The 108,483-nt window shown below is 44.8% G+C and overlaps 11 protein-coding genes and 1 pseudogene across 15 annotated transcripts; 4 read left to right on the top strand and 8 right to left on the bottom strand.

Annotated features, from left to right (window-relative positions):
* The first annotated feature begins 272 nt into the window (after positions 1 to 272).
* LOC127769699 (E3 ubiquitin-protein ligase Os04g0590900) lies at positions 273 to 9,546 on the top strand. Of its 3 annotated transcripts, XM_052295319.1 has the most exons (6): positions 273 to 609; positions 721 to 819; positions 1,652 to 1,933; positions 2,207 to 2,474; positions 2,999 to 3,108; positions 9,240 to 9,546. In XM_052295319.1, the coding sequence occupies exons 1-4, from the start codon at positions 280 to 282 to the stop codon at positions 2,369 to 2,371; spliced, it is 876 nt and encodes a 291-aa protein (XP_052151279.1). In that variant the 5' UTR covers positions 273 to 279; the 3' UTR covers positions 2,372 to 2,474; positions 2,999 to 3,108; positions 9,240 to 9,546. The 3 variants fall into 3 exon arrangements, with proteins under 3 accessions (XP_052151279.1, XP_052151278.1, XP_052151277.1); XM_052295318.1 differs by lacking the exon at positions 9,240 to 9,546 and having other exon boundaries at positions 2,999 to 3,353; XM_052295317.1 differs by lacking the exons at positions 273 to 609; positions 721 to 819; positions 1,652 to 1,933; positions 9,240 to 9,546 and having other exon boundaries at positions 2,383 to 2,474; positions 2,999 to 7,939.
* Positions 9,547 to 9,599: 53 nt separating this feature from the next.
* On the bottom strand, positions 9,600 to 14,315 carry LOC127769700 (transcription factor bHLH96-like). 2 transcript variants are annotated; one of them, XM_052295321.1, is made up of 4 exons: positions 14,189 to 14,310; positions 13,079 to 14,106; positions 12,004 to 12,489; positions 9,600 to 10,322 (listed from the first exon to the last, which is right to left on the bottom strand). In XM_052295321.1, exons 2-4 carry the CDS (start codon positions 13,454 to 13,456, stop codon positions 10,200 to 10,202), a joined length of 987 nt encoding a protein of 328 aa, XP_052151281.1. In that variant the 5' UTR covers positions 13,457 to 14,106; positions 14,189 to 14,310; the 3' UTR covers positions 9,600 to 10,199. The 2 variants fall into 2 exon arrangements, with proteins under 2 accessions (XP_052151281.1, XP_052151280.1); XM_052295320.1 differs by having other exon boundaries at positions 13,079 to 14,315.
* Positions 14,316 to 30,924: 16,609 nt separating this feature from the next.
* Positions 30,925 to 33,496, bottom strand: LOC127771574 (scarecrow-like protein 9). The gene is made up of 2 exons (XM_052297500.1): positions 33,206 to 33,496; positions 30,925 to 33,022 (listed from the first exon to the last, which is right to left on the bottom strand). Exon 2 carries the CDS (start codon positions 32,959 to 32,961, stop codon positions 31,051 to 31,053), a length of 1,911 nt encoding a protein of 636 aa, XP_052153460.1. The 5' UTR covers positions 32,962 to 33,022; positions 33,206 to 33,496; the 3' UTR covers positions 30,925 to 31,050.
* An 18,277-nt stretch (positions 33,497 to 51,773) lies between these two features.
* LOC127771405 (AT-hook motif nuclear-localized protein 23-like) lies at positions 51,774 to 53,489 on the top strand. Its single transcript, XM_052297316.1, has one exon. The coding sequence runs from the start codon at positions 52,214 to 52,216 to the stop codon at positions 53,129 to 53,131; it is 918 nt and encodes a 305-aa protein (XP_052153276.1). The 5' UTR covers positions 51,774 to 52,213; the 3' UTR covers positions 53,132 to 53,489.
* A 2,148-nt stretch (positions 53,490 to 55,637) lies between these two features.
* LOC127769928 (heavy metal-associated isoprenylated plant protein 4-like) lies at positions 55,638 to 58,124 on the bottom strand. Its single transcript, XM_052295588.1, has 4 exons — positions 56,759 to 58,124; positions 56,475 to 56,635; positions 56,301 to 56,385; positions 55,638 to 56,195 (listed from the first exon to the last, which is right to left on the bottom strand). The coding sequence occupies exons 1-4, from the start codon at positions 56,862 to 56,864 to the stop codon at positions 55,801 to 55,803; spliced, it is 747 nt and encodes a 248-aa protein (XP_052151548.1). The 5' UTR covers positions 56,865 to 58,124; the 3' UTR covers positions 55,638 to 55,800.
* An 8,551-nt stretch (positions 58,125 to 66,675) lies between these two features.
* LOC127771149 (AT-hook motif nuclear-localized protein 10-like) lies at positions 66,676 to 70,689 on the top strand. The gene is made up of 5 exons (XM_052296985.1): positions 66,676 to 67,412; positions 68,170 to 68,222; positions 68,837 to 68,968; positions 69,750 to 69,911; positions 70,011 to 70,689. Exons 1-5 carry the CDS (start codon positions 66,923 to 66,925, stop codon positions 70,311 to 70,313), a joined length of 1,140 nt encoding a protein of 379 aa, XP_052152945.1. The 5' UTR covers positions 66,676 to 66,922; the 3' UTR covers positions 70,314 to 70,689.
* Positions 70,690 to 71,939: 1,250 nt separating this feature from the next.
* LOC127771686 (late embryogenesis abundant protein 18) lies at positions 71,940 to 72,781 on the bottom strand. The gene has a single exon (XM_052297611.1). It carries the CDS (start codon positions 72,647 to 72,649, stop codon positions 72,281 to 72,283), a length of 369 nt encoding a protein of 122 aa, XP_052153571.1. The 5' UTR covers positions 72,650 to 72,781; the 3' UTR covers positions 71,940 to 72,280.
* Positions 72,782 to 74,001: 1,220 nt separating this feature from the next.
* Positions 74,002 to 75,482, bottom strand: LOC127771814 (E3 ubiquitin-protein ligase PUB23-like). Its single transcript, XM_052297754.1, has one exon. It carries the CDS (start codon positions 75,430 to 75,432, stop codon positions 74,167 to 74,169), a length of 1,266 nt encoding a protein of 421 aa, XP_052153714.1. The 5' UTR covers positions 75,433 to 75,482; the 3' UTR covers positions 74,002 to 74,166.
* Positions 75,483 to 78,716: 3,234 nt separating this feature from the next.
* Positions 78,717 to 81,649, bottom strand: LOC127769570 (uncharacterized). Its single transcript, XM_052295165.1, has 8 exons — positions 81,465 to 81,649; positions 80,739 to 80,855; positions 80,272 to 80,465; positions 80,086 to 80,191; positions 79,838 to 79,985; positions 79,556 to 79,692; positions 79,291 to 79,457; positions 78,717 to 79,212 (listed from the first exon to the last, which is right to left on the bottom strand). Exons 1-8 carry the CDS (start codon positions 81,556 to 81,558, stop codon positions 78,919 to 78,921), a joined length of 1,257 nt encoding a protein of 418 aa, XP_052151125.1. The 5' UTR covers positions 81,559 to 81,649; the 3' UTR covers positions 78,717 to 78,918.
* A 1,335-nt stretch (positions 81,650 to 82,984) lies between these two features.
* On the bottom strand, positions 82,985 to 86,432 carry LOC127769623 (uncharacterized). 2 transcript variants are annotated; one of them, XM_052295223.1, is made up of 2 exons: positions 86,292 to 86,432; positions 82,985 to 83,448 (listed from the first exon to the last, which is right to left on the bottom strand). In XM_052295223.1, exon 2 carries the CDS (start codon positions 83,432 to 83,434, stop codon positions 83,183 to 83,185), a length of 252 nt encoding a protein of 83 aa, XP_052151183.1. In that variant the 5' UTR covers positions 83,435 to 83,448; positions 86,292 to 86,432; the 3' UTR covers positions 82,985 to 83,182. The 2 variants fall into 2 exon arrangements, with proteins under 2 accessions (XP_052151183.1, XP_052151182.1); XM_052295222.1 differs by lacking the exon at positions 86,292 to 86,432 and adding an exon at positions 84,708 to 84,891.
* A 1,217-nt stretch (positions 86,433 to 87,649) lies between these two features.
* On the top strand, positions 87,650 to 99,677 carry LOC127771871 (uncharacterized; annotated as a pseudogene).
* A 1,315-nt stretch (positions 99,678 to 100,992) lies between these two features.
* LOC127771350 (uncharacterized) lies at positions 100,993 to 102,782 on the bottom strand. Its single transcript, XM_052297242.1, has 4 exons — positions 102,598 to 102,782; positions 101,575 to 101,671; positions 101,430 to 101,484; positions 100,993 to 101,332 (listed from the first exon to the last, which is right to left on the bottom strand). The coding sequence occupies exons 1-4, from the start codon at positions 102,733 to 102,735 to the stop codon at positions 101,224 to 101,226; spliced, it is 399 nt and encodes a 132-aa protein (XP_052153202.1). The 5' UTR covers positions 102,736 to 102,782; the 3' UTR covers positions 100,993 to 101,223.
* Between the last annotated feature and the right edge of the window lie 5,701 nt (positions 102,783 to 108,483).

Here is a 108,483-nt window from a genome sequence, read left to right as displayed (position 1 = left end):
AACAAGATGGACAACTAATTTTTTGGTCCTTGGTCTACGAATTCATCTATTCATGAGACATGATAGGATTCAATTCTTGCACATCCCTATATGGTCTACGACGAACACGCAGCTAACCATTATTTTCCTCACTTGGATTGGGCCCCAAACATAGGGCTATCCACTGGGCCGACGCAACGGGCCGAATTACGATGGCACACGGCCGTGGCGAATCGAAACTGGGTATAAGCGTCGCCGCGACCACCACATCGCCGCCTCACGTTATCCGCGAGCGAACCAATGGCGGCGCTCTCCCTCGCGCGAAGCCCCCCCCACCACCACCACGCAGCGGCGGCGCTCGCGCTCCCGGCCCCGCGCATTCCCCGGCTCGCGCCGCTCCTCCGCACCCCTCGCCGCCCCCACCCGCTCATCGGCATCCGCCGCCTCCCGGCCGCCGCGGTCGCGGCCTCCTCGCCTCCCGAGGCGCAGGCGGTCGAGGATGGTGAGGAGGAGGAGGAGGAGGGGGGAGAGAAGCGGCGGAAGCTGTACGTGGCCAACATCCCCTGGTCCTTCCCCGCGCCGGAGATCGAGAAGCTCTTCGCGCAGTGCGGCGCCGTCAAGGACGTCGAGGTGAGTAACCGGTACGGCCCAGTTGCCATGCTTATGGAGGCGTAGCTTTGAGTTCTGGGCTATGGTGTTATGAGACACGCGTGGCTTTTTTTTTTTTTTTTTTGGGTGAAGGTGATCAAGGGGAAGGATGGGAAGAAGAAGGGGTTCGCGTTCGTCACGATGGCAACGGCGGAGGAGGCCGCCGCTGCTGTGGAGAAGCTCAACTCCCTCGTGAGTTTGTTTACTGTTTTGATTTAGCGTATGAAAACTTCGCGCTAGTCTATCGATTAGAATATGATAATACACATGCACTGGATATCGGATTGATAGAGCACAAATGCGGCTAAGGCCCTGTTTAGATTCAAACTTTTTTTTTTAAACTTACAACTTTTCCGTCACATCTAACTTCCCTACACACACAAACTTCCAACTTCTCCGTCACATCGTTTCAATTTCTTCAAACTTCCAATTTTAATGTGGAACTAAACACAACCTAAATGCTATTTTTCGCACGCAAAGTGGAAAATGGTTGCAAATTGCGATGCATGTTTAGATGTGTCTGTTCATCTTACTTTCCTTCAATCCCCACAGGATGAGGACTAAACATGGAGACATTGCTATTTCATGAATACATCTGGATGAGGTCTAGGGTTATACTTCGATCCCCACATCCCCATAGACAAAGCTGAAAAAAAATAATGAAAACACACTTTTATATATGCAAAAATCATATTGGCTACTTGTTTCTATTAGTGGAGGGATGGATGCCTATAAATGGTGGAAATTCAATAATTTGAGTATATAGTACAAGCTTATATTATGGTAGACTCAAAATTTCTCACAATAGTATCAGTCAGGTACAGTTGAAGTATTGTTCAGTGATCTTATCATCAACATGCTAGCAGCTTGAAGTCAGATACTGGCGGTCCTGACAAGAATGATATAGACTTATATGTATCTAAGCTCCTGACAAGAATGATATAGACTTATATGTATCTAAGCTTTCGTGGTACTCAGCGATGGATATCTTATTACTAGTTTCTGCATCACTGATCTTTTGCAGGATGTCATGGGAAGGACCATCAGGGTGGAGTTTTCAAAGAGTTTCAGAAAACCTGCTCCTCCTCCTCCTCCGGGCACAATTTTGGAGAGGCACAAACTTTATGTGTCCAATCTCCCATGGAAAGCAAGGGCTCCCAATATGAAGGAGTTTTTCTCAAAATTTAATCCACTTTCTGCTAAGGTGGTCTTTGATAGCCCATCAGGAAAATCAGCTGGTTATGGTTTTGTTTCTTTTGGGACAAAAGAGGAAGCCGAAGCTGCTCTCACTGAACTCGATGGGAAGGTGATAACTACATGGACTTTGCCTTCCAATTTTACATTTTATACCAAGAATGATAACTGATCATTTATAAATTAACTTCTGCAATGTTGTTTAAATTATCGATTGTTGTTAAAGATTTCCCATTAGGCATATTAAGTAACGTACTAACCTTTAGTAGTTTCTGCCACCTTCCCCCCAATTTTTTGACTTCCTATGAAATAAGATGCTATATATGTAAGATTGCAAGCACATTGGACACCATGGTATTAAAGTTTACATTTCTTTGTCATGCAGGAGCTTATGGGAAGACCTGTTCGTTTGAGATGGCGACAAAGTGTAGATGATTTGGATGACAGTGTAAAGGCTGATGGTGAAATTGAAGATGTAAATGTTGATGGCGAGGCTGAAGGTGTCACTGATAATGGTACTAAGGATCATGGTGAAGATAAACAGGAATAGTTTAACAATACTGTGTTTGGACTCGGAGAAAGTTACCAGCAGCCTCATTAATAGTACATATGTGGAGCCTCATTGTACAGCTACAAGTTTTTTACATTTCCTGGTGCGTGACTAATATAATCTAACTTAGCACCTCATGGTTGATGCTTCATAGTCACACTAGATGATTGAACTTGTTTTATGGTGGAAAGTTCCATTTCTTAACACGCCAAAAAAAATCAGTAATCTTGTTTCACCTACTTTATTTAGCTCAACTGCACATTTTCGCCTGCATATATTTATAAAAAACCCAAAACTTCATGTTTTTATCATTTGTACCAATCAATCTTTAATGCACTGCCACATGGACACCTAATATGCAATTTGGCGAGCATCTCTATGTTTTTATCTGCCAGAATTGGCAGTATATTATCATTTACCATTAAATGTCTCTTGTTCGTTACCATGATTCCATAATAATGTGAGATTGAAAAAAAATGCGGTGCTCAGGCGAATAATTTGTTGTTTGAGATAAACTGTGTCATGTAGACACGCCATAATGTTATGACACCATGTTACTTTACATGCAACAATTTACCATACCTTTGGCATTGAACAGAAATTCAGATATGGCTCTTTTATTTGTAGATTTTAAACAGAGGAGATATTGTAATCAAATACTGCAATATATGTCTGTGGTTGACGGCTTGACACTGATAAGGAGATGAGGAACAAAAGGGTGCCACCTCTGACCTAAGGTGAAAAATTGTTGTTGAATGGATTAATATTTTAAATTTTAGTGTTCATTTTCAGTAATGTATTTACTCTAATTATCTGTAATTTATTGTGATCATCAATCTTCTCCTGCTGAGACAATTGTTGTCTCAGCAACTTTTAGGTATTCCCTATAGTAGTCCTTAATTTGCCCAATGAGGTACTATTAAAATACAAGTTACTCTTTTGTCGTGGACATCACCTGTGGAAAGGATAAAAAGGGAAATCATCATGCCGTTTACTGTCCCCTTGAGTTTTATTTCCAAATAGCCTTCAAGATTTAACTTTGACTATTGGTTTCACATAAAATATATTATTAACAGCCGTGAAACCAATGTTGTGTGAAAACACTTTAAGTATGGATCTATTGGTGTTATTATTACACACTCAATAAAGTTGTAGTTTAATTATAATTGTTGGTCAAAACCTACAAAGTTTGACTCGTAAAATTAAATAGTTCTTATCAAAATCAACTGAGGGATTGAGGGAGTATGTTCCTGGAACGTTTCTCTCCTATTGCTGCATATGATTCTCTTTAACCCTGGAGAACCATAACACTATTTTTCATCTCTCATTTTTGTAGTGATTCTTGTAATACAAATCTGAAAATACTAAAAGACGGGCTGAAGACTCCTAGAGGTCTTTACAGAATATTGCTTAGCTTTACTAGTGTTTTGATCATGCACAGTATGCAGTACCTGAATCATATATGTTTTTGCCAACAGATATGCATGTGCTAGTCACTGATGGTATGCTAGTCATAATAGTTGTTGATGAGAATCAGGATACCCGTTGCATTTAAGAATAGAAGCATCTAGTACCCAGACACTCTCATTGCTTGCTAATGATGCATCTGCCTATTGAAATGCTTTCAAAACTTAACGATTCATGGTAAGCCCAAGAAAGGTTTCCTTCCTATTGCAAGATGCCTAGGCTAAGAAAAAAATAGTTGAAATTTTCTTGCACCTTAACTTTAGACCTTCCACTAATCAAACACTATGGAGTGTGTTGAAAACTTTAAGCACTTAAGTACTTGCAACTTATTAGGTTTTGATATACTACTAGAGCATGTACTCGATGGTTGCATGCATATGTTGAGGTCTTGGAAGTGTCATCCCTCGATAGCCTATGGTACACAGGATAGTGTAACTGAAGTATTTCTCTGATGAACTGGACCAAATAGAGTTGTCTTGACAACATTCTTAATCCACAAGAGTCAACAATAGGCTGTTTCGTGAAACTGCTTGAAACAGTTCTTAAAGAGTTATGATCCAGTTTAGTCCCCTGGATAAGAAGTTGTAATATGATGATGGTCTGATGACTACAAAAGCAAGCCATGCGCCTGACTTTATGTGGCACCTCTCCAAGGAGGAATCGAGTGGCAAATAGGAGCATATTTTACTTGTTAAACTTTAAAGCAGTCGCTCCTGCAAATTTTAAGGAACTAATGTGGGCCTGATTGATCCAAACTGAGATCTGATTTTCGCAAATATGTCCAGGAGATTTCTTTAAGTTTCTTCATAGGAGTGTTGAGTCAAAAAGTCATCCCTATCAGTGAGATTATACTTTTGGAAAAGAAAAGGATACTCCTATTCCTCTATTACCTGGTCCACCACTTTATCTGACTGCAACAAAACTTCAATTGATCTATTTGCATGTTCTGGTAAGCATGTTCAATTCGAGGGAGATGTAGAATTTAAAAATACCCAAAAGGGTTAAAAATATGGCTTTTGTAGTGTGAAGCAAATGTTCTTTTTGAGAAATAGTTAATCATCTTAGAGAAATCTAAACATAATTTTCTTTCTCAAGGTCATCCCTCATAAGGAGTGAGAATGAACTTGATTTGATAGTCCTCTGTAAATAACCCAGGAAAATAGACCTTAGTATTAGAATGAAACCGCACAGTTTCCTTTATCTACATATGCACTTCTCTTTCCTATGTTTATCAAGCAGTGTTATTCCTGCTGTAGCGTCATACGGAAGTGATGATTTGATCACTGAAAGAAGATAATTAGACATATCAAATCTGTCTGTTCTTCACAATGGGGACTATCGTATTAAAAGTTGCTTGTTCCGTTCAAAAAAAAAGTTGCTTCTAAACTATTTCTGCATATCCATTTCCTTTTGTCCGATTTCTTCTGTATAAAACCATGTTTGTTGTTCTGGCTTAATTATCTGGAATAAAATTACATTCATGTGATTCATGAATGCATTTTGACTTGAATCTTGATTTGTTCCCTTTTCTTTAGTGTAATGTGGATACAAGGTGAGGCTAAACTGTATTTCTGTGCATATATTCTGCTTGTCGATCCAAATTGCCGTCTGAATCTCCCTAACGCTACCCTTTGACTTGAAATAGAAGTATATGGTCTCTTTTTAATTTTACAAGTTACTAATGCAAGCTATCAAACGCTTTAGTGGGCACAGCAATAGTATTAGTGCTGGAAATGGAGAAGTATGACGAAAGCTGTCAAATAGTGCTAGTAATCATTGTCTCCATTTACTTGAACAAATCAGATTGTTTCGGGAGATTTCAAGTTGTACTGTTCTACTTAGTCCCAACTCTGTCATTCTTACAGGATAATGATGTTTTAGCTGCTGGGCTTTGATGAAAGTTACTTCTTTGGCACTTAAGAAAAGCTTTCAAGTATCTCTTTCACAAAAGCCTACGTCATCTTTAAATTAGGAACCAGATAATGAAATTCAGGATCATCTTTAAATTTTGAACTAGAGTAAACTTTAGCTTTCAGTCACCAAACTAATGAAATTCTGTCACGCTAGTTAAAGATGAGAATGCACATGACCTTATCACGCTGGGACTGGTAGAATCTGATACTGATAGTTGTCATTTATCCCGTACAGTGGAACCTTGTTTGGCTGCGCTGCACTGATGCAGCAACGCCACCTTCCTCGTGATTCGTGAACTATTCTGCCCATGTTTTCTATTCGTACTATAGTGTTTTAATCATACCAACTCGACATCCTCTCTTCATCTTCTGATCTGTGTTGGTGTTGCAAAAGAGACGGTGGAGTTTAAAGAGGAAAGGAACAGCAACGGGGCAAAGGAAAAGAGAAGAAAGAAGACCTGCAGCACCCAAAAACAAAAGCAGAGGTCCCCCAACACAAGGCAACAACCGCTCAATCCTCCACCCAAATTAAAAGGAGAAAAATCTTTGCTTTGCAACAAGCAAACTCCTCTCGTCCTCTCAGCCAGAGGCATCATCTTGATATCTCTCCCCATCCTCTCACGACTCCCGATACCAAGAAAGCAAGTATACCATGGATTGAACATATACACGGCCGTCACACATCTGTCTCCTTCCCTCGTCTCCTCACCAATGATTCGGTCCAGAAACTTGCAGAGATCCTCTGCTAGTACTTGCACAGAGCCTCAGACCGAGCACTGAGGAAGCTTAACATCTGCCTATCTTCTTTCTAGTTCTTCCCTTCTTTCTCTCTGTTGTTGCAGTCTTGCAGCTGCCGGATTTCGTGTTCTACGAGGCAATGGCATCCTCTGCTCCTGCTTGGGTCCCCTACGAGCCAACGAGAGATTGCTCTCAAGGACTGTGCAGCATGTACTGCCCCCAGTGGTGCTACTTCATCTTCCCTCCGCCGCCGCCCTTCGACGTCGCCGGCACCAGCGCCGACGACTCCTCCGGCCCTGTCTTCTCCCCTCTCGTCATTGCAATCATCGGCGTTCTGGCCAGCGCCTTCCTCCTCGTCAGCTATTACACCTTCATCTCCAAGTACTGTGGCACCGTTAGCTTCCTCAGGGGGAGGGTCTTCGGCTCGAGCTCCGGTGGCGCTGCCTATGGCGGCGGTGCCGGTAGCGGCGGCCGCCACGGCCACGGGCAGTCGAGGAGCCACGAGTCATGGAACGTCTCGCCGCCGAGCGGGCTGGACGAGACCCTGATCAACAAGATCACGGTGTGCAAGTACCGGCGCGGTGATGGGTTCGTCCACACCACCGACTGCTCGGTCTGCCTCGGCGAGTTCAGTGACGGGGAGAGCCTCCGGCTGCTACCCAGGTGCAGCCATGCCTTCCACCAGCAATGCATCGACACTTGGCTCAAGTCACACTCCAATTGCCCCCTCTGCCGCGCCAACATCACCTTCGTCACCGTCGGGTTGGCGTCGCCGGAGCCGGAGGGCTGTGCTCCAGGTGAGACTGGAGGTGACAATACACACGAGGTGGTTGTGGTGATGGATGGCTTGGAAAATCTTTGTGAAGAGCAGCAGGAGGCAGTGAGCAGGGCCAGCACTGCCGATGATGATCACGATGCGAAGGACGTCGCAGAGGGGATGGAGGAGGCCAATGGCGCAGCCGAGATCAGAGAAGAAGGCTCGCCGCCAAAGAGGGGCGCGTCGTCGTCTGATCTTCACCGTGACAACCGCATGTGCATCGCCGACGTTCTGCAGGAATCCATGGAAGACGAGCTGACGGCAGCCAGGGAGAGTGGCCTCCTCGCAGGCGGCGCTGGCACGTCAAGACGGTGCCATGGCGAGAACAGCAAGGGAAGGGGAGGCCGCAGCCGACGTGCATTGCAGCTGCAGGACGCCATGGAGGCTCTGCCGGGGAAGAGATTGCCCTCCGGTGGGAGATCCTGCTTCAGCAGCAAGAGCGGCAGGGGAAAAGATTCAGATCATCCAATGTGAGGCGGTCAGTTCTCATTTTCTTACTCTAGGATACTGGACAAGCAACCTTTGTTTGCATGATGAGATGCGAATGGGAAAAAATTGCAAGGACAATCATCATAATCTGGAGATGTCGTCTTGTGACAATCATCATAATCTGGAGATGTCGTCTTGTGATAATGTTGATCTGCTGCCTCACTCCATGTGATGCCACTGCCAAATCGATCCTCTGCAGTGCTTGGTTGGTAATGTCTCTTTTGTTCATAGTTGAGAAGGACCTGAGAGCTGATCTCTCTCTCTCTCTCTCTTTTGCTCTGCCATTTTATACATTACATTGACTTCCCACCGTTCAATTTTTCTGTGGAGTTTGTTCTTCTGTGAGTTCACTAGTTCAGTACCAAGGCTAAAAGTTTTCTCCACCTTGCGTTTTCTTTGGTTTCTACGCATTGGCATTTAGGTGGTGCGGAAAAGTGAAGGATCAAATGGAATGGTGGTGTGAATTAGGCCTATGAGTTTGACATAAAAAAGTAGCTTTTGTTTTCTTGCATACAAGAATCATTTTTTTCAGGTAAAACCCAGGAGAATCAGTGTTTAGAACATCATCATAGTACTGATGGACCTATTACTTATTATGGGCATGGAATTTGCAGGAACGGGTTGGAGTTTGCTGTGAACCACGAATTAGTAGCTTAGTACTGACAAAGTTGCAAACTGACACCAAATTAGCCGCGAGTTACTGCGTGTTTCTAGTCAGGTTTCAGTCTGGATCAAATTGGAATTTGTTTTTTCTCTCATCTGCTTTGCCCAAATCTGTTCGTTTTAGGAGACCAGCGGTTGCTTCTCTACCTAGTTGCATATGTATAGACAAAGTAGTTCGGTTGAAGTTTCTGTGACAGCGATGAAGCTGGCATCTTCTGACTAGGTCCTAGTAGCCCTGCATAACATGCGTTTCCGATATTCCAAATCTGTGGTCGGGGATTAGGTTGATGAAATATAAGTGAATTATCTTTGCACACGTTACAAACTCACTAATCACCCCTAGTCTTTTTATTTGAAGTGTTGGCTTCCCAAAATGAAACTGGTTTGCTTGCAACTGCTGTAGCTTTGACCTTCCCATTAGTATTCCACGAAAATGAGCTTGAACTCCCTCTAGGTAGACGTCTTTATCACACTCGCAAGTGATCTGCATTATTGAGGTTGATTTGTGGCCATTATTTTTCCCACTAAGGCGGCATCATCTTTGTGCATGCAAGCACTAAAGAAATGTTCCTAATTTATCAGCAACTAAGGCAATGGAGAAAGCATGGGCATCCTATTCCTGCCTTCCTGCTGCTTTTGTACTTTAGACGAGAGCTTGATTTCGTCGGTGACTCGGTGTTGTGTTTTGCCCTGAAATGAAATAGTTTCTAGTCGGCGAAAGCACTACTAAAGATGCGTCAAGATGGTGTTTTAATTCCGGTGAGTTTTGAACACAATGCAGGTGGTGGGCGATTGAGTGTTGGTACTTTTGCTCTCTTTGCGCCTTTGTTCCGAATTCACGTGAGGAATTCAGGATTCGGCGGAAGAGACTAGAGAGCATGAAAAACAAAGTCAAAAGGGGAAAAGAGGCCGGTGGTGGGGTTTGGATGGAAAAGGAGTGTAAATTAGTGAGAGCAAGAATAAGAATGTGCACATTGTGAACACGTGTGATAATTATTCGAACACATTAATTCCCATGATCTAAAAGGACATGACTATCTGTATGCATTGGAGAATTAGCGAGGACATGACTAGCTGTCAGTTTGTTATGACTCTTCACCATGATTCTCTGATCCCACATGGACGATGTGGATTAGGCGCGAGCATCAGCCAAATCACGGAACAGGTGAATAAGGGTGTGTTTGTCAGTGCTCCAATTTCTAATTTTAACTTCATAAGTTGTTTCTGAAGTGAAGTTGTGAAGCAGCATAAATCCTGTTCCAACTCTTTAGTTTATTTTTCTTTTAAGATAATGCTGACACCGTTTAGTTGAACTTAAGTCTGTCAAACCTGCCCTAAGATTATGACTCCAACTACTCAAAGAAAATCCTGTGTTCAATTGGGCCGGACCATGTGCTAATCTCAAGCCCATAGGCTGTGTACCTAGTCGGCCCAACATGGAGGGACAAGCAAGGATAAAAAAAACCCTCTTCACCGTCTCACTCCCCCGGATTCCACGTCGACTTCCGCCGAGAAAACCGCAAAACGCACACACTCGACGGCAAAAAAAAAAAAAAAAAAAACCGGCTAGGATTACAACGGGCCGCATGTTATTGCACTTACACGGGCTTTTGCCCTACGCCACCGACCCCCAAATCACCCGACTCGCCTACGGGAGGGGAGAGATCGATCGAGATCCGCTACACTTTACAGATTTGTTACACCGGCCGCCGCCGCGCGCCTATCTTGCTAGGTGGCCACGCTAACCGGAGGCCTCCCCGGCGAGCAGCATCTGCGACGCCGCCTCGGCGTCGATGATGCAGAGCACGTGGTGCACCGCCGCTGCGATGTCGTCCACCGTCGCCATGCCGCACCCTTCCTCCACCTGCAAATGCAAAATCCACACACAAAAATCAAAGGATTGCTTGATGCCACAAATCACATTCACATCCGGCCAACGCAACACAAAGTACACAAATGAATGCCCGCAAGGCAAAGTGGGCGATTCGAGGGAAATCAAAGGGCGATTGATAAGCAAAGGTATTACACGGGACAGACAGAGGCTACCACGAGTCGATCGCCTAGTCACACAGACACAGAGGCTCCACAAGCACAAAGCCGAGGAGGAAAAAAGCGAGGCACAGGCGACGCTTTTCAATAGAGCGATCGTTTCGTAAAGGCAGATTCTCTGCTGTAAATAAAACAGCGCAAGAAAAGGCGGCAGCAGCACACAATGACACACAAAACTCTGTAGCCCTTTTTTTCTTTTCTGCTGAGATTTCGCCTTGGCAATCTAATCCCCAGCAGAAAGATTCTCCGTGACAGTGCTGTCCATCGTCCTCTCTCTCCCTCCCTCTCTCTCTAAACCTATCTAGGAGTATAAAACATATATATATAAAATTCTGCATCTCCCTTTGTGAGTATGAAGTGCCATGGCTTGATATAGTGCAGCACCAGTCGACTGGGGCACATCAAGTTCAGAGCTACGTACTCTTACCACTGTAGTACTGTACCACAGATACAGAGCACAGAGAAAGAACACACCCAAGGGGCCAAGGGAAGCAATGGCCTTTCCGCCATGGAATCTCTGGTCAAAAGCAATCGGCCATGGCAGATATGGAGCAGCATCAACAGCAGCAGCAGCGAGACGCAATTCTGATCAGTGATCACCCATGCAATAGCCTCTACTAGTATAGTAAAATACCCCCGGGGATGTTGGTCTACGTTCGATGGGTAACAGAGGAGAATTTATGACACGTTTATTGTTCTCGTGTACTACACTATATAGGCAGCAACAGATGCATGGAGATGATTTTGCTTCCCTGTGTGGCTGGCGAGTATGGCCTCTCATGATTGTCAAGACGTGTGCAGCGCCAGCTGAGCCGCGTACACGCAAGCACGGTGTATGAGGCTCATGGCCTCCACGCATCATCGATCTGTACACATGTGGAGTCGTGTTGGCCATATGCTAAGACAATCCGTTTGGTAGTTTGTATTTGGGTTTAGTAGTTTGTATATCTGAGCTGATCAGAAGTATGGCTGTCTCTCTTGCAAACTTGGTTGGTCAGTTTGTCACATCAGGTGCTGCACATATGTACTCCCTCCGTTCCAAAAAAAAAACTCAAACCCTGAGTTTTCGTGTTCAACTTTGACTGTCCGTCTTATATGAAATTTTTTTATAATTCGTATTTTTATTGTTGTTAGATGATAATACATGATTAATATTTTATGCGTGACTTGTCTTTTTAATTTTTTTTATATTTTTTTCAAATAAGACGGACGGTTAAACGTTGGACACGGAAACTAGGGGTTATCTTTTTTGGGACGGAGGAAGTACTCTACTACTAGTACTAGCAAGTAGATTATAGATTATTCGTGTTATTAATCTAACTCGCGGACATCTCATGCGTATCTTATGTGGAGTATGTATCTTGGATGACGAAACTTCTCAGCCTTTTTTTTCTGACGGTTTATGCTTAAAAAGGAAACGCAAAAGCAACAATGGGCCATATTTCAGCAAGAAAACGGAGGAATTTTTTTGGCAGCAGACTCCTGTGTATACGTACCTTGACGCTGATGGAGTAGAGGGCAAGCGAGCCGAGGGCCGTGACGTTGAGGTGGAGGACGGTGAGCCGGAGCGCCTGCAGGCCGGCGACCATCTTGAGCAGCTGCCCCGGCCGCCGCGCCGCCATCACCCGGATGCTGGCGTGCGTCTCCACAAGGCTCACCTCGATGTCCGCCACTCCGGCGCGGTTCTCCGCCGCCGCGCCCCCGCCCCCGCCGCCGTACTGCGCCGGGTTGTGGCACCACACGTACTGTGGGTACGTGAAGAACCGCGCGAACGGCGGTCCATCCGCCGCCGCCGCCGCCGGAGTCTCCTGATCGGCCGCGCTCGTGGAGTCCGCGGCATCACACTTGGGCTCCCGCTGCTGCTGCGGTGGCGGCGGCGGCTGCATCAGCAGCGTGCGCTTCTGCGCCTCGAGGGATTGCAGCAGCTGCTCGAGCTCCTTCACGAAATCAATGGCGCCGCCGACAATGGACGCCTGGTCGCCCTACACGCCGACCAATTAAAAGCAAGCAAGTGAGCGACAGTGAAGTGCAGAGACGACAGATCAAATCAACCTAGCATACCTAGCATCATCGCGATTCTAGAGCGAAGCAGTTGTGTCAGCGAGAGTAAACTAGAACAGTAATAATGTTACTATGATTCAAGCAATGATAATGACATGGAGGGGGCATGCACATTAATGGCACAAAGTGGCCGAGGAACGTATGCCCCATGGAGGAATTAATGATTCATTATTGGGATAGCATGAAAGAGACCTGGAAATTCCTCAATATTCAGTTGACGAGAAAGAGCAAAAAAAAAGTGCTTAAACATCACAAAAGTTGAACGAATCTTTCTTAAAAAAAAAGTTGGATGGGTACATAATGGTACGATTTTTATACTAGAGAAAAATCACAGTGCTTCTCGCCGAAACATTCTCTTGCCAACTCCAGTTCAGCACAACCCAAAATCCAATGTCCAAATGAGAATCAAGCTAGGGAGATGAACCCTAAGGATCAGTTCTCACCTCAGATCAGAGTTCCAAGTTCAGCGTACAGGAAATGTAGAATGTTAGTAAGTGCTAGTGTACGTACCCGGTGGACGTAGGACTCCGGCATGAGCGACCGGAGCACGGCGAGGTACTCGTTCATCTGGCGGCGGCGGTTGCGCTCGACGGCAATGTGGGTCATCCGCTGGCTCTCGGCGTCCTCCCGGCTCTTGCAGCTCCTCGCCCGCCGCCGCCGCTTCCTCCTCCCCGGCTGCTGCGCCTGCTTCAGCAGCTGGTCCACCTCCGGCACCGCCCCGGCCGCCACCTGCACCCTCGTCTCCGTCCCCGCCGCGCCGCCGGCATTATTATTCCCGAAGAGGAAGCTCGCCGGCGGCACAACCGCCGCCGCCGCCGCAGCGGAGGCGTTGAACGTGTCGTAGATGAGGACGTCGCCGCCGGCGCTGCACAGGGTGTCAAGCGCCATGCCCGATCGAACGAACGCGCGCGTGGCCTCTCGTCCGTGTCACGACGTGCAAATGCAACCTCTCCTCCTCCTCCCTTCTTGCTGCCTGCCTTGGTAGCTAAGCTAAGCTTGTTGCCTTCCTCTTCCTCGAAAGAATAGATAGGATGCAGCAAGCTAGCTAGTGAGAGAGCGCGAGACCACAAGCAGCTGGCGGCCTGGCGCTCGCGTTGGTGCTACGCGTGCGTCTCTAGCGCAACATGGGAGGGAGGAGAGGAAGCTAGCTAGCGCAAGATTGGGCAATAATATCCATGCGAGAGCGAGAGAGCAGTGGACGTCGCAGGAGCTAAGCTCTAGCTGCCGCCTGCCGCTGTGCCTCCCTCCCTCCTCTCTAGCGTGCGTCGCAGTTGCAGGCAGGATTTGGGGGGGGGGGGGGGGGGGGGGGGGGGCAGATAGACCGTGGATATATCGATCCCTCCTGCTGCGCAGTGCGCACCACGCAATGCTCCAAGAGATTGGCACCAAAAGCTCGCTTTCTTTGGGCGTCGTCGCGGTGAAATCTTCGCGCGCGGGGAGCTAGCTAGCAGCGACCAGCGAAGCTCTCTCTCCACGTGAGGAGAGATGGGTGGTGGATCGAAATGCTTCTGCTTCTGCTGCTGCTGCTGCTGCTTCGGCTGAAAAAGTGAGGGAGAGATTGGGGGTTGGAAGCCGCGGAAAGGAGAGTGGAGGAGACGAAAGAGGTGTGGTCTCACTCACTCACTCATCTTTCATCAGCGACACATCTCTCTCTGGCCTCTGCTGTGATTTTTTTTTCCTTTTTTCTTAGCTTTGTTTGAGATATGAGTTTGTGTGGTGATGTCCGGTTCTTGGTATGGTATGCCAAGCGAAAGTCACCGCGGCATGGGGGGGATGCTGATGCTGCGGCCGAGCTGAGGCAGGAGAGAGGGGGGCCCCACACGGCAGCATCTTGTGATGAGGGGTCGTCTCTGATTGGGAATGACCGAACATGGCGGTCGGGTCGGGTCGGGTCGGGTCGCCGAGTTTCTTTCACAGCCATGGCTCCTCTATCTCTCTCTCCTGATAATTCACCTGGCTCCTCCATGGCTCCATCTAGCAGTAGGCTCCATGCTTCAGTTTATCATCCGATTATTGTGATGAATTATTTACATCACGTTTTCAAAAATATCATTTTAAAATAAAACCTCTTCTATCTTATCGCTGAGCTGGTTACTTGTTTCAAACTATTTCTTAGCTTTATAACACATCATATTAATTTTTTAATCAAATATATAAACTATCGGTTTTTATCTGCAAATGATCTACTCTCTCCAGATTAAAAATAATTATTGTTTTGGATAAGATCGATGTCAAACTTTAAAAAATTGACTATAGATAAGTTCTAAAGTATTTACATTAATTGGAAACATGAAAGACAATTTATATAGATTAATCTTAAAATGTACTTTAATAAAATTGTGCATTTATTAATATTTATATATACTGTAATAGTAAATAGTGGTCAAAGTTAATTTAACCATGCAATTGTCTGAGATGACAATTACTTTACTAGAGGGAGTATTCATAATGTTACGATTAATTCAGCAGCGCCGTTTGCTGGAAGTGATATATTTTCAGTGGCTGTCAAGTGTTAAGATAGTACTGAGCTCTGTGGCAGTTGCTTATGTGATGGTGCCACACAATCACATGCGTACGTGAAGAAGAATTGATGTAGGGTGCACGAACCTAGCCACATGGATTAACAGTGGGCACAGAATGAGGATGGTAAGGAGAGTAGGAGACAAGGGCCACACACCAGCTATGCGTACCACGGTACCAGTGCACTTTCGGGTTTGAGGGACGCTGTCCGGTGGACCCCAGCCCCGCGCATAAGCTCTGGAGCAATTTTAATCTGGCAAGCTCTTTCTATAGTGCAATGTTAAAACGGAAAATGATTATATCGAAGCCTTTTGGACGGATGTAGTAGAAGCCGGATATTTAATTAATGTTTCTTAGGCTGAGCTTATAGCGGCTGGCGGTTCGGAAAAAGGACGAATAATTCGTGCATAATTAATTTATATCTGTATCTATATTTATATTTAATAGAAAATAGTATAAGGCTTTTCATTTATCGTAGTCCATTCATTTTTTTCATCGCCTTTTTTTATCAATAATCTTTTACACACATGGAAGGGTTCTTAATTTTTGGTGCGCACACGGTAAGGCATTCGGTTTTTGATTGTCTGGTCTTTTTTCTGTTGCCGTTTTTTTTATCTCGTCCGATCCTATATCCACGGCACTTGCGTGCAGCGCACCTCCAGCCACCGCCGGGCCGAGCCCTAGTATATCGTTGTTGCTTCAATCTACCTCTCGTGTGTTTCATCCTCCAATTAATTAAAAAATCGAATTCCCACTCCTTCCTCATCATTTTTCTCATGATGTCCTCTATTAATTCGGCCCCAAATTTAATCTCCATTTAACCTTCGCCAATGATGGCTGGCCGGGGAGCTTCCCCAACCATTGTTGTCTTGAGTTTCGCGGATTCGCTTCAATTTTGAAAAAAAAAAGAAAAGAGGATATCGTGTGATCAAAATCCCTCAACTAATTTTGGGAGATCGAGAAAGATTCAACCGAACTTAATGTGGGATCAGCTCGGGTATCATACGGGCACGGGTCTATCTTCCATGGGTTGAATACGGTAGTTGGTTGTGCGAGCTGGGAATGCGGTTCCACTCGTGTGCTGGCCCGAAGATATGCAGACAGAGTGGAGGGAGGTAGTGGACTGGGTTGGGGCTGAAAAGGAAAGAATGAATGGGTTTTTGCTCAAAACCAAGGAAGAATATTTAGTAACTTTTTCAATTATAATGTATAGCGATACTATATTTCAATTTGCCCAACTCCTAATAGCTGCTGTATCACTGAAAAAACATCTTTACCTATTGCAACGCACGTGCATTTTTTCTAGTCAAGTATAATAGCTATAAATTTAAAAATATATTTAGTTGATTATTTAACAAAAGTACTTCTATATACTATAGTAGATATATACTATATATATGGACATAGAATCCAAGCATTAATTGAGAGATAGTTATTTGAAAGAGAAATACATGAGTGACATTAAATTATTTAGATCATTCTTAAATATTGTATATTACGAGAGCAAAGGTCTAAGTAGTAGTGTAAATATTGTTGAGATTAGGGATGGCAATTTCCCCTGCGGGGCCGGGTCCCCTGCGGTGGCGGGGGCAGGGGCGATTTCAGACCCCGCGGGTGAGTCAGGGTTGGGGCCCCGCATTTGAGCGAGGAGGGGACGGGGGAGATGTTTCACCCGCGGGTGACCCACGGAGCCCCGAGGATGTATATTAGACTTAATCATAGTATGTTGTAAGCCCAAAAGGCCCATCTAGTCTATCATATATATACATCCAAACCCTAATTTCCCCACCCTCCCCACCCTATTCCCAATCTCTCCCCACCCACCCAGGCAGCCACCATCTCCACGACTCCACCAGCGAGCAACAACGTCGGTGGCGGCGGCCAAGGCGCGCGGCGGCAGCAGCGGCGGCGACGGCAGCCAAGGCGCGCGCGGCGTCTGCGACGTCGATGGCCAGGCACGGGGGGCGGCATCAGACAGGGCACGTGCGGCGGCATCGACAGCCATCCGCGGGCGGCGGCCAGGGCGCGGGGCACGGCGGCTCGCCTCTTTGCCTTCCAGCTCGCCGCCCTCGTCGCCATCGTCCAGCTCACCGCCCTCGTCGCCGTCGTTAGCTCGCCGTCCACCGGCCCAGTCGGGTATTGCGGGGCCCGCTCACCCGCCGGGTCCCCGCAGGGGACGGGGGTGGGTGATGTTTTCCACCCAACCACCTCTGCGGGGCCGGGGGCGGGGGGAGAAGTCGGGGATCGAGCGGGGGCGGGGGCGTTCCAGCCCAACCCGCCCCGTTGCCAACCCTAGTGGAGATTATATATGGACACCACCCGGTGTCTTACATACATTAGAAACTGCTCCTACAGCAGCATATTTGAACAGTGACCACTTACCATACCGAATTGGAATCTCATGCAGTTTCTATTGAGATTACAAGTTTCGAGCCATCTATTTTATTAATGAATTAGCTATAATACTATATGTAAAAGTAATAAACAATTTTAGTACCGTGAGCTACAGTATCCGGACACGTTTAACCATTACGAAGTAGATCCGAATCTAATAGTCGGTACTGGACTGCATAAGTTACAGTTACACTACCGACTACAGCGGATCCAAATCCTACCATACCAAGGCTGTGTTCGGGCACTAGGGATGGGAACGTGCACAGTATTTACGAAAAATGGAGTAGTCTATTAGCATGTGATTAATTAAGTATTAGATATTTTTTTCAAAAATTAATCAATATGAATTTTTAAACAAATTTCGTATAGAAACTTCTTTTAGAAATACACCGTTTACCAGTTTAAAAAACGTGTGTGCGAAAAATGAGATGGAAGTGTTGGGAACTTGCTGTTGCAAACACAGCCCAAGTGTGCGTACAAAACAAGCACAGTTTGCAAGAATCCAACTGCATCATGCAGAAATCATGTTCACGCACAAATCGAAACGTGGGGGTGTGGCAACTCCAAGGACACCCTCTGCGTCGCGTAGCCTTGAATATTCTTGTGGTCGTAGACAGGCAGCTACAGTCGTCGTCGTAATTCAGTTCTTTTTTTTTTTTACTATGCTCACCATGTGAATGCTCTCTGCTAGACACCCTTCTCTATAGAACAAAGCACATTGTAAGCTGATGGCTGCCATATTTTGCTGATATTCTTTGTGCCTGTAGTACCAACTATACTACCAAGTAACTTGTGCCGAGAAAGATACCCCTTAAGAATGTCTTTTGGGATGCAACCAGATGATAAACAGATCGAGGAGGCAGCTAGATGACAGTACTAGTTCAGAACACTAAGAAACCGGATCAGATTAGGATACAACTTCGAAAGAATCTAACCAGCTTTTAGGGCATATGATATGCATATACTCAAGGAAAAATTGGAATCATGTCATTATAATTTTACAAAATTTAAGATATGACATCCTGACTCATATGTCATTGACTTATGTAGGTCCTACGTGTCATTGAGATACCGATGGTATATTTTAAACTTTGTAAAATTATAATGGCATGGTTCACCGTGAGTACTTCAATTCGAAAGAGTACTTCTTATATCACAGCACGCAAATAACCGTGCAAGACCAGACCTCTGATCTCTTCTGCAGTGGTTTCGTTCTCCGTTACTGCCGGCAGAAGCATCTCGGATCAGTATAGCAATTGATGTATATGCTATTTTAGTAGCTAGGCATCTCCCGAGGTAGCCTATGGCACAACAGTATCCCGTTCCCCATACAAAAATGTTGTATATATGATCGCTTTGGCGTCTTGGTTAACATAATACTCCAGTAGTTACATAGTTAACGGAAGTTGATTCCACAAAATTCCCATAAGACAGTAGTCAAAGTTGATTCTTATGGAGCTTGATGGCTTAATTAGCTGGATCTGCATGCCCTTGAGTATGAGGTTGAAGGATTAATTATAGCCCAAGGCATGATTATATTTTTAAAGGGAAAAACATCGCTAATGTTATAGAAGAACGATCTTGATCAATATATTCCTGGGAGAATCAGGAAACTCTCGTGCGATCCACTGAGACCCCTCGTGCTAAGGGAAAAACATCACCCATGTTAACACGCGATGTTAGCACTTAATAGTACAGTGTTAAAGGTATGTGATTTTCACTCCGATGTCCGATATTTAATTTTTAACATGTTCATAATTTCTTTTTAAGATATATTTGGAGGAAGGTCTCTCCCACCAAATCTCGTTTTTTGCGATCCATTGTTAACAAAGGGGAAGCTTGAGCTGATCATTCTCAACTCTCAAATTAAACGAGTTCTGCGCCGCGCGTCGTCGTGCGTACGTGTATGTAGGCGCTCAAAGGAAAAAGGCAATCCTAGAAAAGGTTGGTATCACTGCTGCACGGCGCACTTTCCACTCGCGAGTTTTGTTCGCGTCTGTGTTTGGGGAGACAGATTTGCAGCTATTTCACTGTTCATGCGCGGTTTCCAAGGAGCAAAGGTTTCGCTGATCACATGGATCCCGCTGACAGTTTGGACCATGCATATGCTGGTGGTCGACTAACCAGTACTAGTACAGTAGTACTTGGCTAGCTAGAAACCTATACGTACGCACGTATTTTCTACAGGAGACAGGAGCTGATTAAATCAGTTTGTGTACCCGAACTCTGTTTCGTACGCATCGTAAAGGACGTATGCGGTATGGTACGCTACACCCGAAACGACTACTACCGAACAGTGTTTCCGCCTTGTCGTATGCCTCGTTTGCATTAGTGGTACTGTATACTCCTCAACCCTGTACACCTGCATGCATGTAGCTGAGGGCGATCGATCAGTACTACCACACTATCACCAGGCTATAGCTGCATTATTATTCAGCACGTACATGCTTGCTCGACGATAACCCTATAAGCCGTTATACTGAATTACTGCACGTAGTTATTCCTAGAAGCCGTTAATTAGCATGTGAGCGAAAGTACGTACTATCGTGTACCGCTAGTGAGAGCATATGGATGGATGCAGGAGAAATCGATCACATTTAATATGTTATTGCAATATCTCACTGGAGTTGTCTTTCTGTCGAGCTCACTCATCAGGGGCCAATAAAATTAAACCATGGGCTGATGACAGATGACACTATGACAGATCGGACGCTAGCTAGCGGCCTAGCGCTATTAATTAACGATTTGCAGAGAGAGCAGGCCGGCCGTTTTGGAGTCATATACGTTTTGGAGTCATATACATGTACAGCGTGTGCATGCATGCAACGAGGGCTCGCCGGCCGGCTGGCGGCCGTCCTTGATCAGAGATGTGTGCAGTGTGTGTGTGCGCGCGCGCGCGCTGCCATGGTCGATCCGGGATGGATATCTGGCTGGCTGTTACGTGCCAAAGCGAAATCAATTGTGTTTTTTTGGTGGCACGCGCGCGCGCGCGGGGGAGGAGGGTGGAGCACGGGGCACGGGCCGTGTCGATCGATCGGATCGCTGCCCAGATCTTCCCGGTGCAGTGGGGGCATACCCCGTACGTAAGTACTACTCCTCCGTCCCATAATATAAGGGATTTTGAGTTTTTGCTTGTAACGTTTGACCACTCATCTTATTTAAAAAATTTTGAAATTATTATTTATTTTATTTGTGACTTACTTTATTATCTACAGTACTTTAAGCACATCTTTTCGTTTTTTATATTTGCAAAAAAAAATTTAATAAGTCAAATGTTGCATGCAAAAACTCAAAATTCATTATATTGTGGGACGGAGGGAGTAGGAAAGAGCTAAGAGGAGCCGTAGTCAATGGCAGATGCAGGGGTCTGACCGGGTTTTACAGCCTTACTGCAGGAAAAACCCCTGCGCCAAAATATTTTATTTTAAGATGATAGAATGAAATATTTCGATCTTTGCTCACGAGCTACAACCAATTATTACAAGGTTTACATAAAAGCAAACTCACACAGTGTACATGCGCAGGAAAATACCCTGTGCCAGATGTACGGTCACTGAGTTGGTCCAAAAGGCATAATACCATTTCTCCAATATATCAAACCACTGTATTTATTGTTCACTATAGTAATTATAAGGGTGTGTTTAAGGGAAGAAGAAAGGAGAAGATTGAGAAATACATAATATGATATGATCCATTACCATATGATTAATTAAGTACTACATCTGTTACTACATCTGTCAGGTTATAAGACTTTCTAGCATTGCCCGCATTCATATAAATGCTAATGAATCTAGACATATATGTCTAGATTCATATATGTGTGTGTGTGTGTTTTTGTGTGTGTGATGCTAGAAAGTCTTATAATATGGAACGGATCGGAAGTATTACTTATTTTAAACTTAAAAAATGTAGTGATATGATTTTTTTTAAAACATTTTCTTTTGCAAAAGACATTGTTTTGGCAGTTCGATATATATGTAAATGTAATTCAGTAATTGTAAATTAATCGTTTTGGCATGATTAATTGTGCACGTAATTCGCACAATACTCTTCTCAATCGAATAGGCAGAGCTCCGGCCGTTTTATATTTTTGTTTTCTAAAAAGAAGTACTCTCTTCAGTGTATTCTTATTGAGATTTCTACGACACTTGAGATGTACTTGCAAGTGTACGTAGTTGCCGGATATCCCTATATATAGTCCTGTGTTTGATTACACCCCACTTTTGTTCGTAATTATCATACGCGATATTTCTTCAGTGTTACCCAACTTTAGGTATATTTTTTCTGGTAGTGCTAGTGCTTGCAAGCTGTAACATCACCCAGGAAATTAATGTTTTACGTAGGTGCTGGACAGATGAAAACAATATTAGGTTCACGAGAGTACTCGCTATCGGATGCATGCACACCACAGATCATGTGGTCTGCCACTCTTCCCTGCAGTGATCGAGGGTTGAAGCTTGCCGTAGTTGGAGATGAGACATGATAGAGGAGAGACGATATCCAAATCCTCCGCAAAAGCACATCGTTTGGTGCTATATTTGGATTCAATGCAGCTATGGAAGTATAACTCGAGTTCAAATCTTAATGTCCATAATTACGTCTGTTTTTTATGTTCGTAAAAACTACAATTTTATCGGGGAGAGCGGTTCTAACAGTTACAACTTCTTTCATCTTCAACTCCTCTCAAACAAGATATATTTTTACACCAATTCTAAGATGATGTAAGTACAAAATACAGTAAATAAAATAGAAGATAAAAATTGAAAAATCCAGCTTTTCCGGGGATTATCAGAAACTAGCTCCCTGTACGAGGTTCGTTGGATTTGTCTATAACCTCTATATATTAAAGGTACTCGATCGAGTGGTACGTGGCTTGCGCAGTTGCGTTTGCTCGTTGTTAAAGCTTTGTATGCATGTGATCGAAAAATAATCACGTACGTCCGCTAATTAATTACCTCCAGTACGATACATGCAGCTCGCCATGCACATGTACGTACGCATGAACCCATCAACCCACCCCCACTTATATATGCACCGTGTCGCACACCGATTCTTTCAGGAGAAGGGGAGCAAAACCGGCCAACCGGCCGGACACGGTCCAACCGGGGCACGGTACGTACGCGCGGGTGGCCGGGTGTACGCGTGCGCCGACGCCTGCAGAAGGCGCCGCTCAACTGGAAGCGAATCGTGATGACACGGTCGGCGACGGTGTCAGTCGACGCGCGTACGGCATCTCGATCGATCTATCGGTCCCCGCGGCCGCGCGCGCGCGTGGACGGCATCTCAGCGTCACCAGTTCACCACACTGTGCGAGTGTGCGACAGTGCGAGCGTGTATGTGCGGTACCGGTCGAGCAGCTAGTGGCAGCATGCCATGCATGCGTGGATGTCGCCATTGGCCCCGGCCTAGCACGCGCGCGTACGCTCCAGGTCTCCAGCGGTAGCTGCGTGCGCCACGTGCAGCGCAGGCTGGTAGTACCCTCTTGGCCCCGGTCGATCGAGCGCCGAGAGCTGCAGGCTGCACGGCCCGATCACGAATTCACGATACGCTGCATATGCACCCGTTTGGAACAAGGGATATTTGCATTTTTCTGCGAGGCCAGTTGAACTGAGAGTAGGGCGTGGGCTGTGATTTTAACGTGACCCTGTTGTGTTTTGGGCCTCAAATGAGGGAACACGTAGGAGAGCTTTCATGGATTGCGTTTGGGCCTTTCAGGCCTTCTTTTTAATTGTTCTCGTGATCTTTTTTTTTTGAAATAAGTCCACTTTGCCTCCCTTAAAATGTGACCCGAATCTAATCCATGACCCTAAACGCAAATCCAGATATCTCGATCCCCGAACTATTGAAATCGGTACAATTTGACTTCCTTAGTGGTTTTGGAGAGCGGTTTCGCTGACGTGGCGGTGTTGACATGTCTGTGGGTTGACATGGCGCTTAGATGTCATTTGAATTAAAAACGTATATGTGGGATCCGTTTGTCATTCACACACATAAAAAAGGTGGGGTCCACTGACATGTGGGCCCAACATATCATCCTCTCTCTTCTTCTTCCTCCCCTCTTCCTCCCTTCTCTCAGTACCGGATAGCACCATGGGGACGGCGATACAGCGCCCTTGCGAGGGACGTCGCGTTGCACCGCTCCGCCTCGACGGCGGCGCCCCCCCGCCCCCCCCCCCCCCCCCCCCCCCCCCGCAGCCAGCTCGTAGCCGTACAGGCGCTCGGCGAGGACGCCGACCACCGTTCGTCGACGATGGGTTCCACGACGCCATGAGCAGCGCGGCGCCGTGCTTGGCGGCGGTGGGTGGGTCACTAGGCCACTAGGGAGTGCGAGGAGTAGGACGGCAGCGAACGAGCTCTAGCCACATCGCCGTGAAGGAGAGCGCCGACCTGGGGAATGAGCCCGTGAGTCCCTTCGCCTCCCTTGCGAACTCCTGTAGCTCTTGCCGCACCGGCTTGGCGGTGGTGGTCGTCGACGCTGCCAGCACCGCCGCCGCGTAGTTGCCAGGATTTGCAGTCGGCGGCGAAGGAGCATATCGCCGGGATTTGCAGTGCTAGCCCGACGCCGTTCAACGCCGCCGTCACCGCCATCTGCATCGCACCATGTACGCAAAAGCATGTCAACCATGGAGGAGCCGTCGTCGGCGCCTCCAGTGAGCTGGTGCAGGAAGCCCAAGAACTTTGCCATGATCATTTGGTTGGTGTTCGTCGCCGCCGGGCTGCTGCTGCTGTTCATGCTCATGACCGGCATGCTCGACTCCACCATCCCGACGACGAGCAGCGGAAGAAGTGGACGGAGGTGATCGACCAGATGGTCCAGATCCTCAACACGCTCTTCACCATCATGTGCCTGCACCAGCACGCCAAGATCTTCCACCACCTCGTGCTGCTCCGCCGGTGGCGCCCCGACACCGGCGACGACCGCGAGGAGATCTACAAGGTGTACTGCAAGGACGACGCACCGCGGCCGCACGACCACGCGCACATGCTCGTCGTGGCAGTGCTGCTTCACGTCACTGCTTGGCGTTGTACTTCTGCTGCGCTCTCTTCTGGAGCTACATATTTTTAAAATTTTAATGTCATATAAGTGCCACGTCAACGCCACGTGAAAGAAAAACCAGGTCAATACCGCCACGTATGCATCACGTCAGCGAAACCATCCTCCAAAACCGTCGAGGAAGTGAAATTACACCGGTTTTAATAGTTCGGATAGGCATCCTATCCGGTTTTGCGGTTGAAGGTCAAGTGAACTTATTCCCTTTTTTTTTTTCTTAGTATATGATAGGAGTAAAATGTATGGTATATGTATCATGTATGCTACTGATATTTCACCGGCAATCCTCAGATAGGAATCCTTGGGCCTTGGCGCCGCCTCGAAACTGTCGGAAATCATGGGGAGAAGAACATCACTCGCGATGCTTAGGCCTACATATTTGTTCGTATTTTAATTTCCAACCCTTTCTTCTTCGCTCTTCTTGCCTCACCATTTTTTTCTCACTGTTCTTTGTTAATAATGGAAATAAATTTCATTTTGTCTCACCGTTACTAATGCACTCCCTCCGTCCTAATATAAGGGATTTTGACATTGAACTTACACTATTTGACCATTCTTCTTATTAAAAAAAAACTAGCTGGGTGGCCCGCACAATTACGCGGTTAGCACCCAAACAAAATTATATTTTTTTATGATTTTACTTAAAATTTATTAAATAGCTATTTCATTGTCTTAAGACTTTGAAAGACCAAACCTTATCATCCCCTTATTTCTAATTATATATTTTTTTTTAAAGTCACATTAGTTGCTACCCCTTATGTCATCTCTATTTTTATTTGCTTGCTCGATCTACCACTATTTCTTTTCATTCTCCTTAGAATCTTTAAAAATTGGACCTTATAATTTTTAGAGTTTATTGTCACGTTGGGTTTCATTTTTATAATTTCTAGATGTCCCGTCAAACATTACCATTATACTCCTCTATGGCCCCTCCACTGTCTCTTCTCTTTATTGCCATTGAGATTTTAAAAATCGAACATAATTATCGTTTGGGTTCATTTTTACTTTCTAGAAATCCCGCCAAACCGTCAGCGGCTTTACCATTGTACTTCTCTACGGCTCGCCCGCTGCCTCCCTTCTTTATTGTCATTGAGATTTTAAAATCGAACATAATTATCATTGTTTTTTTTTACTTTTTAGAAGTTCCGAACCTTTAAAAATTGGACATTCTAGTTTTTAGAGTTTATTGTCTCATCAAATGATGCCACTATGCTCCTCTACGGCCTGTCCGCCGCCTACTTTTTATTGTCATTGTGATTCTAAAAATCGTACATAACTATCGTTGGAATTCTTTTTTTATTTTCTAGAAGTCCCGTCAACCGTCAGCGGCTCTGCAACTATACTCCTATACACTCCGCCTGCTGCTTCTCCTTTTTATTGTCATTGAGATTTTAAAAATCGAATATGATTATTAATGGGGTTTATTCTTTTTACTTTCTAGAAGTCCCGGCAACCGCCTCGCTCGTTTGCTTCACGGCCTACCTGTCGTCCCTCCTTTTAATCGTCATTAGGATTCTATTAAGTGTTTTATTAACAGTTTTTATATGTCACCACTTTACTCCTTTATAGGCCTGTTACTTAATTTATCTCGTCATGTGTTTTATATGGTCTTTTCTTTCAATAGTCTTTATTTTTATCACAAATTTTAGATATTTATAAATTGTATTCCTAATTGAAATCTTATTTTTCTTTTTCTAATTTCAGATTTTTTTTCAAATTTTAATTAATATCGTATTGTGTTCTTTTATTTTTTTATTTTTTATTTTCAATTTCAGTTGTTTCGAAATTGTACTCCTACTTGAACTCTCTTTTAATTTTCTAATTTTGGATATTATTTTATTTTTTATTCTGAATTTTAATTAATCTCGTATTGGGTTCTTATATAGTTTATTCTTTCAATATTGTTTATTTTTAATTCCGAATTTCAGCTAATTTTAAATTGTATTCCTAGTTGAACTCTCTTTTTTTTTTTGCTAATTTCAGATTTTATTTTTATTTTTATTCCCAATTTTAATTAATCTTGTATTGGGTTTTTATATGGACTCTTATTTTAATATTTCTTATTTTTAGTTCCGAATTTTAGCTATTTTAAAATTGTATTCCTACTTGGACTATCCTTTTCTTTTCTAATTTTAGATTTTATTTTATTTTTATTTCGAATTTTTATTAATCTCGTATTGGGTTCTTATATGAAAATTTCTTTCAATATTGCTTATGTTTAATTCCGAATTTTAGCTATTTTTAAATTGTATTTCTACTTGGACTTTTTTATTTCTACTTGGACTTTTTTTTCTTTTTTTTCTTTTTCTCTGATTAATGTGGGAATTTCTAGCCTCCACAGTCAACGTGGTGCCTCCTTTCAAAGCTATTTTAATAATAAATAGATTTGGAATTATTATTTATTTTTTTGACTTACTTTATTATCCAAAGTATTTTAAGCACAACTTTTCGTTTTTTATATTTGCATAATTTTTTTTTGAATAAGATGAGTGGTCAAAAAGTGTAAGCAAAATATCAAAATTCCTTATATTATGAGACGGAGGGAGTATGCAGTAGCAAACCATGAGTTTCACTCGAGTTATTTGAAAAATGATCAAAATGGTGGGGAAAGAAATTCACACATCATGGCGACTGTAAAAAAATGTCTCCATGTCCATGGTATATCGATCACGGCCACCCAAGGCGCAGCTCCAGGTCAATCTTCTTGTCGTTCTCGTCGTCACCTACATCGATGCACCGGTGATCATGGCCACGGCGCGCGGCCGCCAGCGCGACGGGCGCGGAGAGCAGCACGTCTCCGCGCGGTATGCGCACCGCCGCGCCGCCCGCGCCGGAGTTCAGGATGGGGTACAGCGCCACGGCGTACTCCGTCCTCGCGGCGGCGGCGGCGGCAGGCGCCTCCGCCGCGCCGAGCTGCTGCCCGGCGGCGCCGTGGAGGCCGTGGCCGCGCATCTTGGCGCGGTCGCGGCGGTGCACGTTCATGTGCCCGCCCAGCGCCTGCGCGGACCGGAACTCGCGGCGGCAGAACGCGCACGTGTAGGACCGCGGCGGCCACGTCCCGCCCAGGCCGTCCACGTCGTCCGCCGCCAGCTGCTCGTCGGGCACCGGCGGCCGCCCGGCGCCGCCGCCGGGCACCACCGACGTCGGCCATCTCCACACCACGGCGGCGGGCTTGAGCCGGTGCTGCCGCTTCAACAAGTGGTGAAGCGTCAGGTGCTTCACCTCCTCAGTGCTACTTGTTGGCGCCATTTTCCGGTCTGTCGGTCAGCTCCCGTGTGCCTTTTTTTAACCAAGTTTTGGCGCGAACACTGACGAGAACTGCGTGCAATTTCTTCGCCGAGTATTTATACAAATCTTGTGCTACGCTTGAGCCGGGTTCGGCGAGACAAAATGAGGAGGGGGCTAGCATTGGTAGTCTCACCGAGTTGTGTGCTTTTGCTCATGTTTGCAAGTGTGAAACACAGAATAGCTGTATGCTGCAAACTGGCATGGATTGCATCACTATCACCTGGTGAATGCTGGGAGCTGAATTGATTCTGCTGATGGAATCAGCAAAAATCTGCCAAGGAAAGAGCATATGACACAGTTGTGTTGCATTGGCTTCTGTGATGCATCCTTGAACTTGAAGTTTGGGATCAATGAAGTCGATCTGGAATCTGGGTGAAGTACTTCCAAGGAGTAGCTAACAGATTACACTGGTACCATAGAGGACGCAGCGGCATCTCTGATTCTCTGAATCCATCTATGCAAGTTCGTTTTAGCAGGATTGACACATAATTGCAAAACCAACTATTACAGTGTATCAAACCTGAGAGGCTACAAATATATGTCGCATTGAATTTACTTGTAGTATATTCATCTATCCAAATGCTCAAATGCACCTTATGTTGGATTCAATTTTAGAGTAAACAAAAAGACAGAATTCTTATGCACTAACCAAATTCAGTGACAACCATTTCTCTTCCCTCCTATATGGCTAGTACTAGTAGTACTTAAATTTCAGACAGGAAACTGAAGTAAGCTACAAGTCTGTTAGTAAAATGTGTGATGCTAATATAAAAGTAGGACTTTGAGCTGTCATGAACTCTTTGACAGTGAGACAAACTGAGTGAATCTCAAGTAAAATACAAACAACCAAACAGGTAAAAATCGTTAAGCTCCTCAACTCTATATATTATCCAAGCTAGCTGTCTGCATCTTGTCCTATGGACTCTTGTCCTCGGTTCCTTCGCCTCCATGTCCAAGCTTGCAACCTTTCATTCTTTTCTGCTTCTAGAACGGAAGATATGATTGGCCAAATGGTCATTCCAATGAGGTTACAGCCATTTTTCAGAATCTGTTCCCAGTTTTTCCAACACACACATGACAACAGAGAGTATACGCAATTAATTATGCATGTGTATACGATATGTAAGTACGTCGTCCTTGCATATAGCTAACGTTGTCATGAGTCAAAACATCTCTGTCGAGCCTGGATGAAAAGTCCAACCATTGGTGTCGTCGTGTCTGTATATCTAAAGTTCAAATGCATTCTAATTTCTGTATAGTTTTAGCCGGCATATGCTGCGAAACTATGCCGCTGGGTTGTCTGGGAGACTACACTACTAAGGGCATTTCTTGTGTCCTAATCACTAGGGAGAGTCCGTACGTCCTGCAAGCATCGTTCTTAACTAAACATGCAAGAGCTTGTGCTTTTCATCTAGAGTTAGTTCTAGATGGTAATGTGACAGACTGACAGTTATGGTTGTAACAGTGTTGATGTTTTCATTGAAATATATTGTTGAGAGAGGTGTAAATTTTGTACAGTGCTTATCTTATGAAATATAAAACCAGCTAAGCTGGCTAAGGTTTCAAAAAAAAGAGAGAGGTGTAAAAACAGAAGCAAATTTGTCGTTGCGTACTAAAAAATAATAATCAATGCAAGCATGTACGTCACAAATGACAGCTTGAAATATCTTTGTGACAATCCCAGGTATGAAAGTAGTATCGATGGAATTGAGAGTTACAACTGCTAGCCTGCTAACTAGAGAAGATATCACTGATTAAAGATTATTGGGCACAGATATCCCAATGTTTCGGACGGCTAAGCAGTATACAGCCAGTACCCTAGTCCACATTTCCACACTAATCAAATCCCCAGATAATGTAAAAAAGAGTGGAAAACAAAGAAACATTAACATTTGCTCTCTAGAGTCAGAAATTAGCATGTTAAAAAATCAGTAGGAAATAAAATATTTATAATACATTATTGATATGGCAAAGGTCAGTGGCATAAAAAATATAGTTATAGTAAAGTTTTTACCAGTGTATTAGTACTTTGGTGTCTGGGTTGGAAATCAGCTATTCAAAGCCTAGTGAATGTATTGCAAATCCAAGCGTTTTTATGCAGAAAGGCCTCCACCTGAGGCAGGGCCTAGATATAGTTCGGCCCAGAAGTTGGATACAAAGATAACAATCAGGGCCTATTTGTTTTGGAGGAATTTTAAAGGATTTGGATTTCTAGGGATTAATTCTTATGAATATCATACGGTTCATAGGAATTTAGATATAAGAAAACCAAAAGAAATTTTCCTTTCTAATTGTGGAGAGAAAACAAAGGAAAATTTTCATCCACACAAACCTCATGAAAAAAATCCTATGAATTGAAGTGTGCATGCATTCCTATTACTCCACACACACATGCTCCCAGCTAATCTGCCACCCAAAGTAAAATCAAGTTGCGCGTTTTCCGGCAATGCGCGCGGCTAGCTAGCTTTCTCCTGTCCGCTCCGCTGCATGATTCGTGCTCCAGTAACGCAGCGATGGTGCGGGGGGTTGTGGACTTGTGGATGAACACCGGAAAGGCAGCGTGCAATGGATCAATATACTGCTCTTTCTTTGGATCTCTAGGGCCTCTCATCAAATTTGACGATTTGGGATCAGTGAGAGTGTGAGACGCTTATGTTTCTCAATGCAAACATTAATTGTCAGAAGAAAAAACAGTCTGGGCCCGCTCCGTGCTCATGTTGTACAGAAGAAAAATATGTTGAGGCGCCACTTGAATTCAGAAGCATTGCACTGAACAATACATTAGCACTTTATGAGCAAGTTGGGCTTTTGTTTTTGGGTGGATAAATTGTGCTGTTCTTTTGGTTCATTGAACTAGTTGCAAGTTGGTTACATCCACGCTGTACTACTACATATCAAGTTGCAGATAAACCATTTCGTTATTTATATCACCAATTCACCATGTAGGCTTTAACCCTTTGCCCAGGCTGGACCATGTGAACAGTACATGCATGATGTGTAATTGTGTTTTCAAAGTACAGTTTTGAGCCCCACAGGTCACACACGCTTAGAGAGAAGTATATCCTTTTCTGTCAGATACTCATCCAAAGTATACTCTAGCCCAGTCAAAATCCAATATCTTCTATTGCCCAGAAATAGGTCAAAATTCATTGAAATAGGAATCAGACATAACTAATGGAGTGGTACCTCCACAGAAGAAATCAGCTGAGTTAGTCATATTTACAGTTTGCTAGTTTGGTTCCCATGCTGAAAGAGCAAAGATGATACGCCCCTTCCAACCTTGCAGCATCCATTTGTTCTCTTCGTCAACTAGGAAATCCCTGTGGTAGGATTTCTTCACCTTGTATCTTGCCTTCTTCACCGTCTCTTGGTTCAGTGGTAGCTGCTTGAAGCCTGCCCTGATGTTCCTCACCTGCCATTGCTTGTACGTCTCTGGTCTTTCTACTCTCTCAGTGCCCTCACAAGCAACCACATTAAGAGCTTCCCGGCCGAAGAGATCTCTTTCTATCAGCAGCCTGTTTTCGTCGACCCGTGAAGCAGTTGTTTCAAGCATATCAAAAAGTGAAGAGTAGTAGAACAAAGCCTCCTTGAATCGTGTCACGAAGAAGGGCGCATTGTAGGTGCCATTGACAACGCCATGGATGAACAAATTTGGATTCATCTTTCTTATTGTCTTCAGAACCTGCATTCTTGGGCTGTCATCTGTCACCATTTCGTCCATCATGTTTCTCATCCGGAAAAGGCAGTTAACAACAAGAAGTTCATCCTTGTCTTTGTCTATCTTAAGATCTTCGACACGGATAGTGTCCCACTTGGCAGCAATAGCATGGTATTCAAATGGAACATTGAACATACGGGCATAGTCATGCAACCGACGGCCCGTCGCCTCAATGAGTTGTGCAGGGCGGAATCCCGGCTGTGGTAAGTCAACACCGGTGATTCGAACACTTGGAGGGCCACCAGGTCTCTTCGAGATCCGCTGGAAGAAGATTGGCCACTGGAATCCATACTGTATACCATAGTCAACAATGTGCAACCTTGTCATACCCTTGGATGCGTTCAAGATGGCTTCGATCGAGAAGAAGTTCGATATTTTCTTGAACGGGCATGCTGTAACATACAGCTTGAATGCATTCAATATGTCATAAACAGAAGTTCGCTTGGCAGCAAGTGAACGGTAAATGTTGCTGCCAGTGCCAGCTAGCCGAGCCTCCAACGCATTAGCAAAACAATGTGCTAACCTCTGACCGGCATCTCCATATGCAGAAGAACGCTGCCTAATTTGTTTCAGCAACTCATTGGAGTTCCGGTGATCATCGATTGCAGCGGCCTGGGCACAATGAATGAGTAGGGTAGTGAGATCAACCGCATCATCCTCTGCAGATGCTCCAGATTTTCCTTTCTTTCGGCCTCTCTTATTTCCGGATCCTTTCACGTACACCCCGCAGTTCCGTGCTTCAGCTGGCAGTGGTGCCCGGAGCTCGCATTCGCCATTACACAGAAGCACCTTGTCAAACATCTCTCTGACAGTCTCCTCCTCAGACACTGCCAACTGCTTGCTCCTCCTGCTCTCTTCCTCGAACAATAGGCAATCATCATGCGGGTTCTTCCGGCCTTTATGAACAGCACACTCCCCCTTCTCCTTCTCAAATTCACAAGGCGCTGGCTGGCAAGCGGCATGTGTGGTTGTGAACGTATCAAGCAATCCTCCATTCCCCGTGAAATCACAAGAAGAATCTATCCAAGAATTCTCTTGACAGGCCTCTTGGCTAGCAGTGAGGATGTCAACGAATGGCTTCTCGACGGCGAGGAGGGCAGAGTCCTCCACCGATGTGATGGTGCCAGGACAAGATTCATCTTCCTCATCTTCAAGAAGAAACTGATTGATGTATGCTAGGACCGCATCGTCGGCGGATTCAGACAGATCCTCTGAATTTTCCAACTCGGTTGTGGTTGATGTGGGGCTTGGGGTGGAGCCAAACATACCAGCTGGTGATCTATGGGAATCATCAGCAGAACTGATGAATCCGTTGGAAGGGAAGAACTGGAGGGGGAAATTGAGCAAGTGAGGCGCAGGTGGATTGGGGATGGAGAACAAATCCCCATAGTCAACATCATCATAAGAACCAGAATCCAACATGACTCTTGAATCTTCGAACAAGATCCACCCTTTTACTTACTGACTAACAATACCCTTTTCTCTGCAAATTAAACACAAGGATCTCACTAAAGAGAACTGAACAAATACCATAAAAATCTGTTCTTTTTTACCATAAAAATCTGACGGTGCTATGGTATAGAAATTTTACAAGCATGCCATGGTACCTTATTGTTTCAAGTATATACTCCTACTTATATTCCAGAATGTAAAAAACACATGTTACCTCACAAAGCGAAAGCCATGGAAGAACAGGCTCTTCACCAAGATCTGCGAAAAAAAAAAAAGCTGCTTGCTTGCTAGCTAGCCGCAGCTTGCGACTCCAAGAACAGAACACTTGCTAAGCACTGCAGTCTTTTTCATCCAAAATCAATCTTGGATTTTTGCCTTTATGACGCAGAACTTCAGGAAGAAACTAGAAAGCAGATGGTGATTTGTGGTCGTTGCGGTGGAGAGGAGAGGCACAGGGAGTCCCAACTCCCAACTCCCAAGAGCCTCGGTTGGCTTGGTGCTGGAGGCGAATTGATTAATGTGTGATGTGTTTGCTGTTAAAAGCGTGACAGCCTGTCTTCCGCTCGTAAAAGCGTGCTTAACGTTAACTAATCCCCCCTCATAAGAGCAAGGATAATAATGCACTATAAGCAAACTATATACTTATATGGAAGAGAAAGATAAGAAAAAGTGGGTAGTGTTGGCTCTTATACAAGAGCTAGCTCCACACAACCTCCAAAAAATATACATTAAATTTATGGAGTGAGAAAGAGAGAGAATGAAAAATATAAAGTTAATCTTATAGCTAACTTATTATATAAATTAACTCTAACATTGACTTATAGTAAGCAGTGAGCTTTACTATCAAACTTGCTCTTAGCCATTCTAGGAAGAGTATGGTCAATTGGTTAAGTATACTAGTACTACTTTCATTAGTACACCTGCAGCTTTTAAGCGATTAATCAAACAAGGTGGTCAAGTGGGAAAGAAAGGGGGATGCACCACTGCAAGGGTATCTCAGGTCTCAACAGGACAGGATGCGAAGGTGGAGGATTTTCTGCAACAGATAATTGTGCTTTTAGGTTGAGCCTTGTTGATGCAACCAACGACGATAACAGTCCTCCGTCATGTTATCCGAATTGAATTAATACAACCATTCCAAAATATAAGCTGATATAAAATAAATATATTTTAATATAATGTTCCAATCTTATACTAGATTAGTTTAATTTGACAAAGAGAGTACGAATTTTTTTGAGTCCGACAAAAGCTGTACGTATATGTTTTGTTATTCATCGTTCATGCGCATGTACGACAGTAGAATATGTTGGAGAGTCGGGTGTGTTTAGTTCCTGAAAAAAGTTGAAAGTTTGAAGAAAGTTAGGAGTTTAAAAAAAAAGTTGAAAGTTTATATGTGTAGAAAAACTTTTGATGTGATATGATGTGATGGAAAGTTGGGAATAGAGGGAAACTAAACACGGCCTCGAATACTCACTTGATCCACACCGATGCAGTTATCACGATTGTCATCCTGTTTGGTCGAGGTATCCATTGTTTGTCGTACAGATACATGTATGATAGTAGAATCCGTTGAAGAGTTGAATACTCAGTCAATCCATGCCGATACATCTATCACATTTGCTAGTTACCGTATCTTTTCCTTTCATTTCTTAAAGCATTTCCGATTGGTATCATTTTGTCCGACTTTAGCTCTTTTCATGTGTCTTTAATTACACCACACGTGATCTATATACCGAGGAGCTCCATGTAACACTTGTTGATGACGATGTCATAGGCCTGACACCCATAGTGGTGGTAGTGGGCGAGAAGGATAGGCAAAGCGAAAGGATCGCAGTGGTGATGGCATGCATGTCGACCGTTCAGAGTACAGTATAAGCTCTATGACGAGTTTAAATACGTGTTAAATATATAGGGTGATGTGTTTCTAGTAATACATATATATGTATAAAGTATTTATAAAATTTCCAAACCATCCGACAGGGTACAACCTGGTGAAAAATTAGCACATGTGATTTAAAAATTTTGGAAATGGTAAAATTAGAAACGCCCGCTACGTGTCGCATGATTACGCTATGAACCACTTGAGGATGTTTTGGGCCGCATGGACTCTCATGGAATTGCTGGCACATGCGATCGGAGGGAAGATGCAGAACTCCACCTGTGCAGTGTGAACGCTGCGAGATGCCGCAGCACCAGATCAGTAGACCAGGCGGCTGACCACACAGCGAATTAGCGATCAGGTCAGCCAATAACGCTGACAATATTGTACTCATGCCAATATTTGCCTCTGAAAAGGATAATTCTAGAGAACATTTTTGTTTACTCTTTAGTAGTGTCCAACACGCCGCATGGTCTTTCTCAGGTCAGAACACCGTACATGAAAAAAAACAAACAAAATCCAAAACACAAGTAGAAAAAAATAAAATAAAAATTGTCCCAGCAAATGTTTCTTCACGTAGAACTTGTTGGGCTCGCCAAACTGGGCCAGAGAGCAGAGGCCGGTTATTGCTTTTTCGCCAGAAAAAGGCCAGTAAGGCCTTATTTTGGTCCGTGTCAAAAAAGTCCTCGTCTCGGTGGGCCGCAATCTAATCCGTCGCATACAATAGGCCTCCATTCCAGCCCATCCATGTAACTCCAGGAAAAAAATGGAACAAGTTCACTTAAGATCCCTCGACTTGATGTTGAGTTCAAATTGCGTCCTCAACCGCAATACCAGATATAAGTATATAACACATCTCTCAACTTGTAAAATCGATACAAATATAGTTCCAAAGCAGTATTATAAGCGGTTTTAACTAACATGACGCTGCCGTGGTACCAAACACAAAACTAAAAGGTAAAGAAACATATGTGTCTCACCAGGCAATCCCATAGGAGAGACTGCGATGTGCGCCGCCGCCGGTGGTGCTGATTTTGTTATGGGTTCGTTCTCTTGTTGGGTGCGCAGGGGGTGGAAGTGGTTGTCCCTGTTCAGGTTCAAGATCTGGTGGATGATCCCGATGGTGGGCGAGGACGTAGTCGCCTCGGCTGAGCTGGGCATGTAGCACCAGAACTCTGGTCCATGTGATTTTTTATTTTTCATATTTTTTCTTTTTTGTGACATGTCATCCAAAAACATATTTAATACTTCCTCCGTTTCTAAATATTTGACACCGTTGTTCTTTTAGTACATGTTTAACTGTTTGTCTTATTCAAAAACTTTTATGAAATATATAAAACTATATGTATACATAAAAGTATATTTAACAATAAATCAAATGATAGGAAAAGAATTAATAATTATTTAATTTTTTTAATAAGACAAACGGTCAAACAAGTGCTAAAAAAGTCAACGGCGTCAAATATTTAGAAACGGAGGGAGTACTATCTTAGACTATATTTGCACCAGTTTAATAAAATGAGGGACACGTTATATCCAGTTTTGCGGTTTAGGATGGAACAAACTCGACATCAAGTTGAAGGACCTAGAGTGAACTTAGTCCCAAAAAACATGAGCCGATCACAGCAAAAGCAACGCGGCCTAAGACCTCATTGTGATGGGCCTCATTCTAGCCCTTCTAATCGGATGGGCCTCAATTCCATCCCATCCATATAACGCTAGAATATACAGGGCGGGTCAAAGCCCAAGCCCCACACTACGCCGTTTCACGCCCGCAAGTCCGCAACACAGATCAACACAAACGCCATAGAGGCGTTTCTCCCGGCCTTGTGCAGCATGCGTGCGCGGCGCCGCGGTGCCACCTCCCGGACAGGTCGGGCGACCGCCCCGACTCTATCGTTACCGTCTTCACTGTCCATATCCGTCAACACTAACAAAAATTAATCTATCACCGAAAAACACTACCGGCTTGACGGCCATTGTGCCGGCTCCGCCACTAGCGGCGGCCGCTCGACCGCTTTTCGATCGATCGGCAGGGATTCACGACGCCGTACGAGAGGTGAAATTCTTCGCCAATCGCCGCCAGTACCCGAAGGAATTCAGTTAGCTGCATCTCTCTCCCCACTCTCTCGATCCGCTGCACACACGCATATGGCGCTCATGCGATCGATCGATCGATCGGAGGCGTGTGCGAAGCAATTAATGCGGCGAGAGGGTCGCGCAGGCGTGGGAGCACATGCGGCCGCCTCGGCGGGCGCGCTCGCTGCCTGCCGCACGTGCGACAGCGCTCCTAGCTCGCTCTCCATGGCGCTAGCCTCGCGCGTGGATGTGCTCTTTTGGATATTGCTAGCTTCCGTGGTGGATGCATCTGCGTGCGCGCGCGCGTACTGCGGAGTACGTACGCCGCCGCGCGCGCTGCACTACACACAGTCTCAATCTCTCTCGAATATGTCGAGAGCAGCGGCCGGGCGCGCGGGCACGCAGCCGGCAGCCATGGACGTACTTACGTACGCCGCCATGCGCGCTTTGCTAGCTAGCTCGCTCCGGCCGGCTCGATCGGCCGGATGGGACGCGCTCACGTGAACACATGTACATACTCTATCCATCCAATAAAAAACTAATCTGGTGTTGGATATGACACATTCTAATACTACGAATCTTGATATAATTCTGTGTCTGGATTCGTTGTATTAGGATATGTTACGTCCAGTCTTAGATTCGTTTTTTTACGGGACGGAGAACGCCATACATGGTGGGTAGCTAGCTAGCTAGCTTAGAGCTGCATCACGTGTACCACCCATCACACCGTACCCCCAGCACTGTATATGCATCATGCTCATAGCTCATTTGCTCAACTGACGGCCGCAGGGTTAATTTCATGTCGCGCATCGACCAACGCTTGCTAATGCTAGCTCCGTTTGATGATTTGATTAACTGAGGCTAATCTATGACCGATTAAAACGTGCATATACCGACCCCCATGTGGCCTTCAGATCCGGCCGAGATCGAGCTAGCTATCTGCAGTTCTGCACCTGCCAAGAGTCAAATCGGTGGTAATTAACTGCGTATGTTTCAGAATAATTAATTAATCAAGTAAGCGAACACTGCAAATAAATAAATAAGTAAATAAAGATATGCGCGTGTACTTGAGAGCGTTGAGACGATGGAGAGCTAGATAGAATGTCAAATGAAATTGATTTGGGATTGTATACAGTACATATATGATTGCTAGCATAGCTAGACTAATTATTATTCTCCGAAAGAGTTTACATATACTAATTGACCTTATTGTCTATGGACAGAATCAAGCACCCATGCATCCACACACACCAAAGCCATACTTTTCAATGAATCAGTAAATAAACTATGCACGAAACACCACATTTGCGGCCATGTATAAACTATAGCGAGGATAAATCTAGCAGGATATAGCTAGCTAGATTTGACATGACAAAATAACCATTTAATTAAGGCACTAAATTAAGGGGTTGAAAGGGTGACAAATCAATCATTATCAATCACAGGGCGCTGTGTATATGCACAAGCAAACTCTTTGTTGGTCGGTTAATATTTTTTCTCTCGTCCTTGAAAAATACTCCTATGCACACGCATTTTCCTTTAGGTCAACACCCCTTTATTGCAAGCTTCCGTCCCCTCACATTTGCGCCCCATTTGCCGTCTGATGTCGTCACTTTTATCAGGGGCCCATATGCTACTTAGCATAAAATATTGGCCTTAATAGGTGTAGTGCTTATCTTTATATGGCCATTAGGTTAAAGGTTTCCACTCTGGCAAGATGCCGTTGAGCCCTAAAATATTAGGGTGAGCAAGCTAATCGCTCATTGGCTCGTGAAAATAGTGGGTGCGAGAGAGGGGGTGTCTCTGGCTAGCTTCAACTTGGCGACATGATTAGGTGAGGCGCCTCCCAGCAAACAAAGTCTATGCCGAATTAATCTTTATTTTTCTTTTCGTTGCCGCGCGCCATAATAAACTATACTGCTCTCTCTCTCTCTCTCTCTCAAGATCTCTCGTCACTTTAGGATGCTTATGCAGGTTTGATTGGTGAGACGTTTTGTCGTCGTCTTCTTAGTTTCATCTCCAATTTACTTCATGAACATTTAATTTGTAGCATGCGTGATTCATCTCAACTTGTGTTCCACGGTTTCACATTGAATATTTAATACTCCATCTGTTTCAGGTTATAAGATGTTTTGAGTTTAATTAAAGTCAAACTACTTTAAGTTTGATCAAGTTTATAAAAAAATAGTAACATTTTCAACCAAGACAAATTTATTGTGAAAATATATTCAATTATTGATTTGATGAAACTAATTTAGTATTATAAATATTACTATATTTGTCTATAAACTTAGTCAAATTTGAAATAGTTTGACTTTAACTAAAGTCAAAACGTCTTATAACCTGAAACATATGGAGTACATTCGATCGTGTGTTTACATGCATGCATGCATGGGAAGTGTGTGTTCATGTAAAATGGCATCCATGTGAATGTCCTTGAATCATAATATACATAGATAGATATATGTCCTGCGCATGCAGGATCCTTATTCAAAACTAACAAAGATGTCTATATAAACAAAGACCTTTCATATATAGCAATGAAAATTAGCTCCAACGAAGGCTAGCGATAAGTATGTTAGTCTCACTGAGGCTGTGTTCGGCAGCTTGAGATGATAGCTAATCCCTAGCGCAGGTGAAATGGAACGACTCATTAGCTCAAGATTAATTAAGTATTAGCTAAATTTCTTTGAAAAATAGATTAATATGATTTTTTAAAGCAACTTTCGTATAGAAATTTTTTCTTCAAAAAAATACCGTTCAACAGTTCGTGAGGAGCGTGCACACAAAAAACGAAAAATGTGGGAGTTGGGAACTCACACTACCGAACACAGCCTAACCTCTTAAAATCACATCTTAACACCTACATGTGATTATTCTGGGTATATAGATTTGAATTCTAATGGGTAATGATGCATCTACGACTTTACCATCACACCTCTAGTTTCTTCCAATAAATCTATATGCCATTAATTCTAGGTATTTAATTTTATGTCAAAAGAATTTCTAGTTATTTTCGGAAGTTACATAATATTTTTACAAAAATCATGATATGAGCTTTTGTATTCTTCCAGTACTATTACTAGCTAATATTATCAGTACATGGTAGAAATGCACCAAGCCATATTTTTGGCTACCAATTACTCAGAAATGCTAGCTTTTACTCGTGCACATGCATGATATATAGAAAATCATTCAGATGTTGAAGACTTGAAGTCATGCTTTGTACGCGCTTATTAGAAACCAAGTTGCTCTCGCCCACAGTTTATCCATGGCGTGGTAATAAAAAAATGGCCAGTACAGTGACTATAAAAGATTTGATGCAACAAATGATGTTGATGTTGTCCTGCGATCAAGTACTTACGATTCTTATATTAGTAGTAACCTACAAAATGAACTTTTTGTGTTCTCGATCGATATTTTAATTACGTAATCAACAGTAGTACTATCCATTGCAAGTGACTAAATATAACGAACTTTCCGTGTTTCCATAGCTAGGAAGAAAATTTATTTAGACTTTTGTGCATACACAATAAAGAAACCCAAGGTGCTCGTGTACTCATTACACTTATAATACTGACCCTCAAAGCAAAACATATGGCTGTAATTATATGTAGTTTACTCCTGTGAGGTAACCATCACACATATGTTAACATTATCCCATTGTAAACTTTGCAGAAGTAATCTAATATTTGACTTGAATTGGAGCTATATATATTGCGTGATGTTAGTTTATAAATTAACACATGGCTCTAGCTGCTAATTCGAGGAATGGACATAAAATATATGAGGCCGTGCTCGAATTGTTTGGGCTAGTTTCTTTTTTTATCTTCTTTCCTAGGGCAACTAATTACTTGTAAAAGCAACCAAAGCAAGTAGAAAGAACCTGCAGGAGAATAAACTAGAATTAGAAGTTACTTTTAGTACCAACATGTGAGTTAGTGTACATTTATCTAAGCATGCGTTAATTAACTTCTAACTTTCTTGCATTAAGTAGTAGCTAGTGTCTCATCATTGAGTGATTGAACAGCAGAATCTTCCAACCCTTCCGGGATTTACATGCATTTATATACTGACCGAGTAATATATAATCACCAGGCAAAGGACGATCGAGCGTCATAAAATTAAGAAGGCTGAGAGCCCAAGACAACACACGCATATATTTCAGCCAAATTTATATAATTGTGCATGCTCCCATGATACTTACCGCATCTATATATGTTAGATTAGGTTGACTAAAACATTTCCATCAGCAGATCGACACGCCAGTTTTTTTCCCTAGAGATTCAATAATAATAATGCATGTATATCAAACACTCAGGTGCACTTTGATGAAGACCTACAATTAATAGATAATTAATATGCATGCGTGTGGAACATATATATACATATAGACTGAAACATGAAACAAATATAGTAGTATCCTATGCTCCGGGACGGGCGCTCATGCAAGCTCAGTTGCTCGATCTTTATTCTAAATTAATCAAATTCACTGTGTTGGTCCTCGGATTTTTGCTGGAACATCTCATCCCTTTTATCTAGCTTGTATCTTATCGCCAAGTTGGAATCGAGGAAAATATCAGGTGGAAAGCACTAATTCATCTCTCTGAAAGTCTGATGAACAAATTGAAGCTGATCTCGATGACCCTATGCATTCATGCATGTGAGGACTTAACTGTACATGCACAGTAAGCCAAAAGTGCATATGATGCCCATTAGCCGAGAATAACACTGTGCAACCCTAGCCAGGACTGAAAGGACCAGACGGGAGGACAAAGGGTTGCAACAAAACAAATAACGGGGTTACTACGATTCTGCTAGCCGACAGCATTTCTCGGTGACATATCCCAAATCACGAACGACCATGGGCTACATGCCATCCCGGAAGTTGGACTTTCCCGCTGTTGCTTTCAGTTTTTTTTGTGTGGCCAAGAACAGCGACAGGCCAACCAACCAGCTAGCTGATCGATCGATCGATCGATTGATCACCATATTTAGATCGACGCGCACATAATATTGGCAGCGAAACCGATCGAATAATATGACCTAGCTAGCAGCTGCTGTTACGGACGAACAAATTGCCTGGCCCTGATCTCTTCTTCTTCCTCCGATCCTCTCCTAGCTAGCTTAGCTAGCTCCTCAATCGATCGATCGCCTTCGCTTTGCTATAGCTTTAGCTCACTTTCGGACTCGACGAGGGGGATTTGGCTAGGTTTAATCACTCCATTAGCCATTAGCTAGCGCCGGTCTCGAGCTTATCCAACCATTGGCCCAAAGGCAACGTGCTTGTCGGGATTAGGGACCATGACACGCACAATAATGTATTCGATTAGCGATTAACTTAATCCCGCCTAGCCTTGGCTTTCTTAAAGCTAAAGTTGCCACCGAGGGTTAGAATATTGCGGCTGGTACGGGTCACCGTCCTTGGAACCACCACCGGTCGCGCGCACGCAGCTGCCCAAGATCTAGGGCCTCGACCTCTCCATCGTGATCGGCCCGGCTACGGCGCCGACGGACCGACCGGTCAAAGGATGCATGAAGCCATGGCTAGCTAGCTAGCTACGTACTACTAGATGCGTATGGCGAAGATAACGATAATTGATCGATCAGCTAGCTCGTCGCCGGCCGGCAAGCCGGAGATCTCCGGCTCACCGCCGGCAGTACGCTGCGCTCTGGCCGGCATGTGCACCCATCCTATTAATCAACGATGTAGCTAGGTTGGAATTGGATAAACTGGAAATTTCATGCAGAAAATAAATAAATACTGGTCGATATTTTTTTATTTGATATGAAATTTAAGGGATCAATTGAGGGGGGGGGGGGGGGGTGGTGCAAGAACACGTACGGAAGATAATAGACACATCATCACTTCAGAGACCAAGTTGGGATCAAGAATTAAGTTTGACAAACAGAAACTTCAGAATTTGCTCAGGGGTAAAAGCGTAGTGGATTCGGTTAAAGAAATAAGCCGATTGGTAGATACAAGTTTATCTAGACGAATCGTGAAGATCATGCAGTTTCATATTTTTAAGTACATCTTTTAAATCGGCATAATTAGTTATTTTCCTTAAATTTCTTGTTAAGAGTCTTGTGTCCGATCAAAACTTGTATCAACCCGATTATATAAATATGTACACATAAAGTCTTTGTAAACTATCTTCATATATCAATACAATTACTTTTGACGTATCGCTACCTTTTATTTTGGCAAGTCCTTAGTTTCAAGTTGGGTGCATCGGTTTCGATCTCCGGCGAGGAAGTAAATTCTGTCAACTTCACTTGTATCGGCGTGGCTAGAACTTTCTCGTTCAAGTCCGATGTTCTATCTAGGTCAATGCAAGGTGTTGCCTATCTGATATGTTCGTTATATATTTAATTGCATTGTTGTTTAGAGTTGTATTGGCCTAGTTAGGATTTTGTCGGTTAGGTACGATATTCTTACTAAGTTGATGTTTTTCTAATTATATTATTGTTTTAGATTGATCGATATATCTATCACGCTTATATAGATCTATCGGGCAACAGAAATTTTAAGCCATGGTCGTCGTCTTCTTCTTCTTTTCTTATTTTTCAATAGTAATTATAGGTTGTGTGCATCCTAACTATATATATGCAGAGGCTAGAAGGCAGCCTTAGAGTAATTATATCATATTGACGTACTTGTCTAATATCAATAAAGCTTAATTTCTTTATCGAAAAATAAACGTCTGAATCTACATAACACACACACACACAAAAAATATAAAAATGCTTTTGAGACAGATCGATCGAGATGACTGAAAAATTCGTTGACGGAAACTATCAGATCACAAGACTTAGCATCAATATACAGGTCAACAACACAGCGCAATGTTAAATCATAGAACTTCAGCATATATATCCATTGTGCGAACTTTAACCAAGAACTAAATAGGGTAGGGGTATCATATGATGGCATGATGCACCCACTTGGCCGGACAAACCAATGGTTGGCAATGTATATGCGAAGTACACGCAGAGCTACATATATTACTCCCTCCATTTCAAAATGTTTGACAACGTTGACTTTTTAGCACATGTTTGACCATTCGTCTTATCAAAAAAAATTTGTGAAATATGTAAAACTATATGTGTACATGAAAGTATATTTAATAATGAATCAAATGATATGAAAAGAATAAATAATTACTTAAAATTTTTGAATAAGACAAATGGTCAAACACGTACTAAAAAGTCAACGGTGTCAAACATTTTAAAATGGAGAGAGTAATATTAAACAAATCGATAAACTTCTGCTTCAAAATACATGAGGAGCAACTAACTAGACTGCATTATTGTTACTAACTACCCTCAACTAATAGTATAAGGTATCCAAAGTTGAGCGAGATTGGTGTATTTTGGCGGGACATGGGACATGGTTAAATTAATGATTAACAAGATGGCAAATTTATTAATTTACAAGCGTACGCACCTTCAAAGTAAGAGACCTGCCAGGAACAGCATGAAACCTAAATCTTTTTAATCCCTCATCGGACCAAGCTATGATTAACACCCTGTATTATTTTATGACAGGCTTAGAAAAGTGGTAGTTGCGACCTACTAATTAATAAGATACCCGAAAGTAGTGAGAAGAGGGAAGGCAGAATTAAGCTGACACGTACCGTGAATTGTACTTACAAATTAAACTTATGCGAATCCCTTTCGATGAATCTATATACGTCTTTCCGATCGACCTCGAACGTCTTAACTTGTCGATAATAAACAAAAACACACCAAATCGATCATCATATTTTTATTATCACCAGAGAGTTAGCAGAAGTACGAGGCACTGTTTACAGATCTCTCCACCTCCAAAATATATATTGCTAGCTACTTTCCGATCGAAGAGATAGCTTATATCCACTAACCCCCGGCCCAGACAAAAATAATCTACGATACCATAATAATGCAAGTAGCATAGCTCTAGGAGTATATGTTATTTTCATAAACTAACAGATCGACGTACAACCATGGACAGCATAATTTATGATCGATCCATGGCAGCATTTTTAACTGCCTTAACTATCTTCAGACTTCAGATTGATCGACGTGTGTGTTAGCTACTAGTACTAGTATATGTTTGCTCGTGTGCGCAAGTAAATTAACTATTTTCTGGAAAGCAGTTTAACTTTATCTTGTCACTGAAACTTTCTAGCTAGCGCAGAAGGTAATTAATTAACTAAACAGATATAGAAGAAATTAATTAAAACGAGCACAATAGTTGCAGCTGTTCATTCAGAACGAACTGATACTACAAAGCATATCCTGCAGTATTCGTCTTTCCTTCTCTCTTGTCTCACTGCAACAACTTTTGGGGAGTCCTTAGGGTTAGGGTTCTTGCGCCATGCTTTGGGGCTGTGGTGGTGGGGCCCACGTGCAGTGGGACGCATGGGCTGGGGTTGGAGGTAGCGAGGCAGAGCGTGGTTTCCGAGGAAAGCGAGCTCGTCTCTCTCATCTTCTCTCTCTTTTCTCTCTCTCCGGTGTTGCTCGGCCATGGCCGACAGCCACGCCGAGTTACCGCCTAGGGGCAGCCGCGCACTTGACCGCACGTGACCGGGCACGTGGGGGGGCGAGCCGAAGCGTCGGCTCGCGGCTGCACAGTCGGCTCGATCGATCGGCTCCCTGGATGGGGATACTTGTCGAGAACTGATTAGCCAGGCACAACTTGCCGTTTTTTAAGTTTGGGATCGAGAGGTACGTATTGCTAGTAGCATACAAGTACTGAAATACTACCAGCCAGCGCTTCACCATACATTAGCCAAAATTTATCACTATTTACTTCTCATTGTTTTCCTTCTGGCATGTGGGTCTGCAAGTTAATGTGCCGTGCATGAGATTTCTGTTAAGGAATTACTCCCTCCGTTCTAAAATAAAACTGCACACTAATTTTAGGACGGAGTATAAACATATCTTTCACTAAATGTAGTTCTGACTGTTAGGAAATCATATCTTACTAGTTATAACCCACTAAATTCTAAAACATAACATGCGAAGATGTTACATCATCATCCACTAACAAGATGTTACATCATCATCCACTAACAATTATTACATTTAAACATCATACAAACATGCTATGTTATCTACAATTTTATAATTTACTAAGTTTTAGAGCTTTTAAAATGCAAGCATGCTAAATCACCATCCTACATAATTCACATAATATTTCAATATATCTTTTCATCATTTTTTAATAATATCGTATATATCCATATAATTCATCCTCGGTTAATATTATTTCTCTTTTCTCTCATCAAGCCATATCACATCAATTGATTTTAATCCTTAGATGATTAATATATGATCCAAACTATCTCCCTCATTTTTTTCTCTCATAAAGCCACATCACTTTACTTTTACATTTGAATCATTATTCTATATACTCTCTCCGTTTCATATTACAAGTCGCTTTGACTTTTTTTCCTAGTCAAAATTTTTTGTATTTGACCAAATTTATAGAAAAATTTAGCAACATATACAACACCGATTTAGTTTCGTTAAATAAAATATTAAATATATTTTAAAATTATGCTTGTTTTGTGTTGAAAATGTTGCTTTCAATAGAATTTGAGTGAGGCTAATGCACTCACGCGCTAATGCACTTTCAATAGTATTTTAGCGAGGCTAGGAATTTACGTACTGTTGACCTTTCGATGCATCTCTTTGAGCATGTCTTATGGAACACATTCACTGGTGTATGAGTGTGGTGCGCGCGCGTATATGTCTCCATGTAATTGAAAAGAGCAAATAAAATTGACCGCATTCATTTTCAAATATAAGCATTCACATGATTCAAATTATATGTACACCACAAATATTTCTACAACATTGGTTCCAATCTACGAGAATCTAAACATTTTCAGTCAACAGATGCTCACTTTTTTGGGATTTTTTTTTGAAGGGGGGGGGGGGGGGGGTGGGTGTTTATTGCTAGTAGCCCTCGGACTGTCTTTGTAGTGTGTGCATTTGTGTGATGTGTCTACATGTAAGTGTAGAGATTTTCAACAAAGAAATATAAGGAGGCTGCTTATAAGAACATCTATTTGTAGAGAAGCTTATGTACGTGCTGGAATATTCTTATTGCACACAATAAAAAATTGGTTTTGCATTCGGAGTTTATTGACACAAAAATTGAGGAACATGCATACATGCACCACTAGGAGAAGGCACGCGTGAGTGTTTGAGGATATATATAGCTGGATTTGATGCATATAAAAGTGGTAAGTAGTTGTACTTTCAGTTAATTTAACTAAGACTAGCTAGCTTGTTAATTATATATATTGTCATTACACTAATGTAATGTTTTGTTATCTTGAGACCTACTTTTCGTCATATAGTTAATCTTTTGATCCAGTTGCCATATAGTATATAGTATCAAGATACAATTATGTGTTTATTATATTAAATTGAATATATATAATTGTGTGCATGTATATATATACTCCATCATATCCACACGTTCTTAAGAACAGAGGTTATATTTGCTCATAGATTTGTGATGTCAACAACAACAACAATAATAATAATAATAATTATTATAATAATAATAATAATAATAATAATAATAATAATAATAATAATAATAATAATAATAAGAGATGTGCTTCTATACTTCTTAAAAAAAAGGTTGCACGAAAATCAAAGCACATAAGTGGATGAGATTAAAAGAGAGATTAACACTCTAATCCTCATCAGCGAGGGGTATTTTCGTCCATGGAATTTTGAGCCCCGGTCCAACTCTGCAGCGATACCAAATTACCAATGGCGACGCCGATTCCTCCACGACTACAACCGCTGGTCCGGGATGCTCTCTCCTTGGGTAGCACCGCTCCTCAGCCTCGCAAGCACCGCCCGCGCTTCCCTTGCCTCGCCACCTCCCCTCCCTCTTCCTCCCCTCGTTGCCCGGCTTCCTCTTGCAAACAGCGCCGCCGCCCCGCCCTCTTCTTCCTCTCGACGCGCGCGGTGCAGCACGACGCTCCATTTTGTCCATCTCACAGCCAGTAGTCATAAAACAAGTATCTGCATGCCATTGTCTACCTCGTTCATTTACAGCTCACCACCATCACAAGTCACATCGAACTTGCCGTTGCAGATTGCAGACAGACAAATATCAAACAAGCCAAAGCACGAAGGGCACAAGCTTATTTTGTGTTATTTCTTCTGTTTAAACTTTGGTTCAATCGAATTGCGACTTGGCCTTAAATGAGGTGTAGATCATGGCACCGGAGAAGCTGCTGCAGCTGTCGCTGGGGTGGCCTGACTACTGCCGGCACGCCGGCGTGCTCAATGTGGCAGTGGCCGCGGCGCGAGGTGGTGGCTCTTGATGAGGACGTCGACGTTGCTATATATAGTCCTCGTGCTCGAGGCTGATCATGTTGAGCATGGCGGCGACGATCTTCATTGTGGGGCAGCATATTATTCACTGGAGCTCCCGCTCATCGTGTTGCGAGCGAACTACCGACTCAAATCACCGCAAATCCATCGATCCATCGATGGGATCTAGTTAGGGTGGTCTAGCAGGGCAGGGAGGGGAAGCGGGTGGCGCTTACGTTGCAGAGGAAACCAGCGGGCAGTGGCGCTGCCTGACGAGGAGAGAACGATATCGTTGTGGGCTGAAATTTCTATGGACGAAAATACCCCTCACTAATGAGGATTAAACTGTTAACCCACTTTTAATCACAGCCACTGATGTGCTTCGATTTTCGTGCACCTTTTTTTTAAGAAGTGTAGAAGCACATCTCTAATAATAATAATAATAATAATAATAATAATAATAATAATAATAATAATAATAATAATAATAATACCAGGCATGGATCCACGACGTCTGTCCTTATTCTCTTAAAAGTTAACGACATATGATTTATAGACGGTTATGTTCTACTATAATAAATTACATAACAACGAAACCTGCTAATACGTACACCTTCAGAGAAAAACATATGGCATATGTTTTTTTTGGGATATCTTATTTCTCTTTGATTTGTTATTGTCTGGATAGATATATCTTCTAATATATATATATATATATATATATATATATATATATATATATATATATATATATATATATATATATTGATGTGCAATTCTTTTACGCGTTAAAATAATGTAGGATCGAAACACAAGAACTAAGCCAACCAGAGGGGAGGGTGAATGGTTGGTATACCTAAAAACCCAAACTTTTTGCGGAATTAAAAGTTACCCTTAAATTCGACGGATCGCGGTCTGACCAAAGGTGTTGCGCCAGTCTGACCGCCTGGAAGTCGTCGGTCCGAAGTAGAATGTCCAGTCGAACCACCAAGATCAGCAGATTCCTCTTGTAGCCACCGCCAGTCTGACCGCAGGTATGACACCGGTCTGATCGCCGGTGTGTCGTCGGTTAGACCGCTGAACCCGATGAAACATAAATCGAAGAACTCTCAAAGTAGATGCCAACTTTATTACTTCTCTCTGTGTTTACAAAGTGCAACAACAACACTCTTTACAAAAATCTCGACTAAACTCAGAAATCCTAACTAAACTATCAACTCAGTTGTTCTCAAAAGCGATACCGGAAAACCTCACGCTCCCTCTCTATTTATACATGAGGTAGGCAGCCTAAAGCCACGAATCAAACTCATATTAGAAGTCCTAAACCACCTAAGAAACCTTCTCGTACAAGAAACAAACTTTACAAACTCCAATCATACTAAATTTGGACTCCTTCCAAATTCGACTCCGCATCCCATACACACACAATACCTCCATCGTATGCCATATGGAATCTTCATCAACCACGTGCATTGAACTCTAGCCTAAGTATCCCGCATGATATCTGATCGTCAAGGACATCGCCTTATCCCCAAGTCGACTCCCGATCTATCACCGGCAATACTCTCCTGAGGCATCAAGTCACCTACACATGAAGAAAACAAAGAAACCATATTCCGAGAACAAGCTATCTCCAACTTGACTTATTATTAGCAAACAACAGTATTACATACGTATAGTATCCATTTAGAAGCCATAAATATGAAACAATCACGGATATCCAAACAAACAACCCGAAACTGAAACCGACACAGAGTCGGCCGGTCAGACCGCGGGCTTGCCGCCAGTCTGATCGGCAGCACATGCCTGGTCTGACCGGACCACATCACAACAGTTCCTGTAGACCACCAGTAAAATTCCAATCATCTCCGTAACCACTTCACAAATAAATTCCAAATATCAAAACCAATAATCTCATATGCCAATTGTTCATCACAAAATAAGGAATCAAAAAACACTTTGATTTTACAAAAAATAGATATATTTTATTTTGGTTCCTTAAAAAGTTATGCATTATTCCATGCGTCTCGGTGTACAGAATTGAAATCTACCGTGTTCATGTGCATGCATGGTCGAGTTTCTTCCAAGGCGAAACACATTTAAAAAGCTGTAAATTAATATTCGGAAACAGTTGCGCTCGAGGTTACTCATGTGTTAATTGGTCTCTCGTGAAAAGATGGTAAAAAGTAGTCTAGTGTCCAAAGTTTTGTGGTCATCGATCAGACGTAGTGAAAGTACGGCATGCAGGTTACGCTTACAAGAACTGATCATAAGATATTGCATATAAAATTCAGTTTGAGCGCAAGCATGATGTGGGTCATTCATTTGACTTGACATTTGTAATATATTGAAAGTAAACTATAAACGCACGATCAATTATAAATCTTGTTGTCTAAAAATATGTTGTAAAGGACAAAGGCCAATTAAAGAAATGCATCAATCAATTCGCGGGCATTTTTTTTTGTTAATTATTAGAGGGTGTTGCACATCTCTCATGTATACATGTACACATGTCAAACAGATGAATTAATGAATGAATCGTGTATTGTCTCCATGAGCATATACATATGGGTATAGCTACCTAGATAAGCTAAATTAATGTTGGAATATATTTATAGTCGTGATCAATATAATTCGTAAACCAAATTAATTAGGTAAAAAGTGTCAACTGAAACTGCTACAAAGTTATGTATAAATTTTACCAAAGGCAAGCCCTCACTACTAATTATATTGTGTCATGAAAACAGTTTATTACAAAATTAATCTATTGGCAGAATTTTATACACCATGTGTAATTATTAATTTGGCAAGATTTTGATAAGACCTTTTAAAATTAAAATACGCCCTATAACTATAATTATCAAAATTCAAATCGGAGTAACAAATACCAAAGGCAGCTGGCTACCTGTTGGGCGTATGTAACTCTTTGTGACCGCAGTGTTTGGAGCAAATTAACCATTGAATTTGTTAACAAAGACTACGGAGAACCAATTATTGTAGAAGTAGTGCAAAATTAATCCACCTCTCGTTGTGCATCTCTCAAGAGCTAGCCAGACCTAACCATGGCCGCAGACGATCCTATCGTGGCATGCGCTGGTGTGGGCCCCCACGAGGGGCCGCATTATGGACGCCCTCTAACCTTGATTAGTAGCCCAAAACCACAGGTTTAACCGCTTAACCATGGTTAATTAGCAAAAGGTCACGATGACACGCTAGCCATCACTATCGACATGCATCACATTTCCGCATCATAGTTCATCCCGCTCCTCGTCTCCTCTCCGAAGTCTCCTCTTGTCACCAGCACGCTAGAGCTCCCGTGAGGCTGACGCGTGGGCCCTCCCTCGTGTGCGTGTTCTGTTGGGCCCACATGTCAGTGAGGTGATCTAGGTCTCCTCTGCTTAGCTGTGCAAGCATACACTAGAATTTGTTCTCCCTTGGCACCTCTCCCCTTATTTTATGTGTTGCACCTCCTACCTCTGGTTGGAAGAACATCTCAAGCCCTCCCTTTTCTCTCCTCTTTCCCCTGTGCATGTCTCTCTTCTTCTTCTTCTTCTTCTTCTTCTTCTTCTTCTTCATAGCTTGCCTTTCTCCCTTCTCCAATTCAGATCAAACAGCAATAGCTCTCTCTTGGTGTTCTCTCCTCCATGCAAGCTCTCTTGTGCTTCTTTTTTTAATTTCTCTCTCTGTTTGCTTCTCTGTGCATCCAAAAATTTTAAAAACAAGGAGGAGTATAAACAACTCCCCCACTTTAAAAATCATTGCTTCCTTTTCCAACACCGCCTTTTAACCCTAAAAACAAAACACCACCCCTGTTCCAATTTGGTTTTTTTCCTCTCTTTTTTCTCCACTTTTTTTTAGATTTTAAATTTTTTTTGCTAGAGCTAGAGAGGCGCTCTGCTGCTGCTACATCAGTACATGAGCTAGCGGAGAAGCATGGCAGGTCTCGACCTCGGCACCGCCGCTACGCGCTACGTCCACCAGCTCCACCACCTCCACCCCGACCTCCAGCTGCAGCACAGCTACGCCAAGCAGCACGAGCCGTCCGACGACGACCCCAACGGCAGCGGCGGCGGCGGCAACAGCAACGGCGGGCCGTACGGGGACCATGACGGCGGGTCCTCGTCGTCAGGCCCTGCCGCCGACGGCGCGGGCGGCGGGCCCGGCGACGTGGTGGCGCGCCGGCCGCGGGGGCGCCCGCCTGGCTCCAAGAACAAGCCGAAGCCGCCGGTGATCATCACGCGGGAGAGCGCCAACACGCTGCGCGCCCACATCCTGGAGGTCGGGAGCGGCTGCGACGTGTTCGAGTGCGTCTCCACGTACGCGCGCCGGCGGCAGCGCGGCGTGTGCGTGCTGAGCGGCAGCGGCGTGGTCACCAACGTGACGCTGCGTCAGCCGTCGGCGCCCGCGGGCGCCGTCGTGTCGCTGCACGGGAGGTTCGAGATCCTGTCGCTCTCGGGCTCCTTCCTCCCGCCGCCGGCTCCCCCCGGCGCCACCAGCCTCACCATCTTCCTCGCCGGGGGCCAGGGACAGGTCGTCGGCGGCAACGTCGTCGGCGCGCTCTACGCCGCGGGCCCGGTCATCGTCATCGCGGCGTCCTTCGCCAACGTCGCCTACGAGCGCCTCCCACTGGAGGAGGAGGAGGCGCCGCCGCCGCAGGCCGGCCTGCAGATGCAGCAGCCCGGCGGCGGCGCCGATGCTGGTGGCATGGGTGGCGCGTTCCCGCCGGACCCGTCTGCCGCCGGCCTCCCGTTCTTCAACCTGCCGCTCAACAACATGCCCGGTGGCGGCGGCTCACAGCTCCCTCCCGGCGCCGACGGCCATGGCTGGGCCGGCGCACGGCCACCGTTCTGACATGCGCATACATGGGTGTAGCTCCGGCGAAAGGAGAGGAGATGAGAGGAGAGATCACAAGAAGGAAAGGAAAGGACATCGCAAGGGTTCATGGCGCAGCTTGCAAAAGGTTAGCGAACGCACGCATGAACCACGTATTCAGGGTTACCACCGATCGATCTATATCTACTGCTCTATTTCTATCTCTATGTACAATTATTTCGTAGTGTTTGCTCGATCTCTGATTATGTGTTTTCGTTATTGTTCTTTTTTTCCCCTTTTTCTTTTATTGTTTCTTTTGAACCTTAATTTGTGGTGTAACCTTTCTTAATTGTCAATCTGGATTTAATAATTAAGTAGCCTTTAAATTGTTCGAGGATGCATGGGCGTTCTATTTGTTTTGCTGTTGATGTTCAATTTGTTACTGGTATGTGGATGAGAGATTCGCCTCAAACTGATAATTATAAGAAAAAGGTTTTATGTGTTCGTGTGGCGTAAGCTGTCAATTCTTACTTTATCATGCACATATAGATGTGCTGGTGCGTGCTTTTGGAGTTTTAGCTAATTGTTTTTGTGTGATACGAAGGTGTTAGATGTCTTTGTGTGATGATATATAACAATCAGTGATGTATGTATATTATAGTATTTGTAGATAGTTCAGCTGGGGAAACATAATTATATGCATGTCATCAGTTCTTCTGGTTCAAAGTTTATGTGGAAGCTAGGGGAATGCAACACGAGTTACAACTCCTTGCTCCCACGTGTGCATACTTGCCTTAGTTTAAAGATCAAAAGCAATTAGCAACTGCATCCTCTCAAAACAGGCTAGCTAGTGTTCATGGGGAATCCTCACCAACTGTCTGCCTATCATCTTACCACTACTTACAGTGTGTGTCCCCTCATGTTCTTTCTTGTCCTATATGCATAGATTGCAAGATGCTCGTAAGAGTAAATGGAAGAACAGAGAACTAGTTCCTAAGTTATTGGGACTTGAACCTTCAAAGAATTGAGATTCCTAAAGTTTCTATTGACGACATGTGTTCTATTTCTATGGGCTCTGTCTTTGCATCAGCGCTGCTTTCATGTTTTATCAATACTGTGTTTATGGCTTAACTCACCGCGCCGCTTGATCGCGCAATTAATTCAATGTGCTCAGCTTTGGAAAACATTGGAATTTCTTGCAACAAAATGTTCAGATCTTGCAAATTGTAACCTTTTTCATCTGTAACAATAATTGAGCTTTAAATACTTTCTTGTATCAAAACCTGTAAAGCCCCTGAAAATACATCAGAACGGAACCCCGGCCTAAAAAAACATCATCTGCTGTTATGTATTAGTATTAATTTTCATGGGCTTCAGAGGATGAAAAAAAAATCACCTCCTTGCTTCAACCTACAAACTATAAGCCCCTGAAAAATAAGAAAGTTCAGCAACTATATATAGAAGAAGGAAAAACTGCAGCCTGCTAATTTCAGTTACCCTGTTCAGCTACAAGTTACATGAAACCGAACTAAGTAGTCTGTGTGCTAGGTCGTAGAGACCAGCATGATTTTTAGCTTCACTGACTAGTTGTCAATGGATTCAATTCAGTATCTATATGCCGCACGCATGCGCATACTGCAGTATCCATTTAAGTATATATTTGATTGCCTACAGTATCCATTTCAGTAAGTTTTTTAGATCCAAAGGGCATGTGTTTCTTGTATTGTAGTTCCGTTATCTAAAAAAATGTGTTTGTTGCTACTCTATGTTACATGCATGAACCATACTTTTTTAACAGGATGAAAATTATAGAGAACTAACCACTTAGTACTTGTTTTGACAAAGTTCAGGTTCATGTATTTCTTTATATTGTGTTTGCCTCTTTTTCATTATTATACCTCAAATAGATTCCTAGGTACATCATGCTTTGATGTCGAAATATTTCCTAGTTACATATATATATTAAGTAATTACAAAATGTTGAGTGAATCATTTAGTATTAGCACATGTGCCTGAATTGGAGAGGGAGACAAATGTTTTCTTCCAAAATATATTGAAATCCTGTAAGATCACTATGCATGCAAGCTGGGTTAAGTTGCAGCGCTACGCTCACGTACGTACACTGATAGTAGTAACTAGCTTTTCATGATTTGAAGATCTTAACTTGATCTGAAGAAATAACATGAAGTGTGTGTATATCTATTGATTAATTGATTGTCAGATCGTGTGAAGAGATCGATCTTCAATTTCGTGTGTTCATGTATTTGCTGATCTAATATATGCTTCCAACTAAATGTCCTGTGTTCTTCACACGAATGACACACTTTGATTTTATGGTGACAAAATGATAACTATCGCTTATATTCAGTAACATTGGTTGCCTGATAGCATTTCTCGTAGTCTCAGCATTAAGGCACATGAAAAACTAACCTGATTCCTGAAACAAGATATGCAGCCCGGGAATGTCAAGCTACATACTGTTCATATATGACTATGAGAGCTGTTCTCTGTAACTTAGTTCAGAACTTCAGATTCTTGCCTGTATACACAGATACGGAATTCCCACAGATACATATAGGACATGCAGCGCAACCTTTCTTTTCTGAACCGAAGCAAATTTATTCTGGATGTATGCGAAGTTTTGTTAGTATTAAATACTATACCTCAACGCACGTTTTCCATAAATATTGGATCTATCTGAAATTACTCTACATCACAGAGCAGGCTTCCGGGTTTTCGTTACTGAGGAACTGATTAGAGTGTGAGCAATGCAAGAAAACCGTGTCCTTGAATCCATGGAGTTCAGGGTGTGAGTAGTCGATGAAGTGAGGGTGCGTGCAGGGGATGAAGTAGGGAGCAACGACCTCCTTGACCTTCTCCTTCACCTTGACCTCCTCCTTCTTCTCGCCTTCCTTCTTCTTCTCAGCTTCCTTCTTCTTCACCTCAACCTTCTCTTCCACAATGATCTCCTTCTTCTCAACCTTGTCGATGAAGCCGTACTTGCGCGTTCTATGGTAGATGTATTCAAAGAGTTTCTTCTCCTCAATCAACCCCTCGACGACACACAAGTTCTTCCCAAGGTCAATCTTAGCCGCGTAAATGCCTGAATTATTTATTCATTTTGCATGCATATGGTTACTACATTAGTATCTGCAGTTTCATTCTGTTGGATTGAGATAAAACTGTCCGAGGTACAGAAATTAATTACTTTTGTGCTCAAGTAGAACCTCTTTGACCCTGGCTGCGCACTCTGCGCAATGCAAGGGAACCCTTACAGTGATGATCTTCAGTTCCTGTATTATATATCCAGAAAACCAAAATCCAATTTTTCAGGCAAAGTGAAACTCCAAAAATAACTTAATCAAGGACATAGATTAATTACCTCCTTCTTGCTCTTGACCTCAGTGACTATGTCCTTGGGAGGAGGCACCAGCTCAACTCTCCTCCGGCATCCCTTCTCGACCTTCTTCCTGAGCTTCTCGGCGTCGAAGCCGATGCCCTTCACTGTCACCTTTCCTCCATCCAATTTCACCTCTCTGACTCCTGTTCATGTTATTACTACGCAATTAATCAGAATGTAAATCGTGCGCAGGCGCCAAATTCAGACGGCAAAAAAAAAAAAAAATTGCAGCGGCCTGCGGGGTACTGAAGCATGCAGGCACACACCTGGGAACTGCGTGAACTGTGTCACGATGGTGTTCGCGCACTGCTTGCAGTGGACGTGCACCATGTACACGGCCGTCACCAGCTGTTCGGCTTTGGTTTCTCCCATTGCTACGTCGTTACCCTCATTTGAGCTGTTGCTGCACTGCAGCTGCTGTGGAGTTGGGTGCTGGGGCTAGCTGTGATATGCATATGCTCGTTGCTTGTGGGCACAGCTTGAGCGGGACGCTTTCGATCAGGATCTGGGATTTGTTGGAGATTTGTTGGAGGTGGTTCACTAGCTTGATGGATGAGACAACAGTGAGAAAACGTATTCGGTTTGGGGAGCTCACTGGTGCGCTGTAGTTTTGTGACTTTGTCAATCCAAACTGACGTGGCTTATTAACCTGTCAAACCCAAGCCAATCAATATCGATGTCACCCGAAGTGGTTGTGTTGTTCTTATTGACCAACGAACACCGGGTCAACTTGTAGAAACAGAGAGTAATGTGAATTCTCGTCGTGTTGTCGTGGTTCTCGTCGTCTTCAGATCGAAGGAGCTGGCGATTTCCCGGTCAACCTTTTTTTACTGCTTCCAAAAGAGAGAAATGTGAAATCAGGAATAAGTTCACTGGAGGTCCTCCAACTTAAGAGCAAGATTTTTTGACGTCCCTTAACTGCAAAAACAGAAATCTTCATCCCTAAACTATACAAAACTGTCCAATTTATATCCCATAGAAGTATAGATATCTGGTTTCACTAACATTGCATCCTAGTCAGCAAAATATAAAATAATATGTGAAGCCCACGTATCAGCCCATCAACATCTCTCTCTTCTTCCCAGGCAGCCGGCAGGAGGGGGGTTGGCAGCACGCCGGTGGGAGAGGAGGACCAGCGAGAGAGGCAGCCGGCCGCACCGGCGAGAGAGGAGGGGGAGAGGAGGTGGCACCGGCTATGTGGTGGTGGCGGCGACCACTGCAACCATGACGGCAAGGAGGTGGCGTGGGGGTTTGACCCGCTGCAACGACGAGATTGGGGCGGCGATGACAAGACGCCGACTAGGGATGGCGAGTAGGAGGCAGCGACTTAGCACCGGTTGTCGGGGGGACGCGTTGGTGCCCTCGGCGGGGCCCGCCCCGGGCGGCTCCTTCCCGCTATCCTCCATCGACAACGACGACAAAGGCCACCGCCGTCTGCATCTCCATCGACTTCATCCAGGTATTCCCCTCCGTCTCCACCGAAGCTGTCGAGGACTAGGCCGCATCGGTCGTCCACTACTACCCTATCGCCGGCCGCATCACAAATCCGGTCGTCGGGGAGCCTGAGATCGACAGCACCGGTGGAGGGGTGTGGTTCATCGAGGCTAAGGCGAGCTACACTGCCTGCGCGGACTCTGTGCTTACCGCCGACGGCACCGTCGAGATTGAGGGTGAGCGCCTCCCCTTCTCTCCTCCAACACCCTCTCCACTTCCCCCTCCCCTCGCCCCGGCTCGACCTCACCAGCCACAACATCCTCAACTTTCGGCTGGTCGAGCCACCGCCACCACTCTGCCAGCCTACTCCACTCCTCCTCTAGCCACCTCTGCTATCGTGGCAGTGGGGTGCTCCCAGATCCGGTCGAGGCGGCGGCATTGCTGGTCCTCAAGGAATGTCCCTAGGACTGCCTCTTCGCCGTTGGGAGCGGGGGCAAAGGGGACAGGGGAAGCGACGACGCAGGGGGTAGAGGAAGCGATAGCGAGCGAGCGCGTGTGCGTCAGTGCGGCGACGGCGGCAGAGCTCGGCCAGGCTCGCCTCGCCCCCATTTGCCGTCGGTGGCAGCCTCCCTGGGAGAGGATCTGAAGAGAAGAAAAAAAGAGAAAAGAGAGAAGAAGAGAAGTGGTCCCCACATTTTCTATCTCATTTCACTTAATGTGGGATCCATATATTTTTTATTTTTATTTTGCTGACTCGGATGCCACGTCAGCGAAACTAGGCATCTATACTGCCATGGGACCTAAATTGGACGGTTTTGTATAGTTTAGGGGTGAAGACTTCAGGTTTTTTTTTTGGTTAAGGGACGTTAAAAAATCTTGCTGTTAAGTTGAGGGACCTCCGATGAACTTATTCCGAGATGTAAACGTAGAGCCCAATCAACCGGCCGAACTTTCCCACACGGCCCAGTCGGTCGGTAGATAGCCCCATAACAGATGGGCCTCAGAATCTCCCATGCTTCGGCCTGCACGCACATTGCCCGATCGGAGCCCAAGGTCTTCTGTCGGAAAGTCTCCTGAGAAGCATGGCTCAACACCGAGATGCTACGCGCGGCAGGGTCACATGGCGACGCGCCCCGTCCCCGTCCGTCCGTCCGTCCCCACGAAGCAACCGTGCTACTGCTAACCTGAGCTGCTGACCAACGCAGCGTGAGCCCGTGAACCAACTCACGGTTTCGCTCCCGCGCGCACCGTGCACCCTCGTACCCCCGTACTACACGCGAGCGCGCGCGGTTGGGTGGTCGTCTCGTCGTCTGTCGCTGTTGCTGGACGGACGCGGACAGGGAGCGGCGGGGTGGGTTGGTTGGTTGGATGACTGGATCGCGGATCCCGGTTGATTTGCCAGCGTAATTGCCCGATTTGCCGAGCCGCGGGCCGCGGGCATGCAAGTTTTGGACAGATAAGTTTGGGGAGGAGGGGCCACATCCCTCCCGCGAACCCGTGTGTTTATCGTCCTTTGAGCATGCCCCACCAGGTACTCCCAGTACTACTCTCGTGCACGATGTGATGGGCCCCGGGGGCGCTTTTAACGTCCTGTATAAACGCACGGTGGCTCGGCGGTGTCCGGCAGATCCTGATGGGTTACACCTTTTTTTTTTTTTGAAACTAAATGGGTTACACCTTTTGCACGTACAACTTTATAGCTGACATCTGGAAAGACATATGACACGGACCATACGAACAACATGGTGACAAGGAGCATGTCAATGTCGTCCGATTTGTGTCTAACGGCTCGGATCAAAGAACCTACCGTACAAAATCTCTCGGCTACAAATAAGTAAATCCCTCTTAGTCTGTAAAATCTTGGGTCAGCTCAGTGCAAAATTTGATCTGTTCCCAAGAAAAATCTTGGGTCAAGTCCTTTTTGACATTTTTTTTCTCAGAGACATGTTGTCTCTTTCACGTAGAAGTTATAATATTTGGCAAATTTTTCTACGTGACATTGTTAAGCAATTTTTTCCCAAAACAAGGTTGATTATATCAATTATGATAACTAAGTTATAACCATGTTCTCACAATAATAAGAGAATAAGTGACTGGTTATTTTAATATGGTTGCATGGGGTTTGTGCAACGGGTAACAACCATCAAACATGACAAGAATAGCCGCATTGTTGGAATAAGTCTCCTGTCGTTTGGCATAAAGTAAGAACCAAAAGATAACTTGAAAATAAAAACTTTTATATCTATGTTCTAAGTCATAAGTCAATGCTGCAAAGTAAATTATGATAAAATATCTCTAAAAGCAACTTTTAAAAAAAATCAAACTATAAAATTCAAATCTTAACAACGGCTTATAAATGGGAGGCTTAGTATGTCACTCAAATATTGGTAAAAAAGGTACTCCCTCCGTTCCAAAATATAAGAAGTTTTAGAGGTGGACACGATTATTAAAAAAGTAGGTTGAAGTGAGTGGTGGAGGGTTGTGATTGGATGAGTAATGGAGGTAGGTGGAAAAAGTGAATGGTGAAGGGTTGTGATTGGTTGGTAAGAGAATGTTGGTGGAAAAGTTGTTATATTTTGGGACAAATTCTGAGAGCTAAAAGTTGTTATATTTTGGGGCGAAGGTAATCCTCCATTTTAATCCTAAGGAAGGTACGTGATCAAATTTTACCATCAAAGAAAACTGTCGTTATTTTAAGTCCTAATACTTCTGTGGACGTAAATCGTAGTGGAACATTAGTAGTTGTCACGTCCTTTTTCTTACTTGAATTGGAAGATATCATTCTTGCCGAAGAAAAATGTGAACTGTTTTCCCCACGTAACAGCTATAGATTAGCAAGATTGTTTTATCAGCTACCTAATCTAAACGAAAATAGTTAACTCCATACCCTGGAAACTAGGGTTTCTATCCTCCTAGCGGCGGCGACAAGGAGTCTCTCGGCGATTTACGTTATCGACTCGTTTTCTTCCCAGATCTTGAGTAGAATTCAACGTGCTTGCTTATAGCACTACAGGAGAAGGAAGGGGAACACAACAGCCATGGCGAGCGAAGGTTCAACGTCGGAGAAACAGGCTGCGACGGGCAGCAAGGTGCCGGCGGCGGATCGGGGGAAGGAAAAGGAGGAAATCGAAGTTATGCTGGAGGGGCTTGACCTAAGGGCAGATGAGGAGGAGGATGTGGAATTGGAGGAAGATGTGGAATTGGAGGAAGATCTAGAGGAGCTTGAGGCAGATGCAAGATGGCTAGCCCTAGCCACAGTTCATACGAAGCGATCGTTTAGTCATGGGGCTTTCTTTGGGAGTATGCGCTCAGCATGGAACTGCGCGAAAGAAGTAGATTTCAGAGCAATGAAAGACAATCTGTTCTCGATCCAATTCAATTGTTTGGGGGATTGGGAACGAGTTATGAATGAAGGTCCATGGACCTTTCGAGGATGTCCAGTGCTTCTCGCAGAATATGATGGCTGGTCCAAGATTGAATCTGTTAATCTCTATACCTACCCAGCATGGATCCAAATCCATGATCTGAAGGAGAAGATCAGGACGGGTAGCATTGCAACTCAGCTTGCGCGTAGAGCTGGGAGCATTGTTAAATTAGATGCAGCCTCGGTTCGGGGAAGCAGTGAGGGGGCCCGAGTGCGCGTGATGCTGGATGTTCGTAAGCTGCTCACGAGGATGGTAAGTACCACTCTAAATAAAAAGAAGTGGATGTTCCGTGTTATGTATGAGAAAATGCCGATTTTTGTGGTGTTTGTGGTTTTGTTGGGCATGTCACAAAGGAGCATGGTGATGGGGTTCACCCACCCGAAGCTATACAATACCCGGATAATCTGATAGCCCAAGATTTCAGAAGAGGCAGTTGGGGTTTTGGAGGAGGTCGAGGAAGAGGAAGTGGAAGAGGTCGGGGGAGGAATGATCGTAATAATAGGGTTGGTTCTGAGTCAGGCAATCCTGAGGAGATGGAGGATGAGGATATGATTGACACGGCGAGCAGTCCATTCAAAGCGATCGCAAAGTATACTGGTGGCTCTTCTTCTACTAAAAGGAGGCTTGCAATTGGCGAGCTGCTGGGGCATGAAACAAAGACGGATCAACTGCTGCTGATGGATAAGCCACATGGACGTGCAGAAGGAGACATTATTGGTGAAGAAGTGAGAAATGATGCAGATGAAACACGCAGCCTAGAAGAAGGTAAATCGTCCTCAAGAGACAGCAAACAACAGAAGAAGAAAGGGGAAGACACTCACTTTGATGACTTGGCAACATCGGCGGGCTCCCTCGAGGAGCACCGCCGGGCCTAATGTGTATCCTAGCCTGGAACTGCCAGGGGTTGGGGCACGCCCGGACAGTTCAAGATCTAGTCTGCATGGTACAGACTCATAGCCCAAAAATAGTGTTCCTTTCGGAAACTAGGCAAGACCAGTTTTATGTGAGTAATCTGAAATGGAGGTTGGGTTTAAGGAGATGTTTTGTGGTGAATGGCGTTGGAAAGGGGGGAGGTTTAGCCCTGTTTTGGGACGAGAGTTTGAAGGTGGAACTCAAATCATATAATATGAGACACATTGATGTCATCATCACTGAACCGGAAGGAGCAATGGAGAGCAACCTTTGTTTATGGAGAACCAAAGGCACAAAACCGACACGAGATGTGGAACCTGCTCAGGCGGATTAGATTGAATGCTTCAGATCCGTGGTTAATGATAGGAGATTTCAATGAGGCTATGTGGCAAACAGAGCATCGATCCCGAGTGAAGCGTTCAGAGAGACAGATGAGGGACTTTAGAGAGGTTTTGGTTGAATATGATCTACAAGACATAGGTTTTCAGGGTGTTCCCTGGACCTATGATAATAACCAGGCAAGCCCAAACAACGTCAAGGTGCGCTTAGATCGGGCAGTAGCTTCGCCGGTATGGAGAGCTATGTTTGACCAAGCAAACATCATGCATCTAACGACTACTTGCTCTAACCACGTGCCACTCTTGTTGGAGAAGGGTGGAAATATGCAGCAGAGAAGACGAAGCAAGATTAATTGTTTTGAAGCAGTATGGGAAAGAGTGGAATCCTTTAATTCGATAGTACAGGAATCATGGGATGATGGGGGTCTGGCGAAAAATTTGGGAGATGTCAGAACAAAGTTAGCATATACTATGGAGAATCTCAAAAGGTGGAGCAGCGATAAAATTGGAAATATAAAGAAGAGCATTGAAAGATGCAGAAGAGAGCTAGAAGAAATGAGAATGAGAGGAAGGGAAGACTCAGAACCGGATGTTCACAGGCTGAAATTTTTTTTGCAGGAACTGCTCCATCGCAAAGAGATTTGGTAGAAGCAGAGATCCCGGATCACCTGGCTGAAAGAAGGCGATCGGAATACTCGCTACTTTCATTTGAAAGCGTCTTGGAGAGCACGGAAAAACCTGATTAAGAAGCTGAGAAGATCAGATGGTATGATGTGCAGTAAAGAAGAGGAGTTAGGAGAGATCGCACGCAGCTTCTTCCGAGATCTGTACACGAAGGATGAAAGCCTTAATCCAGGTGAGCTGTTGAATATGTTTGAACCAAAAATAACAGATGAAATGAATGGCATGTTGACAAAGCCTTTTACGGATGAAGAGATTAGTGACGCCTTATTCCAGATTGGTCCTCTCAAAGCACCGGGTCCCGATGGTTTTCCGGCACGCTTCTTTCAACGCAATTGGGGTGTCCTAAAGAGGGACGTGATTGAAGGTGTCCGAGAGTTTTTTGAAACTGGAGAATGGAAGGAAGGAGTGAATGATACTGTTATTGTCATGATTCCAAAAACGAATGCACCGGTGGAGATGAAGGATTTCATACCAATCAGCCTTTGTAATGTGATTTACAAAGTGGTGGCTAAATGCTTAGTCAATCGGCTTAGGCCTTTGTTGCAAGAGATTATATCGGAGACCCAGAGTGCCTTTGTGCCCGGGCGTATGATTACAGACAATGCATTAGTAGCCTTTGAGTGCTTTCATTCCATACATAAGTGTACACGAGAAAGCCAAGACTTCTATACGTTAAAGCTGGATCTTTCAAAAGCTTATGACAGAGTCGACTGGGGATTCTTGGATGGAGCATTGCAAAAGTTGGGGTTTGGAAATATCTGGAAAAAGTGGATAATGTCATGTGTGACGTCTGTAAGGTATAGTGTTCGACTGAATGGGAATATGCTTGAACCGTTTTACCCAACAAGAGGTTTGCGGCAAGGAGACCCACTCAATCCATACCTATTTCTTTTTATTGCTGACGGCCTATCAAATATTCTGCAAAGAAGGAGGGATGAAAGACAGATTCAGCCTCTAAAGGTCTGTCGCTCTGCTCCTGGTGTGTCGCACCTGTTATTTGCGGATGACAGTTTGTTATTTTTTAAGGCTGAAGTGATCCAAGCGATGAGAATTAAAGAGGCACTGGATTTATATGAGCGGTGTACAGGGCGACTCATTAATCCAAACAAATGTTCGTTATTGTTTAGTGCTCTCTGCCCGCAGGAGAGACAAGATGGAATCAAAGCTGTATTGCAAGTTGAAAGAACATGCTTTGATGATAAGTATCTGGGACTCCCAACCCCAGATGGAAGAATGAAGGCTGAGCAATTCCAACCAATTAAAGAGAGGTTTGAGAAGAGGCTTACAGATTGGAGTGAGAGATTCCTTTCTTTAGCTGGGAAGGAAGCTTTGATTAAAAGTGTTGCTCAAGCCTTGCCGACTTATACAATGGGAGTGTTCAAGATGCCAGAGCGGTTTTGCGAAGAATATGAACAACTCGTCCGGAATTTCTGGTGGGGGCATGAAAAAGGGGAGAAGAAGGTTCATTGGATTGCCTGGGAGAAACTTACAAGCCCAAAACTTTTGGGTGGACTGGGCTTTCGGGATATCCGATGTTTTAATCAGGCTCTCCTTGCTCGGCAAGCGTGGAGATTAATCGAATCGCCTGATAGCTTATGCGCACGAGTTCTGAAGGCAAAGTACTATCCAAATGGGACAATAATTGATACAGCGTTCCCGTCAGTTTCATCGCCGACATGGAAAGGAATTGTGCATGGGCTAGGGTTGCTGAAGAAGGGGCTAATATGGAGGATAGGAGATGGAAGGAAGACAAAGATATGGAGGAACCACTGGGTTGCACATGGGGAAAATCTAAAGATTTTGGAGAATAAAACATGGAATAGGCTTATATATGTCCGGGAGTTAATCGTCACCGACACTAAAACATGGAATGAGCCCTTAATCAGACACATTATAAGAGAGGAGGATGCAGACGAAATTCTGAAAATTCGAATACCACAACGGGAGGAAGAGGATTTCCCAGCGTGGCATTATGAGAAAACTGGCATATTTTCAGTAAGAAGTGCTTATAGATTGGCTTGGAACCTTGCTAGGAAAACATCAGAGCAAGCTTCTTCAAGCTCGGGGGGAGCAGATGGAAGAAAAATCTGGGATAATGTGTGGAAAGCGAATGTTCAGCCAAAAGTGAGGGTTTTTGCCTGGAAATTAGCTCAGGACAGATTGGCCACTTGGGAGAATAAAAGAAAGAGGAAGATCGAGATGTTTGGAACCTGCCCAATTTGCGGACAGAAGGAGACGAGGTTCCATGCAACAGTGGAGTGTACGCTGGCCAAAGCGTTGCGAGCTTCATTGAGAGAACATTGGACACTGCCAGATGAAAGCTTGTTTTCAATGACAGGACCAGATTGGCTTCTAGTTCTGCTAGACAGACTAAGCAGTGAAAAGAAGGCCCAGGTTTTATACTTGTTGTGGAGAGCCTGGTATATTAGGAATGAGGTGGTTCATGGTAAAGGTAATGTCCCTATTACAGATTCGGTGCATTTTTTGATTAATTATGATAACCTACAGTTGCCCGCCCGAAAACACATGGAAGACATCAAGGGGAAAGGACCTATGTTTCAGGATCTAGGTCAGAAAGAGCAGACATGTTAGTTGAATGCAGAGAAAGAAAAGTGGAGTTGCCCGCCTGATGGAAGTGCAAAGCTCAATGTGGACGCAGCTTATAGAACTGAAACAGGTGAAGCAAGCGCTGGGATTATCATCAGAGACTGCAGGGGCTAGTACTCCTGGCTGCATATAAAACTTTGCATCAGTGTACCTCAGCGGCTGAAGCAGAAGTGCTAGCATGTTTAGAAGGGCTCAAAGAAGCAATGAAGTGGATTCATATGCCGATTATTCTGGAGCTAGACAATGCTGATGTTGTTAAGGCTCTAACACAGCAGGTAGCTTCAAGATTCTCCTGGGCGACGACGGTTGCAGAAATCAAAGGTGTGATACAATGTATCCAACGGGTGCAAGTGCACAAGATTAAGAGAGAAGCTAATAGGGTTGCTCATGTGTTAGCACAAATGGCAATGAGTACTAGGTTGTGTGGGGAGTGGAGGCTGTGCGCCGCCCCCGCATAATCCTAGACTTGTTAAATCAAGAATGTAACCCTCTATTTAGTCATTAATAAAGTTCTCTCTTGACTAAAAAAAATAATCTAAACGAAAATAGATAGATTTGTAGAAAAAACAACAATTTTCATCACGAAAAAGGTTCAAATACAGTACAGTAGTAAGTTTCCTATTCTCGTCCTGACGCCGCGGCGAGCCAGGAGGCAGCGAGTTATTTTACTCGATATCTCGCGTTTTCTCGTCACTCAGATCTGATCTGATCTGACCCCTCACAGTGAGGTAACCCCTCTCGCCTCGCCACCTCCCCCCCTGTTTTCTCCATTTCTCCTCCCAATTTTTTTCTCCGCATCCGCAGAAATTCTGTCCCCTCCTCCTCCTCCTCCATTTCCGATGTATTTTATTCGATTTCGAGATTTGTTTTCCGGTGCATAGAGCTCACGTACAACCGCCGCGCCGAACGGTGCATGTGAACTGTTCGGCGAAACGCGCAGGTGAGGAGAGGTCGCGAGGAGCGGCTGCTGCGGCGGCGGCGGCGGCTTCGATTCAGGTGGGGGTGGGTGCCCTAGGGTTTCGCTGCCGGGATGGATGGCCGGGAGCAGCAGCAGCAGCCGCGCGTGAGCTCGCCGCCGCCAGCCGGCGGCGGCGTGATGATGCCTCAGCACCCCTACGGCGCCGCGCCGGCGATGCCGCCGGGGTCGGCGAATGTTATGCACGGGGTGCCGCTCTCGTTCAACCCCATGGCGTCGCCGACCGCCTCGTCGCCTATGAAGCCCGCGGATATGTCGGGGACCATGTACCGCACCGATCCCGTCGTGCAGGGCATGCAGCAGCAGCCCGGTTCCGGCGGTGGCGGCACGGCGGTCGGCGGCGGGGAGCTCGTGAAGAAGAAGAGGGGGAGGCCGAGGAAGTATGGTCCTGACGGGAACATCGGGTTGGGACTGAAGCCCGCGGCTGCAGCAGGGACGGAGGCCGGCGGACCTTCAGGTGGTGCAGGATCGAACTCGAACCCTGACGGGAAGCGCAGAGGGCGACCCCCAGGATCCGGGAAAAAAAAACAGCTAGATGCTTTGGGTAAGCCTGCATCATTTCTCTGCTTTGGGTTTATATCTGAACTCTGAAATGATATGGCTTACTATGACTGAAAAGTGCAATGTTGCTTGGCCTGTAGCTTTGGAAAAATATGGTCCAAGCTTGTGGCGGGTATGGAGTGTGATTGTTGGAAATGGAATTAATTCATGTGTTTGCTTGTGTGCATTAAAAAGGGCATGTGTGGAATAATTTTTTTAAGGATCCCTCATCATTCTGAAAGAATAAAAATATGGCAGAATAGTGCAGGCAGAGATTTGAATAATAAAGAAAAGTACAAGCACTCTTTATCCTTTCCTGGTGTTGCACTGGGCACAGTCTAAACAGGAAAAGTGGGAATTATTCAAATATGAGCTTAGTCTTTGAATATTGAACATTCATTGGTGATTGGTTTCTTTTATATATGTTACTTTCTATTAAGAGCCAATCTATGTGCATATACTGACAAATGGACAATATTTTGCTGATGTCCTTTTTGCATGTTTTGAATTACAATAACTTCTACACTTGCCCCTGCAGAACAGGGCAGTGTAAACTCGGTTTACATATTAGTAGTAGTTTGTTCTGTTCCATAGTCCTTACCCATGTGGCACGGTCAGAATGATAATGATAATGCCATTTGTCAGATTTCGTAGTTTTTTTTTGGGTCTCTTTTAACCTCAACTGAACTTGACCACTTTGTGTGGATCAATAATTATATGCCAGATCTGATATATATGTTCTTTTATGTGCTGATTTTCAGGATCTTCCGGGACATCTTTTACTCCCCACATAATAACAGTGAAGCCTAATGAGGTACCTGAAAATGCTCCCCTCTCTGCTATCTAGTACGAGCTGAAATTCATTATTTGTCTGCTTATGTTGTCTTGTTGTGGCAAAGTTACTTTTGGAGAACTTAAGTTTTTGATTTCTTGCTTGTGGTTTGTAAATTGTAATAAGTCTTTGTGCCTTACATATTACATCTGTCTGCTGGTGGGATCTCAAGTAATACAACCAAGTACATAAGTGAGAGCTAAGAAGAGAGATGTGTAGCATAAGCTTCCTATAATAAATACCAAACTAACATATAATGTATTCTTCAGCATCTTTAAACTTGTTCCCTTTTTGAGTTTATTTGAGTTGTCAATGCCATTTACAGAATACTCCGTATAAACCTTTCATTTGTTTCTGAATTAGTAATTTTACAATTCAGGAGATTGCATATATTTATGTCATTATTTGTTGACTTGATTCTGTCTTGGCCAATGAGTGTCCTTCCTGGCTTTGATCATCATACACTTGCCACTTGGTTGTTTTTTTAGCGCCAATCTACTACGGATTGGACACCTTTTAGCCTATTCTCCTCTTCTATGTTTCTACCTGAAGTCCAAGCTGATGAGCATGCATGCATCACCTCTTCTTTTTGGCAGGATGTTGCTTCAAAAATAATGGCATTTTCACAACAAGGCCCTCGCACTACATGCATAATTTCAGCAAATGGCGCTCTTTGCACAGCAACACTACGTCAACCAGCAACTTCTGGTGGTATAGTAACATATGAGGTATATTCAAGCTAAACTATCTGTGTGCAGTGTGCTTACTGCTCAGAGCAATGCTTGAGCTCCACTGGTGTTCTTTCTGTGAAATAGTAATGAATATGCTTAATTAAAGTTTTCTCGATGTCTTTGTTTCATTACAGTGCAGTACAAAATAGGTGGCTAGATTTTTCTTAGTAGTATATGTGCTACTGTACAGTGGTGGATCCAATGCCTCTTGACACCGATGAGTTGCCCAGGCTTGCCATCGAGCCACAGTAGAGCAGTGCTCTGCAGTCTGCACTTCCTGTGTTCGGCAACACCAGTTGCTACGTTTGCCTGAACTACAAGAAACTCCAGTGTCTGTCTTGCACTAACAAACCAGATATATACATCACAATTGCCAGCAACCCCTTTTTGAACTTTGTATGCTTTGGTAGGATGCACTCAGTTGTCCAGCTTTCTGGCTATGATAACTTATTTTCTGATGTATTCCAATGATAAGAGGAGAAATGACTAGTATAGTAGTATGTTTAGAATGTTATCACAAATTGGGGGTGGGGGATAGAATGAAAATTTTATTCTTCTTTGTTCTCAACAGTCACACCAGGTGCAAGTAACATAATATCTAAATCTGATGATAAAGGCTTCTGGTCATTTTCATTTACAGCATGTGGTTGTTAGTGGCCATTTCTATGTGGACAGACAAATTCGAACAATATTCAGTTGCTTTGTTTATAATATAATTGTATTTTTTTATTGTAGAAATCAATATATGAATATGAATTCTTACTGTGATGTTTCACAGGGCCACTTTGATATTCTCTCTCTGTCGGGCTCATTTCTGCTCGCAGAGGATGGCGACACTCGTAGCAGAACAGGTGGTTTGAGTGTGGCACTTGCTGGAAGCGATGGACGTATAGTTGGAGGTTGTGTTGCTGGAATGCTGATGGCAGCAACGCCCGTGCAGGTTCCCCATTCATCTATTTGCTGCTATCACTTTGTTTTCAGCTGGTTTGTGCCCTAAACTAGCATTTTCTTTGGCCTTCTGTTACATTCTGTTTTCCAGGTTGTAGTGGGGAGTTTCATTGCTGAAGGTAAAAAAGGCAAGGAAGAACATCTGAAACGTGAGCCAACATCTGCCCCGACGCCGAACCACGCAGCTGGCTTTGGCGCAGCCACGGCTGCCAGTCCTCCGTCTGATGGATCATCAAGCGACCACTCCGATGACCCAGGGAGTCCCATGGGACCTAATGGCAGCACATTCAATAATTCAGGTCATCCCATGCATTCTTCGTATGCTCCTGTTAGCTGGTCGCTATCTGGGAATCAAGGCCGTTACGATCCCGACCTGAAGATGATGACCGACTAGATAATCCTGTGTTTTTAAGCTCTGTTAGCTGTTGACCCAGTAGAGTGTAGGGATCAGGGATTCAGTGTTTCCTGCACCGACACCACCGGCAGCGTTGGCCAATAATCCGGTGCGCTAGTAGTAATCAGTATCACAATGCCTGAACAAAAGAGATCAGGAACAAATAAGTAGCCCCAGCGCATGGCTTGGCCTGTCAGGTAGCTAATTTTTATTTTTCTCAATCGGTAGCTTATTTAGCATGCTTTGTCAGTTGTCAGCCTAGTTGTACGGTTTTCTTATGAATGTTTGTACACCTTTTTCTTTTCTCGCTAGTATTCGGCGTGTACGAATCTTAATTAAGATTGGAATGACATGTTATTGGATATTGTCGTTTTTCTTCGCTGTGTTTCACCCTGCAAAACCATTCCACTACTGATGCGTTTTGGTGTAGGGATCACATAGACATGAATTCTGATCGCATTCATACATGGTACCAGTAATGGTGTGTATAAGTCTATGGCAAAGTGCCAAAATCTATCGAGAATCCGCAAGGAAATAACTTGTAAGGACAGTAAGAAAATAATTCTTGTGGGATAGGAACACTAGAGAAGAATTAATAATTGTGTTTAAAGACAAGGTATTTGCCGTCAGCTCGTCCTACAGCTTCCAAAATGGTGGCAGCAGGTGCGTCTCTGTTTTCGGTCAATGGCACAGAGCCGCCTTCGATTCTCTGTTTATGTTGATCTGCTGGAAGCTTTGGAAAGAAAGAAACGTAAGGAATTCGATTCTATGTTCATGTTGATCTGCTGGAAGCTTTGGAAAGGAAGAAACGTAGGTCCAGCATTGGAAAGGAAGAAACGTAGGAAAGAAAGAAACGTAAGGATTTCGATTCTCTGTTCATGTTGATCTGCTGGAAGCTTTGAAAAGGAAGAAACGTAAGGATTTTTATAACAGAAAAGGTGGTAGAACACTTGGTGGCAAACATCAAAGAGGAGGTCCTGATCTGAAGAGTGGCCGGAATTTTTTCTTGCGAGGAGTAGCAGCATGTTTTTGGCCTCCTTAAATAGTTTTCCTGTCCTGGCCTCCTTAAATAGTTTTCCTGTCCTGGCCTTCTTAAATAGTTTTCCTGTCCTTTTTCGAGGTTTCCCTCGACTCGACAGTGTAATATCATGTATATTGTATTACCCTCTTTTTATCTTAAAGAAATTTGGTTGACGTCCTTCCGCCGACCCGGCAAAAAAAGACAAGTTATTCGCCGAACAAGTTTTCTTTTAGGCTATGGAAATGATATATCAGTATTTCGTTCTAAAAAGGTGAAACAATAGGGATACTAAGTTCTAAAAATATTTTACATGAGGCAGAGGCATGTTGGATCAATTTGATTTAAGAGATGCACGTGGATAACATATTCTCTTACCTTTATTGGATTGGCAAAACTAAGGATGTCAATATCTTGTACTCCCTCGGTTTCATATTTGACTCTTAAAACTTCTTTATGTTTTTTTGTTTGATCAAATTTATAAAAAAATTAGCAACATATATGATACCAAAATAATTTAATTAAATATATCATTAAATATATTTTAATAGAATATTCATTTTCTGTTAAAAATATCATTATATTTATCTCTGAATTCTATCAAACTTCAAAAAAATGGGGAAAAAATCAAAACGACTAGGGAGCACGGCATACACTGACACGGCTACATGATTACATTCATCGATATAAGTAGATCCGTAGATGCGTACTTCAAAAACACATGAAAACGAAAGCCCTTTCATTGAACAGAACTACATCAAGCATGTTAATTTTACAACTGACACTTTTTATTCCAGCACACGCATGTGCACACAGCATACACGCGTGCGTACGAACACAAGCTAACACGATCAGCGGCCGGGCTGGGACCAGATCACTCGCTACACTGAAAAAAAACACACTAGCGATCCAGATCGATCAAGCCCGCCCATGTCCATCTACCCCAAATCTAGATGTACGATTTGTCGGACGCCGCGTACGTGCCGGTGCCGGTGCCGGTGCCGGCGGCCGGGTATGCAGGGTCGACGGCGGGGCCGCCGACCGGAGCGTGGTGGTGGCGGTTGCCGCCGGCCGTGAGCGGCACGCGCGTGCCGTGGCGGCCCGTGGTGGCGTTGGCGCGGTGCTCCGCCCTCTCCTGGTGCTCGTCGGCCTTGGCCTGTGCCTTGCCGGCCTTCTCCTCCTGCTTGGCCATCTCCTTCTCGCCGTGCGTGGCCGCCGTCGCCTGGCCGGCCTTGCCGTGCGCCTTGGCCGTCCCCTCCTTCACCTTCTCCTTGGCACCGCTCACCATGTCCTGCACCTTCACCTTCGCCGTCTGCATCTTTTCTTTTCTTTTGCTCCTACAGTACAGTAGCTACGTGCGTTGCGTATCAGTGTGAGCCTGTGGATTGAGATTCGTTGCTTGCGTTTTGTGCTTCGACTTGCGACGTGTTTTGGACGATTGGGTTGATTGGAGTAGAGTATATATAGGCCATCGACGATGATGGGATGGATCATGGATGAGATCGAGCGGCGGCGTTGGGTGTTCGTGCTAGGTGGCGCGCATGCGGGGGATGCGGGAGGAGGGGATCTGCACGTCACGGCATGAGGTGGCGCGGAGCTTTTGGGCCTCGGTGGGCGCGTGGCTGCGTGGCGCACCGTCGAGCCGCCATGTGCCTAGATGCCGGCCGTACGTCGTCCGTGCTCGTGACCTCGTGACGGGCATCGCATTACCATGGCCAGGTACGCAACGCATCTACTCCCTCCGTCTAAAAAAAACTTAACCTAAGCAAATATGTGACATGTCCTAGTACAATGAATCTGGATAACTCTTTATTCAGATTTGTTGTACTAGAAAATATCACATTTCCTTTTAAATTTAGGTTTTTTTTCTTGAAACGGAAGGTGTGGAGGGAGTATGTGTTCAGCTTTTTTTTTTTTCCCTTCCTCTTAATGACACGTTGGAGTCTCCCGGCCTATTATCGCTAGACTCAAATGGCCGGCCCTGCAGCCCATATAAGGATTTTGTAGTGAAAGGAGTACATGCACATGGGCCTGATCTAGAATGTTGACCGGATCGATTAACGATGCGTCCGGCCTGTACTTTGATCATCTCAAGGACAGTACCATCACATTTTCAAGTTCAACTCTCTTTTGTTCTCGAGAGAAGTTCAGTTGTCTCCAATGAAAGTCAACGCTTTGCTCCTCTCTGAAGGTTTCGATACAGAATTTTTTGTTTGAAAAGGAGGATTTTCTGTATTGATTCCAAGTCAATGGTACTAGTTTTGCTCAACTAAACAAAAGTACAAAACACACGTACATGTCGAATTCAAACATGTTGCTAGTGGATGAAAAACGCCCCAGCTTTTATACAGTTCCCGTTCTTTTTTCCAAAACAAAAAGTTAGATGAAAATTAAGATTTTTTAGCACGTTTTTCAAACTGTTTAAATAAACAGTACGTTTCGTGCAAAAATTTTCTATATGAAAGTTGCTCTAAAATATCATATTAATCTACTTTTTTAAGTTTGTAATAATTAAAACTCAATCAATCATACGTTAATACCACCTTGTTTTGCGTAAAAAGCTTAATCTTAATCTTAATCTTCATCTTTTAAAAAAAAAGAACACCACCTAGATTTTTTTTCCTATCTCCTAATGCACTTGAATTGTTTCATTTCAAATTTCTATGAAAATCACGCAGAATTCATGCGATTTTAGACAGCCCACACACAAACACAGATGCATATACCATGCTGAATGTCCTGCTTGAATCTCCTGTATTCCTACAAAACAATACACATCCAATTTCTCTTAATTTACAATTTACAAATCACTTTACTGATCACTCTGAAAGATGATCAGTTGAGAGATTTGAGGTAGTCCTTGAGGTCCGTGGGGAAGCAAGGGTACTGCCTCCAGAACGCGCCGTGCGCTCGCAGCATCTTCACCGCCTTGTCCTTGGTCGACGGCGAGCTCTCCACTTGCATCAGCGCCAGCAGCTTCGCCACGGCGCCGCCCACCACCATGTCCTCCAGCACCCTCTCGGCGGGGGCCGGGGCGCACGCCACCAGCCACAGCACGTTGACGGCGAGCCTCGTGGCGAGCCCGGACACCCGGAGCACGGCGCGCGCCACGGCGGCCACCGCCAGCCCGTGCTCGGCGAAGGCCAGCCGCCCCTCGGGGCACTTGCACATGCGCTTCAGGAGGAGGAGCGACCGCTCGGCGACGTGGCGGTCGGCGTCGAGGAGGAGCTCGGCGAGGACGCGCACGGCGCCCAGCTCCACGGCCTTGGCGCGCCGCGCGCCGCGGGAGTACCGCGCCGTGACGTCGAGGAGCACGTCGAGCGCGCGGGAGCTCAGCTTCGCGGAGGCGCCGTCGGAGAGGAGCTCGAGGAGGGCCTTGACCATGTCGTCGACGTCGACCTCCGCGGTCCAGTCGCGGACGCTGGCCCTGGAGATCTTGGAGATCATGGACATTGCGTGCAGCCTCGCCTCGGCGCTGCCGCGCTGGACCAGCACGGACACGGGCCTCATGCACTCCGGCTTGAGCAGGAGCTCCACCGACGCGTCGTCCGAGAGCGGCAGCGTGGCGAGGACGGCGGCGGCCTCCTCGCACGTCCGGAACGCCGAGAAGTCCCCCCCGGCGGAGCTCTCCGCCAGCGCCTGCGTCATGACCCGGCCGAGCACCTGGATGCCGCCGCACGCCACGAAATCCTCCCGCGCCGCCTCGTCGCCGGCCATGCAGGACTTGAGTTTCTTGAGCGCGGTCGCCTTGAACGGCGTCTCCTCAATGCCAGCGAGCACCGACGGCAACCTCTCCCTCTCCATCGCGTTTGACGACGACGACGACGACGTCGTCGCCGGCGAGCCGGCCGTGCTCGGCGACGACGACGAGGAGGCGCGGTCCAGCCACGACGAGATGACGCGCTTGAGGGTGTGGTTGGGAGTGAGATCGAAGGAAGCAAGCCGCTGCATGGTGGCCGGGCACGTCGTCTTGCCGTACTTGAAGAACCACCGCTCGATGCTCCGGCGGTCGTAGGTGACGCCGGTGGCCACCGTGACGGGGTCCTCCATTAGCTCCATCGAGATGGGGCACAGGAACAGGGGAGGAGGCTCCATTGCCATTGCGATCAAACAAAGCAGCAGCTCGATTTCTTGGCTTGAGTGAGAAGGTTGAGGGAGACCAAGCTGGGATGTTGGTTTTATACCTGTAATGTCATCATATGCAATTAAAAAGTCAAGCTAACCCAAAGTACAGCAGCAAAATGGCTCAAATTCAAATAACTAATGAAATACTCCCTTGTCGAAATATAGGTATATTTTGTTTCGTTAGGATAAAGATTTGACTAACAATTGTTATACTAATATACTAGCTCTATATTGTAATAGATGACGCCGTTGACTTTTGGGTACACGTTTGACCATTCGTCTAATTTTTTTAAAAAATTATGTAATTGTCATTTATTTTATTGTGAGTTTTCTTATCACTAAAAATATCTCATATATTTGCATACAATTTTTGAATAAGACAAACGGTCAAGCATGTATCTACAATCAACGACGCCATCTACACCACCACACCACATTTCATTATATATAAGAAAAAGTTTTTGATATGAATCTAACAATATCAACCAAAAACATATGTTCTAATAGACTAATTGTTGGTGCTAGAAAATCTTTGAGAAAAATGAAGAATCTCAGACAATTTAGTGCTAGAAAATTGTAATACCTGATGCTCGAAAATCTCAGAGCAAAATGAAAAAAAGGTAAATCATGATGCACGAGAAAAATGAAGATGCCATCCGTCTCCTTTTCATCTCAATAGCAGGTTAAATATATGAAAAAAAATGTTTTCTTAATAACGATACGAAGATATGAGAAACTATCAAACCAAGTCAACAATTCTTCCAAATTAAAATCCCGTAGGGGAAATGCTTAAAAAGTACAGCTTGCAGCATTGGTACATTATCTGTTATGATTTCTAACGATCTGTATTGATGTAAAATACTCTAGTCAAGAGTCAGACGGGCAGAATAGTAAGCGATCGATCGATGGCTACACATTAAAGTGCCACTGTGCAATGCATGCAAAATAAATAATACTAAGTCTATGGATTGGCCGTGATCTGTATTACTCAAGACTTCGTCTCTTACCTAGAGCTGTTTATGTTCTATGGATCAATTTATTCGAGATTTTGACGAAGAACTAGAGACTTTTTTTATTCCTTTTGTTTTGCTGCGTGCAGGGAGCAATTCGATGGGCGTCGACTGGAGCAATCTGATGGGCGATGATGAGGTGACAGTTTCACAAGTATTAACCTAAGACTTGGTGTGATGCTACTTGTCAGAAACGTAATGAAGAGAACATGCTTGCTTGCTTATTCCTTTCTGTTTTCTTCTTCTTCTTCTTTTTTTTTTTTTTTTTTTTTTGTGGAGACAGAAGAAGTTTAATTTTTCAAAACGGCAAATGCATCTTTGGAGTTGTTAAATGGAGATTGGGGAGGAGCTGGCAGAGGATGACGGTGGATCTTGAATTGTTAATCTGTCCGGTTCTATTTCTTCTTCTGTTTGTTCACTTGCATGTTCTTTTTCCTCTGTCTGTATTAATTAGTTGCGAGCGGTTGAGCGTTTCATTTGACCGTGATTGGGTCATCCATCCATCCAGCCGCATTCTCATATTTTCTTTGGATGAAATTATATTATAGAGATAAGAAATTTGCCTGTAATGTCATTTAGTTAGAAGTTTCACACCTCTCAACATCATATTACTGACGGCGGATGATTAATTAATGGTAAAAAAAACAAGGTGGATTGCCTCTTGTAATCTTGTATCTATACACCATCTTCTGTACCCAATTATATTTTACCTATACAAGGGCTTTTAGCTTGTTAATGCTGACTTCCCTCCCATGTATAATGTATTTTTCAGAAATGAAAGATCATGTGTGCCAGATTACTTGGGAGTCAAAATTATGGTTTCTCTTAATGTGGTTTAGGTGATAATTTGGCATCATTACGACATCTTTCTTTGTCATGCACCGTCTGCCAACTCCTGAAACTAAAATGGAACAGAAAACGAGTACAAGTGCAGTTCCAACTAAATCACTGTCTGACAAACGAGTACTGTCTTCAGTTCATCATATCTGAGCTATGAAGATCTATTTCATCACAGAGAATCTGTTTCTGCTCCAATTAATTAGCAAGTAGTTTTAACAAAAATAATTAATAAGTATCTTGTGGTTGTCATGCCTTAATCTGCCAGCAAAACATTTTCTATATGATTAAAATGGCTATATCAACCGTACTGTAGTGGGAACATGGATGATGGATCACTTTGTTGCTTTATTTTTTATATATAGTATTTTGCTAACGCAAGCCAAAAAAAAAAAAAATGGTTGGCCTTAAGCTGTCCATTAGTGCACCGCCAGTTAGCGGAAGATGCAATTTTCAAACCAAAAATAAAAAACTTGCACGAAATTATGTTTACGAATACTTGCATATATATATATAAGCACCCACTAGTTAATACCCACTTGCTAGTTGCTACACTGACGTTCTACACGTCCTAAGATCCTATCGTTTGCTCTTGCCATCGCCCTACGACTTTAAGAGTTTTTATTTTTAAGTCTTGTACTTTGACAAAATTAGGCATATCGTCGAACAAACGCTCCCTGTTCGATTTGACTGTGGCGAAATATTCTTTTGAACAGACGTTGCAATCGGCGCAGCTGCTGATGATCATCCATAAATTGATAAATTCGTTGACTAATCGATCTGAAAACAAAGGAGCGTCCTGACAAGAACTGTCACCGGCTGGTGGGGTTACAATATTTTTCAGAATTTGGAACTGCTCAGAGTTGAATTACTAGTGGTAATACCGACACGTTACTCCTACTAGGTTCTTATCCTTTCTTTGTCCAACAGTAATTAACTTTAAATTCTGTTCCTGTGAACAGAAGCAATAATAATTCCACTGCGGTGACAAACTACATTGACAATTGGCACAGAGATCTTACCTGTTCGAACTTCGAGTTTCTTCTCGGGAAGACTTCAGATTTCTTAATTTCGGTTAAGCACACAGCGTTTGACATTAATCAGTTGCTTGTTTTTGCATCCATTTCAGCAGGCTAACGTTTTCCAAACGTATGACTGCAGATTGTAGAAAAAATGATGGTCGGATGATTCATAACGTTCACCGAATTAACAATCGTGCTTCCACTTGGAGCAGCTACCTGTACCTGCATGATTCCTTTCAAACATTGTTGTTTATTCCTACATTGCATCTTGCTAGTGGGAATTGATCCTGACAGTTTAGCTTTGACCATCACATCAACTGTTGTTTCAGCAAATTTTGTACCTGATATCTCTTTCCAGGGAAAGACAATCAGATTGTAAACTTCAGCTCTGTTTCAGACGGCCCAAATATATATTTTTTCCTGTCATTGCCACAAATGGTAACATTACAAAGTCGTTTTCACTATTCATCCGTATATAATACTCTATCGCATGCGTGTACATCGAAGTCAGAAGTAACAAAAGAAAAGGAAAAAACATGAAAATGATGGTCTATTCCAAGTGTTCCACGGCATTGCCGACACCGAATTGGGGATCACTCAATCCTCTGATGGTACACATTAAGGACATAGCTGTTCAGAAGGTCACCAAATGTCTTGGTTGAGAACTTCTGCACAACATGGCCCCTTGCTTGTTTACCCATCTTAACTGCTAGATCGTGATCGTTCACGAGCTTCAGCATGGCTTTTGAAAATTCAGGGGCAGAGGGCTCACAGAGAAACCCTGTCTCGTCATTTATGACTGTTTCCACTGGACCACCACTGTTGCATGCAATTACAGGTTTATATGCGGCCATGGCTTCCAGAGGAACAATACCGAAATGTTCATCCTGCAAAATGTCAGACGCAGGTTTATTATGGGAAAATTCTCATGTTGTTGAGAATCAAAAGACATGCCAGATATTTACCTTTGGAGTGTATAACACACAAAGGCAGTTGGAGAGAAGTTCGTTCCTTTCAGAAGTTGAACAAGATGTCACAAATTTGACATGTTCAGAAACCCCTTCACTCGCTGCCAATCTTTTGAGCTCCTCAAGGTATTCAACATTTTCTCTGAGACGCTTATCATATCCACCTTAAGCATAATCTTTTGTAAGTAAACAGTAGTTGCCAGTTGGTAATTCATAATGCAGTGACGATGCAACATTCAACCTGTAGTGGAAAGGAAATTACCTGCTACTGTTAAGGTTACTTCCTGTCGAGCATCACCAGGTAGCATAGAAGCAACAGAGCGAAGCAGAGAAAATGCTGAAATGGCAAGACCAAGATTCTTTTTTCTCTCAAACCGGTTAATTGAGAGGAAATTCAACCTGCGCAGAAAGATGATGGTTAAATTTGGCTAGACCTGAAGGTGCAGAAGGTGAGAAAAATGCTTACACTTCACACTATACTATTTTTTTTAAAATAAAATGAAACCTAAGCGAGTTACAGAGAGATATACAAGCATGCAGTTACTTATAAGCATGAGGTTCCTGAAACTGTTCAACAGAGACAGCTGGATATAGAACAGCAGGCTCGACTCCTCTAGCATGAAGGCTGCAAAAGGTCCTGGCAAATGTTGTTGCAGTGAACCTGCTGTTTACTAGAATCAAATCTGCCATACCTAATACATACAAAAAAGGGATAAGCACTACAGATAGAACAAACACTAGGGAACGGTAAAAAACATAGCAGGCAACAGTTCTAGATGAACAAGACCATACCAGTAGTTGTTTCTTCAATCATGTCAATTGGCTTGCGATACAACCTCCGAAGCATGGTAGTATGTTGAGCAAGCAACATATCAGGAAAGTGACAATAAAATACTATCTGAATACACGGGAAAAAGAAGTTATCAACATATATCTACAGTGGAAACATACTGATCACATAAAGCAAGGGATCAATACCTTGGATGTTGCCTTCAGTTTAAGCAGTGGAATCACAACCGAAACCTGGTCTACTAATATGATGTCAAATGAGGGCCACCAAAGTAGCACACACATTGCAACAAAAATGCAGCGAAGATATGCACAGATAGCGTGGAAGCGGTAAAAAATATGGCGAGGCAAGAAATCTCCATATACTTTAACTTCAAATGGACCTGCAGGACAATAGAAAATCAAGTAAAGTTTCCATTGGCATAAGAATCCCTACACACTATTGAGCGATTTGAGTAGGGTATCCGAGGAGACGTTTTGTGAAATTTTGTACGTAATCAATCGACAATTCACATAGGAATATATGCATATCCTCTACAAGTCCACATCAAATCAGTCATAGTACATAGTAAGTCTTTAACACAAATAGGTACTGCAACTACCATAGTAAGAGAGTTATAAGCAACATTCACCTCAGATAGAGTTTAGATCCTTACCAGAAACAGTCTCTTCAAAGCATCGGTTTTTGTCATGATGTGATGTGAAAACATGAACATCATGACCATGGGCCGCAAGCTGACAAGCCGCATCGACTATCAATCTCTCAGCACCACCTACACAAAAACATATGTTTTCTTTGAACAATTGAGATCTAGTACAATGCTAGAAATGCTGCCACACTTAGTCCATTGGTCAATGTCCTATACCACACCTGCTGCAATACTGCTACAACATTTTTTTTTCTCGAAAATGTTCTTAAAAATCTCACCTGCATATAATAAACAAGCCGCAAGTCCTACATTCGAATGAAACCGTGCAACGGCTTCCCCAAAAAATAAGCCAATTCTAGGGCATCACTACTCACTACTTAACTAGAAGTATCAACACAGTATGGAAGTGAAGAAGAAGAAAAATCTTTCCCTAACACTCAGACTACCCCGTAATTGCAGCAAGCAACTAAGCATACGTCGAACCTTGAGCAAAATTGAGGAACCCAACAAATATCCAAGCTACAAGCTCAGGCAGCAACGGTTCCTCAAATCTACTGATGCTTCCACCGCGTGGACTCGGAATTGCTACATATCGACCAATTTACAAAGTAGCACGCAACCAATCGTTTCGGGGACTCAACCGGATCTACCAAAATTCTGCCCACGAGAGATGAGGGTTCACCCAAGCATCGACAGGAGCAACAGGAGGGGGGAGAGAGAGTAGAGGCGTACCTATCCCGAGATCGGGGTGGATCACGGCGACCTTAAGCTGCTTCGTCCTCGTCCCCGACGGCTCGCCGGCGACTCCTCCCGCCGCCGCTGCCATCTCCCTCGCGTAACCAGATGGGCTTCGGCCGCCGCCGCCGCCGCCGCTGCTGCGGGCCGTGGATCTCTGCTCGCTAACTCGCTCTCGCTAGTCGTGTCGTCACGATTCCAGCTGAGTTGATGTGCGGGTGGATTGGGCCTCATACAGCCCAGTATCTGATAACGCGTGCGAATCGCTTACGGCCCAGTAGCCCATATCAATTTGATGGCATCGAGCCGTCGAGTACTCGAGTTCGAGTGCTCGCAGAATGCAGATTTCCATAGCGTATTATTTCGGGGATGGCTAATTAGCGCGTACGTGCCCTTTACCTAAGTCGCGCGCGCGTAGAGAAGCGGTGGGCCCACTTGCTTTTCGGCATCACGTACGAAGAAAAGCCAGACTCCCGTTCGTGTTTCTCTTTTTTTTTTTCCGGAAAAAAAATCGTCACGGGAGTGCTTAATTCTCTTAAACACTTTTAACTTAGATTTGAATCTTTTCAACTTTGATTCGAAAACTTTCAACTCTATATTTGAAAGTTTAAATTTATATTTGAAAATTGTCAAGTCAAGCTTGAAAACATTCAATTCAGATTTAAAAAATTTTCAGCTCAGATTTGAAAACTTTCAAATCCAGTTGAAAACTTTTACCTTAGATTTAAAATTCAACTGAAGATTTGAAAACTTTCAACTGAAGATTTAAAATTTTTCAACTCAAATTTAAAAACTTTTATATTAAAATTCGAAACTTTCAACTTAAATTTGAAAATGTTCATGTTAATAATAGAGCTAATTACTGGAAAAAAGAAAAAAAATATGAGATCATAGCGCTACGTACTCATGTTAATCACGTTAGATATGGCGTTAATCACACACTAATTGTATGAGTTGGCACCTGCACGTGCTTACCAATGAGCCTGCGAACGTCCGAAACGCGCGCTGAGTTGACCCGTTGGCGCGTACGCACACAACAGCAAATCCGTATTATTTCTTGCACCAGGATCCTGATAAAAGATGTAGGGATACAAGTGGATCACCCGCGAAGCTTTATAGATTAAATTAAATAAATAAGTAACCCACGGCCGGTTCCCGTCGTCAAGTTGGTTAGTAAGTAACCCGTGGATTAATTCATAGGTTGCCCACTAATTTTGTTTAAGTGGGTTCAATAATTTTGTTTAAGTGGGTTTACGGGTCAACTCACTTGACAGATCCATCTTGACTTCAAAGTAAGACTTCAAAGTAAGAGGAACCGTCACATATCATGAAAAATTTGCCTCACAGCAGCTAATGTACATATCTGCTTCGATCTAAACTGCTCATCGACTCATAGAGTCATAATGCAGTCGTCCTACTGCTACACCAGGGCCTCAAAAGAAGAACAAGATAGTGATCCACTGCATTTGCAAAACAGTTTTCAGGTAACTGCTGTACTGATTTTACACGCGAGAAGATTTCAGGCCATGATGCATCTTTCACACATAAGAAGGGCAGTATCCCACTGGGCAGTTCATCACAAGACCATATACAGTCATGGCAGTTATTAAGGCCAAGGGTCCTGATCACAGTCTCAGCATTTAGCGACACACGCTGGGACACGATATCCACACTTGGAAGTGTAAGCAGTAACATGGTCACACGGTTAATTAAGCCTAAGCAGCAGCGGTGTCCTTGGGAGAGCACGGCGTAGGCTGGGCATCAGGCGACAGGTTGGAGATGGAGATGAGCTTTGATCTGTACTTCTCTGCCCCGTCGTCGTCGTGGTGGTGGCCATTCACCATGGCGCCGCTCGGTGACTTGATGTTGACGGCTTCTCCTGCAGCTGGAACAGACCGGGAGATCGCAATCAGAGACTGACGGGCAGCTTCCTGAGTGAACTCTCTCGGTGATGCAGGTGAGGCCATCAAACAAACAAAGGCTGCAATTCAAGCATAACAGGAAGGTGTAAGTATACGATACAGCTTATTAGAAGGCTTGGCATATAAATGGAATGAATAACTAATTAAGTAGATGCTAGTCATTGAGCTAAATTAGGCAGCTTATAATTGTACTACTACCAACACTCCTAATATAAAGCAATAAAAATAGTAATGTTGAAAACACAACGTAATGGTCCACATGAAAGCTCCTAAAATATTCTGCAGTAACTGCATGTCAGTTTCATATGAAAAATGTTATACATAAAGGGCGATTCCATCCTCCAACCTCTGCTTAAGCCTGAAGTGTGCTGCCCTGATTGAGTTTCCGAAAAAGTAGAATTATTCAATTTAAGTGGAGCATTTGGTATACATGGGACGAACGGGTTCAGTTTGTGTAGTCGCACAAATAATTGCTGAGCTATGCACCCGTTAGCACACACTGTTTTAGCATGAAAGATGCTATTTTTGTTGCAAATGATCCACCCATAAATCTGTTGTGGATAGGATATCAGGCAGACAGGCACCAAACAATCACACTGTATTCTTGCTAAAAAAAATGACTTGCCTTTTGAATGAAGAGCATTTTGATCATGTGACTACTGAATTTAGACTGGAAGCATAGACTGGGTACATAATCTGGAGTGAGATTTTCATGCTGCTTGAAACGATTTAGTACGTTTTTCAGTACTAAGGTTAAACATCAAAAGAGTGGTAGATCGCAAAAATTAGGTAGGCCATCACTCAAACAGTCCCTCATATATAGACTAAATACAACCGGTCGTTTTGGTAGGACCAGCTAAAATAGACTACTTACTAGAAAAGAATTACTACTCCATATAAGGAAAGACAACCTCAAATTGCAGATTACTATTTCAAAGCGTCGCTACTATAGTTACGTAACCTTATCCTCAGCGTGAGGTGCACCTACCAAACCGAAAGGCACCAAAGAACTCACAAGCATTTCACTAGTATTACGAGCTTTTCGGAGTTCCAGTATCAGCCATGTGGACTAAATCGTTGACGCTCCGAATACCGCGAAACAGGGGCGGATCCAACTTGGGACATGAACTGAACCCCCAAAACTTTTGGGGAAACAAACAAACTGTTTACTTGTAGTAAGTTCAAGGCTCTGAAATTAAGAGAGGAGCTTCTTCCAGATCTAGAAGAGAAGCTAGGATTGACGAACGCAAGCAAAATCCCAGACAACAGTACTCCCGGTGGGAGAGAGATGAATCAGAAAGAGGGTGTGGATGCTCACCAGGATCCCCTCCCCTCCCCTGTTCAGCCGCGACGCGAGATGGCGCACGGAGCTGAGGAGACGACGAGACGGGTGTTTTTCCTTTTACGCCAAAGAGAAGGGGAGAGATACTCGAGAAATGAGTACTCCACCTTATATCTCTTTTTTTAGGATGATTGGTGGCCCACATGTCAGCATTACTCAGAAAATAAAAATGCAACAAATTCAACTGGGAATTGTGTCGATGTCAAAATTTGGAGTGATTCTCTAATTGGTTCGCTTAAGGAAAGGAGTCGATTGATGGATTGAAGTTAATCGAGAGATCAAATTTATGAAGGAATCGTAAATATTACAACATGACAAATTAATTTTATCTATTAATTAGACAAGATTTAGAAACTTTCCTTTTTATCTTTGGTAAGTTTCATCTAGTGTCCGATGACTTGTATATTTCCTTTTACTTTTAGGAAACTTGTGTCGTGTTTCGATCACGACTTATATCAATCTATAAGGGTATAAATATATACACTTAGGATCTATAGAAAATATTTCTATATATCAATACAATTACTTTTGGCACACCATCATCTTTTGTTCCAGCGAGTTCTTAGTTTTGAGTTGGGATGTATCGGTTTTGATCTCCGGCGAGGATGTTCCATCAACTTCGCTTGTATCGGCGTGGTTAAGTCCGATATTCTATTCAGGTTGACGCAAAACGTTGCCTATTTGATATATTGGTTCTATCTTTAACTATATTGCTGTTTAGAGTCGTATCGGCTTAGATATGACTTTTTTAATTAGATTTGATATTCTGACTAAGTTGATATTTTTCTAATCGTATTGTTGTTTTAGATAAACATATTGTATTTTTTATAATATTGTATAATAATGAGATAATTTATTGAACCTTATTTATAAAATCTTACGTCCGTCATTACCGCGAAAACTAGAGGCATGATAAGAAAATGTTTTCAATACTGTAATAGCCTCCTGAAAAGAAGTACTCCACTACACTACTAAAGAACAGTTAACTAAATCTCGAGGGAGATCAAATCAAACTAGTCAGGATGTGTTCATCGCCATAAACAAGACCCTTTGCTGGTGTTTTTTTCTTCTGAAAATAAATATGAAGATGAAGATTAAGTTTTTAGTAAAACGAGATGGTATTAACGTATGATTGATTAAATTTTAATTATTACAAACTTAAAAAATAAATTAATATGATATTTTACAATAACTTTTATGTAGAAAGTTTTTACACGAAACACATCATTTAACAGTTTGAAAAGCATGCTACGAAAATCTTTATCTTCATTCAACTCTTGTTGAAGAAATGAACGGGACCTTTATCCCAACAAATCATATCATGAAATCTCCCCACACGGAACGGTAGACAAGAATTACTTCCATGGTTAAATACTCACGTACTCGCGACTGAACCAAAATCAAGTAATCAACCAAGCGACGAGCGGTCAAGCAACACAAACCAACCACGATATACTGTCAGTACACAATCCAACCGGAGGGACGCCTGACCAGCTAGCAATAATCCGGTGCAGAAACTAACGCGCTTATAAATACATGAGATGCAGAGCGAGCGCTTACCAGATAATCTGGCAGGACAGCGGGAGGCTGCAGGGACGAGCGATGAGGCTGCAGCCTGCAGGGCCGAAGATGAGAGAAAGCTATGGGCGATGGAGAGTTGGAGACGATTGGGGGAAGGAGGCCAACCGAGGTTGACAAGGACGACAGGGTGTGGGTTCGGTTTCTTTACGGAGTATATGACCGTGCACGTTGATCACGACGCGCGGGGGTTGAGCTGGTCCGTGAGCCATCGTGGACTACCGCCGCATCCACCGCTCGTTTGCTCGGTGGATGGTGGGGTATCAGGCTCGGTCCATAGACCAGGTTCTGGGCATTATGCCTCGCCCGTGATGAAACGGACAAGAGCTCGAGTTGTAAAACACTTCGAGAGGTGCACGTGAGGTGTCGTATCTGCACGAATCGCGAGGCCATGTGTCTCTGGAGAAGTCGGCGAGGTGAGGCGCGCTCGGAGCTGCGGGCCCCACCCGCAGATACGTCTGTAGCCTGGAGCCAGGTGGGGCCGGGCTGTGCTGGACCGAATAGGAAGGGGAGCGGACACGGGCTATCATCCAGCCCAGTTTGTTCGTCACTATTCTGTTCCGGCCCAAACTGCTGGTGTTACTGTTACGCTTCAAACCTAAGAACCATCTTCTAACTGCATTGTGTCACATGTAATTCTGTTGCAAAACCTCATGGCAGCCATTTTGTTAGTTGTCGAACTACTTTCATTTCATTAATGAAATAGAAGAGGATCTCCTCTCTTTCTAAAAAAAAACTCATGGCAGCTTATTTATTCTTCGCGTTATCCAACTCTGAAATAGTTTGGCTTTGAGAGTTTCAGTTATTGGTTGGAATAGCTAGCTTTTCTTTGCAAGCTGCACAGCTATTTTATCGCTCGAATACGAATTGTATGAATGTGATAGTTCTGGAAATAGTAGTGATGCATTTGTGCTCATTAGATATATGCGTTACACTTGAAGAAGAACAAAGTGAAAAAACACACATCACATCTATATGCAGCAAGTATCAACGGAACCAAACGTTCCCCTCATTTATTAAGCATGGATTACACTTGAAAAGCGAACTGAAAAACACGATCAGAGAAGCAGCGTCGCCAACTGCCGCTGCCGCCCGGCCGGCGAGGAAGAAGCTAGTCAGAACCAGCGCCGTACGGAAAATCCGGGCTCGGGCTCGCCGTCCGCGAGCTGCTCGGCGGCGACTCCGCAGCTGCCACGGGCGGTGAGCCTCCACTCCGAATAACCTTCGGGTTGGGTCCCGTCGACCCACCCACACGGCCGGCTGCACCGTCATACGCAGGCACTGCCGGGGAGCCACTGGACACGGCCGTCGGAGAACATGGTGGTGGTGGACGACCAGTCATGTTACCGGAAAACGTCGGCGAAGGCGGTGGTGGTGGTGGACGACCGGTCATGTTACCGGAAACCGTCGGCGACGGTGGTTCATCTGGGCTCTTGTGCCTGCCACCGGAAGCTCTCGGCGTGTCCTCCTCCGGCGGCGCCTGCGTTCCACCGCCGGAAACTCTTGGCGTGGAAGGTGGTGGCACACGTACACTGGCGTATGCGTCCGGCGGTGTGTGCTTGCCACCGGAAACTCTCGGTGGTGTGTCCTGTGGTGGCGGCGGCGAACGGACACTCGTGTTTGCGTCCGGGGGCGTGTGCGTGCCACCGGAGATCTTTGGTGTGCGTGGCGGCGGCGATCTTACACTTGTGTATGCGTCCGGCGGCGGCGTGTTCGTGCCACTGGAAGAAGCTGTCGGATGGTCCGGTGGAGGGAGTCGCACGCTTGTTTCAACCACTGGCGCCAGCGGCGGTGGTGTTCGACGGGGAAAGGTCTTTGGTGAACCAAGGGAAAATCTGGGAGCAGGCGGTGGAGGAGAGCGCACGCTCGTTTCAGACATCGGTGTCTGAGGTGGAGGTGTTCGACGGGGAAAGGTCTTTGGTGGACCAAGGGAGAATCTAGGAACGGGCGGTGGAGGAGAGAGCTCGCTCGTTTCAGCCACTGACGCCGGCGGCGGAGGTGTTCGACGGGGAACGGTCTTCGGTGGACCAAGGGAGAATCTAGGAACGAGCGGTGGAGGAGAGAAATCGCTCGTTTCAGCCACTGCTGCCGGCGGCGGAGGTGTTCGACGGGGAAAGGTCTTCGGTGGACCAAGGGAGAATCTAGGAACGGGCGGTGGAGGAGGGTGCTCGCTCGTTTCAGCCATTGGTGCCGGCGGCGGAGGTGTTATACGGGGAAAAGTCTTTGGTGGACCAAGGGAGAATCTCGGAGCAAACGGTGGAGGAGAGCGCACGCTCGTTTCAGCCACTGGCGCCGGCGGCGGAGGTGTTCGACGGGGAAAGGTCTTCGGTGGACCAAGGGAGAATCTAGGAACGGGCGGTGGAGGAGAGAGCTCGCTCGTTTCAGCCACTGATGCTGGCGGTGGTGGTGTTGGACCAGGAAAGGTCTTTGGTGGACTAAGGGAGAATCTAGGAGCGGGCAGTGGAGAAGAGCGGATGCTCGTTTCAGCCGTTGGTGTTGGCGGCGGCGGTGTTGGACTGGGAAAGGTCTTCGGTGGACCAAGGGAGAATCTAGGAGCGGGCGGAGGAGGAGATTGCACACTCGTTTCAGCCATTGGCGACGGTGGTGGTGGTGTTGGACTGGGAAAAGTCTTTGGTGGACCAAGCGAGAATCTCAGAGCGGGCGGTGGAGGAGATCGCACACTCATTTCAGCCGTTGGCGCCGACGGCGGTGGTGTTGGACTGGGAAATGTCTTTGGTGGACCAAGGGAGAATCTGGGATCGGACGGTGGAGGAGAGCGCACGCTCGTTTCAGCTGTTGGTGCCTGCGGCGGTGGTGTTGGACTGGGAACCGATGGCGCGCACGCGCCACCGCTGCTGGTGGGAGGCCTCGGGCTGGCTTGAGCACCAGCGGGGACTGACGACGACCGTGGTGGCGCCCTGGAGGTCGCCGCGACGCCGGCGCAATGCCGCAGCAGGCCATGCGGGAGGAGCGAGGCGACGAAGGTGCGGGTGAAGGGCCCGCAGTGCTCGTCGGCCTCGCACGCCGCGAGGCGGCACGCGCGTGGGATGGGGCACCCCGTGAAGAAGGCGGCGAGTAGGTCGTGCTTGCAGCGGCCCAGCGTCAGCAGCGACTCCCAGCAGATGCCCGAGTCGGTGTGCGGGCCGCCCGGGAAGATGCTGTCGAACGTGAGCGACCGCCGCGCCGGGGTCGACTGATCGGCGCCGCCGCCGTGCGCGACGCACGCGGCCACGAGCGCCGCGAGCAGCAAGGCCGTCCTCATGGTTGGCCTCGCAAAACCGCAGCTCTCTTTGGCTGCACCTGTTGTGTTTTGTGCTTCACTTTGGAGCACCAAGGCCGTAGTAGCGGGAAACTGTATTTATAGAGTGTTGCCAAGCTGTTAATTGTCCCGATCGTTTTGCTTGCACGTTGGGAGGTTGCACGTTTAGATTGATTAATGCTAGCGTGTTAATTGTGCATGTGTAACCCACCCCGAAGATTTGTTGAATGTTCATCGATGGTTTCTCATCTATGTTCTGAGTTCTGACGTTTTCTCTAGCCAATGCTGTGAATTGCCATTACTCGTAATTGTTGACCAGCAATGTTTAATTCATGAGTAAATAGAATGCGAGTATGTGACCATGTCTGAACGGTTATCCAGATGGAAAAGTAGAAATACAAGTAAGGAATTTTGGACTTGAAATGCAAATCAGATGAGCTGAAAGCCTAAAACTGTATGTTTGTGGAGTAATATATTTCATATTAATCTATGTTGTCTTTTTTTTCATAATTTTTTTGACTATTTAAATGACATGCAAATAACGAGAGGATGTCCTCGAGAGGGATGAAAATCCACATCTCCTATACCAGATTCAACCTGTTTGGCAGCTGAGTTTCCCAATTTGTCTCCCTCGTTTTCCGTGCAAAAGCTTTTAAAACTGTTAAACAATGTGTTTTTAATAAAAAGCTTTTTTCATGATAGTTGTTTTTAAAAAATCATATTAATCTATTTTTTTTAAAAAATATAACTAATATTTAATAAATTTCGTGATAATAAGTTACTCTGGTTTTTTGTGTGCGGGAGATTAGTTCCCAACTGGAAGGAACAAAACGCAGCCTGGCCTGATGATGAATTTTTTAATAATCCCTAAACATAGAGTACCTATTAACTTTCATATTGTCAACTTGCACCATTTTTTTTTTTTAAAAAAAAACTGAAGCGCCTGATCTCGATGCCTACCTACATATGAGGATATATGACGCGTGTTTTTTTTTTTTTCCCTTTGATCATTCGACAGAATCCCTCCTTGTCCGATAATGAATAGAACACACGCACTCGAATCGGATTCAACAGAGCCCCCGACTTTTGTTATAATAAGTTAGCGTATCTCTCGCGCACTAACTTCAGGCCTCATCGATCATTCATGGCAGTCGAGGCATGCAGCATATGTCGTCGAAGAGGGGCAAGAGAGCACGCCGGTCGTCCGCCGGCCAGCCGCTGCCGGACGAAATGATGACAGAAATCGTTCTGCGCCTGCCGGCCTATTCCATCGTCCGTTTCCGCGCTGTCTCCCGCTCATGGGCCGCTATGCTATCTTCTCCTGGATTCCAGGACGGCTACGCGGCCATGGCAGATGCCCGTCGCATGAGCATGAGCAAGTTCGTCTTCTTTGCGGCGTCGCCGGCGTCGCCCAGAGGCGCCACGGCTGTCTACTCCTGCGAAGTCGGCCCAGTCCGGCGCATCACGACGACGACGACCGACTTGCTCTTCAATATCGACCGCCTGCGCCCGGGCTTCCTCGTCGTCTCAAGCAGGCCGTGCCACGGCCTGACGCTCCTGGCTGACACTCGATCCTTCGCCTACTGGGTGTGCAATTCCAGCACCGGCGTGTTCAGGCCATTGCCGCGGCGGCGCTGCCACGATCTGTCCAGCGCCGGCCTAGCCTTCGACGATCGGACCAAGGAGCACAAGGTGGTGCATCTCTTCTGCCATGTGAGCCGTGGCGGCGAGAGTGAGGCCATGACCATGGGTTGCGAGGTCTACACGCTCTGCACCCCAAGCCGCCCGTGGAGGCCAGCCTCCGGAGGCATACCGGGGCATCTCGGTGGCGTGGTGATCTGCGCCCTCCTCTACGAGGGCGCGGCAACCAAGGTGCCCCCGGTATACGCCAATGGGTTCTTGCACTGGCAGCTCTACCCTGACAAATACTTGATCAAGACCTCTTCCCTGACACGACGGTATTTGAGAACCGAAACAGCAACGTTCCGGTGCTATGCTTCTCTGTTGCCGACGAGGCCTTCAGCCTGGTCGCTGGGCCGGCGGTCGACGGCATAGCGGATTACTGCGCTTTGGACAGCCACTCCCCGGCTGTTCCACTCCACCTGGTGGAGCTCCATGGCTCTTTGTGCATGGTCCGCGATCTCCGCCATCTTCTGTTGAGATTATAGGCATATAATGATTTAATCTATTCCATAAATAAATCATGACATTACAGATGAAAACTAGCATGAACGCATCATTAGATCTACACATGTAAACTACACAGTATAACATGAACATATCAAATATGCGCAACATATTGAACACGTACCGAGGTGACGGAAAGACCGGCTGCTTGGTCGAAACTTTTCGCAGGCGTCTACGAAGGCACGAAACACGCGAGCGAAGAGGAAGGCGAGCCGTCGCGAACGAACAGGGAGCAGTCGCGCGAAGCGCTTCCCAAAAACCTTATTGCCGCCTTCTCTCGGTGCAGGACGTCGAAGGCAGAGGTTCCGGAGACCTGCTCTCCCGATCGCCAGTGCACGCCGGCGAGCGAGATGGAGTAGTCTACAAGCGACGGCGCAGTACAGAGTAGGAGGCAAACCCTAGATTGATTTCGCGTGTGTTGCGTGAAGACGGCATGTCGGTTTATATAGAGAAGGGTCGCTTGATCAGGGCGCCCGCACGATCTCTACTGCGCGTAATCGAACCGGATAAGTCGCGCGTAACTTATCCGGACTCCACGCCGTTTGCACGCACTGAATTTTTTGGAACGTTTCCAAAACAAAAACGAATCCGAATTTGCAGCAAAACAAAACTGCAAAAGGAGGCTGCATCTGCGCAAGGGTGAGAAGCCAATTTTTCGGACCATTCGACGCGTACGTCGTGCACGCGCGCCGCCTGCCCTGCCCTGCCCTCCCAGGCGAGGCGAGCGAGCGCGCGCATGTGTTTCCCCTCTTCTCTCCACCACACATGCTTCAAGTGGCTAGGAGGGCATCCTCCCTTTTAAGGAGGTCCCCCTCTCCTAGAATAAGCAAGGTGGTACTAAACTCCACATGCATGCCATCCCATGAGGTGGGCTTTTGTGATTTTCCAAAGAATTAATCTTCGAGTGGGCTAAGGCCCATTCATTAATTCCAACAATCCCCCACCAAATCTCAAAATCCCACTGAGATTTGCCTTTTCCAATGTACTGTTTATATACCAGCGGTTCGATGGAGACCTATTAAGGTTGAACATCCACCTAGAACTCTAAGCTACACTTACTCACAACTTGAACAATGGACTACGCCTTGAATTGCAAGTCTTGTGCAAGCAAGTTTCACTCAAAGTCTTATCTGGTACTAGACCGTCTGTAGACTACCCCTCGGGTGGAGCGTATAAGTCATACTCCTAGGTCTTTAGTAAGCTTCTTAGAAGATTCACCCAAAATCTTCATAGACTGCGACCAACAGTCAAGCTCACAAAGGTGAGTTCTTTCAAGAATGCTCTGCAGGACAACATCTTCGCTAATTAAAGCCAACAGAACTCATTAAGGCATAGCCAACCTGCCTTGCAGCTCACGAGAGTACATGCATCTTCACTTGGAGAGGGTATATATTGGTACTCTCCTCTAGTTTACTAATGATTTGTTCTTCCCAGGATCTAATTCACGGGATCTCCGATCACATAGACTGGGTTACCACCATAGTATAACTCACATAGGTCTCAAACCCATCTCCTTCGATGCATTGTCTATCACATTTCGTGATAGTCCCTTCGTGAAGGGATTTGCCAGGTTTCTCGCTGTTTGGATGTAATCCAACGTTATAACTCCGGAGTTTCTTAATTTCCTGACAGACTTCAATCGTCTTTTCACATGTCTAGACGATTTCATATTATCCTTAGAACTATTCACTTTGACAATTACCGTTTGATTGTCACTGTTCATAAGGATAGCCGGCACCGGTTTTTCAACAATAGGCAGATCCATTAATAGATCACGCAGCCATTCTGCCTCAACAGTAGCAGTATCCAGTGCCGTCAGCTCTGCTTCCATGGTTGACCTCGTCAAAATGGTCTGTTTGCAAGATCTCCATGAAACAGCACCACCACCCAGTGTGAAGATATATCCACTAGTGGCTTTGATCTCATCCACATCAGAGATCCAGTTAGAATCACTATAACCCTCCAGTTCCGCAGGATACCCAGTATAGTGAAGCCCCAATTCCACAGTACCTTTCAAATAGCGCATTACTCGCTCAAGCGCACGCCAGTGATCATCTCCTGGATTAGAGGTAAATCGGCTCAACTTGCTCACAGCAAAGGAGATATCAGGCCTAGTTGCACTAGCCAGGTACATCAACGAGCCAATGATTTGGGAGTATTCCAGTTGATTCCTAGCAATTCTCTTGTTCTTGCGAAGCAACAAGCTAGGATCATAAGGTGTTGGAGAAGGCTTACTATCAATGTAGCCAAAGCGATTCAAAATCTTCTCCACATAATGGGACTATAAGAGTGTAATCCCATTCTCACCTCTAATTAGCTTAATGTTTAAGATAACATCAGCTACTCCCAAATCCTTCATATCAAAATTTTGAGACAAGAATAATTTAACCTCATTTATCACCTCAAGGTTTGTCCCAAATATCAGTATGTCGTCAACATACAAGCACAAAATAACTCCCTCACCCCCACCATGGCGATAGTACACATATTTATCTGCCTCATTGACTGCAAAGCCTGCAGATGTCAATGTTTTGTCAAATTTCTCGTGCCATTGCTTAGGAGCTTGTTTCAGACGATACAAAGACTTCAACAATTTGCACACTTTGCCTTCTTGACCTTCAACTACAAACCCATCAGGTTGATCCATATAGATCTCCTCATCCAGCTCTCCATTAAGAAAAGCTGTCTTAACGTCCATTTGATGAACGAGAAGACCATGTGAGGCTGCTAGGGAAAGTAGCACACGAATTGTGGTCAATCTAGCAACAGGTGAGTAAGTGTCAAAGAAATCTTCGCCTTCTTTCTGAGTATAGCCCTTAGCAACAAGCCGAGCCTTGTACTTTTTAATAGTACCGTCAGGCCTAAGCTTTTTCTTGAACACCCACTTGCACCCCACAGGTTTACACCCATAGGGTCGCTCTGTCACCTCCCAAGTCCCATTAGCGATAATGGAATCCATTTCACTACGGACAGCCTCCTTCCAGTAGTCTGCATCAGGAGATGCATATGCTTCTGAAATTGACTTAGGAGTGTCATCCACGAGGTACACAGTGAAATCATCACCAAAAGACTTAGCCGTCCTTTGTCTCTTACTCCTTCGAGGAGCTTCACTGACATCCTCCTCAGAGACATGTTCATGTGTATGTTTAGTTTGTTCTGGTGGTGTGATTGAACTGGGAATTATTTCAGAGGGTTGGTTCGAACCACTATGTGTATCCTTCATTGGGAAAAAGCTCTCAAAGAAAGTAGCATCACGAGACTCCATAATTGTACCAACATGCATGTTCGGTACCTCGGATTTAACTATTAAAAATCTATAGGCAATGCTATGATGAGCATATCCCAGAAAGACACAGTCCACAGTCTTGGGTCCAAGTTTGCGCTTTTTCGTTATTGGTACATTGACTTTCGCCAAGTACCCCCATGTGCGCAAATAAGAAAGTGATGGTTTTCTCCCAATCCATATCTCATATGGTGTTTTGTCCTTATTTCTGTTAGGAACTCTGTTTAACACATGATTTAAGGTCAACAATGCCTCCCCCCACCATGCCTTAGGCAGTCCCGCGGTGTCCAACATGGCATTCACCAAGTCAGTCAGTGTGCGGTTCTTCCTTTCAGCAATCCCATTAGACTCGAGAGAATAGGGAGGCGTCCTCTCATGTATGATGCCATGTTCCTCACAGAATAAGTCAAACTCGTTCGAGAAAAACTCTCCACCACGATCAGACCTAAGCCTTTTTATCTTTCTATCAAGTTGATTTTCAACTTCTGCCTTATAAATTTTAAAATAGTCTAGAGCCTCGTCTTTCGTTTTCAACAAGTACACATAGCAAAATTTAGTAGCATCATCAATCAACGTCATGAAATATCGTTTTCCACCCTTCGTCAACACCCCATTCATTTCACAAAGATCTGAATGTAGGAGTTCTAGTGGTACCAAGTTTCTCTCCTCGGCAGCCTTGTGAGGCTTGCGAGGTTGCTTCGATTGCACACAACTATGACACTTAGAACCTTTGACAATGGAAAACTTAGGAATTAAACACATGCTGGAAAGCCGAGACATCAAGCCAAAATTAATATGACATAAACGTGAGTGCCAAACATTAGCCTCATCATCCACACTGCCACAAATATGGTTCACAGACTTATTGCAGAAATCAGAAAGGGAAAAGCGGAACAGGCCTCCGCACTCATAACCTTTACCAATAAAATATCCATGTTTAGACACGACTACTTTATTAGACTCAAAAACCAACTTAAATCTGTCTCTAGTCAGACGGGAGCCACTAACAAGATTCCTGTCGATAGAAGGGACATGCTGCACGTTCTTCAGCTGCACGATCTTTCCCGAAGTAAACTTCAGATCTACCGTGCCAACACCATGAACAAAAGCATGTGACCCATTCCCCATTAGGACGGTGGAACCCCGTGCGACCTGATAAGAAGAAAACAATGAGATGTCAGCACAAACATGTACATTGGCCCTAGTGTCAACCCACCAATTAGTAGACTGACTAACTGAAAAAACAGTAGGTAGATTACCATACCCGCTTCCATCTCCAGTGTTGCCAATAGTCACATTAGCAGACTTAGAAGTCTGCCCTGCAGGTGCCTTTATCCCCTTGCGCTGTGGACACTTCCTAGCCAGATGACCAACTTGGCCACACACAAAGCAAGTCCTCTCATCCTGATTAGGATTGTTGTTGTTCTTCTTCTGCTTCTTGAAGTTGGTGGTCTGCTGAGCTTTGTATTTTCCCTTGCTCTTGTTCTGGGCCTTGTGCACAACATTGGCACTGGACTGCCCACCATCGCCCTTAGACGCGGCATCCTTTTCCCGAGCTTTCTCCTCAACATCAAGAGACGCTATCAACCCCTCAACGGAGTATTCCTGTCTCTTGTGTTTGAGTGCAGTACCGAAACTTCTCCAAGATGGAGGTAATTTCGTAATAATGCACCCGGCCACAAATTTGTCGGGTAAGACACACTTAAGGAGTTCGAGTTCCTTAGCCATGGTTTGTATCTCATGAGCCTGTTCGACTACAGAACGGTTGTCAGCCATCTTGTAGTCATGAAACTGCTCCATGATATACAGATCATTGCTAACATCAGTAGCACCGAATTTAGTATTCAGTGCATCCCACAACTCCTTAGCGTCGGTCATATGCATATACACCTCGACCAGACGATCGCCAAGAACGCTAAGAATGCATCCCACAAAGAGAGTAGTGGCTTCCTCGAATTGCTTCTGCTGTTCAGCAGTAAGAACTCCTTCAGGTTTGCCAGTACTCACCCAGAAGCATTTCATAGCTGTCAGCCACAGAGTGACCCTGATCTGCCATCTCTTAAAATGCACACCGGTGAATTTATCCGGCCCCAGTGCGAGCGAGATGGAGTAGTCTACGAGCGACGGCGCAGTACAGAGTAGGAGGCAAACCCTAGATTGATTTCGCGTGTGTTGCGTGAAGACGGCATGTCGGTTTATATAGAGAAGGGTCGCTTGATCAGGGCGCCCGCACGATCTCTACTGCGCGTAACCGAACCGGATAAGTCGCGCGTAACTTATCCGGACTCCACGCCGTTTGCACGCATCGAATTTTTCGGAACGTTTCCAAAACAAAAACGAATCCGAATTTGCAGCAAAACAAAACTGCAAAAGGAGGTGAGAAGCCAATTTTTCGGACCATTCGACGCGTAACATCGTGCACGCGCGCCGCCTGCCCTGCCCTCCCAGGCGAGGCGAGCGAGCGCGTGCATGTGTTTCCCCTCTTCTCTCCACCACACATGCTTCAAGTGGCTAGGAGGGCATCCTCCCTTTTAAGGAGGTCCCCCTCTCCTAGAATAAGCAAGGTGGTACTAAACTCCACATGCATGCCATCCCATGAGGTGGGCTTTTGTGATTTTCCAAAGAATTAATCTTCCGCATGGTGAAAGCTGCCTGGAGATATGGGCGCTGAGAGATTACAGCGCCAGCGTATGGTCACTCGACTTCGGTGTCGCCATGACGCCGCAGGTGGCACGCGACATGCACGATCCCCGGTTCATCACCGTCCTTGGATGTCTCGGCGGCGCGCGCGGAGACGACGTCGGGAGTGTGGAGCGGATCAAGAAAATCCTGATCGCTACCTCGCAGCACAAGGTGCACGCCTACGACCCAGCTACGGGGAGCATCGAAACGGTGGTCACCGTCCCAGAGGATTTCACCGGCGGCCGGTATTCGGATTGGTCTGTACGAGGACAGCCTTGCCCGTGTAGGCGGCGAGAGTTGTCGACAGAGGGAAGCCACGGCGGCGATGACTGAGATCCTACTACGGTTGGCGCCCAAATCAATCGCCATGTGCATGCTCGTTTGCAGACAGTGGCGCACACTGATCGACAGCGAGCGCTTTCTTACGTCACACATGCTTGCTAACATGGAACGGAAGAAGGTCATGGTAGTCACGAATGGCCGTCGACGGGAGAATTTCTTTAATTTCATGCCGGTGGAGACCTGGATTGGGCCTGCCGCCAAAGCTCGTTCGGACGTTCTTGTCAACCGCAGGATCCTCTGCTCTAAGCCATGCCATGGACTTAACCTGATAAGCACCAGCAGCGACGACTACCTGTGCAACCCTTGCACTGGTTCTATCCGGTGTCTTGGAATCCGTGGAAAGTTTCGTGAGATTGATCCAACTGTCAGTATTGATGACGATCGCCGCCATGTCACGAGAGTTGGCAGGAACGTCGGGCTAGGATTCGACCGGTTGTCACAAGAGCATGTAGTGGTTGAGATGAGCCGCTTCAAAGGCGACCTGCAGCTGTGCATGATCAAGACGAGCTGCGTGGATTACTGGAGCTGCGCTGGCAAGCCGCCGAGGCCGGTGACCGACATGCCACCGGCACATGTTGACGGGACGCTCTACTGGATCAGCGAGCCACAGCCGACGGCCCGAGACCGTGTCATTGTGGCATTTGACATCTCCTCCCGGGAGTTCTCCGTCTTGCCATGCCAGCCATGCTGCAGCGAGAGGGACGGCGGTGATTATCCGTTGCTCGTCGAGCTGGAAGGATCGCTGTCGCTCGTCGTCGCAAACGCGGAGGAGAACAATCTGCAGATATGGACGATGCAGGAGGCTGACGGCACATGGCGCAAAAGTTACAGCATCTTACTGGACGAGAGGTACCCGGACTTCTCACTAAAAACGGGCGTGGTGGTAGTGCCACTGGACGCCGTCGCCGATAGCAATGGCGGCGGCAGGATCTTGCTCGACACAGGGCGAGCATTGGGCTACTACGATCTCGAGACGAGAAGCATCGACACCTTGTACTCGCTCGACCAGCTAAAGCTTCCCCAGTGCCAGATGGCATTCCCCATGCTGTACGGGGATAGCTTGGTGCCCATCCAGGACGACGAACCGCCCGACTACGTCGCGCCGACTCTTCGCGACGACGACGGCGGGCGGCGCTGCTACTACCAGCCGCAACACGTGGAGATCAGCGGCGGCGAGCAGCCTGCGGCTGCCTCCTGCGTATTTCGGCCATGCGAGGCGGCCGGCGGCGGCTGCAGGGGCATGGGCTGCGTGTACGCGGGTAGCTGCTGCAGAAGGGTGCCGTGCCGGGAGTGCAGCCTCCCGTGCGTCGAGCACACCGACGGCTTCCACACCGCGATACTGCCCTTCCTGCCGCGGCGCTCCGCGACGGCGACCGAGATGGCCGAGGATTTGCTGCTGGGTTTGCCTCTCGAGCACCCGTGCGTGCCGGGGCCCGAGTACTGCTACTACTACTCGGAGTGGGACGAGGAGGAGGAAGGCGTGGGGCGGCACGTGTTCGTGTCGCTCAGGGATCTCGCGCGCACCAGGCAGCCGCGCCGTCTCATCGAGTGTGGGTACAGGATGGATATGATTTTTCACATTTTGGTTCTTTTAAAAAACTTATTTCGCAAATAGACCCCTGGAAAAACTTATCCCAAAAATGGTCCTTTTTGGGGCGCCAGAGTGGCTGGTGCCGTCGTCCAACTGGACGGCGCCAGCCTCTCTGGCGCCGTCCCCCTGCCGACGTGGCGGGGCAATGCTGAGGTGGCTAGGGGGAGCGCGCCAGAGTGGCTGGCGCCCCCCCCCCCCCCAAATTTTTTTTATTTTTTTTATTTTTTTGATATTTTTTTCACGCTTAGGGACATAGAAGAACCAACCATAGAAAAAATAAACTTAAATGGACGTAATATGTGACCTGTAGAATTTTTCCTCTCCTCTCCTCTCTGAACTAGTGCAGAGGAGAGAGATGTGCAACTTTTTTATTTTTATTTTATTTTTTTGATATTTTTTTCACGCTTAGGAACTCACAAGAACCAAAAATATAAAAAATAAATTCAAACGGACGAAACATGTGGCCTGTGAAATTTTCCAAAGCTCTACCGAAAAACTTCTCTCCTCGAAAACACAATCTTGCAAGCGGAATTTGGAGGTTTTAATATCGCCGAACACAATCTTGCAAGCGGAATTTGGAATTTTGAATTAGATTAAGTAATTTCATAAAGTAGTAGAGTGCATTATGTTTAACATGCTGATCAAAGGGTAGATCAAAGTGGTAGATTAGTGAAGGTGCAAAGTAGACTAAGTGGTAGTTCAAGTTTAATTTTTTTTTGGTTGGTTGTATCGTGATCCTGAGAGTGAAAAAATATCCGAGAAATAAAACAAAAATGACACCGTTGCAACTCCATACAGAGAAACAGGAATGGAGGTGAGGGTTTGGGAGGGGGGGCGGCGCCAGCCATGCTGGCGCCCTCCTCCCTGGGGCGGCGCCAGCCATGCTGGCGCCCTCCTCCTGCCACGTCGGTTCGCGTGTGCCACGGTGGTAGGAGGACGGCGCCAGAGAGGCCGGCGCCGTCTCGTTGGATGACGGCGCCAGCCACTCGGCGCCTCAAAAAGGATCATTTCTGGGATAAGTTTTTTCAGGAGTCTATTTGCGAAATAAGTTTTTCAAAAGGACCAAAATGTGAAAAATCCAGACAGGATGGACGGGAAGGTTGTTAGAGAGACGTGGGTGCGCAGATACCGCGCTGTGTCTTTTAATAGAGAAATTTTACGGTACTTTAAAGAAAGTATCTAAATTTTACACTGAAAATTTTGATATATGAAAATATCAAATTTTACATTATAAAATATGGTACTATGCACAGAGAACTAGAGAAATCAGGTACTTTCTTAATAATGGTAAAATTTATCTATTTAGATATGATGCACCATATGCACAGAGAACTAGAGCTTTGCAGAAATAGCTCGGGACAATGCCCGACAGTTTATATCAAAGAGTTGATGACCGTCATTGCGAGCAGTCCGGATTCCATAACACGAGCATTGCGATAAACTAAAATGGAGTTTTTCACGAACTAAACTAGTAGTGTTCAACTCTTTGAACTGTATATCATGAAGTAATTATGATTTCTCTACACAGATCTGTCGGACTGTCAACCATACAACACTGTCTAGGTGAAGTTCATTTCCTGTGGATGGTAGCGAAGTGAAAGCCCATGGGTTCTCGAAATTCACCGGTTCCATGGCAACGGTGGCAGTAATCTAACCCGCTACCACCACATATACGGCACCTGGAAAATGGAAGTCATGCCGGAGAAGCATGTTTCTCAGTACCAGCAGCATAAGTATGGCAGACAGCTTTTGAGTATGAGGCTATGAGCTCCTCACCATTGTGGCCATTCGCCCTTCGGGAGCATGACAAGATCGGCATGATTGGTTCTCCCTGTAAATCCCAGGTTCCATGGTCATGAGAGAACTGGTTTGTAGGATCATGATACTAGCAAGAGAAGAGAACATGGAGTACAAGAGATACCTCGACCAAAACAGTTGCGGCAATCTATTTTGCCGGTGCCTCTGCAGATGGTGCATGGAGGATCAGGCCTTTTTGGTCTCTCCCTCCTAATATTTGACTGCATCATACTTGCAGTGAAGATATCAGAATTGGTGTATAAACATGTCAAAAGTTAACAAATGACAATTCTTAATGTACAATATGGTCTGAGATGGTCTTGTTCCATCTGTCTGGCAAGTTGAAGGACTCCTAACTCAGTGACAAACAGAGAGGGTATCAGTTGGCACAGAAAGGAAAATAGCATGCCCTTTCTCAACCCCATTCCCCTTTTCCCCTGCCATGTTTCCCTCGCAATGAATCTATGATAAATCTCATGTACTATCACAATTTTTTTCAGATAATGGATAACCCGACCGCTACATCAAAAAACACATAAATCTGCAAGGCCAACCTTGGTATGTTTGGAGTTAAGAAATCACTACAGGCTAGAGCAAACACACAGTAAGCATTGCTGGCTGTAAAAACGTTGGAACAAGATCTAAGTCGTGAAGTGAATGGCAAGTAAATTTTGCTTATAAAGTGTTCAGTGGATTGCATATTTGCATGGTGCTAAGCTTCAGGTATTCAATAAAAAAGAAGTGGAATCAATTGCTACAAAGTTCTGATACACATGACGACCTTAACATTCTGTAAGATGGTTTGAAATATATTCAGGTGGGGAACGCCCCCCTCCGGCGACTTGGTCAGAAAAAAACAATTCCGTAAATGTAATGCCGAAACAATTTCTACCAACCATGGCCTAATTTCCTCATTTTTGGTACTCAATTGCCGATTCCTCATGATTCTTCCCATCGCGCTAGCTTCTGCTGCAGGCAGCACAATCTTACCCGCTACCCTAAACCCATCCCCACACCTCCTCTCCATGTCCCGCTGCCGAGGAAAAACCTACCGGTCGATTCAACTACGCTTCCTGTCTACGAAGTGTTCGACGAATCGCAGGCACGAGAACAAAAGGGGAGAGGTGCAGGGAAGGATTGAGCTCACCTCGCTGCGGACGATCCATGAAGGTCTCGATATGAGCACGCTAGGAGGGGCCTCGTGAAATCCGGGGAGCGAGCTCGAAGGAGCCTGCGCCGCCGGCGACGCCACGCCGTTGGGGCCGGCCGCCGGCGTCGAAGCCATCAGCGGCTACAGGTTGCGGTAGGGGCGGTCGGGCGGATACTGGAAAGGCACGGTCGCACAGAGAGACCGACCTGTTTTCATCAGTTCAGGCTGCGTTATCCGCCCACGATTGGGCCTCTTTGGGTTCTCCTTAACTGGGCTAGGCTGGGCTGGGCTCTATTCTAACGAAACAATGAATAAATTCACTTTAGGTCCCTCAGTTTGCTATCGAGTTCAGAGTCCCTAGATCACAAAACTAGATAAAACGCATCCCCAACTTACAAAACCGTACAAACGAGATCCCTCGGCAGTATAGCATCTGATTTTAACTGACGTGGCATCTACGTGGCTTATTTGACTAGGTCTTCGTCCCACGTGGCATTTGATGTGCCGTTTACGTGGCAATTCGATCCAAAAAAAAATAAAGCCTATAGGGCCCACATGTCAGTTACACACCAATTATTTAAACATGGTGAGGGCCATGTAGGCCACATATAAGCCTCATTACTCCATTTATCTCACTATCCTCTCTCTCCTCTGCATGGGGTCGGAGAGGAGCGGCCGGCGCAACCCTAGCCACAGCCGCCGCCGCCACCGCGACGGAGGAAGATGGGGCAACCACGGGGTCTTCCATGGCGAAACTGGGGAGGTCACAGCCTCACGGCATCAGATCGAGGGGAGCTAGGGTTTTGGGAGGCTAAGAGGAGGAGCAATGAGCTAGAGAGGAAAGAAGCCGTTCTAGGTTTTCTAGTTGGGGGAGGAGACGCGATGGCATGGGTGACGGGTGGGGCGGAGCGGCTAGCCGGCCGGTGGAGCAGGGCGGGCGACAGAACGAGGCGGCAGCAGAGCAGGGGGGATGGAGCGGCCACGGACTGTGGGCGGAGCAGGCCGGCGGAGCGGGCGGCGGAACAGGGTGGCGGCGGAGCAGAGGGACGGGCGGAGTGGCCGTGGACCGCGAGCAGAGCAGAGGGGTGGATGGGCGGAGCAGAGGGATAGGTGGAGCAGCGGCGGAGCAGAGGGACGGGCGGAGCGGTTGCGGACCGCGGGTAGAGCAGAGAGGTGGGCGAGCGGAGCGGCGGGACGGAGCAGAGGAGATAATGGCCGTGCCTCCTCCTCCTCCGGCGGTGACGACGGCGGAGGTGGCGAGCTCCACCTCATCAAGAAGCCGTTCCTTTCCCCCCTCCGCCGATGAGGATGAAGTGAGGCTGAGACGGAGCCTGCTCTACCGCTATCCCCGGAGGAGGCGCTCGCTCGCACCGTTACTGAAGTTCTTCCACCTTTCTCCCTTCTCCCCACTAGTCGCGTCGCTGCTGTGCACCTCTCCATCCGCCCGTCGCTGTCGAGCCCCTACCTGCGGTGCCCTACCAACATCGGCCTCCCTGCCTCTGGCCTCCCCACCCGTCTCGTTGACCTCCCTGCCTTATCCCTCTGCGGCTCTGCACGCTCTCGCCAGTGGAGAAGTGGAGAAAGGAGATAGAGGTAGAGAGGATTAGGTGGAGGAGGTGGGACCCACTGACATGTACTGAGGCCCACTATTTTTATTGACTGACATATAGATCCCACATATTTTGTTTTAATTTTTAATGTTGCTTCGTTTATTTTTTTCAAATCAAACTGCCACGTCAGCGCCATGGCACCGCCACGCAGGACGAGGACTAAGTCAAACTAGCCACATAGGCATCACATCAGCCAAAACTGCTATCCAAACTGGCGAGGGACATTGTTTGCACCGGTTTTGTAAGTTGGGGGACGTATTGTATCTGGTTTTTGAGTTGAGGGACGAAAATCGAATTTGGTGCCAAGTTAAGAGAACTCTAATGAACTTATTCCATGAATTGATGATTTTTTAAACTATTTATAAAAAAATTATATAAAATATTCAAAATTTTATATTTCTACACCACTATATATGGCTGTGTTCTTAAGTTCAAGTTCCCAACCTTATTCTCTCGTTTACCGCGCGCATGCTTCCCAAACTGCTAAACGGTGTATGTTTTGCAAAAATTTTCTATAGAAAAGTTGCTTTAAAAAATCATATTAATCCATTTTTGAAGTTTTTTAGGCTAATAATTAATTAATCACGTACTAATCCATTGCTCCGTTTTCCGTGTCCAACCCTCACCTACGAACAGAACCTTAATGTTTTTTTATGACGTGGCACACGGCCATGTGGAGGGATGCTAGTCATTTTGCAGGCAACCCCTGCCACGGTGCCACCCTCCTAAAAGACTATAAGAGGGCCGTCAATGTCATTTTACAACCGGCCCCTTACAGGCTACAACTCTCTCCGGATGCTTAGAAATGTCCTAGGCTGCCATTTTATAGGTGAGCCCCTTTGCAGGCGATAAGGTGACTGCTTGTAAAATGGTGTCTTCCTCCATGTGACATTGTAGATTTGTGAAGGGCAACATAGGTATAGATTTATAAAACTTTAAAAAGAATATGTTTTAAATATTTTAATAAATTAAATTAAAAATAAAAATTCCAAAACAACAATACACTCTTTAGTGGAATTGAAGGGAATTTTAAAGGAATTGCAAGGAACTTTGGAATGTAGGATTTTGAAAACATAAAGCATGAAAAGCACAAGATTGGAATATATCTTGCCTTGCAAATTCCTAAAGAATTAGATGCACTCAAATGCTCCAAAATAATCATTCGGGTGGTACATAGGAATAGGAATGATAAAATAATAGTGGACACAATAATAGAACACCACGGGATAAGACCTTAATTGTATTTCCACATAAAATTTTAAGCATCAACCCTTTGTTCTAAAGGACTTGATAGGAATTTTGCCATAAGTATTCAAATCCTCTAAAATTCATTCACTTTACTTTTTTTTCCAAAAGAGCCTAAAGGTTTTGATTCCTAAGAAAAATTTCACCATGTAACCGTTTAGATCAAAGGAAATTAAAACAAATGAAAGTTTCCCTCAAGTTAAAAAAAAAAGAAATAAAAAGTTTCCTGTTGTAAAGAATCCTGCATCCTGATCTGCAACATGTCTATATTTCTTCTTTTTTTTTTCAGTTCTCCGGGTAAATTGCTCATGCTATGCTTAGCACAAATCCTATTTCTTTCCCAAACACAAAACATTCCTTTTTTGTCCATTCTTCTAGAGGCGCTCCGATCAAATCATCCGGATTATTTTGGGGTTGTTTGGTTCGGTCTCAAACTTTGCCAAAAATTGACACACCTTATGTTAGACACGTTTGACCAAGTTAACTCATCGTTTGGTTTATGGTCACACTTATGGTAATATTCCCTTTCATTTTTCATGGTCCCACATGTCATCAACTAAAAAATGTGTGCCACACTCTTTTTTTCTAGCTAAAGTGTGGCTTACATTTTGTTGGCCATAACTAAGATAAAGTGTGGCACACAAGTATGGTAAATGATTGTTGTATAGCATGCAAACAGCCCCTTTATTTTGCAATATAGTTTGTTTATTTTTTTTGATTTGTTAATATTAGCTCTTTTTCTAGAGACATGTGGGGACCGATGTATATATTGACATTTGACACGTTTCTCTAGAGGTGCATGATGTGTTGTGTGTTCGGTTTTTTTTGGAAGCTATTGGTTTCATCGGAGAAACATGGGTGGAAGGCGTGCGGGTGGTGCGAGGAGGGCATAGAAGGAGGATGATTTCGGTTTTACAATAGTAGGAATATAGATAGTTCGATTCTTCTGGGGCGGTTAATATTGGTATTTTTAAGACGTGTTGGGATGCATACCGTCATTTTAATGAAACGCAGTATATATTGATCTATTTTTCTCAGGATGCAAGATGTGCTGCATGTTTTGCTTTTTTGGAAGTCGCTAGCTTTTTGGGAGAAACTTGGGGGTGATAGGCGTGCCGAGTGGTGGGAGGAGGAATTGCAAGACAACAACTTCTTTTTATGTTACTAAAGATATTTTCCAGTTGTACTCTTTTTTTCTACTAAGATTTTATTCCTATATTTTGTTTTAGTGTACCGCGATATATATTTACACTTTTTACTGTGCATGATGTGTCGCGTGTTTTTTTTAAAGCCGCCGGTTTTTCCTAAGAAACTTGGGTGTTAGGTGTGGGGCGGTAGGAGGAGGAATCGCAAGATGATAGGTCCGCTTTTATAGTAGCAGACTTGTTTTCTAGTCATACTCCTATATTTTTTCTCTTTTCTACTAATTTCTTATTCCTATATGTTGTTTTTCAGCATTCCCAGGGTCCTACTGTACATAAAACCCCTGCAGCACAAGGAAGCCTAGGAGAGAGAGCAGAGAGCAGAGGATGACATTCCCCTCACAACATGAGGGAATGCCATCTCGAACCCCTGAAGTTGTAGCTGGTCGAGCTAGTAGAGGATGTCATCATGTCAATGTCCTCCCTATGTCGGGCAAGATCATGCTGCCATTGACAGCAGCGTCCAGTGGCAGTGTGGCACTACCATGCGATGCGCCGGTCTTTACTGAGAAGTTAGGCTGCCTCTCGTATAGAAAAATGTCGTAAGTTTTCAAGCACACCGCCATTACTGCAAGTCCAGTAAAATGTAGAAAAAAAGTCTTTAGTACAATTCAAGGGAATTTCAAAGGAATTGCAGGGAACTTTGGAATGTAGGATTTTGAAAACATAGAAGCCTGAAAAGAATATAATTAGAATATCTTGCCAAGCAAATTCCTAAAGAATTAGACACACTCAAATGTTCCAAAATAATAGTTTGGATGGTACATAGGAATAGGAAAGATAAAATAATAGTGGACACAAGAATAGAACACCACGAGAGGAAACCTTAATTGGATTTCCACATAAACTTTTAAGCATCAACCCTTTGTTATGAATGACTTGATAGGAATTTTACTGTAAGTATTCAAATCCTGTAAAAATTCATTCACTTTTCTTTTTTTTCCCCAGAAGTGCCTAGTGGTTATGATTACTAAGAAAAGCTTCACTATGTAACCGTTTTGATCAAAGGAAATTAAAACAAATGAAAGTTTCCCTCAAGTCAAAAACGATATTGAAAGTTTCCCTTTCCAACCATGGCAAACGATCGTTCCCTACTTTAAGGATTCATGCATCCTGAACAGCAAGATGTCTATATTTCGTGTTCTTTTCAGTTCTCCTGGTAAATTGCTCATGCTATGCTCATATCAAATTCTATTATTTGCCAAACACAAATCATCCAATTTTTGGCCAGTTTTTCTAGAGGAGTACTGATCAAATCGTCCATATTACTTTGCCAAAAGATTGCCACACCTCATGTTAGGCAAGTTTGACCAAGTTAATTGTTTGGTTCATGGCCACACTTGTGGTATTCCCTTTCATTTCTCATGGTCTCACATGTCATTAACTCAAAAATGTGTGGCACACTCTTTATTTGCTAGCTAAAGTGTGGTTTACATTTTGTTGGCCATAACTTAGCTAAAGTGTGGCACAAAAGTATGACAAATGATTGTTGTATAGCATGCAAACAACCCCTTTATTGCGCAATATAGATTGCTTAATTTTTTGGGTCTGTTAATGTTGGCTCTTCTTCTAGAGACGCATGGGGACCAATGTATATATTGACACATTTTTCTAGAGGTGCATGATGTGTTGTGTGTTCGATTTTTTCTAGAAGCCATTGGTTTCTCTGGAGAAATGTGGGTGGAAGGCATGCGGGTGGTGGAGGATGGCATAGAAGGAGGATGATTTTACTTTTACAGTAGTAGATATATAGATATCTCGATTTTTCTAATATTGATATTTTGTAAGATGTGTTGGGATGCATACAATCATTTTAATGAACCATA

This window comes from Oryza glaberrima, chromosome 4 (genome assembly GCF_000147395.1).
Source record: "Oryza glaberrima chromosome 4, OglaRS2, whole genome shotgun sequence".
Taxonomy (NCBI): Eukaryota; Viridiplantae; Streptophyta; class Magnoliopsida; order Poales; family Poaceae; genus Oryza; species Oryza glaberrima.
The sequence above is the reverse complement of the archived record's forward strand: the minus strand, read 5'-3'. Positions and strand labels throughout refer to the sequence as shown.

Bases quoted from the DNA above. Each gene is read 5' to 3' on its own strand.
- LOC127771574 (XM_052297500.1), bottom strand. From the start codon at position 32,961: ATGTTGGATTCTGGTTCTTATGATGATGTTGACTATGGGGATTTGTTC.
- LOC127769928 (XM_052295588.1), bottom strand. From the start codon at position 56,864: ATGGGAGAAACCAAAGCCGAACAGCTGGTGACGGCCGTGTACATGGTG. The intron at 56,386-56,474 runs GTAATTAATCTA...TATATAATACAG, and splicing joins AGGTCAAGAGCAAGAAGGAG to GAACTGAAGATCATCACTGT. The intron at 56,196-56,300 runs GTAATTAATTTC...TAAATAATTCAG, and splicing joins GGTTCTACTTGAGCACAAAA to GCATTTACGCGGCTAAGATT.
- LOC127769570 (XM_052295165.1), bottom strand. From the start codon at position 81,558: ATGGCAGCGGCGGCGGGAGGAGTCGCCGGCGAGCCGTCGGGGACGAGG. The intron at 80,856-81,464 runs GTACGCCTCTAC...GTTTTTGTGTAG, and splicing joins CCACCCCGATCTCGGGATAG to GTGGTGCTGAGAGATTGATA. The intron at 79,693-79,837 runs GTAACTGCATGC...CTTTCTGCGCAG, and splicing joins CAGGAACCTCATGCTTATAA to GTTGAATTTCCTCTCAATTA.
- LOC127769623 (XM_052295222.1), bottom strand. From the start codon at position 84,876: ATGTGGGCCACCAATCATCCTAAAAAAAGAGATATAAGGTGGAGTACT. The intron at 83,449-84,707 runs GTGAGCATCCAC...CTTGAATTGCAG, and splicing joins GGGGAGGGGAGGGGATCCTG to CCTTTGTTTGTTTGATGGCC.
- LOC127769699 (XM_052295317.1), top strand. From the start codon at position 6,629: ATGGCATCCTCTGCTCCTGCTTGGGTCCCCTACGAGCCAACGAGAGAT.
- LOC127771814 (XM_052297754.1), bottom strand. From the start codon at position 75,432: ATGGCAATGGAGCCTCCTCCCCTGTTCCTGTGCCCCATCTCGATGGAG.
- LOC127771686 (XM_052297611.1), bottom strand. From the start codon at position 72,649: ATGCAGACGGCGAAGGTGAAGGTGCAGGACATGGTGAGCGGTGCCAAG.
- LOC127769700 (XM_052295320.1), bottom strand. From the start codon at position 13,456: ATGGCGCTTGACACCCTGTGCAGCGCCGGCGGCGACGTCCTCATCTAC. The intron at 12,490-13,078 runs GTACGTACACTA...GTCGGCGTGTAG, and splicing joins CGGAGTCCTACGTCCACCGG to GGCGACCAGGCGTCCATTGT. The intron at 10,323-12,003 runs GTACGTATACAC...TTGCATTTGCAG, and splicing joins TCTACTCCATCAGCGTCAAG to GTGGAGGAAGGGTGCGGCAT.
- LOC127771149 (XM_052296985.1), top strand. From the start codon at position 66,923: ATGGATGGCCGGGAGCAGCAGCAGCAGCCGCGCGTGAGCTCGCCGCCG. The intron at 68,223-68,836 runs GTACCTGAAAAT...TCTTTTTGGCAG, and splicing joins TAACAGTGAAGCCTAATGAG to GATGTTGCTTCAAAAATAAT. The intron at 69,912-70,010 runs GTTCCCCATTCA...TCTGTTTTCCAG, and splicing joins TGGCAGCAACGCCCGTGCAG to GTTGTAGTGGGGAGTTTCAT.
- LOC127771350 (XM_052297242.1), bottom strand. From the start codon at position 102,735: ATGGCTTCGACGCCGGCGGCCGGCCCCAACGGCGTGGCGTCGCCGGCG. The intron at 101,672-102,597 runs GTGAGCTCAATC...AGTATGATGCAG, and splicing joins CATGGATCGTCCGCAGCGAG to TCAAATATTAGGAGGGAGAG. The intron at 101,485-101,574 runs GTATCTCTTGTA...TGGGATTTACAG, and splicing joins CCGCAACTGTTTTGGTCGAG to GGAGAACCAATCATGCCGAT.
- LOC127771405 (XM_052297316.1), top strand. From the start codon at position 52,214: ATGGCAGGTCTCGACCTCGGCACCGCCGCTACGCGCTACGTCCACCAG.